At 37.5% G+C, this 144,179-nt stretch overlaps 9 protein-coding genes and 1 long non-coding RNA gene across 17 annotated transcripts in view; 3 read left to right on the forward strand and 7 right to left on the reverse strand.

The window, feature by feature from the left end:
• Positions 1-17,301: 17,301 nt before the first annotated feature.
• On the reverse strand, positions 17,302-26,079 carry LOC139140120 (uncharacterized). The gene is made up of 5 exons (XM_070709155.1): positions 25,502-26,079; positions 23,164-23,273; positions 21,556-21,731; positions 20,583-20,703; positions 17,302-19,105 (listed from the first exon to the last, which is right to left on the reverse strand). The coding sequence occupies exons 1-5, from the start codon at positions 25,887-25,889 to the stop codon at positions 18,944-18,946; spliced, it is 957 nt and encodes a 318-aa protein (XP_070565256.1). The 5' UTR covers positions 25,890-26,079; the 3' UTR covers positions 17,302-18,943.
• A 775-nt stretch (positions 26,080-26,854) lies between these two features.
• LOC139140122 (uncharacterized) lies at positions 26,855-27,799 on the reverse strand. Its single transcript, XR_011553948.1, has 2 exons — positions 27,691-27,799; positions 26,855-27,418 (listed from the first exon to the last, which is right to left on the reverse strand). It is a non-coding gene; the product is annotated as an uncharacterized lncRNA (long non-coding RNA).
• Positions 27,080-35,499, forward strand: LOC139140119 (uncharacterized). The gene is made up of 4 exons (XM_070709154.1): positions 27,080-27,441; positions 28,271-28,348; positions 32,777-33,343; positions 33,821-35,499. The coding sequence occupies exons 1-4, from the start codon at positions 27,106-27,108 to the stop codon at positions 33,905-33,907; spliced, it is 1,068 nt and encodes a 355-aa protein (XP_070565255.1). The 5' UTR covers positions 27,080-27,105; the 3' UTR covers positions 33,908-35,499.
• Positions 35,500-40,418: 4,919 nt separating this feature from the next.
• On the reverse strand, positions 40,419-54,931 carry LOC139140127 (lysophospholipid acyltransferase 2-like). Of its 5 annotated transcripts, XR_011553949.1 has the most exons (14): positions 54,859-54,929; positions 52,300-52,394; positions 50,911-51,056; positions 50,212-50,376; positions 50,013-50,068; positions 49,665-49,719; positions 48,528-48,705; positions 47,803-47,893; positions 47,009-47,102; positions 45,869-45,970; positions 44,855-44,958; positions 44,324-44,521; positions 43,560-43,711; positions 40,419-42,472 (listed from the first exon to the last, which is right to left on the reverse strand). XR_011553949.1 is itself a non-coding variant. In XM_070709165.1 (13 exons), exons 2-13 carry the CDS (start codon positions 52,363-52,365, stop codon positions 42,307-42,309), a joined length of 1,479 nt encoding a protein of 492 aa, XP_070565266.1. In that variant the 5' UTR covers positions 52,366-52,394; positions 54,859-54,929; the 3' UTR covers positions 40,419-42,306. The 5 variants fall into 5 exon arrangements, 4 of the variants coding, with proteins under 4 accessions (XP_070565266.1, XP_070565268.1, XP_070565267.1 ...); XM_070709165.1 differs by lacking the exon at positions 47,009-47,102; XM_070709167.1 differs by lacking the exons at positions 47,009-47,102; positions 52,300-52,394 and having other exon boundaries at positions 54,859-54,931.
• Positions 54,932-56,116: 1,185 nt separating this feature from the next.
• On the reverse strand, positions 56,117-68,707 carry LOC139140126 (lysophospholipid acyltransferase 2-like). The gene is made up of 13 exons (XM_070709164.1): positions 68,609-68,707; positions 66,622-66,716; positions 65,431-65,576; positions 64,734-64,898; positions 64,481-64,536; positions 63,856-63,910; positions 62,855-63,032; positions 62,143-62,233; positions 61,567-61,668; positions 60,527-60,630; positions 59,633-59,830; positions 58,880-59,031; positions 56,117-57,764 (listed from the first exon to the last, which is right to left on the reverse strand). The coding sequence occupies exons 2-13, from the start codon at positions 66,685-66,687 to the stop codon at positions 57,599-57,601; spliced, it is 1,479 nt and encodes a 492-aa protein (XP_070565265.1). The 5' UTR covers positions 66,688-66,716; positions 68,609-68,707; the 3' UTR covers positions 56,117-57,598.
• Positions 68,708-69,308: 601 nt separating this feature from the next.
• LOC139140128 (lysophospholipid acyltransferase 2-like) lies at positions 69,309-80,317 on the reverse strand. 2 transcript variants are annotated; one of them, XM_070709171.1, is made up of 13 exons: positions 80,156-80,313; positions 78,588-78,833; positions 78,110-78,255; positions 77,444-77,608; positions 77,240-77,295; positions 76,881-76,935; positions 75,581-75,758; positions 74,409-74,499; positions 73,545-73,646; positions 72,814-72,917; positions 71,774-71,971; positions 71,097-71,248; positions 69,309-70,294 (listed from the first exon to the last, which is right to left on the reverse strand). In XM_070709171.1, the coding sequence occupies exons 2-13, from the start codon at positions 78,651-78,653 to the stop codon at positions 70,129-70,131; spliced, it is 1,479 nt and encodes a 492-aa protein (XP_070565272.1). In that variant the 5' UTR covers positions 78,654-78,833; positions 80,156-80,313; the 3' UTR covers positions 69,309-70,128. The 2 variants fall into 2 exon arrangements, with proteins under 2 accessions (XP_070565272.1, XP_070565271.1); XM_070709170.1 differs by having other exon boundaries at positions 69,310-70,294; positions 78,588-78,673; positions 80,156-80,317.
• A 2,479-nt stretch (positions 80,318-82,796) lies between these two features.
• On the reverse strand, positions 82,797-95,234 carry LOC139140130 (lysophospholipid acyltransferase 2-like). 2 transcript variants are annotated; one of them, XM_070709173.1, is made up of 13 exons: positions 95,105-95,234; positions 93,038-93,132; positions 91,364-91,509; positions 90,282-90,446; positions 90,076-90,131; positions 89,722-89,776; positions 88,840-89,017; positions 88,486-88,576; positions 87,639-87,740; positions 86,223-86,326; positions 85,343-85,540; positions 84,697-84,848; positions 82,797-83,669 (listed from the first exon to the last, which is right to left on the reverse strand). In XM_070709173.1, the coding sequence occupies exons 2-13, from the start codon at positions 93,101-93,103 to the stop codon at positions 83,507-83,509; spliced, it is 1,476 nt and encodes a 491-aa protein (XP_070565274.1). In that variant the 5' UTR covers positions 93,104-93,132; positions 95,105-95,234; the 3' UTR covers positions 82,797-83,506. The 2 variants fall into 2 exon arrangements, with proteins under 2 accessions (XP_070565274.1, XP_070565275.1); XM_070709174.1 differs by lacking the exons at positions 82,797-83,669; positions 84,697-84,848; positions 86,223-86,326 and having other exon boundaries at positions 85,349-85,540.
• Positions 95,235-97,867: 2,633 nt separating this feature from the next.
• On the reverse strand, positions 97,868-119,898 carry LOC139140131 (lysophospholipid acyltransferase 2-like). The gene is made up of 5 exons (XM_070709175.1): positions 119,787-119,898; positions 102,607-102,708; positions 100,820-100,923; positions 100,157-100,308; positions 97,868-99,737 (listed from the first exon to the last, which is right to left on the reverse strand). The coding sequence occupies exons 1-4, from the start codon at positions 119,842-119,844 to the stop codon at positions 100,216-100,218; spliced, it is 357 nt and encodes a 118-aa protein (XP_070565276.1). The 5' UTR covers positions 119,845-119,898; the 3' UTR covers positions 97,868-99,737; positions 100,157-100,215.
• Positions 114,619-119,015, forward strand: LOC139140124 (uncharacterized). Its single transcript, XM_070709157.1, has 3 exons — positions 114,619-114,912; positions 115,992-116,098; positions 117,614-119,015. Exons 1-3 carry the CDS (start codon positions 114,789-114,791, stop codon positions 118,943-118,945), a joined length of 1,563 nt encoding a protein of 520 aa, XP_070565258.1. The 5' UTR covers positions 114,619-114,788; the 3' UTR covers positions 118,946-119,015.
• A 21,825-nt stretch (positions 119,899-141,723) lies between the features above and the next one.
• LOC139139604 (uncharacterized) overlaps positions 141,724-144,179 on the forward strand; it is a 3,475-nt gene continuing 1,019 nt past the window's right edge. Inside the window, exons 1-3 of one of the 2 annotated variants that reach the window (XM_070708485.1) lie at positions 141,724-141,767; positions 142,892-142,992; positions 143,974-144,177. In XM_070708485.1, the coding sequence (XP_070564586.1) occupies positions 142,914-142,992; positions 143,974-144,177 (283 nt within the window). In that variant the 5' untranslated portion in view covers positions 141,724-141,767; positions 142,892-142,913. Of the gene's footprint in view, positions 141,768-142,753; positions 142,993-143,973; positions 144,178-144,179 lie in introns of those variants that run through there. The other variant, XM_070708486.1, reaches the window with a different exon arrangement.

The raw sequence follows: 144,179 nt of genomic DNA on the forward strand, positions 1-144,179 counted from the left end.
CATACAACAATGGTGTGTTCATGATTTTTCTAAGTGACACTTGAATCCAGTCTGTTCTCAAACATTCAAAAAGTGTCACGTGATTCACAAGAAAATTAAGGTAGAATGTGCCTGGGAAACAGGTTTTAAGCCTCAAAATTTTATAATACGTTTCTGGCCCACCACATTGCGTATTTTTGTGAAAATCGCAAATTTAATATACCCAATGGAGTTAAGTCGGGGATGGCGGCCATTTTGAATCTTGCTTTCGAACAGTAATACTAGAATTCCTCTATATGGAAAGTTTTGTGTCTTTCACTTTTGAGGCGCATCTGGCGCATGCTGCTTTAACTTTGCCCAACGGCAGAATGCCCCTGGTGTCATTTTGAAAATTCTAATATTGAAAAACTAAGCCAAATCAATTAGAACGGAGAAAGAAGGCATTTTTGAATTTGAAGTGGAAGTTGTGCGAATGTTTAGCAAGGCCAGCTCCGATTTATAATTCAATAGTGACATACCCTCTATCTCTCCCCTCAGCTTTTAAGGGGATAACGGTTTCTAGAAGTTTTATTGGGCAAGAAGTGTGACCATAGGCAGTTTGAGGAGGGGGTCTTCCATGGTGACATTAATATTATTACTTATGAGTATTTACAATTAAGTATTTACAATTAAGTTTTTGTCCTAAAAGCTTTCTGTTACTAGCAGATATCAAATATATCACTAAATAGCTCGGCATGATTTTGCAGTCAGCCATATACAGAGAATTTTTTACAAATCATGATCAACCTACAAAAAAAATATTAATCATCCCGCTTTTTTTCATCATAAACTTAAATGTGGAAGGTCCAAAAATGTATGAGGCTAAATGACAGAGTCGTAGCCTGCCGCGAAGAGGGAGTGGCAGCAGCTACCCCCCCCCCCCCGAATTTCCACACTACCAACATGTAAATCTATGTAAATTACCCAAATCCTAGCTAAGCTAGGTTCTGCCCCCACCCCCTGGCAATGATGTGGTCAGGCTACTGCCCTGGATAAGAAAGTACTAGTATACACAAGGCACGAATAATATGGCACAAGGCACGAGCTTGCTTTAAACCACTTGGACTGTTTGTGGTATAAGCTTATGCAAGCTGTATAAGAGAATGTGCAAAGTCGTCTTGTACTTGACTGTCTAGCATTGGCCTATTGTTAAATTTAACGTGCTTGGCCTTCTCTAGATCTCTGCAACGGCACAGTTTGTTCAAAGGGGAAAAGGTAACGTTGTCGTTCAGTGGAGTGCTCCATTATCAAAGGTGATTCCAGCAGAAACTGGCAGTATTCAAAGCATTGAGAATCTTGTGCGATGCTTGAATTGCATCTGCTGGGTGTTGCATTCACCTTTCTTAGCGAATAAACGGCTATAACTTGATATAACAGCCAAAAATTCGTCGCTCTATGTCGTATATCTCGAGATTTTGGCCGATTCACGTCATGTGTGCACGAGCTATAGCAGGTGCATATATATGGAGTGAAATGGCCAAATCGGGTGGTTATTGCTATCATATCTTAACAGTATATCAGAATTCTTGCTTTAATCGTTAAGAAGTTATTTTTCGCTTACCGAGAGCACGTGCACATTCCATTTGTGCTTTTTCGTGAATATAGCACTGTTATTTTCACATCTCGACCAATCAGATCGCTGTATTCGCCATCAATAAACCGTACCGGTGTGCACGGAGTTAGAAACGGAATCCGTTTCTATAGCTGCGTGCGGTGTATGCAATATAGGCAATATCAACCCTGTGGACTTGTTGGCTTTACAATTCTCTCGATAACAAACTACTAATATTGATTATTTCAGACGGGATCGTGATATTTTGGAGACCACTGTCAACCACAGGAAATGCATGCCCCATATCATCCGTGGCAATCAGTCTTGAACAGTCTTTTTATCGTCCACAAATCGTAACTGTTTTTTGCTATAACACTTTTCCGGAAGGATGAAACGTTAATGAATGCTTAATTACAAAGGTTTACGATGACAGCAATCGCGCAGAACACACACGATTCTAATTTGTCTGAAGGTGGAAAAGGAGTCGTTATCTGGTTTGTATTAAATATGGGAAGTTAGTGAATTTCAAAGTGTCCGAGAAAGACTGCCATCAGACGTAACGGGCACATGGTTTTGGACAATCATATCTTAGGGACCGTTCAGTTTTTACGGCTGGGGGGGGGCGGCAAAATCTTGTCGCCGGTGTTCAAAAAAATGATGACCCCCCCCCTGAATTTTTCGAGAAAAAATGATGACTCCCCCTTTGTCAGACGAAAAAATTTGATGACCCCCCCCCCCCCCTGCTGAAAAATAACCAAAACCCATATGTCAAATTTACCCGCACGGTTTGGATTTGAACTCCGGTACGCGGCGCACTTTATTCGTGTAGCAGAGATGAAAGTGCACAAACTTCTCAGCCACATCCATGCAAACGTCTGTTAATCAGGACAACTGTAAGGCAATTTTGAACTTCATTTCCATGGACAACTTATGTCCATGGACATTGTACAAAGTAAACTTTATTTGAGTGGTTCACCAAAGGCAGCCCTCCGGTTAAGAGGGTCATGGGCCACTATGTAAAGTCAACTTTATTCTAGTGGGCAACCAAAGGTGGCCCGCTGGTAAAAAGAGGGTCGATCATGGCCATTGCACGAAGTAAACTTTACTGACCATGGCCGCTGAAGGCGTCCGGCGTTAAGATGCCGGTAACGAGGGTCGATCATGGCCATTGCATGAAGTAAACCTACTTGGAGTGGGCCACCAAAGGCGTCTGCCCGTTAAGAGGGTCATGGGTAATACATAAAGTATATATTTATTGTAGTGGGCCGCCGAAGGCGGCCCGCCGGTAAAGAGGGTCGATCATGGCCATGGCATAAAGTGAACTTTATTGTAGGTATTATGTTTTTGAAAATGTGGTGACCCCCCCTTTCCTACCAGTGAAAAAGTGATGACCCCCCCCCTTCGTGGATTCCAAAATTATGATGACCCCCCCTGGATTTTGCCGGCCCCCCCCCCAGCCGTAAAAACTGAACGGTCCCTTATATATACTGAATGTAGAATTCTTAATTTAAATAATAATATACCTTAGTGTGACACACTTGAAGTAAATATCATCACTAAGTATTAGTATTGGCAGTGTAACAATATTTTCACAAACACGTCCTTTCTCACAACAAATAATTTCGAATTAAAGAGGTCATAGGTATCTTTAAAGCTTTATTATCTTAACTTCTAATGAATACTTCAGCATTTTTATCGTTTGTAAAAAAAACTTCCTTGTCCAACTCCAGAAATCATGGTGAAATATGTAGTGTTTAACTTGTCAACTCAGCTTTCATGTGCGTATTTGTTGACAGCTGAATTCCAGTCCGGACTAGAATTCTTTGTCAGCAATAACAGCATATCGGATACAAACCCCTGTTTATGAGACCAGTATTTTTTTATTTCCAAAAGCTTTCGAGGAAGGATCATAAGGAACAAAAGGGATGAAAATATGTTCAATTTACGGAGATTGCGCTTTCACGCCAGACTCTTTAATATCTCGAGCAACATAAATCGTTCATGCTCACTTGGCGTTTCCAATATTCATAAAAATAACAGTTGTATTCAATAATAGTATCATGTGGATGGAAAACTATCGCGTACGGAACATACGTCGTTCATATACCTGTATATTATGCAGAAACAATGGTTCATGACTCTACACGATGACTCACAGGTCCTACGTTAATATCTCTCATCATCATCATCATCATCATCATCATATCTCTCTCTCTCTCTCTCTCTCTCTCTCTCTCTCTCTCTCTCTCTCTCTCTCTCTCTCTCTCTCTCTCTCTCTCTCTCTCTCTCCTTTGAGTTACGGTTAAGACTTATAGACGAGTCAGAGATGACCATTGAGTATCAGACGGCAGGTCGTCCCCTAGAAATATAAAAGGATGTGTTCCAATAGGGATGAATTTGTTGAGTGAATATTTGGCGGGTAGTGGCGTTTATTTAATACATAAGTTGTAAATGTTTCAGCCATAATGGAAGCATGAGATGTGGGGGAACAATGGTTGAGTAATGATGTCTCCTTTCGCATGGCAGAAAATGGTTTGAAATTCCTTATAATTGGATATTTCTTGATTCTCGAAATACTTCTCTATGCACTTTGAGTAGACGAAATATTCTCAATAATTGCAGAAAGTAAAAGACAAATGAGCAAAAAGTCAACTTCATTATTGCATAATGCGCGTGCCGGAGAACAACCTTAAGGTCGTCAACGACGGGAGTAGATCTATGACATGTATATCATTGCCAAACGAATAATCACCAGAGTTTACACAAGAATTTCTTAAGTTATTTGCAACCATGTGAAAGATTTGCTGATCTCGTGTTCATGCATGTTTTGTTCGACGAGAAACACCGAGATCAAGATTTCGTTGCACTATTTCTTCCACTTCAAGAAATTCATGCGCCCAAACTGTCGAACAGTCGATAAAAAGATAAGCACGCGTTTCATCATTCGAAACTTGTTCGAATGGGACATTCTCACAGTTTCGTAAGTAGAATATTCAATAGTGTGAGAATGGGACATTCTCACTCTGTTTCATAGGTAGAATATTTGATAGCTGTACTGTTAGCCGAAATTGTCATAAGTTTTTGTTTATTTAAAGGGATACAGTCGTCGGAACTGCGCTCAAAAGCCATGTAAACACTGTATCGATGGCGATTGATGAAAGTTATAACATGTCTGTTATCTACATGGTATCATTTAAATGTTGCAGCTATGATGATGAGGCGCATCTAGATATAGTGCACGAAATACATTGCTTGTACACAAGAAACTCGCACAGGCGCAGTTCCGACGACTGTTTCCCTTTAAAGCGAATGCGTTTTCTTCTAGTTCTACCCAACGCATCTCGAATCACTAAATGCATGTACACACACGGGCAATGTGCACGCAGTGTAATTGAAGACAAGCGAATTCGAGCTCTGTTCAAAAATTCAGATGTCAACGATGACATCAATTATAATTAGACGTCAGGCCTACACACCAAAATATGATTTAACAAGCTGAACACTTGGTATATTTCGATATTACTTTAGACGTTGGACAAGTAACTGTTGTTTACAGACAAAAAAAAGAAACTTGAAAATACATCAAAAGTTACAACAGTGCTGGGGCTCTATACTTCCCTATTGAGTGAAAAAAATGGAAGGAAAATGAGCATCGTAGGTTATTACATAGGAAGTATATAAGATGACTCTTCGTTGCAAAGACGTTGCGTTAATTTCATGTGCCATTAAGGCAATTCTAGAAGTAAAATCACGTATTTTATTTAAAAAATAAAGAAAGGTACTCGAATAATCTTTTGTTGATTTCAAAACTTCCTACAACGAAGCATATGTAATCATTCCTGATTGAGAATGGACATCCACTGATAGATCAGAAATGCATATTTATTTCATTGGGTCGTACGTGTTTCATATTACTTTAAAATGATATTATTGTGATTTGGATATTCCAAGCTTGTTGTTTCTTAGTTAATAGGAAAAGATTTATCAAAGGCCTATTTCCCGTATAGTTAAACTTTTGCCACAATTTACGATTTACGCAGTGAAGACTCTTTGAAATTATCAGTGAGCATAATTTATATTTTATTAATATCATACATGTAGAAATACTCTGTGTGTTGGCTTATTTTTCTTACAGAAATCAAAAGCTAGATTGTAGAGTGCATTTTATGTGGCGAAAGCAGTTCCATGTACATTAAGGTCGTTACGGTGCCTGTCCGTCTATCGTGGGTTGTCTGTTAGGTTTTTTCTGATTCTACCCTTCCGACACATTTGATGGACGTCTCTTCTCCCAGCATTCTGGCTGTCATGTGCATGTAACTGTCTATCCCAACCATCCTTCTTCTATTGCTCCCGATCATCGTCATCATCATCATCATCATCATCATCATCATCATCTCTCTCTCTCTCTCTCTCTCTCTCTCTCTCTCCTCTCTCTCTCTCTCTCTCTCTCTCTCTCTCTCTCTCTCTCTCTCTCTCTCTCTCTCTCTCTCTCTCTCTCTCTCTCTTGTTCTTAACATACACTGAAAACAAAGGTAGACCATTTTAAATCAGTAGCTGAAATTAAACATTCACGGTTAGCAGGGTATCCCGGCGACTCCATTCTCCATGTCTGTAATTTTGTCGTTGACTTTTTGATCTTCAATTCCCATTTGAAACCGCCTGGAATAATATCCGTTTCAGAATTTCTTGGAAACCATGGAAGTTGATCGGCTGTTCACGGTAAATTGGAATAAAAAGATGAATTTCGGCGATGGAGGAAATGTTGTGATGTGCTTCATCAAAGTTGGTGAAAGAATCAATAGAGATAATATAATACTCGTGTCACGAAACATAATTTCCGTGAAATGAATTATAAATTGTAAAGGAAGAGAATTTCTCTCTCACAGACAGAGTGATACTATCATTTTCTTTCATTTGACCTTGGCCATGAAAGCCTTGTCTGCTTTCAGCATGATGATGGGGACTGAATTGAAAAGGAATGTCGCATTGCGTGTCAAGCAGAGCAGCTGACGTAATCAACAAAGCAGTAATCTTGGCACCCCTTTGCACCTGCGCACTCATTTGGCGGGCCCTGCCTTCCCATCGCTGACATTAAAAAGAATTGAGATCTTCCGCACGAAGAGCCGCAAATTAAATGCATCTTTAAATGAAAAAGTCACTCGGTCGATAGGGCACGGTTAATCCATAAACCTGCTGTTTCCTGTGTATTATATAAATTTGTTTTGCGCTGTCATTCCGTGGCGACGTATTGACCCATGTTGAATTCTCGAAGGCAAAGAGAAGCATATTTTAATTGTCTGCTGTTCATCAAGGTTTCTTTCCGCGAGGATTTTTAAGGCGTCGCTCCTTACAATTGAATACTCGTTAACTGTCAAGGAAAATGAACCGGCACAGGTCACGTGGTCCCTGGGGGCTTTTTATAGTGCCTGGGTTCCCAATGTTTGACTGCCGATATTATTTTTATTTCTTTATCTAAACGTTGACGTGGCGACTTCGTGGTGTTCTGAAATGTCGGTGCTGTGAGATCTGTGATCAAGCGACGTGGCTTTCAGGTAAGTTTTATCCCTCGAGACGGTTATGTAAACTGACAGTGTGCATGAGGTTACGTTGAGGAGTAAAATCTTGGGGATACAAGAGACATTTTTCGACACTTTGTATGTGTGTGTTCGTCTTCCGATTGTCCTGCAAAAATTGGTTCAACGCTTGCTTTTCTAACATCATGATGGATTCCAAGGGGAATCTATTGGTATTTCAAAAGGGGGCATTTCGGAGTTACGAGGGTGCCGTCAATATCATGTTTAAACTTTAGTGTCGGTTATCACTGTCGAAATGGCGAATTGGTGAATCAAATATGAGCAATGCAAAACTATTCTTAACCGTTTGGTTTGGCGTTTGGCTTGGCATGGTGGCTGTGTCCGCAAATATATACCATCGTCCTTTTTTCTTCTGTCAATGCTAATCATTCCACTATCGATAGCCAAATATCCCCTCAAAAATGTGTTTCTCCGCTAAGTGTCCTTCGGGAATAGGCCATGGTAGGTGCCACTGGGTATGCCGGATTTTTACTGTCAAATTCATCTCTAAAAGTACACCCCAACTCTCTTTTCCATCGTTTAAGCGTCGTCAGTTGTTAACAAAGATGATTGCAGGGAAATTACTCTATTTTGAGAGGGGATTGGCCTGAATTGCAGAACGTCATCGGAATCACGCTCTCATTTGTACACTGTTAAGGGCCTTTACTCTCAACTAAAGTTCAACAAGTTTGAACTCGCTATCATGAATCGCTTTGTATACTGATATTTCATTTAATCATCGTGAAGTCTGTCCTATGCGCGAAATCACATCGGGTATAATAAGTAATTGAGAATAATCTTCTACTTACGCCACAAGACTGCGTTCGTCAAGACGTTAATTTGAAAATCAGTGTGACCAAGACTTTTGACAAGAATTATTCATTTAGGCTTTCTTCGTTCGCTTTTTATATCAAACCCTCTAAAAACCAGTTCTTAAATCGACCTATTAAATCGAATAAAAGTCAAATAACAGTATACTACCGGGATGAGTATCAAAGGAAACCTCCCCATGGTATTCACCACGTGCCTATCGTAGATACCGAAAACAGTGCCTTCGGGTTCTTTAACAGTCGCAGTGAGGGATATTCTCAAATGGTAAACTTTTACATAATGACGTCACACATACACTTCCACGGCATACATCTCGTAGCGGGATCATGGCGCTGCATATGTGCTCGAGGAAGACAGTCACGCGTCACTTAGTTAGTGAACTACAAAGCCTGTCATGATGGAACGCGGAGCGCCCTGTGACTCTTCATACTTTTCAGGAGATGTACCTCCTCGCCAGAGTTCAGATCTAAGCCGAGGATAAATGCTTGGCAATTCTATCACAGTAATGGTTTCAAAGGTCGAAGCCATTAATTAATTTAGTTGATGGTGATAGTTTATTGAGTTAGTAATATTTTATGGCATCTATAAACAGGCTGAAGTAGCGATAGGCAAAACAGACTTTAAACCTCGCTTACCGACTGAGCGGAAAAAGCGCGCGGTGGTATAAGTTCAGGAGCTGCCTGAAATGTGTGCCAGCTAGCTGTCGTCTGTTCCGAAAAACTGGAAACCTTGGCTGTATAAAGGACAGTTTAATGTATATTGCGCTCATATTGCTATTAATGGATACTATTGGATTCAAATTCTACGTCAAGGTGTATCATTTCGTCTCAGCATTGCAAAAATGCTAAAAAATGACTTTATTTGGAAATCTTGGGGAGCGGGGAACAAAAACCCAAGCTGATTTTTATCTCGAAGTGTCAGTCATTTTAAGGATGATTGATTTAAGTCGCGTGCTTTTTTACCAGATCACAAAATCATAGGAATTGCGCTTTTCCTGATGTGGCGATCCATATGCCTTTTGGCTTCCTTCCTTTTGAAAAACGGCATCCATGATTGGGCTGATTTGCTGAAATGGTTCAACCACGACGAATGGCGGTCCCTGTCGACAATCACGTGACCCACGCACCTAGACCTATTTTCCACTTAACTGTGTTCGATCTAGATCTTACAGTAGTTTTCTAGTCTTATCGAACAAGAACAAAAGATAACCATCGATACGTAGAGCATCGTACTCGCTATCTGACAGGACCAGATAGTGTTATTTAATATATCACTTGAACCTCTATAAAATTGTCGCTGCAGAAATCGTCGTAAATCGTGTGTAAATGCAGTGCTTAAAAGGACACTTTGGCGATGAGCACTCACAAAATTGTTCAGTATTTTTAAATATCTATCTTCTTACCTTCAGACCGAGCACAGGCCCATCATCATAGAAATCAGAAGGCCCTTCGGATAAGCAAACCTTTGTCGCCGACATACAGCTCTCTCAGAAGGACTTTGACCAAAATAAAGATTGTCAGCAGATGGTTTTAGTACAAATATCAAACGCTGGCCATTTTTTTTAGTTTTTCGAAGTCCCAAAAAGTCAGGTTCACAGAGTGACACGGCAACAAGAAAAGTCAACCAATATTGCAAAGATACCTCAACAAGACACCGCAAACTTCATTGTGAAATATTCAGCTATTTTAATTAGTGTTCTAAGGTTATTTGATATTGGGGTAGTTGAGTTCCTCTTCTTATTGTACAAAAGTTAATTTTGTGACACAAGCAAATCGAGTACGGCAGTCCTACAATAAATACTGACAGCAATGTGAAAATGCATTACATATTCCTGTCTATCGGTATAGTGAAGCAATGGATAGATTTCTCCAATTGAAGAACTTATATTTCAGAAATCTCAACCGTAGTGGAATTTCTATTGGTTTAATCATTTTTGTATCTTCAAACTAATTTGAAATTCAAATGGATTCACTCTATGACCAATCTCCATGCTTAGTTTCACGAAGAAAATTGAACTCTCAATGTATTAGTTAAACAGACGATCAAAGTTTCCTTTTAATTTTTACCGTGCTAAAAACCCGTGGTGAAGTCCATCTTGTCATGTATCTATTATAAGATTACAAAGGCTGCAATTTGAAGCTAGTGAAACATCACCTTCCTCAATATCATTATAAATGTCAAATAGGACAGAAGCCAAGCGACAGATCTGTTCTTAATGGAGACAAATGGGAAATGAAACGTATTATATCGGTGACTGTTTCTCTAAACTCCGGAGCCAGGTCGGGCATTGTAAGACAAGTTAATCGAGTTTCGCATTATGAATTTCAAAAACGCCATACTTCCTCACGCATTCAATTGATATTAAAATGTATTTGAAGACGGTAAATGGTCTCTGCTCGTTCCTCAATCGCTGCATTCGTTCTTGAGGCGAGACAGGTGGGGCAGCCTTTGTCTTCGAAAGCCATTCGATTTTCATTCCTTTTCATTCGTTGGCTGTTTGTTCGCTTGAAATGGGAGTATCTTAAATTGAATCGTTCCGTTTTATCATCTGACAGAACCAGGAAGTCACTGCTGATGCATATGCAGTGGATCGATTTCTGTGTCTGACGTGACATGAAGAATTTGCCTCCTGCCAGCAGAGCGTGCCACCTGTCCCTCACACACGGGACCGTGTTATCACGTCGTCAGATCGTATACTTCGATTGGATTCCAGTATCGCACACACAACCCCCTCGCAAAGCAACTCGAGTGCCTGAATGCGGTGCCCTCTGATCTGTCCGCGGCGAAGCTACGCGTCATTTGCCCGGTCTCGTGAAGGTAGGTCTACCGATTTTATCCTGTACGCAGCTCTACCTGGTCCGAGGTCGTCGGATCTTTTTTTTTTTTTTGCGAAGATGGAACATTAGCTGTAGGCGATTCATGTTGTTTATTGCTTGGTTTCGACATGGGAATTATACAGAAATTACGGGTTGCTCAGTTGATAGGAAACCATTGGTAGTTTCATAGACAGTATAAAAAGCTAATGTTGTTAGGTCATGCATGCACCAAAGTAACCACAATGAAGATACTTGGAGCCCTGGAGGAGCCAGGCATAATATGCAGCATCTGCCCCAGTACTGCGACTTCGTATCCAGTGTAGACTAACTTTGGGGCATCAAAATGAGTATCTCTTACGATGACATTCAAATCCCTTCATCATTCGACGATAAGATTGGTAAGTCACCTGGCGAGGAATGACGTCAAGAGATACAAACATGAGTTGAAACATCAGAGTTCCAGTTCCCAGTAATATTAAACGAACTACGGTTACATTTTTCCAGTCGGTGGTTTTTGAGGAATTAGGATTTCTAATGAATGTCAACGTAGAGTTTCAGGGTAGATTCTGGGACAAAGTTGAGGAAGTAGGGTTTTAATCTTACTCTGACCATAGAAATTCTGCTCTAGTGTCTATGAGCTGACCTCTTTACGCTGTCTACAAACTCGACCAGCAAATTCGATGACCCGCCTATCAACGTATTATAAGCATACAGAATAATAATATACTCTTTTGGCACTAACATTCAATGCTTGTACCTTCTTTCGAACTTGTCAGAATCTAAAACTTGTGAATAAAATTGAAGTACAATCCTTTGAATATATCATGATTTCCTTACAGTTCGGCTCGACAATATCAAAGCTGTATTTAAACATGGTATACAAGGTTACTTACAAAAATATCATTAAGGCCATTATCACAGGTAAGAACACAATGAAACAAAAGCCTCCAGACCGTCACAATGGTTACAGTTGATTTTCACTACCGTTGAACACTGACAGCATGGACAACCCTTGGCTGTCATGCCATAATCGCAGTTTTTTTGCTTTTTTGGCAACTTTCTCATTATGGTGACGTCAATGTCCATGAAGTCTGTGGTAAGATATATTTCGGAAGAAAGGGGCATATGCATAATTTTATCACATATTTCAGGAACATATTTAGAATGTATGTTACATAAATTTTAAAAAGTCGGTTATTTATATATAGTTTTCCAGGTCTGAGGTCAGACGGTCGTTATGATCATGATTTCGAAAGCGAAAATATTGTCGAATCAAGATTTGCCTGACATATTCCATAAATTTTAACAAACACCAATGTTGTCAGAAGGACGATTTTATTGTGCTTTTCAATATTTCAGGATAATGAAATGCGTGCGGACAATGTCCAGGAAATTGAATCTCTTTGCATGCAGGGTGTTGCTCTTACCTGGCATTCAGAAAATCTCAATGATTCGGATGTGAGCTACCGTTTTCCTTTCGCTGACAGCTTCCTGAGAGGTCGTCAAACTTGAAAGCTTCCCAGCCTTGCAACATAACGACAGCTTTTCGAGTGTTTGGCAATCATTTCATTTCCCCAAACTGCCCTTTTAATACAAACCTTAACGAATTACGTTCACTTCTGCATCTTGCACATTCTCATTCCGCTACGCTATGCTCCCCCACCCCTCAACGCGTCCACCCTGCCGCCGTAAAGAGGTGATTTCTTTTGACTTTTACTCAAAGGATCGTGCGCTGGCTGATTCCACGAGCCTCACGACCACGGCTGTCACAATCTATGAATGGCTTTGTTCGTTCGGCTCGCGTGATTAAACGGCGCTTTTGCAACTCATCTTGTAGGCTGACGATATCGGTCTACCAACTTTCGCAAGGTATGTATAATATTCCAACCAAACATTGCATGTAAGTCTTGTGGGCGGGCAATAATTGCACGTATTGACGTGCACAAGTTTTGTGGGCGGGCAGCAAGTATATGCATGTTTTGATGTGTGTAAGTTTTGTGGGTGGGCAATATGCATACACCTATCAGAAAAAACGTTTTCTTGCAATTGCTCTGGATAATTTTAACTATATTCTTTTATCCTTCAATAGAAAAAATGAGAGTGCCTGGCCAATTTTGACTTCAAGCAGACTGATACGTGATACTCAAACCCAAGTACAATTATCTGCGTTAACATCAGCGGGAAAATTAATTTTTCTGATTTTCAAAACTACGTAAAAAATTCTTCTCAAGTATAAATAACAAGTCCACACAAACTGCAGGCCAACGAAGAACTAAGAGACCAAGAGTTTGATTCTGAATGTCTGACCCTCAAGTACTTGGAATGGAGAACTTTTGTTCTTAATCTGTATCAAAAATAATAATGCCCAAACAGAAGAGCAGATCGACCAAATTACAACCCATTAAGAAATATAAATAGATCACGAAATTTTAAAAAAGTTCCTGACTAACCTCCCTACTTCCTCAAGGCGTTTTAATCGAAATACTTAATTCATTATGGCCTTGAACGCCTTGAGGAACGAAACCAAAATATCACTGAACCCAACAACTATCCAAAGGTAGTATAGACCGAAAACAAGGCCCGGAGAGAGGCGTCCTAGCTGATTACTCACCTGATCACGTCAGAGTTCTGTATGGGGATATGTGATATAGCATCAAAAAGGATTGTTAAATGCGACCTCGTGCTCTTTCTAGCAGTTGAAATCTGAATTGGAAATAAGGCTTTACATTTGTTTAATTCTCTCCATCCCTGCGACAATGATTTTCAGTAATCGGTAGTTCTCGTTCTGAATTTCAAACTTTAACCCTTTCATAAATTATAAAATTATTGTCATTTTAAGTCGTTGGCTATCACTGCCATGACCGTGTCCCATTAACTCTTTACATAACTGTTTATACAAGTCCTTTAGGGACTGGTCAGTTTCTTCAGCCTGGGGGAGGCCGGTGGATTCATGGGGGGGGGGGTCACCCTGTTTTTGACTTTGGTGATAGGGGGGGGTCACCATGTTTTTGAAATGCCCAATAGGGGGGGGGGGTCAGTTGTTTTTGAATTTTGACACCGGCTCATCATTGCCTAAAATGCTAGTGTCAGCCACAAATTTCATCATTCAGTTGTATTTTTTGTCGCGCCCTTCAGGCGCATAACTTTATTAATCAGTCATATTTTTCAGCACGCCTAACTTTAACATATCAAGCATACATACATCAGAGATATCTGTATGTTCAATATTTTTCAGCGTGCTCTTCAAGCTCAATACTTTAATATATCAGACATTTTTCAGCATGCCCTTCAGGTGCATGACTTTAATATACAAGGCATATATATCAGAGATATCAGGATGTTTCATATTTTTCGGCGCGCCCTTCGGGCGCCATACTTTAATAAATCAGAGATATCTTTATGTTTGCTAAGTGAAAGTGTACCATTATGAAATCTGCATTTCATATGAAAAGGATGACAAATTCCTGATACTTTTCTGTTCTCTCTATGAGAATTCAGTATGAGAAAGCAACATGCACAAATATTTCACAATATATATTTGATACAGTGACTTATTTTAGAGATGGAAAAATGACAAGCTCATTGATGCAATTATTTTCCTTTGTTTCACAGGTTTTCTGTAGAAAGATGCTTTTTATGAACAAAATAACAGTTTTTGTCATTATTAGCTGTGCTTTTATGGTTTCAATGTTACAAGAAAAGGTCCTCTCAGACACTGTACACATCAAATTTGGCTAAAAAGCTCTCTATGGCTCCTCAGGAGATTTAATTGGATGGTTTAATATATCAGACATTTTTCAGCATGCCCTTCAGGTGCATGACTTTAATATACAAGGCATATATATCAGAGATATCAGAGATATCAGGATGTTTCAAAGTTTTTGATTCACTGCTTTTTCCTCTTTGATATTAATGATTGACATCCATACAACAGTTCAGGACATCTGGTTAAGCATAGAAAGTGTGATATATTCACAGCTCATTCAAAATACAGCTCATTCAAAATGTACTGTATTCAGACTTAAGATTGACACTTTGAAATTCCTATCTTACAACTGACATGTCAACAGTGTCATTAAAACATAGAATGACTATATAAAATATAAATATATGTAAAATGTAAATATAATATATATATATATATATATGTAGATGAAAGTCCGGAGCTGGACCTATAGCTCTAGTTCAACTATTGAGCACTCTGCCAGTCCGATGAAGACATCAATCTACGTCCTGCTCGTATATATATATATATATATATATATATATATATATATATATATATATATATATATATATATATATATATATATATATATATATATAAATAAATAAACAGATTACTTCAAGTACAAAGTAATGAAATCTATTACTTAAGTTTCATGCATCTTGCAATCCTCAGATAGAGTATATATATATATATATATATATATATATATATATATATATATATATATATATATATATATATATATATATATATATATATATATATATATATGTCCACCTTTTGTTTTACCTATGTCGCGCGCCGGGGGGGTCACCCTGTTTTCGAAATTTGGAATAAGGGGGGTCACCCTGTTTTCAAAATTTGGAATAGGGGGGGTCAGCCACTTTTTGACGTCAGCAAAAAATAATCCACCGGCCCCCCCAGGCCGAAGAAACTGACCAGTCCCTTACGTAAAAATCTTAGTCCTGATCAGTGATTTCAACAAGGCAGCACACCGAGACAGTACCTATACATTGGATTTCTGCCCTCTTTGTTCGGAAGCACACCATTTCACTTTCTACACAGACGCCGATTCGAAAGTTGTCGGTGAAAACACCCGTTCTCTAGATGATCCGAAGGCGGAGGCTTGGCGCCAACACGGCATCGGTATACATGTATTTTGAAACGGAACGTTTGCTGCCGTGATATAGCTTTAAAAAGCGCGCGAAAAACCAATACAGCGTATCCTTTCAGAATTTCCATTTTTCTGATAGCTCCAATTTCGTGCCACGTTTGCTGTGCATCCGTACCGGTCAACACAAATATAAATTACTGAACCATATTATCAAAAAATAAATATGTGTATTGTAAAGGGTAGGATCGCATGTAAGTTATCAAAATTCGCTCTCAAATGAAATTTTCGTTATTGAATGCACATTGTCAGGCACATTGTACTATTTTAAAGGATGCTGTCATATCAACCACCGGTATTATATATTTGATGTACAATCCAGAATTTGATAAAATATAAAGCTGTTAGCCCATCGAAAGTCAAAAAACATGAATGCTAACAACAACATTTCTTCTTTGGATCCTATTCCGAAAGCGGGGGCTCCTTGTAAGCAACTTGACGTCTTCCCGGCGACGGACGTTTGATCTGTGTAGTGCGCCACAAGCGGCAGAACAGTGAATGGCGGTCCTGAGGAGTTAGATAGCACACTGAACAAAGGAGGCTAGGATTATATCCCATCTAATCATGCTAAAATTAGGACTTCTTTCTGTTAGCACTACTCGATACCTGGCAGCCGTTTTTGAGTTATTTCTTGTCTTGTATATTGCCACATATTCTTTTGTTCTAATTGAATACACAAGTTTTAATAAAGTGACACTGTTTTTTATATCCTTCCTCATTTTTTCGTTTTAATAAACCGTGGGGTGGATGATGGTGCGCCGTATTTACATCGCTTGGTCAGCTACATTGATTTGAAAGCTGGTCATTGATCTTTGACCAACGGATCTGAACAACAATCGAATAACACTCATACACGGATGTCACTTATGGGGAAAAGCGTAGAGTTCAGACCTACTGAACGGCAAGTTAACACTTTCTTTAACTTTCAGTGCAAAAGTCAAGTTCTTTTTGCCTTTATAGAATCTAACGCCAACAACTTTTTTTTTCAGATCTAGACCATTGTTTATCAGATTTCCCGAAACATTTTGGTCAATAATTGTAGCAATGAAAAGTTATGTCCATTTGGTCAAAAATTATCATATAAATTACAGATAAATTCATAAAATTGGTAAAATGTTACCCTGAAATTTTGGCGGGAGAAATTACAGCACTGAGTTTAATATCAGGATGATTGAGATGTCTGCACTTTTGCAGCATAATATTTGAGAGGATATTTTATTACAAGACTGGGGAAAATATTTTCCACAACTTGAATGTAATTGTTCTGCAAAATACACACGTATGTCACAAAATATCATAAAGATTCTTGTCTACACATTCTGAAAATTAAACTTTTTATCCAACATTTGCAACACTCCCTAGTACTCTTTGACTGCAGACAAAAGCACGGGTCTTGATTGCGCTTTGAATTTCGAACCATGTCAGTGAGTATGACATCTTTGCTTGGCAGCATTGATCTTCACATAAAGTCTCTAAGAAATTGAACATTTCTGGCTACGTTAAATACGATTTTATCACCTAAGTGGGTCACAAAAGTCTCAGGTTGTCAACAATATTTTCAATATGGCCGATTTCTACAGGTAAAACACATAAGATTATAGAAGCAAAAGTCAAGTTTTAGGTTATACAGGAATTTAATGTCAGAAATGCCTAAACGCTGATAAGATACATCTAGTTTCACAAACATACAGAAGAACTTTTTGCCCCGATAGCGATCATGTAAGATTATAAGAGCAGTATCTTAGACTCTTGCTGAGGTGAGACGAAGACTTTTTACCAAAAATGCATTGCAATATCATGTAGCTTGCAAAAAAGACACATTTAGTCCATACATTGTAACATGCAGCTTGAACTTATTCTTCCTTTTCACATTCTATAAGCTGTAATTTTTGCTGTATTTTTTCAGTACTTCGTTGCCCTCTCTGTCAGTAACAAAGTTTTTGTACTCTATGTCAAAATGTCCCAGTGTTCAACTCGTCAGTCATAGCCTGCAAGTGTTCAACATCCAATGTCATTGATGACAACTGACTTTTGCCATTTGTAAACAAAACCATGGTATATAGAATACCATGCATTACACTGCAAGGCTAATGTGTTATATTTCGATACACTTTAGTGAGAAGAGTACCACATACCTTCTGGTAATTAAAGAGGAAAAGAAAAAGATTGCCAAACTTTGGGAATATCTACAGTATACAAAGCTGAGCAGTAATCCAAAGGTAAATTGATGAAAATGTGATGTAAACGGTTTCATGTACTGTACTGTACATACCCTGAGATTTAGGGCATACAAAACCTTCTGGCACACAAACATTTTAATCAAACCTTATGGCCCCTAGATGTGATCTTTTCATTTCCGGTGTCATTTATCATAAATATTTGCAGGAAAATTGACGAATGAAGGTGTGAAGTTGGTGTGTTCTAAAGAGTTTGATCAATTGACTTTTTTTCACTTTTCCTATGATGATCCCATCTTTCAGCATGTTTATAAATAAAGTATTTCACATCTCTCCTGACAGTGACAACAAGACAAGGCCTCTTTTTTGTGTCACATCATTAGCTTGTTTTGAAGAGAACCATTCCAGTTTTCTTTACAGTACGCTATCTTTACTTTGAGTTCAAGAATTCTTGGTACCTGAACTACAATTTTGCCACTTACACGAGTCATAAATGTCTCGGACAGTTGACCATATTTTCAATATGGCGGATTTCTACAGGTAAAACACATAAGATTACAGAAGCTAAAGTAAAGTTTTAGGTTATACGGGAATTTAATATCAGAAATACCTACAAAAGTTGAAAAGATGTGTAAATTTAGCCAGTTTCAAGAAGAAACAGAACTTTTGCCATTACAGTAATTACATTAGTGTTAAAAGTATGTATTAGATCACTATCTCAAACTCTTGCTGTGGTGACAAGTTAAGTTTCTACCCATGATGCATTGCAATATCACGAAGGGGTAGCTCAGGTAAGTTACCAGAAAGTCAGGCCTGAAAGTGTTAATGAAATGTCATGCTTATTTACACCTGGTGAAGTAAGAACTAATTCTTATCACGGTACATTTGAAAAGTCAAGAAGACGCCCTTGATAGCACGATACATCAGTTCTATTGCAGTTTCACTGTAGATATTTCCGCAAGGAATCCGTTCATGCATGATGTAAGATCTCTGAAGAGGATTAGGAAGTGGACACTGTGACATACGCTGTAGAGAATCGCATGAGATGTGACATCGCACCAAGAGCACATGCAATTCATCTGTCTTGGAAGCTGGACAGTGAACAGCGTGTATTGATACGTGATACAGTCTTATAATACTGATTACCGAATGGACTGTGTTCCGCTGTTGCTAATGCTTGACACACAATGTGTGCCAAGATTTGCTTGATATCTATTTCTCTTCCAAGAGCTTTATTCTAGAAAAAAAAACAAACAAAGAAAAAGATTTTGATGCATTGTACAGTGTTTTTTCCAGAATGTCCCCTCTTCCTTGGGGGAGGGGACTTTGGTTCTGATTGAGAAGGACCATAGTAAATTGTGTAAATTTTAGGTTGTGCAAATTAATTTTTTCAATGTATTAGCAAATAGAGGTTATAGCCCTGATCAAATATCAATTTAAATAGAGTCTCCAATTTCTTTCTTTTCTAGTGAATGTTCAATATATATTAGAAGCTCACACAAATCATTCAAACATTCATTCATGTAACTTCAGTTTTGTGACCTGGATTAGGAGGCAAACTCTGGTTCATTGTCTTTTAGCTTAGGCACATCTTTCTGCAGACACTACTACTTTGTCACTTTACTGTGGCTAGGCAGACAGTGGGTAAAGTGAACTATGTGATGTTATATCATGGGCAGTTATCATGGTACCGAGCCGCTATCACATTCTGTGTATACCAGTATCTCAAGATCTCATTATAGAGGGGGATATGGCACGTATTAGCGCTTACTTATCGGGTGATTCTATTAAATAGGGGGATTGGTGCAATTGTGTATTCTAGAGGAAAAGACTGATCATAAGGTGAGTGACTCAAAGTACTATTTGTTAACTGGAAAGTAATAAAATTTTTGCAGCCCCTTTTATCATTTGGTTCCTGAGGTCATATGGTGGGAAGCCTGACCTTCAGGGGGACATTCTTCCTTACAACCAAGGGCACAAAATATCAGGGCCGTAAAGCTTCATTATATTTCATAGAATATTTACAAAATGATTGAAATATCACTGGACCCATTTTGGGATTCGAGACTTGCACCATAAGTTCATTTGAGGCCACATCAATGGGCCATGATTGGCATGTGGTCATTGACTATGTGCAGTAGCCACACACGTACCCCCAGGTATTGGAACTTCTACTATGTCATTTCTTTTAATTCAGCACTTCACATTTCATATACATTCAAATTAACCTACTCTTTCTCAACACTTCTGAAGTGTTACGCTTGTTCCAATGTGCACAACAGCCAAAATCAACGACTGACGTCATGAAAATTTTGCTTTCCTGTTTAGAGTTCTTTCTGGTTTACAAGCAATCAGGCTGTCAATTTTGAGATGTAGGCAATAATTTTTGAACCATGAACACTGTCTGATGCAAACTGTGTGAGAAAATTTATGACAAAAGTAGATAGGGGTCAGGCGTTCATCAGGATATGGGCAATCAGGCTGGGGCATGATACAGGAAGAATCATGATCTGATGTGAGGGCGCTTTCTCCCACTGCAGACATAAACCCAGGTTTATGATTACAAATAATACTACAAACTTCACTTCATTTTCAGGAAGTGGTGACTGGGGAATAAAATTACAATGCAAACTGGCCTTTACATACTATGTGGTGTTTAATCATTATTTAATAATATTACCACGATATATGGGATTTGCAAAAGCGGTACTTACTTCGGAGGAAATAATTACTTGCAGCAAATCTTCCTCACTGAGAGCAGAAACTTCAATGCCACTTTGCACATTGATCTGTTGACCACACACATTAATTTCAGTTGAAGTTGACTCACGAGTCCTGAGGAGAAAATTATCCACAGCCAAGAATTAATCATCTTCTGTGTGGGTATGTTTTTATGCAATGTGTGTATTAAATAGATATTTGGCATGACATATTTCTTTCTAATATTGTAGAATTTCATTTGTACTCATTTAAATTTCATTCTTGTAATTTTGACAGTAGCTAACGAGCCAATGATTTTCATATCCATGGACAAATTACACTATACTACCTGTACATATTTCTGTAACATGCTAAAGCATAATGCATTGTCCAATGTTTCAATGGTTGGTAAGCATTTAACAGTTAATGCTCATATTATTGAACATTTATTTCAAGATTTGAATTTGTTTATCAATTTAAAAATGCACATAATGGACATAGAGACACATACATTTTCCTCCTATTTCCCTAATTTTTCCCCTTTATTTTTGAGAAGAGGAAACCCACAAAGTTCCATCTCTTTGCAACTCAAGATCAAACACTGTGTAATACTAACAAATCTCTTGAACTGATCATAAATTTGCTCAAAGTATATTAAGAACTGTTCATCCAAGTTAACAGATCAACCTGTCATTTTCTTCACAACATTGTTGCAGTTAGAAAAGAAAGATTTTTGATGTACATGAGTTACTTCACAATGTAGTTTGGAAGGCAAAACAAAAGGAAACCAAAGCAATCCCTTGGGTTCAACTTTGGTGGACATACATGAATTTTTGTATATTGGGCTGTTCACTCCTAATTCCCTGTAAACAGGTCCACAATCACTCTTGATAACAATGGGTTTGGGCCAAACCATGGCGGTGAAAGGGGCTAAACACACAAGTCCCAAACTCAAACAACCACACTGACTGTTTTACAGTTGCATACTTCACCCTCAGCAGGCATCCTGTTTCATATGATACAGAGTTGATAACATCGATGACCAAATCATCCAGAAGTCTTCCAGTAAGGCCAAGACCGGCGTACTGCTTGCAAATATCAATCCATGTTACGAGTACACGTCTATGGATGACTAGATTTGCTTCTGTCTCATTCTTCAACACCTACATCAAAAGGGAAATTGGAGAGCACAATTAAGATGGCAATTAAAGATTTTGAGATGATGTCATCCAGCAAAACCTGAGATGTATCATACAGTTTGCTGTAAATGTAGTTGCAATTATAGTTGTAAATTTTCCACAGATATGCAGAATGTACACTATCAAAAATACAATATGAAAATAAATACAGCTGGCTTGAGACAATGACATAAGTTTACCTGACACGTCAGCCTCAACCAATACACCACTGTGTTGTCAACATGTAATTCACTCTTTACTGCAAAATTTCTGTTATGTAATTTTTGAAGAACAAGAATAGATGGTTATAAAAACTGTACACTACATAATACAGACTGTCTCTAGTAATTATTTTTCTTATCCCCTGTCATTCCTCATGGTACTCAAACTGTTATGGAAATCCCGTCATGATATGCGACATGCGACTTCAGAAGTGCGACCTTCGTGTTTGTCAAACTGCGACCTGCGTAGGGTTAGTGTTAGGGTTAGAGTTAGGGGTAGGGTTAGGGAAGTCGGACCCCCAATCAGAAGACAAGTTTTGAGCCTTGCCTCTCCCCAACGCTGCCGGCACGGGCAACCTTGGGCCGCCGGAAGCTGACACATCTCTGCGGCTGAGAGCCCACTGCAACCGTACCCCGAAGTCGGACCCCCGACAAGAAGACAGGTTTTCAGGCTTGCCTCTCCCCAACGCCGCCGGCCAGGGCAACGTGTAACTAGGGTTAGGTCGCAGATCACAGTTTAAAGACGCAGGCCGGGACGCAGGTCGCATGTCATGACCGGTACCTGTGTCCCCGGCCTGCGTCTGTGATCTGCGACTTAACCCTAGCTACACGTTGCCCTGGCCGGCGGCGTTGGAGAGAGGCAAGGCTCAAAACTTGTCTTCTGGTTGGGGGTCCGACTTCCCTAACCCTATTACTAACCCTACCCCTACCCCTACCCCTAACCCTACGCAGGTCGCAGTTTGACAAACACGCAGGACACAGGTCGCAGTTTTGAAGTCGCATGTCGTGACCGGATTGCCATAAACTGTACATTTGCTATGAAACAGAAACTTTTAAATTTTACTGACCACTTTCCCCAAGCAAACTTTAAACCATTCTCTTTCATTATCAAGAATAAAAAAGATAGGACAGGGTACAATGTTTGGGGTTAGAGAAATATTAAATGAAATTTACCTGAAATTTGCAGATATTTGAAAATCAAAATGGCAGCTATACCCTGTGTTAACTCAACGGGGAAAAATTATTGATTTTATAAAAGACGGTGAAAGCACGGGCTTCACAATAAATCTCAAAATGCAGCTGATCTGAATGGTCTTGAAAAATTTTGAGTGTCAGAAAATTGGTTCTAGATACATATTCATCAGAAAATGCTTGATTATAATGTACACCATATTTAATTTCACAACAAAACTTACAGATTTTGCAGCATTCATTAAAGTCTTTTTATCATTCTTCTTCATGTTGCACTTTGCACAAAATGAACTCAACAGATGAAGGAAAGAGTCTTCTAAAATCTGAAGCTTGCCTGTAAAAATCAGATGTTAAAGGGGAAATAGCTGTAAGTTCTGATAATTTTTTCACTATATTTGTTATCAATATCAACCATAATTTCTTGTTCTGCTCCCCAAGGCATGTTGAGATGCACAGTATTCAGCTTGTCAACTCAGCCTTACATGTGTAGACAGCACTTTTTGTTGACAAGTGAATTTTGGTCTGGACAAGAATTCAAATGTAACGTACAAATTCAACTCAACAACACGATTGCTTGAGCATGGCGAGACCGTCTCAGGCCAAGTATTACTGTAACTTTTGACGATTTTTCCTTCCTTAATTTTAAGGTTTATCTTGTTAGCAACCCTCAGAGTACTTGGAGCCGCCATTTCCACTTCCCCGGTAATGGCAGCTCCCAGAAACACGCTCAATGTTTATGGAACGCGATCGACGTGTCTGTGCTTATACCGAACCCCATAAACGACAAGGTTAGTGTAGTATAGTGTTTAGTCTTCAGTAGTGATAAATCGGTACGACCAAATGCAGTAAATATGTGGGATTTTACATGAAAATGCTGCGCCATGTGTGGCGCGCTTATTTTGTATGCTACAGGGCCTTCGACATTGTAGCTCTACTTGTGAGCGAGGTCGCAAAAAGCCAAACTCACCGACCGCCTCACTGTAGAGCTACAATTTTGCAGCTAGGCCTAGCCCTACGTACGATGCTGTGTGTTCCCGGTATTATGCGGCCTCCCATCCTGTACAATGCCGGGAACACACAGCATCGTACGCACCAGGGCTATGGAAGGTAAAAAATAAATATAAAAAATAAAAAATATAAAAAACAAGCGACCTAGCGGTCGATATAGCTCCGCTGTGTTTTATGTAGAGAGTAACTATTTTTGACACATGTTGATGAAGAAGGTGGAAATCTTTGAGAGCTCAATGCAATGGCCAGAAAAAAGTGGCTAAAATAAGCTGCAAAAATACACAATTTCATCATACTTTGAATATATAACATTGGATCATCCCTAAGAACATGTCAACCAAAGCTATCCGATGAGTAGTTTTTTGAGAATGAAATTTTCTGACCAAAAATGGCAACATTGCCCCCAAAATACAAAATTACAGATTTCATCAGAAATTCAATATATATTACTTAGCTCATCTGTAGAAACCTGTATACCAAAGTTCAAAGCTATCAGAACAGTACTTTTTGAGAAACACACTTTTTGACCAAAAATGGCAAAAATTGCCCCAAAATTACAAAATTACAGATTTAATCATAATTTCAACAAATATCATTAAGGTGATCTGTAGGAACCTGTATACCAAATTGCAAAGTTATCAGATGAGTAGTTTTGGAAATACACATTTTTTGACCAAAAATGGAAAAAATTGCCCCAAAATTACAAATTTGCAGATTTCATCATAATTTCAATAAACATCATTAAGTTCATCTGTAGGAACCTGTATACCAAATTTCAAAGCTATCAGATGAGCAGTTTTGGAAATACACATTTTTTGACCAAAAATGGCAAAAATTGCCCCAAAAATACAAAATTACAGATTTCATCAGAAATTCAATATATATTACTAAGTTCATCTAAATAGAAACTTGTATACCAAATTTCAAAACTATCAGACCAGTACTTTTTGAAAAAAACATTTTTTGACCAAAAATGGCAAAAATTGTCTTAAAAATGCAAATTTGCATATTTCTGCACAATTTGAAGAAATCTGAAATAGATCATCCCTAGGGACATATGTACCAAATATCAAAGCTATCTGACTTGTAGTTTTGAAGAAGAAGATTTTTAAAGATTTTTTTACCAAAAATGACAAAAATTGCCTTAAAAATACAAATATGCAAATTTCACCACGATTTGAACAAATCTGACTGAAGTCACCCTAAGTAAACTGCATATCAAATTTAAAAGCAATCGGACAAGCGGTTTCAGAGAAGAAGATTTTTTTACCAAAAACACCAAAAAATGCCCCAAAAATACAAATATGCAAATATCACCACAATTTGAACAAACTTAAGTGAGGTCACCCTAAGTGAACTGCATATAAAATTTCAAAGCAATTGGACGTGCGGTTTCAGAGCAGAAGGCAATTGTTGACGGACGACGGACGACGACGGAAAATCAACCTATTTGATAAGCTCCGCGTCGCTGCCAGCGGAGCTATTAAAAACAACTTTTTTAGGGGTCCTTGATCCTGTGGTCTGTATGTTACCTAATGGAAATGGTGTACTCACTTGGAATAACGTCTGAAACGAGCTCCGGTATATTCCCTTTCCCTGTGGCCGCTGCAGTAATGCCAGCAGATTCTCTAAGCTTGCTGCTCACTGATTCGCTAGGATCCTGGCTCAATATTCGCTTCAGTTCATCCTCATCGGACGACAACCACTGGCAAATCAACAGTCGATGGGACGTCCCCGTGGGAATACTGAAAGAATAAGATTCAAACCGCAGTCTCTCCATGTGATGACTTTCCCAATCACAGGCGGCAGGGTAAAGCTGGTGAGAATGATGTTTCCGACCACATATTTCTGATGTTACACCCTGACCTGCCTTGTAGTGTATACATGATTCGGCCTGTTCCTCGTCACCATGCGCGCCGCCATCTTCATCATGAGCAGACATCTCCTGCGTCTCCACTCTACATAATTTCAGTCAACACACACGTGATACGTGTGTCACAAGTTTGCTATGCAATGAGACCTTCAATCTGAAATTGAAATCTAAGTGCACAATCGCACAGAGGTTGCCTGTTCTGTTTCGCCGGCGCCCAAACTGCAAATTGGTGTGATGACGTCCAAAATGCCTGCGCTGTATGCTGTATGTACTGAAGATTTCCTGTGGTGGCGCACTTTAAATTTCGCGGCTTACGATGCTGAAAATGAACTCAGTTTTGGATTCGGTTTCGGATTTGACTAACTGAGAATACTTCCATATTTCCAGCTCATTATTTTTTCGAAGGATATGATAACTACCGATACATAAGTAGATAACTAGATAACTAGATAACCCGAATATGTAGCATGTATTTCATGACATAATATTTTCTCACATAATCTGAAGGTCGACCAGCTTGCACATTGAAATTTAAAGAATAAGTTTCCGATCATGTAAAACATCTTAGTAAAACAGCTCTTGTATGAAATAGATGAATCTTTATACATACTGAGACGTTCTTGCTCAAGGTTGTCAGAGCTGCCAATGACAATGTTGCTATCTTTCCATTGAAATTGATAATCGAGTTAAAGTTCCATGCTAAAAACCTAAATCTGAGGCTGACACCATGCATTAATTAGATATAATTTTAAAGAAACTTTGATTTCAGTATAATTACGTGGGATGCCACTTATGACTTTGAACATTTTTTTAAACTTAAATTTCGTGCTCAAAGGAAAAAATTAAACGTAATCTCCGAGACAGAGGTGAAGATACCAAGCATAAAAACGGTGTCTGAACTGAATTTCTTCACAAAGTGTTCTTGCAAAGTACTGTAATAATTTTTGCTTGTACAAGCATACATAAAATTCAACAAGTACCCTTGGTAACAAATCTGTTCACAAGATTATTTATAAATATAATTGACAGTACACTATTTTTTAACAACTTTAATTTTAAATATAATATGCACACAATTTGTGCTTTGAAATATACGATATGCCGACAGATAATCCAGTAAAAAACATGTTCTTTGAGACAAGTACTTTCTTCGCAAAACTTCTGCATGACTTATACGGCTAATTTCGACTTATAAATGTTATTCTTTCAGTCACTCGAACCCGAAACTGAATCTAAAATCGAATCCAAAACTGAATCTATCTTGAGCATTGTGTTAAAATTCAAGATGGCGACCCTGTACGAAGTTTTCACTGATGGTGTCGTTGTGCAGGATACAAGCCTTTGTGCGATTTGTTCAGTTGTAACCGTTACTGGAGACAGATACCGTCTAATAACAAAGAACGGACTTCGGAAGCCACTTCTAGAGGACTTTGAAGCCATATTTTCCGTTACTTTTTCTCGAAACATTAGGAACTACGACTCCTACGTTTGCAAACCTTGCCGACGAAAGATTGCGTCTTGGAAATCCCACATCCGTGCTGCCTCAGATATAAAAGATGATCTGCTGAAAATTGCAAAACCAGTTGAAACTTCAGTGACTGTGAAGAGAGAGAGAACATGGGTAAATGATAATCTAGTTTTGTTCGTGGCTCACAATTACCATACATGTTAGCTGCAAAATTGTAGCGCTACGGTGAGGCGGTCGGTGATTTTTGGTTTTCGCGACTTCGCTCACCAGTATTGCAGTAGCGCTACAATGCATAAGGGCATCCCACTGGACGAAGCGTGTTGATGTGAAAATCTACATATTTACTGCATTTGGTCGTACCGATTTATCACTACTGAAGACTCAACACTATATTTCACTAACCTTGTCATTTATGGGGTTTCCAAATTTGTTCAAACACGTCAATCCCGTTCAATAAACATTGAGAGTGAGGTATCCGTGTTTCTGGGAGCCGCCATTACCGGAAGTTGGTAATGGCGGCTCCCAGAAATGTTTTCGGAACGCAATCGTCGTGTTTGAACAAATTCCAAACCCCATAAATGACAAGGTTAGTGAAGTAGTGTTTAGTCTTCAGTAGTGATAAATCGGTACGACAAAATGCAGTGAATATGTAGCATTTCACATCAACACACTTCATTCAGTGGGATGCGCTTATTTTACCCTCTACAGGGCCATCGACAATTGTAGCGCTGCTGGTGAGCAAAGTCGCAAAACCAAAAATCACCGACCGCTTTACCGTAGCGCTACAATCTTGCAACTAACCTCTAAGGTGTGACTTGCACCATTTCATGGGGTGGGGGTTAGGGGGGCTGGTCCCACCGACAAATTGCCAGGGGATGCCAACATGTCAACAGAGGGGGATTTCCATCCCCCTGTCTGGATGAAATTCTGTGTTCCCTGTGTAAGTTGGTAATACACCCTATTTAATGTCTTCTCACTTCAGGATTATGATGATACTGAGCACTACACTGTTTGCGAAGACTATATAACTCCAATAGAGAAAAGAATGAAGGTTACAGAGGTAAGGCTTGACCATGGAACATGCATTACATCGGGTACATCTGTCACAGAGACCAGGACTTTTCATCACTTAAGAACAGCATTTGAGTTGTTTACTTGATTGCTGTATTATTAGCTGCAAACTTGCAGCTCTATGGTGAGGCGGTCGGTGAGTTTTGGTTTTTGTGGCCTTGCTTACCAGTCTAGAGCTACAATGCCGACGGCCCTGCAGAGTTCAAAATATAAGCGCTCCCCACATGGTGCAGTGTTTGTGTGTGAAATCCCATATATTTACTGTATTTGTACAGATTCATCACTACTGAAGACTAAACACTATACTACACTAACCTTGTGGTTTATGGGGTTTTGTATTTGTTCAAACACGTCAATCGCCTTCCAAAATCATTTCTGGGAGCCATCATTACCAACTTCCTGTAATGGCAGCTCCCAGAAGCACAGATACCAGTGTTTGCGCTAGCGCTCGCCACACTCGCAAAATGCGAATAAAACTCTCATTTTGCAAAAAATTTTTGAAAGTCATTAGCCACGCTTGCGAATTGAATTTTTTGCCCCAAAATTGTTTGGACACATCGTCGGATCAATCACTCAACTACAATTGCCTCTGCACTATTACTTCCGGGTGTTGGAAGCGACCCGAATACTCCGTTCACCAGAATAGGAATGTATATATTTTAAAGGGGCGAGCAAATTCACTACCCCGAACTCATGGGCTAGCTGTTTTTACCGCCGGGCAAGTAATTTTTGGTACCTCTACTAGCCGGATGGGCTAGCGTATGAAGTGTAGGAGACAGCTGAGGAGAGTAGCAAAGTCGATCGGGAGCAAACGACATGTAGAAACGCCTGCAGCAAAATGAACACAGAGATGGACGTTTCTGAGCCTATGTAACTGACATGAAATTCCTCATCCAAGTTCGATTTCTGGGATGAAGAAGACGAATTTCTAGGAAATTGCAGCTCGAATTTAATCTCGGAAAAAAGACAAACAAACCATACGATTTGACGTCAAGCTCCGTAAAAATTCAACTGAGGTGGGTCTACACATGGAGGTCGCAGAGATACCTCCATGGTCTACAGTAGGCCCCTACATCATGCACTGTGATTAGGCCGTAGCAGCACGCAAAAACACAGACCTTTCAAAGATAAAAATAAACAATATCGCAATGAAATTTGTTGTAGTCATGAGTGAAATGCCTGAAATAAAAGGGTCATTTATTTGGATCGTGCTGTGACACATGAAATCTCTCTTGTTAAGAAACAAAATAATCGTCCGGACCATCACATCGCGACGTTGAGACAACCGGACTGACATACAGCTATGGCGGATATAACATCAAAAAAGGACTCTTCTATTAGGGAAGAGGGACCGAGGATTAAAAATACCACAAGTAAGTTTGGTTTTACTTGCAGTTCCGTCACTTGAACTTCCATTCTCCATTGCTTGGTTATCCTCTATTGCTTTCTTTCATCAGTAAGGTAATCTTATCAAACGTAATGGGTTTGTAAACATTCGTGATATTTCCTAACCCCTTTCAACAAATAGTGCGCTCATCATGACCGTCCATGCTTTTGAATACAACATACGCATGTGGGAGTCAACCACCATCGTCGCATCGGACACTTCCAATGCATAGGGTTATTGTATTCACAGAGAAATTGACACGGAGCTCCCGTGGTTGTAGGAAAGCACAAAAGCATAGTATTGTTATCAGATCAGGTACTGCAATGTTATATCCAGGGTTAGCGGTAGGATTTTCAAATTAGTAGCCACACTTACTGAGTGTGGCTAATTTGGTCCTAATTTTATTAGCCACACGCAACTTTCATTAGCCACACATACTAAATGCTGGTAGAAACATGCTTCAGTCTTCAAGTTTTTGATGTGATACATTCATAAATGCATACACATATACATACATATATATATATATATATATATATATATATATATATATATATATATATATATATATATATATATATATATATGAGATACATGAGACTATACATTTCTTTTTTCACTGCGAAGGCTACACAGACAGTAGACATGATCTTTAAGTAAACTAAACATTTGTAATAACACATTCAGAGACACACAAGACCTTATAAACATTTTTCAAGAACAGTCAAATCATCATTATGTGATTTTGGAATATTGTTTGAACTCAGACCACAATAAAAAAAAATGAAAAAGAGTAAAATATTGATGATCATGTTACATCCTCATCTATATATACTCTTTTGTTGTTGATTTTGCAAAACCTGTATTGCACTTTATGATCAAGATCCCCAATTGGGATAGGATTTCAATAAAGGCTTACTTCACTTTACTTTACATGCCTACCCTAGTTAAACCCTGATACAGAAAGGTGATGAGCGTATAATAGATCATTACAGTTAGTAAAATTACTTTTCCGATCAGAAAAACTATTAAAAAGGTGTTACAACAATGAGACATTGAAGTTCCAGCGACAGCATCGTTAGGAAAATGGCACGTTTTGCCAGTACCTTCATGAATCTGTGTCCCTCCGTACCCCCGTTACCTAAATAGAATAGTCCCACTCCGCACATCCGCCATTGTTATTCTCACTCAAGGCCACGACGCGATGCGACGTTGGTTTTCCTTCTCTAAATATGCAATTTCATTTGTTTGACGCTATTATCCTTCCATCAGTGGAGAGTTTTTACCGATGACTATTACAACTTTCATTGCTATGTCGTTGTTTTCACAAGATGTAGACCGTTTGATATTGCAATGTCGACTTGCTTTTATGTGCAGTCAATGCACAGGCCATGCCAGTTAGTTTACGGTTCACATCGACAGCATACACGACGTCTTTGTTTCACCGTCACGTTAACTTTTTACAAGTTATGATTAATGTGGAAATTTCACTAAAATGTCGCTGATCCAGGGATTGTGTAATCAGTTTGATTTGATACTGCGATATGAAATACTGTGTCAATAAAGCTCGGAATCCTCGCTGAGTTTTGCTGCTTTTGGCTATGGTTGTCTATCTCAGTATCAACGTGATCGGAATGCAAGTTCATGGAGATCGAGATCGCGAGAATGTAATTGTAACTGTTTTCTGTATTTTGTCTTCCTTTACAATTTCACGTAAGTGCTTTAAATAAAGAGTTTTTTATGTTGTCTTTAGCATATCAGTGGAAAAGCATTAAGATTTGGACTGTTTAGTTTTATCATCAGCTGTCGCCACGCTTTTGAGATCGTGGCGATTTCCGATGGGTTTTCGTTCGCCACAAACAAGTTTTATTCGCATTTTGCGACTGTGGCGACCTCTACCGCGAACCCTGTATATCATGTGTAAACGGTCATGCTCTACGCTAAAAAGTGACTGGTTCGTATCTTCAAAGACAAGGAGAAAAAAGTCTGTGGTATTTTGCTATAGTTTTTGGTACACAAGTTTCATTAATTTAGGTAAAAAATCTTCATGTCAGACGCAATTTGTCCAGAATGTGCGGCGCACATTCTGCAGCTGGAGAGCAGGCAGTGAAACAACAAGTCACAGGTAGGCCTGTTGAAACTGGCTGGGCTAGCAATTTTTTTGTCTTCTTGCTCGGGGACAAGTGAGTTTACGACTAAAAAATGATTTGCTCATGAAGTGTGTTTAGAAATGTTCCAGTGACGTCCAACATTGTTTACTTTGAATAACAGAGTCACATCAGTTGTACATCTTTGTGTTTTTAGTAAAATATATGCGTGGCTAATCAATTTTTGCTGTGGCTAATTTTTTTGCATGAATTAGCCACGCCAGCAGACCGTGGCTAATTTGAAAAAATCCTAGCGCGAACACTGAGATACCCCATGCTCAATTATTATGAAATGCGATTGATGTGTCTGAACAAATACCAAACCCCATCAATGACAAGGTTATTGTACAGTATAGTGTTAAGTCTATAGTGTTTAGTCTCCTGTAGTGATAAATCTGTGCGACCAAATCCGGTAAATACCGGTATGTGGGATTTCACACCAAAACACCGCACCATGTGCAGTGCTCTTATTTTGAACTCCACAGGACCTTCAGCATTGTAGCTCTACTGGTGGGCGAGGATGCAAAAACCAAAACTAAACGACCGCCTCACCATGGAGCATCAATTTTGCAGCTACTGTTTGTATGACCAATTGATAGGCTATTCACAATTGACTTCACTGTTTTCTCATTCATATGTAGAAAAAACATTATGTTATGACCAACGATGGATTTTGGATGAGCAGGTTCATGGGGGGAATTGGTTTTGGTACTAGATGGGTGGGTATACAAATGTTTTACGATAAAGAAATACAAGAAAATTTGGTAAAAGTTACAGTAAAATGAATAATTCAATAAAAGATGCCATTATTTTGTTATCATTTTTCTTACAAGAGCATTATACAGTACATGTACGTATATGCTTCTGTTTTAACTTTCAATAGACATCTCCTGAATCGCCAAGTAATTCAACCTGCTCTTCCCCAAGATCGGAAACGTCTTCTCCTTCGAAAGCGGAAGCGGATTCTAACAGCATTAAGGGTCCTATACATGTATCTACCAGGCGCACACAGATCATAGAGTTCTATTCAACTTCCACAGCAATCAAAACAAGCGATATAATATCATCGCTATGCAAGGGCTCAATTCGGAAAGCAACCAGGAAACTGTTATCCAAGGAATGTTTACAGAAGAAATCTATCCAAGGTCTAGCTGATGTAATTCGATCTGAATCAAAAAAATATAGAACACTGCATCATTTAAAAAGCGATGATTTTGATTTCAATAGCGAAGATGCTGTTGAAGAAATAAAACAATCGCTGCCACTGTTATGGACTGCCTTGTCTTCCGGATGCCCTAAGAGTACACCCATTTCCAAAATTCTCATGACAGCGTGCATAATAGTGCATGCCAGGGACAGGAACATGAATGCCCTGCAGCACCTGATCGGAAAAATGATGTACCAGAGCGGGCTACGAAGAGAAGGGTACAACTTCCTAACCGGCTTTGGGGTAAGTGTGCCACAGAACTGTTAAGAACAGATTACAAGCTTCAGCTTCAGAAGTTGATGACATAGCAGAGTCTGCCAATCCTGATCCTGAAACAGACAATACAGTAAGATAACAGATTGTCTTAGCATCACACCAATTTTTTTCAAAGTGTAGAACTGTCTGTTGAAAAATGAGCATTTTATATTCTTCTTTAAACTGAAATATGAGTTTTGTATAAATTTTTACTGACTTGAAACCATATGGTGGCCCATACTAGGAAAGACATAGAATCATCCTGGTTGTAAGTAGTTACTGTACCTTTATTTGCATTTTCATTCAGAAGTTTTAGACGTCAACAAACTAACCATACCCAGTGATATAGATCACGTCTTTTCAGGGTTAGAATGAGACGATCATACAGATAAATGTGATGTAGTGTTACAAAGTTGTTTTCCACACTTAAACTATATATCTACTTGAATGTTTTATTTATGTCAGATGCAGCAAGGCAGCCCTGGTACAATGGCCAATCAAGAACAGCAGCCAACAGTTCGTGAGGATCACACGTATGCCATACGCGGATGACGACACTGACATGTATGTACAATTGTGCAGCTGCTGTAAGGAAGTATGAACTACTCAGAAGAGTTGCCATCATGCCTTCATCAGCTGGAGATGGTAAAAGATGTATGCTGAATTGGCATTACTCCATGTTAGTGTTCCGTACTACTCACAAAACCAAATACAGACCTGAAAATTTCCTACGACGAGCCACTACTACAGGTAGATCACTTCTTTTTCCCAAGACTGCCGAAGCAACTCAAGTGGAACAGGTTTATAAGTTTGTCTGACGGTGATAGCAATAACACGGGTGATGACTACGTAATGGAATTGAATCGCTGAACGGACTCTGCCACAAAGTGTATCAAAACACTTGAACCAAAGCTCATGGCACATGCTGTAATGATAAAGGGGGAAAACTTTCGTTTTTGCAGATCTAGTGAAATTGAGCAGCACATGCACAGAGAACTAAAAATGTTGCTGCAGTCATGTGTCTACACCAAACAGAGTGTATTTGATGATGTGTAGGAAAGGTTTGAAGAATTAAAGCACAGGTTGAATCTACTCAAAACTTACGTCACGTTGAAGCTGTGGACACTATAGAGGTGACATATTTTTTGGAATTTACTGTCATCAACTACATGTACATAAATGGATTAACAACGAGAAACTTGAATATTCTTGTATTAAATGGGCTTTCAGAGCTATGTTATATATGACTGACATGTTGCAGTACTGATATCTCCTGACTGAAATTATAGGCTGTTTTGACACTTCACACATGGATAAAATTGTGACTAGATAAAGAAAACATACGACACAAACTACATATTCAACAGATATGTATTACCTGGTCATGAGGGCTACAGTGTGTTACAAGTAATACATTGCTCTTCCCAAAGGCTATAGGCAGAGGGTATTGCAACTACGTTCCTGCTGCCTTGCCTGTGACAACTGACCAAATATAACTTGTTTTATCATTGTTTAATGATCTTTGCATTTCAGATAGTTTTTGTTCATTGCCAAATATGATTTCTTCTTGTAATGAAGTTTTATGTAACTTTTCATCAGGATTTATTGTTATTTTATATGTTATATTAATTTCCTTTCCATATTGCAGTATGTTATGATTATTGTGTTTGAATCAACATTACATATACTTTGCAATTACCCTGACAATTCTTTGCTTTTGCATCTTTTTAGTCCCCATGGACAAAGTCTGGGGGACTTACAGATTTGGTCGTGTCCGTGCGTCCGCCCGTGCATCCGTTCACACAGATTTCTCAGAGATGCCTGGGGCAATGTCATTCAACTCAATATAAGAATTACTTAAGATGTCATAAACATGCACATGACTTTGTTTTTTGATACGATCCTATTTGGCGGCGTGACAGCCATTTTGTTTCCTGCGTGTGATGTCTACAAGCCAATGCTCATACAAGTTTCGGCCAATATCTTTCAAACTTGGCACAAGGATTGCTCTCTATATCATTCTTACGCATGTCGATTTAGATGTAAATTACTTTTGCAGTATGATCCAATATGGCTGCTAGACAGCCATGTTTGTTTTTGTTGATGGTGTTTTAATAAATAAACAAGCAACCTACTGCAATACAGCTTCACTGTGTTATTGACACCTGTGTTGATCAAGAAGGTGGAAAGGTTTGATAGCTCATTTTAGGAAGGTCTGACAAACAATGATAAAAATAGCTGCAAAAATACACAATTGAAGATTTTTCATAATTTGAACATATCATATAAGATCATCCCAAAGAACAGTGTACCAAATATCAAGGCTATCACATGGGTAGTTCATGAGAAAAAATTTTTTGACAAAGAATGGCAAAAATTGCTCCAAAATACAATATTTGCAGATTTCATCATAATTTCAATGTATCAGAGTTAGTTAATCCCTGGGAAGCTGTATAGCAAATATAAAAGCTATCGGATGAGTAATTTTTGAGAAATTTTTGACCAAAAATTGCCCCAAAATACAAAATTGTAGATTTCATCATAATTTGAACTATCACATTTTGATCATCCCATAATCCTGTAAAACAAACATCAAAGCTACCAGACAAGGGGTTTTGGTAATTAAAACAATTTGACCAAAAATCTCCATAAAAATACAATTTGCATATTTCTGCACAATTTGAACAAATCTGAAAATAGGTCATCCCTACAGACCCATCCAAAATACCAAAGCTATCTGATTGGCTGTTTTGGAGACGGTTTTCAAGATTTTTTTGACCAAAAATGACAAAAATTGCCTTAAAAATACAAATTTGCAAATTTCATCACACTTGGAACAAATCTAAATAAGGTCATCCCTAGGGATCTGTATGTTAAAGCTGTCAGAACAGCTATTAAGGAGCAGCAGATTTTTGCCCAAAAATACAAATTTGAATATTTCATCTCAGATTCGAGAAATCTGATTTAGGCAATGTCTTTGGACGTGTACTCAAAATATTATAGGAATAGGAATGGCTGTTTTGAAGAAGTTTGGATTGTAAAAATTTTACAGATGACACCTCATACCAACCTATTGGATAAGTTCTGTGTCGCTGACAGTGGAGCTAAAAACGAGCTAAAATATGTCAGGTCAAGTACTGTGTACCAGACAAAATGTGGTTAGTAAATGCATGTTTGTTTGTTTGTTGTTCTTGTTGTACTGAATAAAAATTGACTGCAGGAATGAGTGTCAGCTCTGTAGGTTTGCTATGAAATTACTCCGAATCTGATTCTGAAATTTCCTGACTTTCAGCATTACAGCTCTGGGTGAAATATAGTGTACACAGTTTTGTGAAATGCAGTTTTGTTAGCTATTTGATCATGTTCTTCAATAGAAGTGAACTACAGGATGTCAGCCACCTTTCATGCCGAGAATTTCGTGTAATACGATGATGAAATTTATTAAATCTTAGTACAAATCTGAATCCATTTTTTGCTCACGTGTTCACACACGTGAGCATATGTCGCAGCGATGTCTGTCTGTCTGTCTGTGTGTGTGTGTGTGTCTGTCTGTCTGTCTGTCTGTCTGTGTGTTGGTCCGATATCTCAAAAGCGGCTGATCAGATCAGAATCAAATCTGGTACATAGATTGAGTTTGCAAATGGCAAAAACTGATTAGTTTTTGGTGGGTCTGGCTTGCATACTTTTTGCTCATTTGCATAATTAATGATTTTAGAAAAAACGGATATACATTACAAACGACTGCACACAATTTGATGAGATTTGCTACAAATGTTGATCACACCAAGATATATCAGCAGTGGGAAGCATTAAGGGGTGACATGAAAGATAGTTGCTAATTTGCATATTTAATGAACTTTCCTAATCAGGGATATATATCTGATTTGACTGGATCAAAATTGACCAAACTTGGTATGTACATTGAAGATACTATGATTTAACATTATTGAAAGTCGTTAAGCATTTTAACTTCACCCAATTCCCAATTTGCATTTTTAATGAACTTTGCTAATTAGTGATATATATTTGAATTGACTTGACCATTGTTGATGAAACTTGCTACATGTATTGAAGCTACTATGATACAACATTCTTGAAAGTCATTAAACGTTTTTCTTCAGCCAATTCCGAATTTGCATATTTAATGAACTTTCCTAATTAGGGATATATATCTGAATTGACTTGACCAAATTTGACAAAACTTGCTACATATATTGAAGACACTATGATACAACAATATTAACAATCGTTAAGCATTTTTAATTCAGCCAATTCCTAATTTACATATTTAATGAACTTTGCTAATTAGGGATATATATCTGAATTGACTGGACCAAAGTTGACAAAACTTGCTACATATATTGAAGACACTATGATACAACAATATTAACAATCGTTAAGCATTTTTAGTTCAGCCAATTCCTAATTTACATATTTAATGAACTTTGCTAATTAGGGATATATATCTGAATTGACTGGACCAAAGTTGATGAAACTTGGTATACACATTAAGGATACTATGATACAGCATTATTGAAAGTCATTAAGCAATTTTTCTTCAGCCAATTCCTAATTTGCATTTTCGATGATCTTTCCTCTGAGATTCACTTGATCGAAGTTGGCAAAACATGCTATGTACATTGATGATTATACCAGGTTAAAACAATATCTAAAGACATTTAACATTTTCATGTCAGCTAATTTATAATTTGCATATCTAATGAGCTTTCACAGTTCGGCATATATGGCTTTAAGGACTTGGCCAAAGGTAATTACACTTGCTATATAAAGTGGTGATACAATGACAGCAGTCAAGGAACTTTAATATTTTCATTTCAGCTAATTACAAATTTGTATACTTCATGACCTTTTAGAATTAATCGGTGGTGAATATTGTTCATTATGTTGATCATAATACTTTCAATGAAGTTGCAAACACGTGGCAAAGGTTCAAATTTACACATAACTGCAATATATAATGAAACACGTGAGCATTTTCAGTTCATATCTGGTCGATAAAGCCATCACATTGACACACTTTATTAACAGCCCTGTATTTCCATTTGTGCCCAGTACTTTCAAGTCAAGTCACGTCTTACACTTGTGAGTTTAACACTGAGCTTCACACATTGCCTGGTCAACAAGTTGCAAATATTTACAATACCTACAGACATATTCCATGTGAGGGACTTCTACATCTGTCCACCCATATCCATCTTTATCACATACCAACACTCAGACTTCATATAACCACATTTCAACCATTGATTCACACCAAACTCTTTATCAAATTTAGCCAGCTAATTCCATTCATACATCAGACATCAAGTTCACATACACATCAATACAATGGTTTCTCCACCATTTTCTGGATGTATGTTGACCAGTATCACTTCACAATAATTTACGTCAGTGGTTTCCAGATTCATTAATCACGTGGGGACTATGTCATTAACAATTACTTGTTTACGTCACTTTGTGTTACCGTTTTCTTTCATTCAAATGTATTTTCTTCAAGATGTAATGTTTATGACATTGCATGATCATTTCATTTTTTAATAAATTTGAAATTTCATTTTTAAATTATTTGTCTTCCACTTTTTATCATTTCACATTTTCGACATTTTTATGGAATAGACATTTTCACCACATCAGTGTATCACTTAATGTCAACTGATTGATTCAATTCTCTTTTAAGGTGAAAACGTTAAGGTAGAGTGCGCCTCGGTGACAGACATTTGGACTGTCAAAGTTTTCCAATTTCTTCCTGATCTACCATTTGTTGGGGCTCATTTTGAAGCCATTGGAATAAGAAAAACTCTCACCGTCTTAGTTTTTTTTTTTGAAAATCAAAAGCTGTATTTTTCTCCGTAGAGTTAACACAGGGATGGCAGCCATTTTGTATTTCAAATATTAAAGTAAATCGTGGGTTATTTGTTTCTCCAGTACCAAAATTTGCACGATGACCCCGGCCCTGAGTTTTATTCTTGATTTTGAAAGAGCATGGTTGAATTAGACCTTGAGGAAAGTTTTAGCAAAAGTTTAAGTCTTTCACTCTCTAGGCGCATACTATCTTACGCAATATGCCATGTTTTGGACTGGTAGAACTGTTGAGTGATTTCAAGTGATCAAAAGACGCAATGGAAGGGTACGTTCAGTAAAAGGAGAGGAGCTGATAGATTATAAACACATGTCTTTATTGAAAATATCGCAGACTGAAGAGGGAGAACAGAACATAATTCTTCAGAGTCGTTTCTTCTATCCCTTGTCATGAATTTCGCACACGGGAAAAACTAAAGGGAATTGCAATATTACATTTCAGGAATTTCAATATTACATTTCAAATGCGAAGGCCAGTGACACTAGGCGTTTGGCACATTGCTTGGATAATAATCGTATTTAATATGTAGAATGTCTATATTGAACCTGATTATTCAATAAAAAATCACCCTACGCGATATTAGTGTAGGCCTATAGGCCTACACGTTGACTGGCATTGTACCTATGGCTGCCTGGCTCGGGCCCGGCGAACGCACTGCATAATCATCAATGTGTAGAATGTCTACATGACTTCATTATTTATTAAAGAATAAGGTACGTGATATTACTGTACATGTCGGCTAGCTTAACCGAGCGGCTGTAGAGCTCTGCAGGGCTTGGGCCCGGCTTTGGCCCGTTGTCCACTGCTGCACAGACAGGACTTCCTGTCTGTGCAGCAGTGGACAACGGGCCAAAGCCGGGCCCAAGCCCTGCAGAGCTCTACAGCCGCTCGGTTAAGCTAGCCGACATGTACAGTAATATCACGTACCGTTATTCTTTAATAAATAATGAAGTCATGCAGACATTCTGCACATTCATGATTATGCAGTGCGTTCGCCGGGCCTGAGCCTGGCATGCAGCCATAGGTACAACTACAATGCAAGTCAACATGTAGGCCTATAGGCCTACACTAATATCACGTACGGTGATTCTTTTATTGAATAATCAAGTCGTATATAGACATTCTACATATTAAATACGATTATTATCCCAGCAATGTGCCAAGCGCCTGTGGTGACACTAGGTGCCTGGGCATCATGATGCTTGCGACTCAAACTATTTAACAATGTCGTCGTTGTCGTTTATTCAATGGCTGATCAAACGTATATGTTCTGTAATGGTTTGATAATATAAAAGTAGAAATAACTTAGTGGACTTGAACAAGCGTCACTGAGTATTTTACATAACAGTGAAAGTCAGCCTAAAACACAAAAGAAGAACATGTTCACTTACTCAGTCTCACCAATTCAAACCAACAATAATTATAAATACAACATCACAAGAAAATATATTCCAAAAACGATCATGTATAAATTCAATCGTCAATTATAGTTGTTGGTGAACATAACAATCAAGATTGAGGAAGTAGCTCCTTCATACAGATTGCACGTTGTGATGTGTGAGATGTACAAAGATACTTAGTTTAAATCTCAGTTTCAAAGTTCTGAAAATCTTGCACTTTGTCACAAACATTGTTGCATAGTGACCTACAATTTTTATCCCTGATTTTGAGAGGTTGGTTGAAAGTTTGGCTCAGGAAAATTAAGTCTTTCAATTTTAAGGTGCACACTCCCTGAAAGGGCCTGGAACTGTAGCTTTTGATGGTTTTTGTGTCACTATTTACTTGATCTTCTCCCGAAAGCATGTTGAGATACACAGTATTCGGCTTGTCAACTCGGCCTGTACACGTGTAGACTTTATCGTTACTGGTAATTCTGGTCTAGAATTCTAATGTATACAATAACAGTACAGTGGATTTTACACATACAGACAGACGCCTTGTTTACACGCTAAAGAGCTGATGTTTTAACATGTTTTGAGGAGTAGGACAAGAAACTATCATCAAAGTAAAAAATAGTGGAAAAAATCATCAAAAGATAGAGTTACATAACGTGCATGTTGTATGTTGGCTTAAATAAACAAAAGAACAGCATCAGGCGAAAGTATTCTCCAAAAACGATCTGTGCTTCAATCCTGTCAACTATATGTGTTGGTAAACATAATAATGTAGATTTTGGGAGAAACCCATCCATAAAGTTCACACTTTCAAATTGAATTTATCTTCGTCTGTGTACCACAAAAACATACATAGCTTAGGAAAATTAAATAGATAAATAAATAAAGAATAACTGACACAAACTCCATAACTTGCATTGTTGATTTCACTTTAAAAAGCTGATATGTCTGATTGTGTAAAATGTGACATGACAAAGTGTCTATAAAGCGCTTTATTTGCATTCAAATGTGGAAATATTCTTTAAAGTTCTTTACAGCCATACGAGCTGTTACTCATGCTAAATGTAATCATACCAAGCCGTAGCTGTAGTACGGTAGCTTGAGGTTTTGCCTGGGTGTTTTTGCCGTCCAACCCAAATACCCATGCAGGCAAAACCTCGAGCTACAGTCTGGTTTTGGTCTCCAACCCAAATACCCAGGCACAACCTCGAGCTACAGTACTGCAGCTAACCAAGACGTGATATAGTATAGCAACTATATCAAAACCACAATGATCCCTGAATTCACCACAAAAGAAGCCACCGTTTTAGTTGCACAGGAGTGGACCCTGTGAACTGAAGTATTCCTCTTGTCTAAGCGAAATTTAAAATAGCCGGGTTTCATTTGCATTCAACATTTTAGGACTGCCTTGAGATAATTCATAGGGAATTATTAATCACGGAGTATTTCAAATTGGCAAATTATCTATTCTATAAGCCAGAACGTAACCCTCCTCCCATACAAATTGACATATAGTTACACATATGTTTTAAATCGTTAAAATATAAATGGCTCAAATATCAGCAGACCTTTAAGAAATTTTGATATTTATTATCTTAGTCTGAGAGACCTTTGAGGTATTACCTTATGTGAGAATGTGAGAAAAAAATATTTTCACAAACGAGGAAGCACTTATTTTAATCTTGTTTATCAGGGCTTTTTGCCTTCGGATCTGAATTACTGCTGAGCGATCGACTTTGGTCTTCATCGGCATTGTAACTTTCGATTTTTTTCGGCGGTTTCATTCTATATAAAAGTATTATCAGGATGACAGCGGTGACCTGACCCCAAAAGTAATTGGCCCTGTTACGAGAGAGAGAGAGAGAGAGAGAGAGAGAGAGAGAGAGAGAGAGAGAGAGAGAGAGAGAGAGAGAGAGAGAGAGAGAGAGAGAGAGAGAGAGAGAGATTATCAAAGCACATTTGTCGGTGACGATTTGCATTGACTATGTATTTTAAAATCTTCAAATTAATCCCCACTGTCATTGCTGCCACATCACCAAGTACCGTACTAACATTTGCTATCGAAAAGTGTAAAATTTAAGCCAGCGTAAAGGTTACCAGATGCATATTTTTCAGTCCCAAAATATAACTTTTTATGATAGTATTTGCGTCAGATAAGACTGAACATTTGACAACAACCGAACACATTTAAGTTCAGGGCCTTTCTCTTGACATTTGCCCAAACGTGTAAGCTTTAGGGCACTAGTTGGCGAATGGAAGATTGGCAACATCCACCAGGTATATGTCAGATATGTGGTGATCCAAACGGAGTTGTATCATTCTACAAGTACTGGGCATGCGTCTAAATTGCTAGTCATCAATCAATTCTGCATCATACAGAAACACCAGAAGAGCCCACAAAGTATAAAGCTCCGTTGGCTGTAACTTTTGAAGAATTTCCCAGTTTTTTTCTGCCTTTTTGTAAACGACAATTTCTTGTGTTACTTTCCAAAATTATGTTAGTGTTCAATTTTTCAACACAGTCTGTACGTTTGAAATGTCCACTCATTGTTGTTACAGTCATCTAAATCAGAGTCCGAAGCAGATTATATTTTCCACTATAACGCCGAGCATTGGGTCGCGTTGGTGTGGCTAATAAATCGTATTCCAGTATACTTTTAGGAGCAGAAGAAAGTTTTACGGCGTAAAAATCATGAAAATGTCAAATGTTACAGCCCCATTCAGAGGTCAAACGCCATTGTAAATGTAGTTGTCTGAAAAAAGATAGTCTAGATTCCTACCGTTATGATAAAAAATATAGATTTCTTGTGTCAGGATAGATCCAATCAGGACCAGGGTAGTGTTTACACCTGGGATAGAAATATTCGAAACGCTTCTATGCAATAACGAATTGCTATCAAATCAGTATTAAGTGAAAGACAAAGATTACCTGCCAAACATCACTATGCGGGCATTGTGACGCAATTGGAACATGACTTGGAAGTGAGACAACACCAGCCAGTGGCCAACCCATGTTACGATGTCGTAGAAAAGCTTCCTTTGTTCCGACGTTGTAAAGTATGGACGGATAACGCGTCGACCCTGCAATGTATGAAGTTTAAACGGAGGATGCATTAATCCACATCAAAAACCTTGAGTGCATGAAAGACATTGTTTTCTCTTTGCGCTGCATATGATGATTTATGAAGATCCTAATAGTGTCCTAATAGTTTCCATCCAGGATAATGTTTATATATGTGTCGATATTGATGAACAATGACTATCATACATTTAACAGTTGATTATTCTAAAATAATCGCATCTATGCTGATATGATGGGCAAAAGCTCGTCAAGCCATGCTTGGTCAGTTGAGAATGGATTAACAAGGTATACACGCAATAGAAGACGCTATCAAATACGGAAAAGAAAGAGAGATACGTGAGGACACCAGTTCATTGTCGTAAAACCAAGAAATTAAATCAATCTCCTGAAAGTAATGGTATTAAAGTAGCGTTTGCTATAATACATGTCAATTTATGCCTGAACTTCCGAGTCGATCGATTGTCACGTGCTAATAATGAAAGAATGGAAACAGTTTCACGTGATATATGATTAATAATACTGGCAACACACAGAGAGCTATTTCATGGTTTTGCTCACCGCCATGTCGTGTGGCGGTAGAGGTGTTGTATTACAAAATATAGATCACTTACCCGTTTTTGTGCAATGGCGAGCGTCAAACAGCCTACATAGAACCATATGTAGCCAGGTAGGAATCCATGCCAAATCATCGACAGAAGCATTGTGAGACTGAACTTCTGGTAGGGAAGACGTTCATAACTTACGTACCGCAACCAATGATTGACAGACATATGCCAGTTATCGATGCTCACTTTAATATTGCTTGACAGCTGAGAGAGAGAGAGAGAGAGAGAGAGAGAGAGAGAGAGAGAGAGAGAGAGAGAGAGAGAGAGAGAGAGAGAGAGAGAGAGAGAGATGACGATGGTTAAAAGTGGTTAAGGCAGTTCGATGTGTATCGCGTCACCGCAAAGCAAATATGATGACGACAATTACACGTTTGGGCACGATTTTAAACTGATTGAGTTAAATTACACTAAAGTGGCGAGAGGATATATATATTTTGGTCTTCCATTTCACTATTTCGCTCAAAGTATGTCCGCTCGAACATGCAAAGCTCGGACCAGGAGTTCATTGAGGCACTATTTCAATATGGTAATATTTACCCATAAAGGTTTCAGATGAATGTTGGATACCAAGTCCCACTTGGGTTCACCATTGCTATCGTAACCATTGAATCCAAAACCTGAAGCGTTACACGCCACGTCACCTGTATTAAAGTATAGGAAAGGAGTCTGTGATTGTGCGATAGGAGTGTCTTGCTCCACCACTCATTTCTTGAAATTTTTGAATTAGTGCGAATCATTGAAAACTTTGCCGATAGACCGTGGCTGATGTCATTATTTGACGTTGATCTTCCTATGAAAACTGTGGCATGCGATTGTCACAATTAATCGCACCATGTTTAGATTAAATGCAGAAACGCTGGTGTCTTTATCATCGAACTTTTTCTTACAAAGTGAATACCTTGATAATAAGCGACTTGTCAGATAATGTTATCGCTCTGTATTATTGCGCATGCAGAATACATTTTCGTTTGACGAATGACCACTTGGCATGTCCCGTCTCCACGTCTATATATGTCGTGCGTATCAATTGGCTTGTAGTACAAAACCGGGGCTGAAGTGCTTACAGACGACATGCGTCAAACCGTATGGGTTTTTTATTCTCTCTGTCGGGGACAATTACGCGAACAAATATAGAAACACGATCTTTATGTGGTTTACTTTGACTGGTGCATCTGAAAATAATGATTAGTAAAGTTTAGGAAGGTTCAGCTGCCAGAACAAAAGTTTATCGTATTCCGTATAAAGATGTTCCAAATTGGAATTGATCCTGATGAGAACCGTATATTTTTCTGCTGAAAATTAAATACAGGTAAATCAAGGATTGAGGTCATTGTGCCAATTGTATTTTCTAACCATCACAATCTTTAACCTTGGAGGGGGGGGGGGGTTGACATGAGAAAATAATCACACGATGTACACTGTTCTGCAGTGGAATTTCTCACACACATTTGGGAATTTCCGTTTCACACAAGACAGAGATAGAAATTCCCCAACTCTTATTTGAGCCATTCCATCTCAGTCCATTATAGTGTGGGATTCTATCTCTCTTACCTAAAATCCACACGAATGCGTAAAGCGGAATGAACACCAGCGATATACAGGACCACGCATAAAACACGCGATTAACAAACGAAGCAGTCAGCACAGGCCCATCTGTGGTTAAATTTAGAGAGAGAGAGAGAGAGAGAGAGAGAGAGAGAGAGAGAGAGAGAGAGAGAGAGAGAGAGAGAGAGAATAATAATAATAATAATTTATATTGTTTAAAGACCACTACACACCTTGTCTCAGTGGTCTGTACATTACAGAAAATTACTGGAAGAACTAAAATAAACGCAGAAAATACAAAATAACTCACAGAGGAAAGAGTGTAATTAAAAACAATCGATAAAATCAAGCAAGCTAAAATCTAGACTAAAGGATCCTACCTAAAAACAGCAAAGAAAGTAGTTTTAAAAATTTCACTAAAAATGATAAAAAATAAATAAACTATAAAACATGCAGGTAAAAATTATATCCAAGTCAACAGTAGCATTGACGAAAAATAATGGTTTTAAGAGACTTCTTAAAAAGAGCGAATTTCTTTATCATCCTAAGTTCGGGTGGCAAACTATTCCACAGTTTAGGGGCATACACGCTAAAAGCTCTGTCACCATATGTTCTAGAAAGTTGTTTCCCGTGATCTTTGACAGAAAAGGGATTCAATCTTACACCGACACTCCTTCTGGTATTATGTACTGGGATATCAATTGTTACTAGTTCTGATAAGTAATTTGGAACGAATTCATCTTGATGGACAATTTTAAAAACCAAACAAAGAATTTTAAAACGGATTCGTTCCTCTACTGGGAGCAAATGTAACTCCTTGAGTATAGATGTCATAACAATGTGACGCCCATCTTCCGTCCAGTTACCAAACGAGCAGCAGAGTTCTAATGTGTTGAAGCTTGCTCAATTTATATGCAGGTAGGCCAAAAAGTAGACTGTTACAATAATCTAACTTCGATGTGACAAAAGCGTGAACCAATTTTTCAGCACTGGGCTGGTCTAACAATTTTCTAATTTTACTTATCCGCCAAAGTGAATGAGATGCCACCCTACAAACATAGCGAATATGCTCGTCCATGAGACCGAACGAGTCAAGCATTACACCAAGGTCACGTACAACAGTGGATGGCGAAATCGTGGCCTCACCTATTCGTACATTCATAGAACCAAATTGTGAACCAACCGTACAATTTCAGGGTGTAAACCAGACAACCTCTGTCTTCCCGTCATTAAGTGCCAACTTATTGGAGAGAGAGAGAGAGAGAGAGAGAGAGAGAGAGAGAGAGAGAGAGAGAGAGAGAGAGAGAGAGGAAAGTCAGTGTTTTAGTGTTAGACACGCATGTGCAAACGTGTTCTTTGACTCAGTCCTACCATTTGAGTACGCGCTAAATAATGAAGTAATTCTGTCGTTTTAAACTTTTGACGGGAAAATACCTGCCGAACAAAAATGACCACAACAAACAAACAAACAAAAACCAAAAAAAACACAAACAAAACAAAATGTATATGGAATCTTTAAATAGCTGGTGTAGTGTTTTCGCTCAAACGAGATGTATGAGCGCATGTCAATACGTGGCAAAACGCGTCAAACGGTTTTTCTTTAACTCACATTTAAATGTAAAATGAGATAAGGACATCTTTTATGCTTTTTCTTAAAACGTATCGAAAGATAATTAGTCTAGAAGCCCGTTTTCATTACATAGCTACTCATTCAAACAAACGGGGGGTGGTCTAATTTCGTCCCTTTGTTTCATCGTGACTGCGGATATATTACTTAAAGCACTAGACACTCGAATTAGTGTTCGAGTGTCTATGCTTATGGAAAAGAAAACAAAAAGCGGCATTTTTTGCAATGTGACACCATTTTCATTTTTTATTGACGATGGTAACGATGTATATTGATATAAAAGCTGAGGCGATAGCCATCGACAATTACAAACCTATGTTACCCTCTAGAGGTATTCGTGATTTCATTAAAACGTGGATGGCAGCCACCATGATGGCTAATGATGATTTGCGGAGGACGGTACTCTGTAGTGAAAAAAAGGAGAGAAGTTCGATAACGGAAAGATCTCATTTGTTCCACGGCAGCTATTCAGACAGAGGGCTCTAAAACAGTCGTCTGTCAGCAGGAAAGGGCGCGCATTATGCAGTAACTATTTCACGAGTAAAAATTAATCGTCGTGAAAGCTCAATGAAATACCACATTGATTGGTAACGTCTGAAGACATGAGTTGAGTATAAAAGGCGACGGTACAACTTTGAAACAAGGGAGAAAAGATTTTACAGATTTAAAAAAGAGAGCGCACAAACACCTCAATTTCATGATACGCAATACTATAAACACAGGTGTACCAGTATTTCTGTGGCGTTTATCGATTGATATCTGCGGTTTTTTGTGAAAATGGTTGTGACATTTCAAGAGAAAAGAGGCTTGCGTTGGGAGTCTGTGCAATCGAAACTGCTATCTGTATAGACATTTCATGTATAAACAAAAAAACAGCACTGAAGGTTTATTTTTGATCTATTTAAATTTTAAGTGTGCAGGAAAACATTCGGAAAGAAATTTCACATTTCATATAATCTGTATTTTCATGCATCAACGGTCTTATTAAAGATCATAGTATATCTTTGTAACCAACAAACATTTTATTGAAGTACTCACAGTCACTGGTGGTTCTTTGTGGATGACAACTTCTTTGCCATCTTTTATGATCTTGTACGGCACTACATGTTTGCCTTCTATGAAATCAATGTAGTCCTTGTAGAAACAAAATGGACCTATTGCCAGTCCTTGGAAATGGAACAAGTAGCTGATATACTCCAGAACGGATGGAATTCGTCTACATGATTGCAAAGGTTAAACATTTTCAGACACGTCTGACCATACTGGAATAAGCATAAGTAGTCACAGCACGGCACAAATGTCATATGAGCTTCGTTTAAGGTGTAAGAGTTAGGTTTGTTTCTGATTCTGTCTCTTCACGGTCCCTTCCGTTCACAAGAGAGTCGTTCAAAATAATATGGCGCTTCGTTTTTAAATTGTATGTGTGTTTTGCTCACGACATGAAAACGACAGAACATGGATGTATGATTGCAAAGGTAATTCAGTGAGGACAATCATAAGATCACTGTTCAGAATTGTGTTGAGCATATATCTGTGATTCTGTGACTCTTTCTGTCTTGCTTAGTGCACTTTCAATTTTAGAATGGCCCCCAGTCGCCAGGCTTTTCTCGGCAGCTGAGTTACTAGCTGCCCAAGGCGTTCATCCAACGATCAGCGCAACAGCCTACTATTTGGCGCGTCGGTCTGCTGATGTTTAGTCCTTCAATTTATTATGTTTTGATACTTATATGCCCACAGACTTTGAGCGAGTCTATGTCAATGTTTGTCTTTTAATATTTTAATCGAAAGCGAATTCAAGCCGACATGGTCAGACAGAGAACTCAAAAGGCAGTTCGCAACAAAAAACTAAGTCTGTAATGGCGTACATGGAGGTGAGGAAGAAGGTCCGTTTGGCGTCTTAGATTCTCGTGTTAGCGTAATAAAATGGCAGTAACATTCATTAAATTTTGGAAAACAACGTTGATTGACTTGATTTCACTAACAGATCGAAATCCGAATTTGCTGATCGTTTTGAGTGTGTAATTTCAAGCCATAAAACGTGGTTTTCCTTCGAAACAGACCTCAGAGAACAGAAACAGAGGAAAATCTTGAGCAAAATCAAGAAACTTCCCCTTCTCAGTAAAGTTAAATATCAATGTCAAGGCGCCCATCTTCATGAAAATTAACACGTCTTACCGGACAGCCTTCTTGCTCTGTAAATCACTATGTCTCGTTGTATCTCTTGCAAACCCTATCATTATTAAAATGAAATACCATAACATATTAAGATAATTTATCAGCTTTATTTTACATGTAATGCAATCCTAAACGAAATAGAAAGGCAGAAATTTGCAAGAACATCGAGTCAATATATCAGTAAATATTAGAGTTATTTACTAGATAAATAAATGCACGTTCACCAAAAAGACAAATGAAATTAGAATAATGCCGAACTCTTGGTACGTTTAATGCTATGTACCATAATATGCCATTGACAATACACGACAATAAGCTGGTAGCAGAACACGAAAAACACAGACTTACCATCATGTATGCTCCATGCAAGGCTTGTTATTTTTGCAGTAAATATCATCAAAGTTCTGAAAAACAAACAATTAAAATACCAATAGAATGTAACTACACCTAGACTTCTTGAGAAGATCAGTGACATTTAAACACAATTATTATATGTGTAAGATTCAAACAGTGTTTAGTTCTAGTAGTGATATCACAGAGTACTCACATGACTACATTATTGCCGGGACTGTAATTTAGAAATTCTCGAAAATTTACCACAGTGAGGATTCCCATGGCAACCGTAAAGACAACTTTAGGCATATACGTCGGATTCAAATATACCATTAGAATATAACATAATACTACTTTGGCGAGTAAAATGACTAGACCCCTGTAATAGATAACACAATAAAATGGGTTATAGATGCTTTTGCACATTAACATACATGTCAACACAAGTCGACTTAGGAAGTAATCAGTTTGTAACGTTGGCGTAACACGAAACTATAATCACAAGAGAGACTAAAACTATAAAAGTATATTGCAAAATTGCTGATTACGATGGAATTACTCTAGGTTCTACTTTACACTGTGTGATGGGTGCTTGATTTAACAATATAATGTTGGGCCAAGTTTGTCAGTCATGTTTTTTATGATCAACTCAAGTGACTGAGACTCACAGCTACCTGAGAATTCAACTGAGAGTGTATGATGTTTAAATTCATCTTATGTCAACATGACTTCTGATAAAACTGTGTTATTAGTAAATAACCACTTCAACCAGGTCGAAAAACATCATGGGAAACGATTATAGGGACAATTAAATTATGGTGAAATGCAATAGAAGGGTGAACAGTGACCTCCAGCCAAAAGTGACGACCCTCTCCTTCGGCTGTCAACGGTCGGACGAACTTTGAACTCTTACCATGAGTGTAAATAATAGCTGAAATAGAACCCAAGGCCGATTGCCACGATATGTCTTGTTGTGGCGCCTACCCGGCATGGATGTAGGAATATCCTGTACGGTATTGCCAGGACTATGGCAAGTACTAGTATCACGGGAATGGTTGCCTGGAAAGGTGAAAGCACAAATGATGTAGAAAGTTACTGCATGGCTCCAGGGTATATGATGAATCAGAGAAATTGGTTACCATACATGATATAATTACTGAGTGTAAAGGCAGCGGTTGCAAAATTATAGGGTCAGAGAACTCGAGAAACTCTCATATGAACATGGAAGATGCACAAACACTTGTACACCTGTATACCTGTATCCCTTCAGTGAACACATGGTAGTAGTGTCAATTTCTGAACCATTTTGCACATATACGATAAAATACAGGACGATAGCAACATTTTATCAAGCCTGCCATTTGGTAACACTATAAAATATAGGCTACTAGTCTTGTGATGTTACTTTGTGTACAGCTAATTATTAAGTATTGAATGTAGTGTCTTCGAACGAGTTCAAAATTTGCATAAGCTTATTTGTGGCAGAGGCTGCACTATTCGAACAACTTTTGGCCTTCTACAAGCGTTGAAAGATATTTAAATAAACAAGCTTATGACATCCCTCGAAAATTAATAAAACTTCAAAAGAGGTTTCCATATTTTATGTTACTTTAGACTGTGAAAACATGACAACGTACGGAAATATATTTGTTCAAAATATATTTGCTCATTTTTGTTGACGTTTTAAATGTTTAATTTTAACTGTCAAGTACAGTCTTTTTCTACTAAAAGCATGTTGAGATACAAAGTATTCTGCTTTTTATCTCGGCCCGTACTTGTACAAACTGCATTGTTATTGTCGATAAGTAAATTTTGGTCCGAACTAGAATTCAAATCTGAATAATGGTAATGCATATAGTACATATGAGATGCTGTGTTGACAAGGTGTTTCGCATGCTTTGGGGCCGAGGGTCGGGGTGGAAGGTAGAACAAGAACTTGAAATTGGCATACAAAACAAATTAGAAAAAAAATCATCAACAGTTACAACCACTGTCCTTTAAACCTGTTTGCAAAGCTACCGTGATAGCTACAAGTGAAATGCAAGTGTTAAATAGACAATTTGCAAAACAGAAAATGTTACAAAGATCAAGTTCAAGTCAGTCAACACGAGACACGATAGTCCTAAGAAATGCAATACTGACTAGTGATGTCATCTGTTTCGAAAGGAGTACGCACACCATATTACAAACGTATATATTGAAGACGAGGGCGCGATATTCCGTTCGTTAGTTCTACACATAATCTGACTAATGCTTGTCTAGTTTCTGAACCTTCAAGATCAGGGCATTTGTTACACCTTACCTCTTCAACTGGTAATTTCAACAATTCGCTGACTTGTAAAATTACACTCCACAAACTGGGTACCATTGTAAGGATAGTTAAATGGGACCTCCTTCCTACAGACAAATGACGAATTTAAGTAAATTGGTTTGTGGTAGCTTTTGTACTATAATCTGTGCACGGTTTTGTAACTTCTTATTAATTTAAAACATAAACCCCTGGTTAAAATTACTTTTAAATCAATCTGTTTTACAAGAGAATCCATAACCTCACCTAGCTCTTCTGCAGTACAACAAAATTAGGGGCTCGTCCTTGAGTTGAACCCGGGACCTGTCGCGCCTGTAGTCACACTGGTTAACACAGAGTATACATGTGAATGCAATATGGTGGCAAGGCTTGCCATTTGTATTTCAACATAATAGGAAGAGGAGTCTGTAGTTGTTTTCTACGTAAAAGCGTTAAAAATGTTATGAAAAGTAAATAGAGGCGCGCTACCTCGCAAAATAACACCTGATCCCGATCCTTACTTTGCAATTGTGGCCCACTCCCATTTATTCAAAGTTATGTGCACGGGAATAACATCGCAATGGATAGACAATTTACACACTCGAACTTGAAGGCCCAGCCATTGAATTGCTGAGGTCTAAGCAAACTCAGAAATGATAGCTTTAAGATTTACTGATATTTTTGTGCTCGACATAACACTTTAAAGTTCCTTCTTTCTTAAAAAATAAAAGTTATGGTTCGCCATGATTAGAAAAGCTAACAAGTACGTCAAATGTAGGCAAAAATTTCAAAAAATTAAAGAGTTATAATTTCGTCAAAACACAACGGCGAAATTCTAACATTCGCTGCAACCGTGAAAGTGAGTCTATTTAAGCTGTAGCCAAGCGTTGAGTTGTATTTGAAATTTTTTAATTTAAAACTTTTTCTCTCGCTTCTACCTCCATGGTGTGGATTTCTTGGCGAGAAAAGCGCTTGACATTTTGGAAGTGGATGAGTTTCGTTACGAGGTGGGTGCGTCAGCTGTTTTTCTGAACTGTGGTCACTTCGAGCTTGGGTCTAGCCCGCCATGGTTACTGTGGGCATAGGGTCAAGTAAGCAATACAATGATTTGGAGGGGTTTTGCTAAGGTTGGGGAACGCTGGTAATTGGTATTGGGAACCCTAGTAACATTTCTGCTGTCTCCTATATGACTGCATTGGTATACCAAGGGGAACCCCGGTAACATTTACCGGCTTACCGCCCTTAGCAAAATACTGATTTGATAGATTTATTTTATCTATTATAAAAAATGAAATTTACATATTATATTATAATACTAGTAACTGAATATTTTATATTGAAAATTTTAATTACTTAATTTTGAAATGTGTCAGAGTCTGGCTATTCTATCTATCCCCTCACTATATCTGTAAAGAGATAAACATTCCATATTTGTTATCCTAGCTTAACACCCCCCCCCCCATTTAATAATTATTTCTACCGATCACTAACGCGCAGGATCATTGTCCTGACTGGGCAAATCGTTACCAGCTAATAGGGCTTTAAAAGCTACTGACGGTACATACATGTATGCAGTATAATATGCCGGAAATGTACGTGAGTTGTCAAAGTGGGTCAGAGGGTCACATTGCTGTTATAGTTCTCTGTGTCACCACAAATCCGCTTTTGGGAGAGCGCTCTACCAGCCGAGTTGTGAACATTGTCAACAGGTTGTTGTGCGGGAAAATTTCCTATTTTCCTGGATTGAAAGTTGTTCTGCGTGTCGAATTTCATCTTACTTTACATCTAAACTCATACAGAGTCTCTAAATCAGCAGTATGGGCATTTCAATAGACCAATGGCGTAAAAAAATTGGTTGCTTTTCCCATCCACGGCAAGGGAAATGGTTTGGATGATACAATGGATTACGTAACAGTAAATTGCTGAAACACCAGCAACGATGTAATAACACCTGCTTTTGTATAGCTATTGTTACTTTCTTTTTTTTCTCTCGCCAATTCCTGAGAGAGCGTCCTGTACATTCGTTTGATACCTGATATGTAATACTTTGAGGCCGGTGGCCTAGGCTATAGTATCTGAATAATCTTGTTATATTCACAAATCCGCTTTTGTCCGTTTTTGTGCTGTTAAATCATAACTGCAAACCCCTGCTAGCCCAGGTATGAGATTTGTAGTTCTTTTATTCGACACTGCTAAAATGACCAAGAGGTTGTCTGTTTAACGACGATGCGTAGGCTCAGAGATTGCATTCATCAATATTGCCACAGTTTTTCTAAAGAACTCTACTGCACTGTGTGTCATTTGTCCGACACTATTGGACAGGAACCGTGGAAAATTTAGGCTTTGGCATGTTGTTAACTGAGAACTGAAAGGGTAAAATCGATCAAACGAAATAATAGGTAACGCACTGCCATTGTGCTTGGTAATGAGAGAGTCAACTTGAATCCTCACGGACAAAATAGGTCAATTCGGGTGACAGCGTCGAAGGTCACTTTCAACTGAACTCAATTCACTACTGTCGCTAGCGCAGTCTTTGAACTTTAACCCACGCCCATAAGTAGGAAACATTCTTACCGCAGTGCAGGCTTGTCACTCCGAATGTCGCTTAGGACACAAATGACGGGTACACAACCCTGACACACAGGGGCACAAATGCAATGAAAGTGCGAACAAAGGCTGACCTTTTCCTTCCAGATGTAGGTCAACGTTGAACTCACCAGGTACCTCAGTTTGACAAATTTGACTGACATTTATATAGTCGCAAATGGTTCTAACCTATATGGCCCCTAAAACTTCACCTGAAAAGCAAAATGTATGCCTATCTTTTAAAAAATTACATGTCAAAGACAACCAACGAAACTCTTCGCAAAGGCATTCGCAGTCGATTGCTTGTCAAATGGGTGGACAGTTTTCTTTTGTTTACTTATCAGCTGGCGAAAGCATTTTACCTTAGCAGTGATAGGCAACAAGTATGATTAATTGATGTCGGGATTAGGGAGCATTGGTGTTTTACGGGGGAGGGGGTCGGATAGAAATCAGGATGTTGACTTTTACAAAACCGTGGATTTTTTTTTTTTTGGGGGGGGGGGTGTTCATTGGAGTAAATTGTAGTAAATGATATTGATGATATTGGAATTTCACCCAAGTGATTATTTGTAAATTTCAAAAAGGATTCTTTGAAAGTTCAAAGGTCAAATGAAAAATTGTATGTCAATTAAGATATTATTGATACGGACTGTGACATCTTGGGGAGGGTCACTGTTTTAGTGCATGAAAATTGGGGAGGGTCACTCTTTTTCTAGCAAAAACTTTTTACTTTTCACCCCAGGGCCATAGAGTGCAAAGATTTAATGAATTAAATCAGATTAATTTTTTGGGGGTCACATTTTCCAATGGGGAGGGGAAAAACTGGCAAAGAAGAGGAACCAGGGTGTGCCTTCGTTCGGAGGAGAGAAAACTTGGAGGTATTCTTACAATTAGATCTTTCAGTCAGATCAAGTGTGTGTACTGAAGAAGGACAAGTTATTCGTTCGAAACATGTATGTTTCCTCAATCCATATAGAAGACAGAAGATGAGAACTCATATAATTTAGTCATACCACTTCCATAATAAACATACATAAAGTTCAATGTCTTTATGTATTAAATATTACATATACATGTTGCAAGTTGACCTATGTCAGGTCAAATAATATTCACACACAACAGCATCATGCGAAAATATAGTCTAATGGATCTCACCCTATTAACCAATTTGTTGGTGACATGGGTAGCAAGCCTTCGCAGTTTATACATTAAGTTTTCAAGTAAGATTACGTACACTCACATAAAGTCGGTAACTCACGTTGTTGATATTTATTTATTTTTTATTTATTTATACTGACATTCAACAGACGAAGCCCAATAACTGGATGCAGTCAATAATATGTACAGAACAATCAAATTAAGGACAAGACAAAACAAAGAATAAAAAACACACGGCAAATAAAAAAATAGACCGACAAACATCAAATACATTCAACACTAAAACACTTATCAGCAACAGATAAAATAGACACTTTTGTTTTAAAAGCACAAAAACTAGAAAACAGATCAACATCAAAACGATAGAAACTGTTTAAAAGATTCAATGACCGAGATAAAAAATTTCTTTGTTAGATTTACCCGATGATTGGGTATTCTGAATAGGTCATAAGACGTGAAACGCCTCGGAAGGATGTAAAAATGGAGCTTGCTGGTAATATCTGGAAAATCGGCCAAAAAGTGGCAGACTTGTGAACAAAGCAAAGATCAAAATTTGATGACGTATGTCGAGTGGCAAGAGATTAAAATAACAACATAAATGAAAATAATTATCAATATTATACTCAAATCCCTCATTCAAACAAAGAATTTTTATAAAATGTATTGTCTTCTGAACCCGCTCCATTTCGTCAATACAAAATTTGTGGTGTGGAGACCACACTACCGAACAGTACTCCATGATACTGTTAACAAGGAAATACAAAGACTCCTGGTGGCAATTGAAGGGGGCTTGATATGTTTGATCTTGTGAAAATTGACTAAATATTGACTAAACAACGCTTTAGTTGCTTTCATTTTGGAAATAATAACACGATTGGAGCTAATTCGGGATAATTGGCTCTTTATACTTTTCAAATTTCTCAAAAGTGTTAGGTGCCTTATAGCTGAATGTTGCAATATTACATGAATTACTCATAAAAAACAAGTGTGTAACTTAAAAAGAAGAGCAAATGAAATTACATTTGCAGATTAAATTGACATTGCTTCCCAAATCCCAAATTAGTTCCAATCGTGTTTAATGTTCCAGTATGGCGTACGAAGCTGATACCCATGCAAAACGCACTGACATAAAGACGTGACATTCCCAAGGCACTATCTCAGAATGACAATGATTAATAAACCCATCACAAAAACACACATTTCGTTGCAACTGAGTTGAGAGTGGTAAAATCTATAAAATCATTTGTCTCAGCAATTTTAGGCATTTTTGATCGACGCTTTTGATTTGACTGGCTTCAGAGAAAGTTCCCTTGAATATCAATTACAGCGAATCTTGAATTTCAATCACTACAACTATCTATCCAATTTGCTTGTTCTTATTCTCTTTCTCATGTAAACAAACACCGTGGCATATCTATTACAAACTGTTCAAGTTAAACAATTTACTTATCAGCAGATGTTGCAATTTTAATTGTCATTGTTTTTATATCTGCAGACGTGTGCTGCATTTCTCAAATACATAACCCTGTGTGAGATAATAGAAAAAAGAATTTTCACCAACGAGGAAGCACTAATCTTGTTTGTCAGAATTCTTCGCCTTTGGGTCAGGATTATTGCTGAGCGATGGACTTTGGTCTTCATCGGCAATTTTGCTTTCTGATATCTTCGGCGGTTTCATTCCATACAAAAGTATCATCAAGATTACAGCGGTGATATGACCCCAAAAGTAATTGGCCCTGTCAGTTGGAGAGAGAGAGAGAGAGAGAGAGAGAGAGAGAGAGAGAGAGAGAGAGAGAGAGAGAGAGAGACAGACAGACAGACAGACAGACGGAGAGACAGACAGACAGAGATATTACCAAAGCACGTTATTGGTAGATGTTTAGTTGCATCCATGTACTTTATAATCGTCCGTAACTTACAGTGTCATATTACCAAGCACCATTGTTACATATGTTGTGTTCTTTGTCTGACATAAATACCACAAGTGGAAATTTAGAAGGGAAAATTTTACCTATTGCAAAGTTTAAACAAGAGATACATGTGAGAGTTGCATGGCAGTGTTTGCTCAGCGTAAGACAAACCGTTTGAGAACAGCCAAGCACATCTAAGTGACATTTCTGTGTCAATTTCCCCAAACGTTTGAGCTCCAGGGGTATGATTCGCTAATAGATGATTGATAACATCCGTCTAGCACGTGGTGATCCAAAGAGAATGGTATAAACTGTCACTAGGTCGTCAACCCATTCTAAGTCTGACTCTAACGGAAACACAAGTGATCTAAGTTTTGATCTCTATAGTTGTAACTTGTAAAATAGTTTACAGTTTTTTCAATCTTTTTGTAAACAAATGTTTCTTGTAGTACCAAAATCATTGTCAAGTGCATGTTGTTCAACTTGTCAACATAACCTATATGTGATGTCTACTGTTATAGTTGACAGCTATAAATTGTTGTTCTAAGGACATATTTTCCACCATATCGCCGCATACCGCGAGGAACGCGTTGGCTTGGTAAGGCTGATATACATATTTCAGTACACTATTGAGAGCAGAAAAAGTGAGTGGAATGCTGTATAGAACAAAAATGAAAATATTACAAAAACTTACAATAATTACCCCAGTTAGAGCTCGAGCGGCATTTCAAATCTAGTAGTATAAAAAGTACAGTCTCGCCTCCTACTTTAATGAACAAAGAAGTTTTTGGAGGCAGAATAGATCGAGTAAGAGCCATGGGCATGGCAACAACCACAATGGATACGTTGTGATTGTTTATTTTAGGAGTGACCATGAGGGTCCAACTGCGTCTATGCAATAACGAATTGCTATCATAATAGTTTGTGGAAATAAAAATTACCTGCCAAACATCACTATACGGACATTGCCACGCAATTGGAACATGATGTGATAGTGAGACAACACCAGCCAGTTACCAAGCCAGGTTACGATGTCGTAAAAAATCTTCCTTTGTTTCGTCGTTGTGAAGTATGGACGGATAACGCGTCGACCCTGCAATGTTTGAAGTTTAAACAGAGGATGGATTAATCAAGATCAAAAATCTTGAGTGCATGAAAGACATTGTTTTCTCTTTGCGCTGCATATGCTGATTTTATATGAAGCTCTTAATAGTGTCCATCCGGCAGAATGTTAATATATGTGTCGATATTGATAAACAATGACTATCATACATTTAACAGTTGATTATTTTAAAATAATCGCATCTATGCTAATATGATGGGATCAAGCTAGCGAAGCCAAGATTAATTAGTAAGTTGAGAATGGATTTAAACAGTTTACGCAATACAAGACGCATCAAATACGGAAAAGAAAGAGATACGTAAGTGTACTAGTTCATTTCCGTAAAATCCAGTGATTCAATCTTCTGATAGGGATGGTATCAGCGTAGTGTTTGCTATAATACATGTTAATTTGTGTCCGAACTTCTGAGTCGATCACTTGTCACATGAAGATAACGATAAAATGGAAACTGTTTCACGTGATATATGATTAATAATGCTGGAAACAAACAGAGAGCTATTTCATGGTTTTGCTCACTGCCATGTCGTGTGGGGGTATAGAGGTGTTGTATCATAAAATATAGGTCACTTACCATTTTTTGTGCAAAAAAGAGCGTGAAACAGCCTACATAGAACCAGATGTAGCCAGGTAGGAATCCATGCCAAATCATCGACAGAAGAATTGTTAGAATGAACTTCTGGTAGGGAAGACGTTCATAACTTACGTACCGCAACCAATGATTGACAGACATATGCCAGTTATCAATGCCCACTTTCAAATTGCTTGACAGCTGAGAGAGAGAGAGAGAGAGAGAGAGAGAGAGAGAGAGAGAGAGAGAGAGAGAGAGAGTTAAAGCCATTCACATCACTGAGTAATTAATGCAATCAATTCATATACTAATCTTTTCTCTGTTTGTAGGAAAATAATTAATTTTTGTCACTTTATCAGATCTAGAATTACAAGATTGTATTATCGACACTACTATGTCACATTCAATGAGTTGCACCCAAACATATACTCGTCAAAAGACTGAGTTGCATACCTCTATATTTAGTTTATAGTTTACCGGATATAAATGAACATGTGACCATACCATATTAATCTGAGCAGATATGTACACTCGCGCTACTTGTGCCTGTTCGTCATGGGTAACCGTCTATATGTCTGTCCATCTGTGTGTTTGCTTGCTTGCTTGCCTGCATATACTTGAGTCATCCTAATTATGTAAATACACTTTCCTGGTTTCTGTCTCTCCTCTCCTCGCAAAGTGCGAGCTGTATTGCGTGACCGCAGAATCAAATATGACGATGATAATTACACTGACGGGTACGATTTTAAAGTGATTGAGTTAAAATACACGAAAGTGGCGAGAGACTTTATAATTTCGTCTTTCATTTTACTATTTCGCTCAAAGGATGTCCGCTCGCGCATGCAAAGCTCGGACCAGAAGTTTATTGAGGCATTATTTCAGGACGTTGATATTTACCAGTAAAGCTTTGAGATGAATGTTGGATACCAAGTCCCATTTGGGTTCACCATTGCTGTCGTAACCATTGAAGCCAAAACCTGAAGCGTTACACGCCACATCACCTGTAAGTATACGGAATGGAGCATGCGGTTATATGACGTACAGGGGTGTCTTGTGCCACCATTCATTTCTAAATCATTGAATATTTGAAGTAGTGTGAATCATTGAAAACTTTGCTGATAGACCGTGGCTGACGTCATTATTTGACGTTGATCTTCCTATGAAAATTGTGGCATGCGATTGTCACAATTAATCGCACCATGTTTAGATAAATGTAGCAACTCTGGTGTCTTTTTCATCAAACGTTTTCTCATAAAGTAAATACTTTGATAGTAACCGGAAATGACTGTCACTTGTGTCACTTGTCAGATACCGTTTTCGCTCAGTATTACTGCGCATGCGTAATACCAGAATACATTTTCGTTTGACGAATGCCCACTGGGCATGTCCTGTCCCCAAGCCTATGGCGTGCGTATTAATGTGCGAATGGGATGGCTTGTAGTACAAAACCAGAGCTGCCGTGCTGGCAGACGACACGATTCAAACCGTACGGGCTATTTTATTCTCTCTGTCAGGGACAATTACGCAAACAAATACAGAAACACTATCCTAATGCATGTGATTTACTTTGTCTGATGCATCTGAAAATAATGATTAGTAACGTTGAGAAAGGTTCAGCTGCAAGAACAAAAGTTCATTCGTATAAACATGTTTCAAACAGCAATTGATGTGGATATGAACGAACTATATTTTTCTGCTGAGAATGAAATAAATCAAAGATGGAGGTCATCGGTGCCAATGGTATTGTCTACAACATTCCTGTCTTTGACTTTGGGCGAATGACTTGAGAAAAAACCCCATATTGTTCAATGTTCTGCGGTCGAATTTCTCAGACATTTGGGAAGTTCTGTCTCACACGACCCAGAGACATACACTCCCCGAATCATTTGAGACATTCCATCTCAGCCAATTAGGATGTAGGATTCTATCACTCTTACCTAGTATCCACACAAAGGCGTAGAGCGGAAAGCACACCAGCCATACACAGGACCACGCATAAAGCACACGATAAACAAACGGAGCAGTCAGCACAGAGCCATCTATGGTTAAACTTACAGAGAAAGGGAGAGTCAGTGTTGTACGACACGCATGCGCAAAGGTGTTCTTTGACAGATTCCCACCATTGGAGTATGCACGTGATGATGGGATTATTCTGTCATTTTAGAAATTTGATCAGAGAATACCTGCCGGGCAAAAAACAAAAAACAAAACTGAAACAAACCAAAACGTTCTCAATCAACGATCAGATTTCGTTTTGAAATATTTGTTCTTCAAAAATATGTCCGCAGTCAAAATTCCAACGACTCATTTCGTAATTTGTCGTACTTAGAGCAGGATCGAATAATAATTTTGTCATGTGATTCTCACACTTCAAACCTTTACGGGCAGGGATCTAAGTTCAAACGCAGTAAGTTTCGTTTGCCATGAGCGTGTTTCGCTTATCAACGGTCCCTTAATGGCTTGATGGAGATTTAGTATAATTGCTGAGGCGACAGCCATCGACAGTTACCGACCTATGTTTCCCTCTAGAGGTATTCGTGATTTCATTAAAACGTAGATGGCAGCCACCGTGATAGCTAATGATACTTTGCGGAGGACGGTACTCTGTAGTTAAAAAAAAGATAAACGGAATAAACGGAAAGATCTTACATGCTCCAAGGCAGCTATTCAGACAGAGGGCTGTAAAAACTACCGTCTGTCAGCAGGAAAGAGCGCAAATTATGCAGCAACTACTTCACGAGTAAAAAATTGATCACCGTGAAAGCTCAATATGAAATACCTCATTGGTAAAGTCTGGAGACAAGTACTGAGTACAAAAAGGCGATGATACGACTTAACCAAAATAGACTAAAGATTTTGCAGATGTTAAAAAGAGCGCATAAACACCAAATTTCATGATACGCATAACTATGAACATAAATGTACTAGTATTTCTGTGGCGTTTATTGGTTAACATATGCGTTTTTGTTGAAATGGTTGTGACATTTCAAGAGAAAAGAGGCTTGCCTTGGGCGTCTGTGCAATCGAAACTACTATGTGTAATCAAAACTTTACATATTAAAATAAAGAAAAAATTAGTCCTGAAGATGTATTTTGATCTATTCAATTTGTAAGTGTGAGAGAAAACATTCGGAAAGAAATTTCACATTTCATATAATCTGTTTTTTCATGCATGACCTAGTGTTTCATTGGTAACCAACCAACATAAGAGATTGAAATACTCACAGTCACTGGTGGTTCTTTGTGGATGACAACTTCTTTGCCATCTTTTATGATCTTGTACGGCGCTACATGTCTTCCTTCTATGAAATCAATGTAGTCCTTGTAGAAACAAAATGGACCTATTGCTAGTCCTTGGAAATGGAATAAGTAGCTGATATACTCCAGAACGGATGGAATTCGCCTGAATGATTGCAAGTTAAGACATTTTCAGACACGTCTTACCACACTGGAATAAGCATAAGTAGTCACAGCACGGCACAAATGTCATATGAGCTTCGTTTAAGGTGTAAGAGTCACGTTTATTTCTCATTCTATGTCTCTTCACGGTCCCTCTCGTCCGAAAGAGAGTTGTTCAAAATGATATGGCGCTGCGTTTTTAAATAATATGTGTGTTAACGTCACGTTGCTCACAACATGAAAACGACAGAACATGGATAGTGCAAAGGTTATTCCGTGAGACGACAACCATCACTGTTCAGAATTGTGCTGTGCGTATATCTGTGATCCTGTGACTCTTTCTGTCGTGCTTAGTGCACTGTCAATATTTGTCTTTTTTATTTTAAGCAAAAGCGAATGCGAGCCGACATGGTGGGACAGAGAATAGAGAAGGCAGTTCGCAACAAAAACGGAGTCTGTAGCATAGGTACGTAATTTCATGCGATGGCGTGACGTGCATGGCGGTGAAAAGAAGGCATTGAGATCCCAAGGGCGTGTTAGTTTGGCATCCTAAATTCTCGTGTTGGCTTAATAAATGACAGATGCATTCATTAAATTTTTGGAAACCACGTTCAATTACTTGACTTCACTAACAGATCGAAATCTGAATTTGATGATCATTTTGTGTGTGTAATTTCAAGCCACCAAACGTGGGTTCCCTTCGAAACAGACCTCAGAGAAAAGAAACGGAGGAAAAACTTGAGCAAAATCAAGAAACTCCCCCTTCTCAGTGAAGTTAACTATCAATGTCAGGGCGCCCCATCTTCATGACAATTAACACATCTTACCGGACAACCTTCTTGCTCTGTAAATCACTATGTCTCGTTGTATCTCTTGCAAACCCTATCATTATTAAAATGAAATACCATAACATATTGAGACAATTCATTACCCATATTTTACATGTAATGCACTCCTAAACGAAGTAGCAAGGCAGAAATTTGCGAGAACATCGAGTCAATATATCTGCAAACATTATATTTATTTACTAGATAAATAAATGCATGTTCACCAAAAAGACATATGAAATGAGAATTATGCCGAACCCTCAGTATGTTTATGCTACGTACCATATTATATCATACCAGTAAATTGATGGTGCAAATACAGCGATCTGATTGGTCGAGATGCGAAAAGAACTCTCAGCTTGACCAAAAATCCGTTTTTGACCTTCCACGCCAGAATTTTGATATACTGTTATGATATAATAGCAATAAATCACACCCAGCGACGGTATACCACTCGATTTTGACCATTTCACTTCATATATGTGTCTGCTATCGCTCGTGCATATATGTCGTGAACTGGTCAAAATATCGCGGTATACCTTCGCTGGGTGTGCTTTGTTGCTTAAATATGCCATCGACAAAATAAGACAATAACCCGGTAGCAGTACACAGAAAGCAGACTTACCATCATGTACGCTCCATGCAAGGCTTGTTATTTTTGCGGTGAATATCATCAAAGCTCTGAAAAACAAAGAATTGAAATATCAATAGAATGTAACCACACGTAGACTTCTTGAGAAGGTTAATGACATATAAACACAATTATAATATATATATATATATATATATATATATATATATATATATATATATATATATATATATATATAAGATTCAAACAATGTTTAATTCTAATAGTGATATCACGGAGTACTCACCTGACTACACTGTTGCCAGGACTGTCATGTAGAAATTCTCGAAAATTTACCACAGTTAGGGTTCCCATGGCAACTGCAAAGACAACTTTAGGCATATACGTCGGATTCAAATATACCATCAGAATATAACATAATACTGCTTTTACGAGTAAAATGACTATACCCCTGTAATAAAAAAACACAATACAACGGCTTATAGGGGCTTTTGCACATTAACACACACGTCAACACAAGTCGACTTTGACGGTAATCAGTTTGTAACATTAGAGTAACACGAAACTGTATTCACAAGAGAGACCAAAACTATAAAATTATATTGCAAAATTGCTGATAACAATGGAATTACTCTAGGTTCTACTTTACACTGTGTGATGGATTCTTGATATAAAAATAATCTTGCGCCAGACATGTTTTTTTCATGATCAACTCAAGTGACTGAGACTCACAGCTACCTGAGAATTCAATTGAGAGTGTATGATTTTCAAATCCATCTTATGTCAACATGACTTCTGATAAAACTGTGTTATTGGTAAATAACCACATCATCTACGTTATTTCTGTGTAAATGTAAAAAACATCACAGGAAACGATTATAGGAACAATTAAATTTTTGTGACAATACAAGGCGAACGATGACCCGCAGTCAGTCAAATGTGACACTCTTCTCCTTCGTCTGTCAACGATTGGACGAACTTACCATGAGTGTAAATAATAGCTGAAGTAGAAGCCTAAGCCGATTGCCACGATATGTCTTGTTGTGGCGTCTACCCGGCTTGGATGTAGGAATATCCTGTACGGTATTGCCAGGACTATGGCAAGTACTAGTATCACGGGAACGGTTGCCTGGAAAGGTGAAAGTACAAATGATGCAGAATGTTACTGCATGGCTCCAGGGTATATGATGGATCAGACAAATTGGTTACCATACATGATGTAATTACTGAGAGTAAAGGCAGCAGTTGCAAAATTGTAGGGCCAAAGAACTCGAGAAACTCTCGTATATACGTGGAAGATGCACAAACTCCACTTTTTACCTGTATCCCTTCAGTCAACACAAGGTAGAGGTGTTCATTTTTGAATCATTTTGCACATATACGATAAAATACAGTATGCTAGCAAAATTTCATTGAGCCTCCCATTGGGAAACACTGTAAAATACAGGCTACTAGTCTTGTGATGCTACTTTGTACAGCTAATTATTAAGTATTAATTGAAGGTAGTGTCTTCGAACGAGTTCAAAATTAATTTTGCATAAGCTTAATTGCTAAATTACGGGCTCGATTTTACAATCTTGGTGGCAGTGGCTGAATTGCTCGAACAACCTTTTGGCCTTCTACTAGTGTTGAAAGGTGTTAAATAAATATGGCATCTCTCGAAAATTAATAATGCATCAAAAGATCTAGAGGTTTCCATGTGTTGGTTTACTTTTTGAAAGCATGACAAGGTACAGAAATATATTTATTCAAAATATGTTTGTTCTAAAATAATTATACTTTATGTTAAACAGGTTCATTCAGGTGCTAAGATGGCCATACAAAACAAAAAAGAAAAAAATCATCAACAGTTACATTCACTGTCCTTTAAACTTGTTCGCAAATCTATCGTGATAACTACAAGTGAAATGCAAGTGTTAAATAGACAACTTGCAAAACAGAAAATGTTACAAACGTCAAGTTCAAATCGGTCAACAAGAGACACGATAGTCATAAGAAATGCAATACTGAGTAGTGATGTCGTCTTTTTCGACAGGAATGGGCACACCATATTACAAAGGTATATATTGAAGTTGAGGGCACCTAGATTCCATTTGTTTGTTTTTCACTTAAGATCGACTAATCCTTGTCTAGTTTTCCTAACCTTCAAGGTCAGGGCATTGGTTACACCTTACCTTATCAACTGGTAATTTTAACAATTCGCTGACTTGTAAAATTACATTCCACAAACTGGGCACCATTGTAAGGATAGTTATAAGGGATCTTCTTCCTACAGATAAATGAACAATTGAAGTGAATTGAATGGTGGTCGCTCTTATCATATAATCTTTAAACGTTTTTGTAAATTCTTATTAATTTAGCACTTAAACCCTTACTTGTAATACTTACTTTTAATCAATTTGGTTTTACGAGAAAATCGAGTACTTCACCTGCTCTGTCTGCCGTAAAAGAAAATTGGGGCCTTGTCCTTGAATTGAACCTGTCGAATTGGACCTGTCGCAAACAATCACATTAAATGCCTGTCCTAAACTCGTCAACAGCAACAGCATACACCTGTGAATACAATATGGTTGCAAGGCTTGTTCTTTGAATTTCAACTTATTCAGAGGAGAAGACTTACGAGTGGGGAAATGGTAATTTTTTTACGAAACAAACGTTTACAATATTGTGAAAAGTAAATAAAGGCTCTCTACCTCACAAAATAACACCTGATCCCGACGCTCCCTTGCAATTGTGGCCCGCTTCCATTTATTCAAAGTTGTGTGCAAAAGAATAACATTGTAATTTACAGTCAAGTAACACAGCAAATTTGAAGATCCGACCGTTGCTTTGTTGAGGTCTAATGGAACTCAAAAATGATAACTTTAAGATTTACTAATGTTTTTCTCGATGAAACTTTAGAGTTCATTCTTTCATAAATAAGAAAGAATAAAAGTTGGGGCTGACTGAGTAAGTTGAAGGATGAGGGAAACTGACATTTACTTTAAAATTAGGCAAATGTTTTTAAACAATTCAAAGTTGTGATTTTCGTCAACATACGAGCGCGAAAATCTAACATTCGCTTCAACGGTGAAAGTGAGTCTATTTAAGTCGTAGTCTGGCGTTGAGTTGTATTTGAAATGTTTTAATCGAAAAACTTTTTCTCTCACTTCTACCTCCACGGTGTGGCTTTTTTGGCGAGAAAAGAGCTTGGCATTTTGGAAGTGGATGAGTTTCGTTACGAGGTAGGTGCGTCTGTCAGCTGTTTTTCTGAACTGTGGTCACTTTGAGCTGATGTCCAGCCCGCCGTGGTTATTGTGGACACAGGGTCAAGCAAGCAATACACTGGTTGATAGAGTAAATTGATTGATCAATTTATTATGATGAATGAATATTACTTAATTTTGAAATGTGTCAGAGTGCACCTATACTATACCTACCTCCTCATTTTATCTGTGAAGAGATAAACAGTCAAATTGCCTCCATTTAAGAGTTGTTTCTACCGATCATTAACGCGGGGATCATTGTCCTGACTGGGCAAATCGTTACCAGCTAATAGGGCTTTAATAGCCACTGACGGTACATACATGTATGCAGTATAGTATGCAGGAAGTGTACGTGAGTTGGCAAAGTGGGTCAGACGGTCACATTCCTGTTACAGTTCTCTGTGCTACTACAAATCCGCTTTTGTCAACGAAATTTCTACGTGTGCTGTTAAGGTTCTTTCTAACTGCAAACCCTGCTAGCACAGGTATGAGATTTGTTGTAGTTTTATTCGGCACTGCTAAAATTGCCTAGAGGTTGTCTTTGTCATGACGATGCGTAGGCTGACAGATTTCATTCGTCAATATAAGCTTACATGTAGCAAGAGACGTCATCATTTTTCTAAAAGAGCTCTCCTACACTGTGCGTCATTTGTCCGAGGTAAAGGACAGGGACAGTGGAAAATTTAGGCTTTTGGCATAACGTTAACTGAAAACTGAAAATGTAAAATCGTTCAAATGAAATCATACGTAACGCAGTGCTATCGTGCTCGACGAGCCAGTGAGAGAGTCAATCACCAGGGACAAAAGAGGTCAATTCGGGTGACTGTGTCGAAGGTCACCTGCAATAGAACTCAATTCACAGCTGTTGCTGTCTTTGAACTTTAAACCCACGCCCATAAGCAGGAAATATTCTTACCGTACTGCAGGCTTGTCACTCTGAATGTTGCGTAGGACACAAATGACGGGTACACAAATGACGGGTACACAACCCTGACACACAGGGGCACACGTACAACGAAAGAAGACCGGATGACCTTTCCTTTCAGATGTCGATCAACATATAACTCGATCACCAGGTACCTCAGTTTGACAAATTTAAGCGACATTTATATAGTCGCGAATGGTTCTCACTTATACAGCCCCCAAAACTTCAGTTGAAAAGCAAATAGCAAATAGTTTTAAAAAGGTTATATGTCAAGCGGAACCAATGAAGCTCTTTGCAAATGAAAGTATTCGCAGTTGATTGCTTGTCAGGCGGGTGGACAATTTTATTGAAGGTTTTTACTTATCAACAGACGGAGGCATTTTGCCTTTATAGCAGGCGGACGAGTTATTCTGCTCAGCGGACGCTTTCAAAAAGCTCAGTGCTAGGCAACAAGTATGATTTGTTGGTCTCGGGGTTAGTAGATAGGGCAGGGCAAAAGCTGGCAAAGAAGAGGAACCAGGGTGTGCTTTTGTCGGGAAGGGGGGAAGTGAGAAAGTATTCCTACAGTTATCTTTCAGTCAGACCAAGCGTGTGTAATGAAGGACAAGTTATTTGTTCGAAACATGATTGTCTGTTTCCTCAATCCCATGTAGAAGACAGAAGAAGAGAACTCAGATAATTTTGTCATAGCACTTCCATGATAAACATACATAAAGTTCTATTTCTATATGTATTAAATATTACATATTCATGTTGCAAGTTGGCCTATGCCAGATTGAATGAACAATATTTACATACAATAGCACATGCAAAAATATACCTTCATTATTGCCAAATTTGTTGGTACACAAAATAGTGTAGACCTGAGTAGTAAGCCTTCGTAAAGTTTATGCATTTGAAGTAAGATTACATAAACTCGCATAAACTCCATAACTTGCATTGCTGATATGATGAAAGGAGCTTGATATGTTTGATCTTGCAAAACTTGACCAAGAGTTACGCTTTAGTTGCTTTTGCAAACATGGAAATAGTACAACAAATGTTCCAGTATGGTGCACGCAGCTGATATTCATGCAAAACGTAATGCCATAAAGACGCAACATTCCGTAAGGCATTATTTCAAAATGATAATGATAAATAAACCCATCACAAAGACACCAATTTCCTTGCACCTGAGTTGAGAGTGGTTAAATCTAAAATCATTGGTCTCCACAATTTTAGGAATTTTTGATCGACGATTTTGAGTTGACTGACTTTAGAGAAAGTCCGACAAGCAATATCAATTATAGAGTATTTCAAACCTTAAATTTCAATCACTAAAATTATCTATAACTAGCCTGGACTTAACCTCTCTCTCTAGTAAATAAACATTGTGACATATCTATTGCAAATTGTTCAACTTCAACAATTCACAGATCAGCATATTTTCTCGAAATTATCAAAATTTATTTCATTTTTTTTTCTGCATACGAGAACGATATAAAATTATCACCAACGAGGAAGCACTCATTTTAATCTTGTTTGTCAGGATTCTTCACCTTGGCGTCAGGATTATTGCTGAGCGATTGACTTTGGTCTTCATCGGCATTTTTGCTGTTAGATTTCTTCGGTGGTTTAATTCCAAACAAAAGTATCATCAAGATTGCGGCGGTGATCTGACCCCAAAAATAATTGGCCCTGTCAATTTGGGGAGAGAGAGAGAGAGAGAGAGAGAGAGAGAGAGAGAGAGAGAGAGAGAGAGAGAGAGAGAGAGAGAGAGAGAGAGAGAGAGAGAGAGTACCAAAGCACGTTATTGGGAGCTGTTCAGTTGCATCCATGTACTTTATAATCTTCTGTAACGTACAGTGTCGTATTACCCAGCACCATGATTGTTACATATGTTGTGTTCTTTGTCTGACATAAATACTACAAGTGGAAATTGAAAAGGGATAATTCTACCTATTGCAGCTCAAAAGAGATACATCTATTTTCAAGCTCAAATAAAACGTTGCATGACAGTGTTTGCTCAGCGTAAGAAAAACCGTTTGAGAACAGCCAAGCACATCTGAGTGACATTTCTGTGTCAATTTCCCCAGACTTTTGGGTTCCAGTGGTATGATCTGCTAATGGATAATTGATAACGTCCATCTAGCATGAGGTATAGTCCAAAGAGAGTGGTATAACTGTCGCTAGGTCGTCAACCCATTCTAATTCTGACTTCAACGGAAACACAAGTAATTTAAGTTTTGATATCTATTAACTCTAACGGCATTGCAAATCTATAAAAAGTAAAGTCTCGTTCCTACTTTAATGAACAAAGTTAAACGTTTTCTTTAGGGGGGGGGGTAGAATAGGTCCAGTCAGAGCCATGGCCACACCCACAATTGATATAATGGGATTGCTTATTTCAGCGATGACCATGATGGGGGTCAGACCGTGACTACTTCTATGCTACAACGAATTGCTATCATAACAGTAGTTTGTAAAAATAACAATTTACCTGCCAAACATCACTATGCGGGCATTGTCACGCAACTGGAACATGATTTGAAAATGAGTAAACACCACCCAGTGGCCAAACCATGTTACGATGTCGTAGAAAAGCTTCCGTTGTTTCGACGTTGTGAAGTATGGACGGATAACGCGTCGACCCTGTAATGTATGAAGTTTGGATGCATTAATCCAGATCAAAAATCTTGAGTTAGTGCATGAAAGCATTTTTCGGTTGATGAAATTCCTAATATTGTCCATCCAGTAGATTGATGAAATATGAACTTTGATAGTTAATTATTTTAAAGTTATCGAATTAACGTTAATGTGTTGGTCACAATATGGTCAAGACATACGCTGGGAGTTAATAATGGATAAACAAAGTATACGCATATAATAGACAATAATATCAAATACAGATAAAAAATAAAGAGATATGTAAAGAAATAGGTTCACTATCCTAAGGAGAAATTACGTAAATCCTTGTATCAAAGTCGTGTTTGCCATATATTTAAATTTGTACGATATGTTTGATCTCGTGAGTCTATCGTTTGTTATATGAGAATAAAGACATAATACACGGCTTACAATGGCGACAAAGAGAGAACTATATTATGGTTGTTCATTGCGTGTCGTGTGGGGGTAGAAGTATTGTATGAATATTATTGTAAAGTAGAGAGTATTTACCTGTTTTTGTGCAAGGCCGAGCGTCAAACAGCCTACATAGAACCAGATGTAGCCAGGCAGAAATCCATGCCAGATCATCGACAGAAGAATTGTTAGAATGAACTTCTGGTAGGGAAGACGTTCATAGCTTACGTACCGCAACCAATGATTGGCAGATACATGCCAACTATCGATGCTCACTTTCAAATTGCTTGACAGCTGAGAGAGAGAGAGAGAGAGAGAGAGAGAGAGAGAGAGAGAGAGAGAGAGAGAGAGATTGACTATGTAGTATTTCACACCTCAAGTTAATGCACATACAATTCTTCTCTGCTCTTTTCTTTGCTGACACTACTACAGTTAATTGTCGTCACTTCATCAGAGTTAAAAGATTCTATAATCGGTATACAGCTATGCCACAGTCCGTGTGTCACATTGGAATATGTACTCATCCATTACTTTTTATATTTAACTGAATGGTCAATGGTCATGAAAATAATGTACTGTTAGTAGGTACATATAAACAGGAAGCTCGACCTTATTAAGATAGAATGTTCTTCCGCGAAAGATGCGGACTTTCAAATTTTACAATATTCTTTTGATCTTCCACTTGTTGGGCCCCATTTGTAAGCTCATAGAGTAAGTACAGTTTTCTCTTTGCTTATTTAGAAAATTTAAATTTCCCAATAGAGTTAGCACAAGGATGACGTCATTTTGAAGTTGAAGTATCGATAAAGTGTCTAGTACCAAAATTTGCACCATGGCCCACGATTTTAATTCTTTAATTTGACAGAGAACGGTTTTAGAATTGGCTTAAGGAAAATTTGATCAAAGTTAATATATCGACATCACTAAATACACCGAGTGACTTTATGCAAATATTCCATGTATTCTTGATATCATAAAAAGAGCAAGAGAGTGACTCTTAAAAGCAATGCTCAGAAGGCGAGAAAGTTTACATTTTAGGTATTTCATCTTCCTTTTTCGCCCAAAGCATGTGTTCTCAAACATGCAAAAATTGGATCAGGATTTAACAAAGGCTTTATAAAGATGTTAATATTTACATAGAAAGTTTTCAGGTGTATGTTGGATAGCAAGTCCCATTTGGGTTCGCCATTGCTGTCGTAACCATTGAATCCAAAGCCAGAAGCATTACACCCAACATCACCTGTGAGTATACGGGAAAAAAGAGTATAGGTCAGGAAGCTGGTGTGTGTTAGGGGTGTCTTGAAGTCGTCTTATCATTGTAAAACTTGGCCAATGTCATCATTTGACACCCATCTTCTCGCACAGTTGATAACTATTCTATGCGAGTGTTATATTGCACTGCTTTTATATAGGTGCAAAAAGTCTGGCATGATTTTATTGCACGTCGCGAGCGTGATGTCTTGTGATGTTAACCCTGAACACAAATACATGAACAAATACGAAAGCATTATGTTAATGTGGTTACTTTGATTTTGTATCACAAAACAACTATTACGTTGTAAAATACTGTGAGAGATACAGCTGTGAGATGACAAACATTTCATCTGCATAAAATGTGAGTGAACGCTGATTATATTTTCTTCTCAGAATGAAATGAATTAAAAGTCATACACACCAATAGTAATATCTACAATAATTTACAGTATTTAACTTGGAAGGACTGATTCCACACTGCAATGATCTGAGATGGAATTACTCTCAGTATTTTGAGTTTCTTGCCCACGCGAACCAGAGACGGATATAGACAAACTCGTTTGAGACACTCCATCTCAGCCCACAATAGAATGTGGGATTCTGTCACTCTTACCTAGAATCCAGACGAAGGCGTACATCGGAAGGAAATTAAACCATGCACAGGACCACGCATAGAACACACGATAAACAAACGGAGCAATCAGTATAGACTCGTCTATAATAAAATGTTCAGAGAATTGAGAGAGGAATAAAAGTCAGTGCTGGCTGTACGACACGCATGCGCAAAGATGTTCTTCGAATGAGTGACATAATTTGACGAGGTTATTCAGATAAAAGTTTCTGCGATATCCTGACTTTGTCGTTTTAAGTTTTTGACCGGAAAACAAATCATTGAGAGTTATTTGATATGAATAACGAGTACACAAAGTTAAAGTGAGAAAGTGAGAGCATTGTTTCGAGTCAAAATATCTTGTATGAGCAGGAAAGACTAAAGTCATATATTAGGAGCTAGGGATAGTTAACACATGCGCATGACAAAGGACATTCATTCTGTTCAGGGGAGAGTTTAACACCCTGATGGTAAGCAGGCACGGATACGCACAAAGTTTAACTTTGTACCATGGTTATAAAAAAGCCTTAGAAATCGTGTATGTATGTGGTACTCAATCAGTCGCCGATCAGGTTTCGTATTGCAATGTTTGGTCTTCAAAAACCTGTCTGCAATTTAACTTGCAACAGGCCATGTCTGCAGTTCATACTGTTAGCGAAAATCAAATCATAGTATCATTGTCCGATTTCCAAACTTCCTTTTTAAGGGGAGCGGTTTGAGGTCAAACGCTGCAAGTTTCGATTGCCATGCACGTGCTTCACTTATCCACGGTCCCTGAAGGATTCTTGGCTCGTGGGACATTAGACGATGCAGTACTAGTGTGATATAGCCATTGATTCAAAAATCATGATTCATTCAGTTACCAACCTATGTTGCCCTCTAGAGGTATTCTTGATTTCATTGGAGCGTTGATGGCGACTATCACGATGGCTAGCGCAAATTTTCGGAGGACATTACCCTGCGATGACATAACAAAGAAAATGTGTCATTAACGCAAAGGTCTGATTTGTCCCGAGGCAGAGGTTTAGACTTCATTAGTTGGGGAAAAACCATCTTTCACCAGAAAAGGCTGTGTGTTTTGAAGTCGCTATTCACAAGTAAAACTAACTAATCCATGAAGAGCTCAATGAAATATCATTCTGCTAAGTCTGAAGGCATGTGTTGAGCATAAAAATGTATCGATGGTAATTGGTTACTGTTTCAACCGTATAAAAAGACAGCACAAATACCACAATCTTGTGATACACATATTAAACTATGAACGCACAAGAACTAGATCTCTATTTCTGTGGTAATTTGTAGCAGCCCATGGTTCGCTTTACATGTAAGCTTTTGTAAAAATGCTTTTGCCGTTTCAAGACAAGAAGAGATTTGCGTTGGGCGTTATATCTTTAATGCAGTCGAAACAGTTACTGCTGTCAAACATGAAAGAAGACAAGATAAATCCTGAAGATGTATGTTCAATCGAACTCCTCAAATTGTTACTGTACAAAACATTTTGAAAGAAATTTCACAGTTGGGATACAATCTTTTATCAGAGCTTGAACTTTTAAATTTCGGGTTTTTTCCCGACAGCTTATAGTGTAACAGCTTACAGTGTTGTGACTTGCTTAAGAACGTACATGTACGTTATACTTATGTTTCTTTTCAAAATGTCTTTGACTTGTATTCTGTATATATCGACATAGCCACCGTAGTGTATATGAAGGAAAGATTCTCTCCCTCATTCAAACTCACATAGCCCCTCACTAAATCTCTCGGACACTTACTCTGAGTCGCTCAGTAAATCGGTCACTCCTACACTGACTGACTCGGAATAACTCAGTCACCAACTCTCTCTTTGAGGAATACTCTAGTGTATCAGCGGCTCGGCCCCGAGGCCTAGCCATCGTTCCACATTCAATAAATCATTTTAGGAATACATATTCACCCATCGTTTGCAGCGTCATTTTCGTTTTCATATTGAATTATGACCTATCAATAAACGACCGTAGTGCATAATTAGTAAGGTGTATTACCAACAAAAGGGAAATACTCACAGTCACTGGTGGTTCTTTGTGCATGACAACGTCTTTGCCATATTTTGTGATTTTGTACGGCACTACATGTCTTCCTTCTATGAAATCAATGTAGTCCTTGTAGAAACAAAATGGACCCGTTACAAGTCCTTGGAAATGGAATAAGTAGCTGATATACTCCAATACGGATGGAATTCGCCTGCGCATAAAGATTGCAAAGGTAAAGGAATATTGAGACAGGTCTAACCATGACGGGGCAGGATGAAAAGTGCTAGCTGCAGCACAAGTATCGTAATAAACTACATCAGGTTGCAAAATTGAAAATTCAGGTTCGTTTCCCATTCTGTCTCTTCACGATTCATCCACAAGGGGACAGTGGTCTATTTAAAAAAACCATACGGTACAGTAACTGCGTTTATTAAATTTACTTTGCGTGTTATGATATGCTGACGAGATCAAAGCATCGGCACGAAAGCGACGAACAGGAATATTGAATGCGTTAATTATTCTAAAATGCACCAAGATGACGACGATTAGATCACTTTTCAGAATTATGCGTCGCGTATATCCGTGTTCCCACTGACGTTGACACTTTCTGCCGTACGTGGCGCACTGTCTCATATTAGTATTAATTTTTTAGAGCGATGACGAACAGCCAACAGGTGAACAAGCCAAAGTTTCTAATCTACATCGACGTGCGAGAGGATGAAAAATAGACTTACTTTGTTATTTTTGGCAGGTAAAATGCAACGAATGTGATAGCAAATTTCAGGCGATATTATATTCATGTACTTTGAGCTAAAATAATGGCAAAGACTTATAATAGGGACACAATCGTCAACGGTTGTGTTGGCTTCAGTCGATCAAGAAGCGTTATCCAATTCAGAAAAGCCTGAAAGTTGCAATAAATAACTTTGGTGATGCACTCGGCTCGCCTCAACCAAATGTTGTTTAGTAATCTCTTCTACATAATTAGGAGACATATTCGTAACCCTTTGATAGAACCTCTTCCTTAATTGGCACACCGTCGTAAACCTTTCAGAAACAACTGGAGCAAGGGCTTAATATCCGGCCGACGAAACTGCGCAAAAAAGTTTTGATCGTGACGCAGCTCTTGCCCTAAGGATGCAGGTGATTTACAAAATGACATTGATTGTGATCTTTTCGGTTACTTTGGCTAACTCATCAAAAAACATCCGTGATTCTCTGCACTTTATAATAATTAATTCAGTTGGGTTTTTTTGTATTAGTGAATTGGGGTTCGACAGCTTAACCGTCAGTATCACGGTATCCCATCTTCACGAGAACTAATATGTCTTACCGGACGGCCTTCTTGCTCTGTAGATCGGTTAGTTTCTTCCTATCCCTTGCAAACCCTGGCATAATATTAAAATGAAATATCTTGACTGATTAAGACAATTCATTTAATTTGCCACACTTTCAATGTTTTCCTGTGCGAATGAGTTAAGGTTAAAAAATTGAAAGAACATATCAGAAAATATATTAGCACATGCCAGAGTTTGTTACTAGTAGATAAATGCACATTAAGCTAGTATGCAGACAAATATGGTGAATACGACTTTTAGAACATTGAACACTACATAACATAACATGCAAATGACACATCATGACAATAAGTCGATGGCGCTAATCGAAAAACTAAACAAACAAAACACTAACCATCATGTACGCTCCATGCAACGCTTGTTACTTTTTCAGTGAATATCATTAATGCTCTGGGAAAAAAAACAACAAGAGATACCTAATGAATGTAACAAAGCATCGACTTATGTAGAAATTTTGTAATACTTATACAAGCATATAATATATATGATAATATATGTAAGATTCAGAGAGTTTATAGTGATATCATGGCGTACTCACATGACTACATTATTGCCAGGACTGTCATGAAGAAATTCTCGAAAATTTACCACAGTTAGGATTCCCATGGCAACTGCAAAGACAACTTTAGGCATATACGTCGGATTTAAGTATACCATTAGAATATAACATAATGATGCTTGGAGAAGTAAAATGACCACACCCCTGCAATAGACAACACAGTGCAATGGATTTTAGATGTTTTGCACGTTAAAATACACGCCAACGCTATTCCTTTCCAATATGCATAAAACTACGTAAGTTTTATATTTCTATAACAGTATAATTTTTATTTGAAAATTGTAATCATCAAAAGAGTAACATTTCGATGTAATTATTCTGGGTTTTAATCCACATTGTGCGATGGGTGCTTGATTTAAAAATTTAATCTTTTGCACAAAACACGTATTTTCAAATTAATTGCTGAGTGCAACCCGGGAGTTTGTTTGGATGTTTAAGAAAGCTCATAGCAGCATGATCTTTGATAAATGGTGTTATTAGTGATGGTCCATAACATCATCGAAAATTGTTTTCTGCTCCTAATGTTTATTAAGAGCAGAACAAATTTTGGTGACGGAAAAGGTGGATGGTGTAGTGTGCGCAGTCCGTTAAGCGTAACTATCATCGCCTGAAACACTCAACTATGTATTAAATTTGAATTCTTACCAGGAGTGTAGATAATAGCTGAAATAGAAGCCAAGACCGATTGCCACGATATGTCTGGTTGTGGCGCCTACCCGGCTTGGATGTAGAAAGATCCTGTATGGTATTGCCAGGACTATGGCAAGTATTAGTATCACGGGAATGGTTGCCTGGAAAGGTGAAAACACAAATGATGCAGAAAGTTATGTATCAGACGTAATTGCTTACCATACATGATGTGAGTATTGACTGTAAAGACAGCGGGATTAAGTTGTCAGAAAACTCCGCATTACAAAATCACTTACGGGCAATTGCAATGCCTGTTTGAAGATTCAACAATAAATTGCAATACCCGTTAAGACGGTGATTAAAAGAATCTTGTACAATAACTTGGGTCAGAGAAATTGACCTAATCTCTAGTATATGCACACAGATCAATCACAAACCATTCAGCACATATCCGATAAAAAGCTAAAACTTCCCGGGCTGTGATTTATCTTACCTTATCAACAGAAAGTTTCAACACTTCGCTGAGTTGTACAATTACATTCCACAAAGTGGGCGCCATCGTCAAATGGGACCTTCTTCCTGCAGTTAAATATCGAGATAATCGACCATTTGAAGTCAATATTGGTTGGTAGTCCCATTTGCCAAGTGACTGTGGTCTAGAATCACTTTTCCAAATTGCATACAGATCTGGTTATGACGAACAGGTATGATAACATTTCGCTAAATGTAGCAGGCATTACTGAAATCACTGTATGAAGAATAACGTACGACTGTGAAAACTGACTGAACCTTGGTGGAAAGTAGGGCAAACGATAAAAATATTTATACGCTTATCACAATTGTTTTTTCCACGTTAGTAATAAATAATTTGCAAGTACGCTCTTTTCTCTTGACATTCAACAATATAGCGAGGAAAATGATGGATGGGAATAATTTTGTTAAATCATCCTTGCTTAGATTCTTGCAGTAAAACTCATTGATTCTTAATTTTCAATGGAATTATCCTTCCCGAAAAGCTTCTTCAAACTTTGACAAACTCTCCTAAATTCTTCCATTAAAATATTGAAGTTCAATTATCTGCATTAAATATAATGTAGTTCTATTTATTAGGTTTCTGTTTGTAACAAACAGCTGCCTGTACTGTTCCGGGCGTGTGATATGCAGCATGTACGTGTGTACTGACAACTGAATATTAGCCCAAACTAGAATTGATCTCTTGATAAATTAAATAGTTATGTTAGTAAAGCTTATAGGTTGCATTTACAATGTGTTAGGGTCAACAGTAAAACCCGCCTTAAAGAAAAATAACATTTAAATACGGTATGAAAAGTTACTACTTTTGTCTTTTTGTGCGCGTCCGCGTCCCTGGCGGGTTACAATGCTGATGATGGAGCGTCTGTTGTATCGTTCTCTTATGAGGTCAACGCGCCATACTGGCGCGCCACGCGTCAGTATTTTGGAAATCAGTTTGCCAGTCACAGTTTGTCTGTTTAGACTTTGAGCCCCCATTCTGTGTGTGTTCACAGTAAACGTTGAAAGCATATGTAAAACGCGGATGACAATTGTCGAAGTAGGTTAGATGGCCAACTTCCATACAGTTTATTTTGTAGACATGAATTCGCTTTTGACAGAGGAGAGAGTTCTACGTGTACTGGTCTGACTGCAACCCATGCCAGCCCAGGTACAACATTTGGCGGCGATCCAAGGTTTTATCCCAGGCTGCTAAACGTACTGAGACTAGGTCCGATTCCTAAACCTTCAGATTTCAATGGACAATGTAGAACGGCGCCATTATTTTTTTTTCTGAACAGCTTTCCTCACCGTGTGTCAACCGTCTGAGGCGGCAAAGACATCAAATTGTGGAAATAAAGTGTAACGCAACGTCACGTATAGAGAGGCAGTGAGCGAGACAAACGATCCTCAGTAACAGCCGAGGTAAATTCTGGTGACAACATTCAGGGTCATCTAGATCTAGCCTGCGACTGGGCTCGGTAACGAGCGCGACCGTCGCTGTCGTTGAACGCTAAAATCAGCCCAATGCGAAGTAAAATATATTCTTACCGCTGTATTGTCACTCTGAGCGTTGTGCAAAATCCTGATGATGGGTAGACTATAATCCACAGGCACTTGGGGCTGCAGCTGCCTCTGTCTACAATGAACACGCAACGCGCCTGTGGACTATGCCCGAACGCACAGGGCACATATAAAAGCGATAGTGCGTAGACCTGCTGACCTTGCCCTTTGAGGTGTCGGTCAAGGTCGAACTCAGCAGGTGTCATATCGGCCTGATTTGACGGTTTGTTTAAATCAGTGACTTTTCATCGTACGTTTGTAGAAGATCAAGCATTGTGACCCAATCAGTTTTCAGGCGAATGACATTTCTATAATCACTGCAGAATATTTATGTCTGCGTCAAAAACCAGATATGAACTGAAAATGCTCCTGTGTTTCAGTATATATTACAGTTGTCTGTAAATTGAAATTTTGCCACAAGTTTGCAACTTCATTGAGAGTGTTATGATCAACATGAACAATACGGCTAGTTTTCAATCGGGTTCGAACCCACAACATACGGCATCAGTCGCCTAGCGGAGAGGCCACAGAGAGAACCGCTCGGCTAAATCTCCACTCCCAAAAAAGAGTGGTTCAATAGCCGGCTAAGTTCACAACAGATAATTCCAAAGATCATTAAGTATACAAATATGTGATTAGCTGACATAAAAATACTAAATTTCTTTGACTGCCGTTATTGTAACACCACTTCATATAGCAAGTGTAATTGCTTTTGCTCAAGTCATTCAAGCTATATATGCCAAACTGTGACAGATCATTAGATATACAAATAATCAATTAACCGACATGAAAATGCAAAATATCTTTCACTAATACAATATAATTGTCTCATCAATATACATAGCACGTTTGCTGATGTAAAAATACTGAACAACTTTCCATTCTATTAATATTTTATCTTATTTATTCAATGTACATAGCAGGTTTCGCCGACTTTGATGAAGGCAATCAAGATCGCAAATTAGAAAAGTTCGTTAAATACGCAAATTAGTAATGAGATGTATTACAAAGTCAAAACTGACTTTTGTTAACATAATATCATAGAATCTACAATATTCATAGCAAGTTTCGTCATCTTTGGTCGAGTCAATCCAGATATACATTCCTAGTTAGGAAAGTCCGTTAAATACGCAAATTTGTAATTAACTAAAATAAAAATGCCGAATGACTTCAATAATTCTATATCGTATTAGTAATTAGATGTTCTAAAACATCTAAACCGACTTTTGGTCATTATCGTCTCTTATATGTACGGAGCATGTTTCAATAATTTTGATCAAGTCAATCAAGATATATCCCTAATAAGAAAGGTCGTTTATACGCAAATTATTAATTAGCTGAAGTACAAATGCTAGATGACTTTCAATAATGTTTTAACTTAGTATCTTTAATCTTCATAGCAAGTTTTGTCAACTTTAGTTATGTCAAGCCAGATATAGGTCCCTAATAAGGACAGTTCGTTAAATATGCAAATTAGTAATGTTTTCCTAACTGACAAAACACTGAGAAATCCTTGATCATACAAATCAGAATGAATGGGATTCTAAGGTATCAGTATCATCACACAATGTGTGAGCCTACTCACAATTCTCCTTGATTCACACACACTGATATCACTTCTTGAACTACACCAAGTTTCGTGTGTACACAGGATGCTATGGTCAATATTTCAACAATCTGTCACCATAGTATTGAAGCAGATGATATTCTGGATGCACATACAGAATTATTGGAAAATCAACCCTCTTTCCATGTAGGAGCTATCAAATTTGTAAATTTTTCACCAGATATTTTTGACAGCCATGCATAATTTTATAGATCAGGACTTGTGGGCAAATATTTAAGTGATGTGTTTTTTTCCTTATTACCCCTAAAAGATTGTGGTATTTTTTGTCTCCCCCCAATTTTTCTTCGGGAAAGTGGTTGGCCCGCCTGAAAATCCTCCAGGCCCCCTTAAAGGCGGATCAGGCGGACATGTACCTTAATAGTTGTGTGAAATAGACATGAAAAAACCTTGTGGACATGAATATACAGTCTCTTTAGACAGTTTTCCGTCACAGAATAATTTACAATAACAGTACAAGTCTAAAGATATCACACAAAACGAATATTGTGTATTCGGCTACACAATTCAAACAAACGTGTAGCTTAAAAATCACGCAAAGGTATATTTCACAATGATCATAAAGTCAACCGTCAATTATATTTGTTGGTGAATATAATAATATTGATTTGGGTAGTAGCTCTTTTGTACAGATTACACATTCTGATGTCATCTTTGTGTAAAAGTTAATTATAGAAAGGTCTTTAGTTTTAAATCTCAGTTTCAAAATTCGTCAAATTTTGCATAATTTTTTTGTTCTGTACATTTTTGCACATTTTCTCAATCTGTACATACAAATTCAAAAATATGAAACAAAGCATATATATATGTTGACGTATTCTAGGTTAAATAATCACTAATTCCACAAAAACATCATGCGAAAGTATTCTCCAAAAGTGATGTCAGATTCAAGCCTGTCAACTATGTCGGTTGACATTACGGCTAGATTTATGGTAAAAGCCCCTTGTCTGTATATCATAAAAGATACGATAAATAATAAATAGATAAAAAAATCAACTAATACAGGCTATACGTAAGTTACATTGTGGCTTTATTTAAAAAATCTCGATATGTCTGATCATATAAAACGTGACATGACACAGACATGAAACAGATTGATTCTACGGCGCTTTAGTTCCTTTCAAATGACGATGTATTCTTACAATTTCTTGAAGATCAAACGAATCTGACACTCACGCAAATTATGATGATATCAATATGTGATATTCCGAAATACCCTCCATCTAAAAACCGTAATTTACTGAAAACACCCCAAAATAAGCGATAATAGTTCCACCAGAGCGGAATGTTGTGAACTCCCAAGTCCCAGTTGTCATAGCAATATTTAAAATCGCCGACGGTCACTTTCAACGAACATTCTCTGACTGGCTTGAGAGGAATTTCTTCAGGAAATATTAATTACAGAATATTCCAAATCTGAAATGTCAGTCACTAAGATTATCTATTTCATAAACCAGGACGTAACCTTCCTTCCATGTAAATAGAAATAGTGACATATATATTTCAGAATCTTCAAGTTTAAACGTGGACGGTGGAACGGAAGACCGCTCTTCTGTCTACCATTTAATGATTCAAATATTAGTAGACCCTCCAGCACCTTCGAGATTTTTCATGTATATCTGATGAAGAGTTCCTCATGTATTTCTCATCAATGAAGCATCAGTTTGTGCCATAAAGCGATAAAAAAGATGATCATTATCAAAAGAGTGTTTATTCTAATCTTGTTTGTCACAGTTCTTCGCCATCGGGCCAGGCTTATTGCTGAGCGATCGACTTTCGTGTGTGTCGACATGATCTTCTAATTTCTTCGGCGGTTTCATGCAATATACAAGTATTAGCAGGATTACTGTGACGAAGTGACCCCAGAAGTAATTTGCCCTGTCGGGGAGAGAGAGAGAGAGAGAGAGAGAGAGAGAGAGAGAGAGAGAGAGAGAGAGAGAGAGAGAGAGAGAGATTATCACAAATAATAGTCGTCGTTTTAAATTCTTCTCTCAATGACAGTGTCACATCTCAAGGCACTGTTTAATCTCCTACAGACCTAAAATAAAACGTTTCCAGATAGTGTTGGCTCTAGATAAAACTGCACGTTTGAAAACAACCGAACATGTTTCAGTGACTTTTCTCCGGGCAGTTCAAATAATTTTTGAGCTTTAGGGGACTGTTGTTAACTAATGGATGATTTACAACATCCATGTGGTGTTCACAAAAGGGATAGTATCACTGTACAGTAAGTAGTCCTACAGTTTTAGAAAGCTGGTCACGAACCTATTCTTCATTATAGAGAAACACGAATGAACAAACTTTGATATTCCATTAGCTGTAAATTATAAATTATTTTTCAAGGTTTTTCCTGCCTTTTTGTAAACGACAGTCTCTTCTGCTACTTCTCTTTCTGTACTTCCAAAATTCGGTTAAGACACCTAATGGTCAATTTTGAACACAGCTACAGTCTATGGAATGTCCACTCATTGTTATTGTTGACAACTAAACAATAGTCCAAAGAACAATAATATGTTTTACTGTGTCACCGCATTTTGCGAGCTATTCATTACGTTTGTGAGGCTGATGCATTACTTTTAGAGGAGAGCTTTATTATTTTATAGTATAAAATTCACAAAAATATCACCAAATGTCACAACTATTGTCGCAGCATGAGGCCAAGCGGCATTGTAAATCTAGCTGTGTAAACAAGAACGGTCTCGATTCCGACATTACTGAACAAAGTTAATAGATGTTTGGTGTTAGAATCTACCCAATCAGGGTCATGTTCATATTCACACCTAGCATGAAAATATTTTTTATGAAAATATTTTTATGTTGGTGTATAGTTGAGATTAGCGCGACTACTTCCATGCAAAAAGTAATTGCCATCATAACAATAGTCAGTAAAATATTTAAAAAATACCTCCCAAACATCACTATACGGGCATTGTTGCGCAATAGGAACATGACTAGATAGCAAGGTAACACCAGCCAGTGGCCAAACCATGTTATGAAGTCATAGAAAAGCTTCCTTTGTTTCGACGTTGTGAAGTATGGACGGATAACGCGTCGACCCTGTAATGTATGAACATGAAATACGTTGTTTTCGCTTTCCGCTGCATATGTTGATTTATGAAGCTTATAATAGTGTATAGCCAGGAGAATGTTATCATATCTGTAGATATTGATGAACTGTGATATCATACATTTTAAAAGTTAATTATTTTACAGAAATTGCACTAATGCATGCTAATGAGATGGTCACAATATGGCCAAGACACGCATAGGCAGTTGATAATGGAAATACAATATATAAATACATAAATAAATACACAACAGAAGACGCCATCAAATACGGATCAGAACGAGAAAGGGATATGTAAAGACACGAGTTCATTGCTGCAAAACCAACCAGAAATTTACGTAATGCATTAAAGTAGAGTTTCCTATAATGCATTTTAAGTTAAAATATTATGTCTGATTTCTTTCTGAGCTATTCATGGATTTGTTTACTGCCATGTCGTGTGACGGTAGAGGTATTGTATCATTATAAAATAAAGGCTACTTACCCTTTTTTGTGCAATGGCGAGCGTTAAACAGCTTACACAGAACCAGATGTATCCAGGTAGGAATCCATGCCAGATCATCGACAGAAGATATGTTAGAATTAAATTATGGCGGCGAAGACGTTCATAGCTGACGTACCTCAACCAATTATTGATAGATATATGCCAACAATCTATACTCTCTTTCATATTGCTGCACAGCTGAGAGAGAGACAGACAGAGAGAGAGACAGAGAGAGTGAGAGAGGCAGAGAGAGAGTGTGTTTTTCACTGTATTTCAATAGAAATGAATGTAATTTATCAACTCACACACACTATTTGCTAAAAACTTTCGAATTTTGTCACTTCATCAGGTCTAGATTTACAAGATTACATTTATCGATACAGATACACATTCGACCTTACATTCGTTAAAAAGTAGCATACCTCTATATTCAGCTTGTATTATCAGCGGATATACACGAACACGAAACCGTAGCAGATATAGATAAAGTCGCGCAATAAACAGAATAAACGGTATGTCCGTCTGCCTGTTTGTCTATCTGTCTGCATGTTTTATACATCCTCTACACGATGTACTTGTATAACCCTAAATTTATAAACACACTTTTCTGTCTTCTTTCTGTCTTCTCCATGCAATGTGACAAAGCCAGTGTGATGCACATCACACGAACACCATCTCTGCCTCCAATAAATCATAGCTTTCACTTGTGGGCGCGGTTTTTCAAAATAATGGAGCGTAAGAAACATTAAGGCGGCGAGAAGGTTCATACATGTGGGTCTTTTATCTAATAATTATTATTTCGTCCAAAGCATGCCTGCTCGAACACGCAAAAGCTCCGGCCAGAAGTTAATAGAGGAAAAATTAAAATGTCAATATTTACATAAGCAGGTTTGATATGTATGTTGGATACCAAGTCCCATTTGGGTTCACCATTGCTGTCGTAACCATTGAATCCAAAACCTGAAATGTTACATGCCACATCACCTGGAAGTATAGGGAAAGGAACAGGCGTCAGGAAATGGGTGTGTGATAGGGATATCTTGTGCTACCACCGATTCCTTGAATCTTTGAATTAGTAAAAGCATTGAAAAAATTGCCGCCATAATTATTTGACGTCTGTCTTCTTGTTAAAACTGAAAACTTCCATGCATTGGTATACCGCACTGTTTTTGGAGAAATTATTGTGTGTCATAATTGAATACTTTGATGACGCAAGGAAAGACTTTGCACCGCTTGTCTGAGGCTGGCATGAGAAATTGTATGCTCCTATAGCCCTTCTACGCCAGGAGTGTGAGAACTTCACTCTGGAATCGACTTGTTTTTACACTATGCATTGTCGTGCGTGAGTTGCATTTTTCATATTGGTCATTCTCTGTCCCTACGCCTGTGGCGCGGTGCGAGTATTAATTTGCGTGTGGTATGTCTCGTGATGTGAAAACCGAACTGTAGTGTTGGCAGACGACTTGCTTCAAATCGAAAGGTTTTTACAGTCTCTCTATCGCGGATGAATATGTGAACAAATACTGGAACATTGTGTTAATGTCGTTTACTTTGACTTGTGCATCTGAAAATCACGATCAGTAACGCTGCGAAAGGTCCCGACTGCAAGACCGAAAACTTTATCATTATTTATAAACATATTTCAAAAAGGATTTGATGTGGATAAATGCGAATATTTTTTCCAATAGGAATGAAATAAATCGAAGATGTCGAAGCCATTCATGCAAATGGTAATTCTCTAAAGAGGAAAATGACCCCACACGTTCATGTTCTGAAATTGAATTTATCACCCGTGGGGGAATTTGCCTATCATACAACCCATGGGATAGAAATTCTCCAACTCGCATGCAAGACATTCCATCTCAGCCAATTAGGATGTAGGATCTTATTACTCTTACCACAGGGTGTTGTCTACATGTCCGTCCCCAGGGTTGGGTAGGTGTTTCGTTGTATCGCTAACAATCTTGCGTCAATAACGAACGCACCAGCAAGGTATCTTCAGTTATACCTTGCTGGTGCGTTCGTTATTGACTTTGTCAAATTTAATCCGGTGATAATCTGGTGAGAGCGTCCACAGATTAGTAATTTACCCTTGATTACTTTGGCTAATTAGGCACTCAAACTTATCAGATAATAGACGCAGCATGTTGATAAAACGTATACGCAAGATTGTCAAGGGCAGTGCTAAGTTAAGACCGAAACACCAAAGGTTGGTAGAATATATCTTTATTAGCGATACAACGAAACACCTACCCAACCTGGGGACGGACATTTAGACAACACCCTGTGCTCTTACCTAGTATCCACACAACGGCGTAAAGTGGAAGGAACACCAGCCATACACAGGACCACGCATAAAGCACACGATACACAAATGCAGAAGCCAGTACAGGCTTACCTATAGAACACGGAGAGGAAAGTCAGGCTTGTACGACACGCATGCGTAAATGTGTTCTGCGAGTGAGTATACCTTCATTTGAGTCACTTTGTCGCTTTGAACTTTTGACGAGAAAATACTTGCCGGGAAAAATATGTGCACTTATTTATAATGAGTAAAGTTGTATGAAGAGTTTAGTTAAAGTAATAGCTTGAGGGGCAGTGGATAGTTAAAACACGCACATATGGCAAACGAAACTTATTGCATTTAGAAAGTCATATTTTAAGGGGCCGTGGATTATTAAAATATGCACATGACAAACGAAGGTAATTGCATTTAAGGGAGGGGGTTTACCACAGTGACTGTTTCGATTATTGTGCAACGATTCGCAGGAACAGGAGCCCGGCAAAATACGGGCAGGTGGGGTCCATCTTGAATTGGAAGTATTTTTTATCAAACAGCACAGAGGGGCGGAGTTTTCATGAGTATCCACCCTGTCAGAAAACCCGTTTCAATGTAAAAAATATTGTTGTGCTCGCTGAATGCGATGAAGAATGCCTGCAGCTAAGACGAGGCAATGCGTAGGTGACAGCAACGTTTTAGGGTCAAACGCTACGAGTTTCGTTTGCCGTGCGCGTATTTTCGCTTATCCACGGTCTCTTGATTCTTGGCTTGTTGGACATTGGACCACGCGGTACTGGTATGATAGCTGTTGATTCATAAAGCATGATTCATGGAGTGGCGAAAGCCATCGACATTTATCAACCTATGTTATCCTCTAGAGGTATTCGTGATGTCATCGTGATGTTGACGGCAGCTAATATGATGGCTAGTGCCGTTTTGCGCAGGACGTTACTCTGCAATGAACAAAAGGAAAGAAAGACCGATTGATGAATACTAACCAAAATTTTGTTGTAGGGCAGCTATTTAAACATTTCAGCAGGAAATGACGTGCCTTTGCAGTAACCATTCACAAGTAAAAAATAGTTCCTTTGAAGAGCTCAACGAAATATCACACCAAGTTTTGTAAACTTTATATGTTGAGTGTAAGGAAATCAATTGTCTTTTTAAGATCATAGTATATCTTTGTAACCAACGAACATTTTATTGAAATACTTACAGTCACTGGTGGTTCTTTGTGGATAACAACTTCTTTGCCGTCTTTTATAATTTTGTACGGCACTACATGTCTTCCTTCTATGAAATCTATGTAGTCCTTGTAGAAACAGAATGGACCTACTGCCAGTGCTTGGAAATGGAATAAGTAGCTGGTATACTCCAGAACGGATGGAATTCGCCTGAATGATTGCAAAGTTAAAGACACGTTAAGACACCTCTAACCATGTTGCCATAGCATGAGTTGTTCAAGCGGTAGCGCAAATGTCGAAATAAACTTTATTAGGCTGACAATTCACGTTTGTTTCTTATTCAGTCCCTTCGCGGTGCCGCCACAAGAGGAACCTTGGTCTCTTACCAAATAATACGTCGCAGCGTTTTTATTTTATCTTGTAAGTTTAGTTTCTCTGGCGAGATCAAACCACTGGAATGAAAACGATTAAATATCTGTCATTTCAGTGGGATCTGTCATTTCAGAGATATGACGACGGTTAGATTACTGTTCAGAACTCTGTGATGAGTATATGCGTGATCCAAAAGACATTAACATAATTGGTCGTAAGTGGCGCTGTGCCTATTTTTTATCAAAGGCGAAATCGGGCAGATGAGTGGATTCTCATTGCCAGGGTTGTTAAGTGCAGCAAACGTTGACAGGGGCTTTCGGATTGTTTTGACTGACTGATTACAAACAACCATAGTGCGCTCTCTCTCTCTCTCTCTCTCTCTCTCTCTCTCTCTCTCTCTCTCTCTCTCCCTCTCTCTCTCTCAATATGATCATGTGGTAACTTTATGTCGGTTACATGTAAAAATATCGGCAAAGAGAGATTCGAAACCTGCACTTGAAGTATCAGGGTGCCCCATCTTCAAAATAATTAATATGTCTTACCGGACAACCTTCTTGCTCCGGAAATCGCTAAGTTTCGCTCTATCTCTTGCAAATCCTGACATTATTAAAATGAAATACCATAACAGATTGAGGTATTTCATTAGCAATACTTTTGTTACTTTCTTAAACAAAATATTAAAGAGAAGAAATTCGCAAGAATGTCGATAAAATGTATGAGGAAAAAACATTAGAGTTATTTACTAGATAACGAAATGCAAGTTCACCTGACGACATATTTACAAATAAATGAGAATTATGCCGAACTCTCAGTACGTTTAATGCTATGCATCATAATATTCCATCGATAAGACAAGACAATAAGCCGGTAGCAGTACACGGAGACAACTGACTTACCATCATGTATGCTCCATGCAAGGCTTGTTATTTTTGCAGTGAATATCATCAACGCTCTGAAAAACAAAGAGGTCGTATATACCAGAAAAATGTAACCATATGTCGACTTAAGTAGAAGATCAGTGACATTAAACAAAATTATAGTATATGTTTATAACATTCAAACAGAGTTTAAAGTTCGAATACTGATATCACGGAGTACTCACCTGACTACATTATTGCCGGGACTGTCATGTAGAAATTCTCGAAAATTTACCACAGTTAGGATTCCCATGGCCACTGCGAAGACAACTTTAGGCATATACGTCGGATTCAAATATACCATTAGAATATAACATAATACTGCTTTTACGAGTAAAATGACTACACCCCTGTAATAAACAACACAATACAAGGGGTTAATGATATTTTTGACATTAACATACAAATCAACCATACTCGACTTATACGTTATCAAGTTGTCACATAGCAAACTATATTCGCATGAGAGAACGCACTCATAAATGCATAATATTAAAATGTTTCTAATTTTAAAACTATGAAATCATTATTAGAAAATTGCAAACATTAAGTAACTTTACGATGGAATTACTCAAGGTTCTTCTTTACATTGTGCGATGGGTGCTTGAGTACGCGCTTCGAAAGTGGAAGACTTAAGACTTTTGACGAAACTTTTAACCATTCTCTACCAAATCAACATTGTATAAAATTCGAGGGTCACCGTGTAAAGGTTAGAACTAGGGAAACAAATCACCAAACATTTTGCGATATTTGAAATTAAAAATGTGTCAGATGGATCCCTATATTAACTCCATGGAAAAAAAAATAATTTAGGATTTTCGAAATACTAAGACGGTGAATTGTTTCGAAGAGCTTTAAAATGAGCCCCCACAAGTGGTAGATCATAAAAGAATTGTAGAAATTTTAGAGTCCATATATCTGTCCCCGAGGCGCGTTTTACCTTAACAATTTAATCATTCGCCAAGATTGTCAGACAAATACTTCCACGTTCATCTCAATTGACTGAGTAGAACCTGAGAATTCAATTGATGTGTATGACGTTCAGATTCATCTTATGGCAACATGACTTCTGATAAAACGGTGTTATTGGTAAATAACCCCTCAATTCAAGTTTCTCAGTGGGAAGGTCAAAAAACACCACGGCAAACGATTACAGGAACAATTAAATTTTTGTGACAATAAAAGGTGAACGATGACCTGAAGTCAGTCAAAAAGTGACAATCCTCTCCTTCAGCTGTCAATGGTTGGACGAACTTTGAACTCTTACCATGAGTGTAGATAATAGCTGAAATAGAACCCAATGCCGATTGCCACGATATGTTTTGTTGTGGCGTCTGCCCGGCTTGGATGTAGGAATATTCTGTATGGTATTGCTAGAACTATGGCAAGTACTAGTATCACGGGAACTGTCGCCTGGAAAGGTGAAAGCACAAATGATTCAGAAAGTTAAAGCATGAATCAGACGAGTTGATGTAATTATTCCGTGCGGCATCAATTGTAAGCTTTCATGAAATCTGTATTCCAAAGTCACCAAGTTTACTGCTTTGCAGTAAACTGAAATGTTAATACTATATAATGAGTAGAATAGTGTAAATTTCGAGGACAGAGAAATCGCGATTCTCTCTCAATACAAGCACGTGGCAGTTGCACAGTATCCATCTTCTATGTAGCCTTGCAGTGAACACATGGTAGAAGTCTAAATTTCAGAAACAGTTTGCACATATATGGTACAATACGACAATATAGCAATGTAAGATATACAATATTTATGATGCTACTTTGCAAAGCTAAATATTAAGTAATGACAGCAGCGCCTTCGAAGATCAAACTTTGCATCACATACAAGCGTATTTGCGAAATGACGCGATCTCGATTTCGCGATCTTGTTGGCAGTGGCTGCATTTAACTACTTTTGCCTTTCTTCTAACTGTGTTCAAAGAACTTAAACTCAATGCTACATCCCTCGTTTACTTAACATTATTCTAATTTGGTGCAGAGATTTTTTGTCGATACAAGTAAATTACAATACATCGGGGAAAATGAATAATACGTTAAAATAGTTGTTCATTTTTGTTTAAGATTTTGACAACATGATCACGCAAACAAAATATTTGCCCATCGTGCTCTAAACTAATTATACTTTATACTAAATTTGAACTGGGTCGTTCGAGCCGCTCAGATGACGCTTTCTTCGGGCAGTCGTTGTAATATTTGATGATTTTTCCCACGATTTTAGTTTAAATGTAAACTACGGTTTCTTTTTCTACTCTCCAAAGCCTGTTTACTGTGTTTAGATACATATCATTCAGCTTTCTACTCAGCCTGTACATGTGTAAACTGCATTGTTATTTTGACAAGTAAATTCTGGTCTGTACATATGACACTAAACTGGTCCAATAATTATTTTCATTCAGGGTAATTCATTACCAGGTCCATGGGACATTGTGATTTACGAAGTCAAGCAGGACCATCCTGAACCACTGATAGTGGTGGTACCAGGTGTCCGGAATGGGTAAGCGTACCCTGCTAGCATGCTACACCCGTCAGGATTGGTCCCAAAATTGTCAAAATATTGTATAAAGTGATACAGTATATGAATCACTGTAATAAGTCAAAGCCGGGAATGCTGTCGCTAATCATTTGAGTGGCCGAGGCGTCGTAGTAGGCCACAACGTCGTCTTATGGACCGTAGAACTTTTGAAAGTCCTCACTATAGTCTTTTTGGTGTGTAAACAATAACAGTGCAAATCTCACGTTCGCATATAGCACGTTGTGTTTTTAAACTGAATAGTGGGTGCTTAACATGTATTGGAGAATAGAACAGTTCACATACGAAACAAAATAGAGAAGTTGTCATGAAAAGTTACAGCAACTGTTGCTTGAAAACTTATTTATCAAGCTACACGACAGTTGAAAGGCCAGAAAAGTGATGACATCTTACCTTGTCAACCGGCAATCCCAACAATTCGCTGAGTTGTAAAATTACGTACCACAAACTGGGCACCATTGTTAGGATAGTTTAACGGGACCTTCTTCCTACGGATAAATGACAATTGGAGTGAATTGGTTAATTCGTGGTCATTCGTTGGATCGGGAGTTTGTGATCACCCTGACAATTACACTTGGTAAAATTTCTTACAGAGTGGGTTTTAACGGATGAAAAGTTATCGACGAATGCAGCAGGCATCACTAAAGGTAGTATGCACCTCCAAAGTGAAAGACTTAAACTTTTGCTCAAACTTTTCGTAAGAAATCTTTCAACCACTCTCTTTCAAAATCAAGAATAAAATCGGGGGTCACCGTGCAAATTTTGGTACTAGAGAAACAAATAACCCAAGATTTACCGATATTTGAAATTCAAAATGGCCGTAATCCATGTGTTAACTCTATGGAGAATAAGATGAATTTTCAAATTTCGAAAAACTAAGCCGCTGAAAATTTTTCTTACACCAAGAGCTTTAAAATGAACCCCCACAAGTGGTATATCAGAAGAGAATTGTAAAAGTTTGAGAGTCCGAATGTCTGTCCCCGAGGCGTGTTCTACCTTAAACCACTGTATAAAGAATAATGTTAGCAGTGCGACGTACCGACACGACTCCTCTACAAAGTAACATGACCTTAGTGGAAAGTTGATCACACAATAAAATGATTATACAATTAAGACACTTATGTGCAATTTTTGGTATGTTAGTAATAAATAATTTGTATGTACACTTTTTTATCTCGACATTCAACAATATGGCAAAGAAAGTATTGGATGAAAATCTTTGCGGTGAAAGTACCCTTGCCTAGATTCTCGCAGTAAAGGCTGTTAATTTTATATGCAATTATCCTTCCCAAAGCAGCTTCCTTTAACGTCGCAAAGCAGCTTCCTTTAACGTCGCACAAATTCTTCCATGAAAACTTTACAAAGTCTGTGTAAATACTTTGTAAATAGGATATCTCAGTTAGCATCCCAGCTGCGTATAGCATTAATTGGTCATGATACTGTGACAGTCATATACTGAAATTTAAACGGAAGGTTTATGCATTTTTCCCATATCCTTTTATTCGAATGTAACTTTTCTCTCAATTTACTTCAATAACTATGGAATATTAATCCTTGCAATGAGGACTTTGGATGGAATAAACTTCATTTCATCTATTCATACAAGTAAAAAGTATTAAACAAAACACACACACATACACACACATATACATACTGCAAATTTACATATTCCAGGTTAAGTAAACAACAATTGTTGTACAAAAGCATTATGCGAAAATATTGGTCAAAAACGATCTGTATTCAACCCTGACAACTAGATTTCTTTGTGTACGTAAAAATGTTGATTTAAAAGGAAGCCTCTTCATACAGTTTATACCATTGTTGAAGTTACCTCTGTCTGTATACCATGCAAATGTATAACACATATTATATATTATATTGCCGAGGTCGGTCTGACGGCCATCATGGCCGCCACGAATTCGCTTTTGTCAAATAAGGTATTTTAAAGTGTACATGTTAGGGTCTAACTGCAGCCCATGTCAGCTCACGTACGACATTTGGTGGCGAGCCAAAGTTTTATTCTACCATGCTATTAAAAAGACGATGTGTAAACCTAGAGATTTCACTAAACACTATACAGACGCCATTATTTATCTTAGAAGCTTTCCAACAACAGTGTCAGTTGTGTGAGGCTGTTAATTTTAAGACATCATGTGAAAGATATCAAGAATCGTTGTGAGTTTAGAACTGGAAAGGTAGTATCGATCAAAAGAACTAAAATGTAAGGCAACGTTTGGCGAGGCAGTGAGAGCGACAATCGAGCCAAAGTAAACAGTAGGTGTACAACATCCAAGGTCATCTAGCCTGCGATGGAACTCAGTAACGAGTGCGACCAACGTTGTCGTTGAACCTTCAACTCACCCCATACGAAGTAAAATATTTTACGGAACTCAGTAACGAGTGCGACCAACGCTGTCGTTGAACCTTCAAATCACCCCATATGAAGTAAAACATTCTTACCGCAATGCAGGATTGTCACTTTGAGTGTTATGAAGGACCAAAATGTCGGGTGTGCTACCCAGACTACAGGGGACACATAAAAGCGATAGTGACCTTACACATTGAGTGATCGGTCACGGTTGAGTTCATAATAATAATAATAATATTTTATTGCTTGCTTGTAAATATAGGATTTACATCACATTTGTGGCAATAAAAGTGTGATACAAAAATAAGTTAAAATTTTCGTCAATAAAGATAAAGTATTACAGTATAATAATAGTAGCTAATAATAAATATAACTAGGTATTTCTTTGTTTGTATAAAGTAAAAATATAATCTGCAAGTTGTTCATTAAAAGAGAACTCTTGTTTTGTTAGTAGAGAAATAAGCTGATTTTCAGCATTGTCGTTTGGGAAGTTGATTTTACTGAAAAAGTTCTTTCTTTGGACTTTGTATTTTTGACAGACTAATAAAAAGTGTGTTTCATCTTCAATACTGTTGGTGTTACACTGATTGCAGTATCTTTCAGTAATTGGGGTTTTTGGAACAGTGTGTCTTCTTTTTCAATTGCTAGATCATGATTGCTAATGCGAAGTTTGGTGAGTAATTTTCTTTTCTCACCTTGTAACTGTGTTAAGTAGGGTTCTAATCTAAAATTATGCTTTATTTTGGCATACATTCTTAGTTTACTATTTTCATCAGTGACCAATTTTTTCCAAAAGACCTCATAATTGTTTGTTAAATTTGTTTTCATTAATCCAGTTATAACTTTGTGGTGTTTAAGTGATGGAGCTTTATCAAGGAGAAAGTCCATTCCATTGTCTTTAATTAAAGCACTTAAACAGTTAAACCAGGATCTATTGATCTATGGTGTTGTTTTTGGTTTACTGATTTACGGTTTATGAACTTGTATATATAGTCATGCGTCATTCACACTCATGTTAACCGTTAAAAATTCATTTGAGAAGCAAAAATATTAAAGCTGGGAATAATGTCAGTGGAAAATTCAACAAATACACGCCACGACTACGTGTCAAGGTCCATCTAGTTAAAATGTAGAAAGAGTGGAGGACTCGAGGCCATAAAACAATAACCTGTAACATCTGTGCTTCAGATATCAACCGAATTGGTGCCAATTAGGTTATTCGCGAATAACGATGTTGACAGTCGGTTACCTAGCATAGAAGGCTGCAGCTGGTTGGCAATTCTTAAGTTTTTTTTCGGCATTCAAATGATGTGGACGTTGTCACTTCATTAGCTTATTGTTTGATGATTAAATTCTTTTATGGGGATTTAATAGCAGCGAGCGTTCAAGTTATCAAGGATCGCAATGAAAGTACATGTTCGATACAGCGAGGAGAGACAGTGGATTATAAATACATTTCTTTGTTGGAAATACGGTTGATTGAAGAGGGTGTGTAGTGCATATTCCTTCCAGACGGTCATTCTTATTATCTCTTGTGATTCATCACGCTCAAGCTAAACGCAAATGAAATATTGTAACCGTTGCGTACGACGCCAGGTAACGCAAAAATATGCGTAAAACGCCATGGCTCGTGGAATATGAACCATATTGGTTTAGTGATGTAGACATGGAAAATCAACTAGTTGGTAGAAACATACATATTCTTTAGACAGTTGTCCGTCATAGAATATTTTACACTTACAGTATTGGTCTAAAGATTCCAAAATAAATAAATTGTGCGTATCTAGGTACTCTAATTCAGAGAAAGAATAATCGTAACAACAACATCATGCGAAAATGTATTTAAAATGATCATAAATTCAATCCTTTGTTGATGAAGATGATAACAAGCACATTTCTACAGATTGCACATACTGATTTTAGCTTTCCGTAAATTTTAGGTCTAGATCAAGGTAAGTACTTAGTTTTGTATCTCGGTTTTAAAGTTCGTCAAATAACGCATATTTCATTTTGCCCTGGTCTTCAACTGAACGTAGAGGAATGTAGGCATGAAACATTTGCTCGCACAGAAAGGACTTTACCGTTTGTAATTTGAATTAAGTCGAAGACGATTTCTGTCTTTTAGTATGACCTGCTTTAAACGAACGTCATACATCAAAAGTAAGATTATACCGATCAAAATATTTGCTAGTTTCGATGATTATTGGTGTTCAGCTGAAAGAAAATAAAAGCCTGCGTAAATTTGTGAATGCGACATCTCAGTTCCATATAGCATTTATTTGTCATCTTACTGAAAGTTAAATGGAAAGTTTATGTGTTTTCCCATCTCCTTTTATTCTGGTACAACTCTTCTCTCAATTTACTTCAATAACTATGGAATGTAACTCCTTGGATTGGGGCGCAAGGTCTATAGATGCAATAAACATCATTTCATTAATTCAGAAAGTCAAAATATTAAACAAAACAAAACACACACACACACACACACACACACACACACACACACATATTATATATATATTATATGCACATACATATATAGTACATATATTGTCTATATCGGAGTGTAGAGGTTGGACAAGCAAATTATTGACGAAAAATTCGTTAAGTCTCACGGCAATCACTTTTTCAGGGGCTTTTGAGATGAAAAGTTCTTGAGAATGTTTAAATCGAGTGAAGGTTTTCTTCAGAGAGGGTGTCACAATAGCTGATTTGTGAGAAGATGGAACAGTTTTGTGTTGACTGATACTGTCAGTCTTCAGTAAATGTATTGGCATGGAATCAATGCAACAGGATTTCGATGGCTCTTTTGTCACTGATTTCAGATGTGAAGAACAATTTACATATAACATCGATGTGATGTGACATACATTTATTAAGCATTGTCAAGTTTTCAAATAAACTTAAAACTGAATCAGACCATTAACCTTGTCAATTTATGCTATGTTCTGTTCCATATTCATGAGGCGGGTTGATGCCACAATATGGTAAATTTTTCTCACTACCAGCAATAGTTGTCAGTATTAATTTTGATAAGTGGCAACACAAAAATGCACATTCCAAAATACATGAACTTTATATCGGTAAAGTATTTCACCATCACAGAATAAACTTGCCCTTCATATCAATAAAATGTCTCACTATCATACAATAAACTTGCCATGATGACAAAAACTGTCAACAGTAAAGCCCTGAGAGCTGGTTTCAAATATAATATAGTATAAAAGCATCAATAGTGTTTTTCCTCTGATTATTTGAACCAAATATTCATAAAAATTTGAAATTTCTGATGCTGCACAAAATTGTTTTAATAATATACCCTGCCAATGTATGTACCAAGAACCACAGAGAAATCTATAATACTGTTTACTTGCTTAAATGCTTCGATGGTTTTCTCTACATTGTTGTTGAATTATGAATAAAACATTAGATCCAAAGAGCTTTCAGAGTGACAGCATTCATTTTTATTTTGTTCAAAGAATTTGATTCGATTTTTCAACTGTACAGAGCATGTACACATTTTAGTGAGAATTCCACAGTTTTCGTCAGCTCCATTTCATTTGCAAAAGAAGTGTAAATTTCATTTTTTTTCACTAACACTCCCCGATTTTGGGATTTTTGTAAGTTCTACACTAAAGAAATATCTTTCAGCCAGCGTTTGGAAGACCTGATCAGAAAACCCCTGAGATTCTACAGATGGCTGCTCATCAAAGCTATGCATGGCAAACGAATTGTCTTCATCTTTAGTGCCAGCCTCACCTCTGACCCTCACGGAGAAGCACTTCATCGGAAAATGATACCAGCACAGAATACTAAACAGTGATCTGGTTTTAAGACACATCCCTTGACAACTTTGTAAAAGAGTATACCTGCTAACTGTAAGCAACTTATATAATTATGTTGATTTTACAACAAAGCTGGCATGCTTCGATTTTATGAAAAACTCAATTCTTACCCTTCTTGGACTGACATATTGTTTTTTTTAATTTAGCATTGGTATGCTAATTTCCACTTTGAAAATGCAAAACAGATTGCTGGTGTGTAAGACCCTTTCTATTACAAGTCAAAGAAAGAAGATATTTCACTTCCAGGAAGTTTCTTCAGCAAAATTTGAGAACCTTGTTCAAAGCCAAGATGCAAAAGATGACATTTCAACAGTTTCAATTACCCCTCTCTCAAAATGAAGTGCGTAGTGCATAAATCACTGCTGTATCAGATTGGAATTCTGCACAGTGTCAGAAAAGAATATAAAATCTTTGTGTTAACTTCAGCAAAATCCCTCTGTTATCATTAGAAGTCAGGCAATGAAATATTCATATTAACGGCTCTGAATTCTCCACACTGTCAAAGGGAATGCCAAGGTCCTCTGTTAACTTTACAGCTTGGGCAATGAAATGCCCATTTTTCAAATGGTAATATGTAATGAGTGTAAAAAATGCATTCAAAGTATGCAATATTTACAAAATTTGAAACCAACTTCAGCCCATTTTCAACATTTCTCACAAACAGACGTGTAAACTGTACCAAAAAGCTATTAGACAAGGAATCAGTTGCTTCAATCTGCTTTCACTGGTTTGTTCCTCTGTGAGTTGTCCTGGTTATTGCCGAGTGACGAAGATTTATCTTCGATGCCATCTTTACTGTCTAGTTTCTTTTGTTGGTTTCTTCAAATGAAAGAGTATTTTCAAGATAACCATGACGACCTGACCCCAAAAGTAGTTGGCTCTGTTGGTCAAACAAGAAGGATTAATTGTTAAGTATTTGCACTGTTTCTGACCGGAAACACCTAAACTCTGTTAATATCTGCGATTGCAATTCAACATCACAAAGAACTCAAGCTTTGGCATCAATTGTCTAACAGAAACTGTCACAAAACAGAAAATCATTAAACACAGAAGTCACAAATTCTCTTTTAGCAACAAGAAGTTGGTGTCGTGGGTTTGTTCAAACTAAAATTTCATCCCATGAGGGTGTAATTAAAATTCACATCCAAAATGTGTGCACAATTTCTTTTTAAATAACTTTATATAGATATTGAAGCCTTTGATGATCATGTCAACAACTGTCTTGCTGACAATGTTAGTATAATGTATATTGCAGCAACCATGTCAAAACATGAAATGAGAGAGGGACAAAAAACATACCTTCCAAACTTGACAATACATGCATTGTCCCGAAACTGAAACATGGTAACCAGGTAAGATTATATAATCCAGTGGCGAGCCCACGTTGCAAGGTCATAGAGAAACTTCCTCAGTCTTGATGTAATGAAGTGTGGACGGATGACATATTGACCCTGCAATGTATGTATATAAATCTATGTAGCCCAGTGGATGAATAAAGGTTTAATATATTCTGACCCTCAATTGTTTCCAACACTTCTCTGGTCTACTGTTTATGGGTGCTCATTTTGAAGCTCTTTGAGTAAGTAAAGTTTACACTGCCTTAGTTTGTGGAAATGGACGATTCAATTTCTCCCCATACAGTTAACACAGGAAAAGAGCCCATTTTGAATCATAAATATGGGTAAATGTCGATTTATGTCAGTTTAAACGTTTGCGTGGTGACCACTGATTTTTACTCCTGATTTGGTAAATTTACTATCGAAAGTTTGGAGGACGGACGTTTGAGCAAAAGTTTTAAGTTTTTTCAGTTTGGAGGTGCCATAAATTTCTGCAAACTGTTTGCTATTACTCTATGAAATGGGCATAAAAGAGTTTCAATCACTATACCTCATAACGGAAATTTTTAGATGCCATCTGTTTTCTTTTTACAAAGATAACAATAAAGTTTAAATAATTGTTTACCAAATATGGCTTGAGGTTGATGTTAGATAGTAAGTCCCATCTGGGTGTGCCATTTGTGTCGTAACCATTGAATCCAAAGCCAGAGGCATTGGAGGCCGTGTCAGCTATAAGAGGAAAGAGCGAAGTCAGTGAACTGTTTCTCACTAGAGATTTATAAAACAGGGCAACTTACAAGGAGAAAAGATCAGCATCTTATCCTATCAATCGTTAAACAATGACATAAACATTATACTGCGGTGCCCTTTGAGTGATTAAATGAAGTGCAATCAGTGTTTGTGGGATGAAGTATCTTTCAGGATTGGATAGCGTAGTACACATTTCCGAGTACCGTATATTGGGATGGCACAGCCATCCAGTGTTTATAATGTACCTACGATATAATTGACAATAAAAGATGTCGCGCTTCTCTCCCAGATATGTTACACTAGTGTTTTGAAATGAGTAGAACTTTTGCAAAATTTGCTTTACTAATATTTAAAGCAGCAAATTTTGTTTCAAAACTATTTTTCGCATTTTGTTTTTGTCTACAGCAGTCAGTATTTGACCCTGAAATCATGGGCAGATTGAGAGAAAGTTAGGGAAGAAATTGATTCGATGGTGTGATCTTTAGAATCCGATATATCGTTCGCCCAGTTAAAGCGATGAAATTCGTTTCTTTGCCTCGATAAAGTTTGTATGTGCGATGTGTGATAGTGAGCATGCGTGCGTGAGTGCTTCACGAACTCTACAACGTGTGGAGCGGTCTCAGTCAGAAAAATGTAACAACTTAGCCGGCTATTGAACCACTCTTTTTTGGGAGTGGAGATTTAGCCGAGTGGTTCTCTCTGTGGCCTCTCCGCTAGGCGACTGATGCCGTATGTTGTGGGTTCGAACCCGATTGAAAACTAGCCGTATTCCCAATTTGGAGAGGCTGCAGTCTTAAGGTTTATCTTGCTGCTTGATTGTAGGGAGTTCTTAAGATGCAATGGACATGCTACTACACTGTGAAAGACACTGCTATGCTCACTCAGAGTTTTCGCTGCCTTGGATCAATTCTCGCGAGCTCAGATTACATTAGCCCTGCGTAGGATGCTGAGTGTTCCTAGCATTTCATGGCCTCCCACTCTAGTGTTGAGAGGCTGTACACCGTACGCAGGGCTAAGATTACATGAGTGCCAGCCAATGAGTGTGACAAACATTCACTGGGAATGTTCAGTGGGCCAGCAAAATATCTCCATTTTTTCAAATTTCCCGATCCCGACATAATTGCAAGGTCAAATAGCGATCACTGTAGGTATTAAATGTGATGTGTTTAAAAATTCTCACAAGATGACAAATGCTACTGTTTGTTTTAAGTATTTGGTGATCTGAGTGCAATGATACCAGAAAGGTAGGGCTCATGTAATATGGCAAGTTACACTGTATACAGTGTAATCTGTGCCTTGGCACATATGTGAGTTTAGAACTGTACTGAGGACACATGTTTGTGCTGATATTCAAAAGGGAAGGTGTTGGACTAATTGTTTTTTGAAGTTCAATTATTTCAATTTCAAAATCTTGTGATTCCAATCTTCAACAACTGTCTTCATAACTTAAATGTGGCTGTTAGGATATCACAGATCATGAATACAATTGTTAATTATTCAAGAAGCCAACATAAAATGTTTGATTCTAATCAATATTATTACAATTACCTCCAGCCTTCTGCTTTTCAGTTTTCAATTCATTGCTCATATATCTTGCTTGAAGCATTCGACAAGATTTAAACCAGACTAAAAGACTGAAAAATTCAGTGAGATTTCTCTTACCAAGGGTCCATACTAGGAAGTATACTGGATGGATCACAAACCACAGACACGCCCAGCTATACAGCATTCGATAAATGAATGGGGAATTCAGTACAGATTCATCTGGAAAAAGAAAGCATTTAAATTTGACAAAGAAATGAAAGTGTTGAATTCTAGTCGTAGGAAGGGAAAAGAAATACATATTGATTCAAGTCTTTGCCACCATTCAATTACACTCTGGCACATAATTATACAATGCAAGTTAGATGTATGACAATTTGCAGATGAACAAAACTCACATTCTTGTGAGTTAACACAGAACAAATACTGTTTGTTTGTACCAAATGGATGAGGATTAATGATGACGTTATGGAGATGATATCATGCATAAATGTGAAAGACCAGAACGTTTGATCAACTTTCTCCAGTGAAAATTTCAACCATTCTTCTACCAAATCGATATAAAAATCAGGGTTAACAGTGCAAATATTGGTACTAGAGAAACAAATTACCTAACATTAACGATATTTGAAATTCAAAATGACCGCTATGACTTTATAGGGAAAATGACATTTTTGATTAAAAAAAAATAAACATTAAGTTAAGTTAACATTTTTCTTACGCCAAGAATTTTAAAATGAGCCCCTGCAAGTGGTAGATCGGAAAGGTATTAAACAAATTTGAGAGTCCAAATATCTGTCCCTAAGGCGCATTATACCTTAAAGTGTGTTGAAGTTTACTCATTACTGCATACCTCAATACATTAAACATAACGTCAATGACACATCGCTCACATTAGGTTCGATGTGGCAGGCCAGAGTGATTATACTTTATTAAGTTTACCCCTGGACACATGCATACCAACTTTCAAAGTAATTAGACGAGCGATTTCAGAGAAAATGGTTTTCTTGACCAAAAATGGGAAAATTGCCCAAAGAATACAAATATGGAAATTTCACCACAATTTGATGACACTCAACGAAATTTGCCTCTAGGTACATGCATACCAACTTCAAAAGCAATCAGAATAGTTATTTCAGAGAAAGTGGTTTTTTGACCATAAATGCGAAAAATTGCCAAAATATACAAATATGAAAATGTCACAACAAATTTAACAAATCTCACAGAGAAGACAACCCTAGGGTCAAGAATATTAAGTTTCAAAGCAACTCGACAAGAACTTTGGGAGAAAATGATATTTTGACCAAAACTTGGGAAAATCCCCCCCCCCCCCAAATACAAATATGAAATTTCACAATAATTTGAACACATCTGACTCAAGTCACAGTAAAGTACCTACACACCAAGTTTCAACCAAATCTGGCTTGTGGTTACGGAGATTTATCAGTTTGCTGGATTTTCCCTTTTTGCCTCATTTGCATATTTTTGACACTGACATGTTAATTTGAACAGGTTCTCCACAGCCCAAAACATCATCGCGCCGCGACGCTATCGTTCAAGCCCGCGACGCTTTCGATCTCACCGCGACGCTATCATTGTTACCCGCAACGCTATGGTTCAGTGACAAAATGTTCACTATGGCACCTACTGGTCGACGTCTGTACGATCACACAAAAGGAAGACAGATTATATGTAGCTTCTTTGTTTTACAATGTCACTAGTTATTACTCCTTTCAATTTGTATGAATAGTATAAACAACAGAACAAGTTCACACGTCCCACCCTTGACGGTACCGCACCGACCCATCCAAAGAAATTGTAAAGTTAAAGGACAAAAAAATTGACAGCAAAAGTCAGCGACGATTTCCGCTCTTAATTGACGAAATATTTTCAAATCAAAATCAAACTGATTACAGAATCCCTAGCTACAGAAGTGGCGCTTTGGTGTAATTTCTGTTTGTCACACATCTTAAAATTAAAAGTAAACTGGAACGAAGACATCATCTGATCATGTTTGCTGCCGATCAACAGCATAGCCTAGCATAGTGAACTGTCTGTCGCCGCACCGGCATGGGTTGGCTGCACGTACATGCAACTCAACTTTCCAAAGTCAAACGGTCAGTATCTTGTGAAAACAGCAACATAGCAATGAAAATTGTTATAGTCAGTGGTAAAAACTCTTAACAGATGGAGTGTTAATTGCTTTAAACAAATGAAAATGCATATGAAGAGAATGAAAACCCACATAGCCTGCGTGAGTGAAAATACTGTAAACAATGGCGGATGTGACATCAAAGTGGGACTCTTCTTTTTGGTACCAGGGGTGCGTAGGATCAGAGAACCCTGATAAACGTACTGAAAAAACGCAGTATTTTCGTGGCGATGCTGTCATGGGAACTTCTATGCCTCATTGTTTTACATCTTTTAATAGTTTCTTTGATCTGAGCAGTTTTACCAACTGTAACGGTATATTTTACTCTGCTACCCTTTCTTTATTGGAGCAGAAGGGAGTTAAACAAGGGTAGGAGCTTATGCAACTTAGTAAGGATGTATAAATTTTGAAAAAAAGTCAGTCGAGGGGCTCTACTCCATAGGTACCCTGTTTGTCAATTTTTAGTGAACACAAACTATATGCAAATCTATGCAAATATTTGAAAAAAATAATTATGCAAATATTATGCAAATTAGCCGCTACTCTATAAAAATCCTAGGGAGAACCCTGTTTGAACAAATCACGTCTCCATCCCTGGTTGTTTGATGTGGACAGACATATATTGGCACATACTAACACATATACATACATGCCTACAGACATATAGACGCCGCCGACTAACATATTAGCTCTCTTTAGTATATATATATATATATATATATATATATATATATATATATATATATATATATATATATATATATATATTTATATATAATCCCATGGTATTTTTCTCTGTTTGACGTCATCGTATACGAGTGTTTTTCGCGGAGCCGTACAACTTCGAGCCGAAGGCGAGAAGTTGTGCGGCTCCGCGAAAAACACGAGTATACGATGACGTCAAACAGAGAAAAATTCCATGGGATTATATATTTATCACATGAACAGTCTTCTTATTTTTCTTTGATGTGGATGGATCAAAATTATTGTAACAAAGTGCATGATTTTTATTGCGATTTTGTGTTTTATTTACGCGGATTACTTTCATTTAATGAGTAAAGCGGCCCGTCACCCAGGAGATGTGCAAATGTTTACAGGTATACTTTCATTCATAAATCCGATTTAGCTGAAATTTCGCTACAGCGAATGGTATCTCCACCAATCAGAGATCCGGATTCTGTCACGTGCGCGTGTCAATCATTGTCTCGCGCTGGAGCGATGCCAAGGCAAGTCTGCCATCATAGCTTTCACGACACTACGTGCTACCGACGGATAGCCATAGTATTTTGAGTTATTTAGAATATTTACGAATTACGCATTTATGTAGTTAATACAATGACACTATCGAAACAGTAGTTATCATTCTTAGAGATGCTGTGGCTTTTAAAATATCATACGTTTACGACCTTTGCGAGCCCGAAAGATTCAGATCGATGACACACAGAGTGTACGCTTGTTGTTGTGGGCACTGCCGTCATCGGTCTCCGCCGCGCCGGTGGCCATCTCAGTCCTCAATATTTTCGTGTTACGGACTTTGATGTTTGCTGTGACACGTATCGCCCGTAGGTACATCCTGATTTTGTTACTTGACGGGAACTCTGTTCTGTTGTAAGTGTTTCCGAGTCAACTTTTGAAATAAATCGGATTCTACAGCACTGCACTGCAGAGTTAGGGCTACAGGGCGCGACAGCTGTATATATCTTCACTACAGCCTTCCGCTGCAGGTTTGATCCCGATCGAGAAACGATTGAATGATTTGTGTGATGAAGGAAATTTATCGTTGTTCGTCGAATGACTTTATGCTTGTGCCTTCTATGTCGCTTTCCCGAATATTAGGCTATACGGTACTCATTTATTAAGTTGAACTTTCATTGAGGTGTATCTTTAGGGTTCATCGCCAACGGGATCGCCATGTACGATGTCGCTTGGCGATCGCCAGGCATACGACGACGTCCACTTTGAGCCTTACGACTGGAGCAGTGACGTTATTGAGCCATTAAAACGATCGACGGTATCCTCATTCGATTCTTGGGAATAGCTAAAGCTTTAGCGACTTGGAATTTCGTTGGACATGCCTTCTATATTTACATATCTGGATTTATCGGGTCATCTTTTTGTCAAATGCCATGAGCACGGCTGGAGCACGGCATCGATCACGACAAATCGGTCTGTGTTGCGACGTGCATGTACGAACGGTACCATTGCAGGAAAAAAAGTTCCGGTTGATGACGTACCACAGGGTAATATGGATTTCTTATCTGTGCTGGTGTACGTCACACAGGTGGAGATACGGGCCAGTTCATGTGATAAATATATATATATATATATATATATATATATATATATATATATATATATATATATATATATATATATATATATAATATATATATATATATAAAAGAAACCTTAGGAATTCAGGTGATCCCCAGTGGAGCGTGGAATGGGGTGAAGATAGAAGAAACTTGGGTTGAAACACACTACCACACCTGGTTGTTAGGTTCCAAACGTATTTATTATACCTCAAACACAACGTTTCGCTCTAATTTAGAGCTTCTTCAGTGTTTTCTACAATAAAAAGTACGAACATGAAAATTACAATGGTTGAATTGTGTAGGAAAACGAGCAATGTAGAGTTATAAGTCTGTGAAAATCTGGAAATGTACATGAATGAGGAGTAGAACAAAAACTTGCGATTGACATGCAAAAATAAATTAAAGATGATGTAAAATCATCAAAAGTAAGAAGCTCATCTTAATACAAAAGAATAGTCCTGAGTTAAGTTATTGTAGCTTTTGACTAACCCTTTTTCATTTTGCTATTCCAGGCTGTCTCCTTTCATTTATGTACATTTACAGATTTTCAGATACTTGTAACTCCACATTGCTCGTTTTTCTATATATATATATATATATATATATATATATATATATATATATATATATATATATATATATATATATATATATATTTATATATAAAAGAAACCTTAGGAATTCAGGTGATCCCAGTGGAGCGTGGAATGGGGTGAAGATAGAAGAAACTTGGGTTGAAACACACTACCACACCTGGTTGTTAGGTTCCAAACGTATTTATTATACCTCAAACACAACGTTTCGCTCTAAATTTAGAGCTTCTTCAGGTGTTTTCTACAATAAAAAGTACGAACATGAAAATTACAATGGTTGAATTGTGTAGGAAAACGAGCAATGTAGAGTTATAAGTCTGTGAAAATCTGGAAATGTACATGAATGAGGAGTAGAACAAAAACTTGCGATTGCCATGCAAAAATAATTAAAGATGATGTAAAATCATCAAAAGTAAGAAGCTCATCTTAATACAAAAGAATAGTCCTGAGTTAAGTTATTGTAGCTTTTGACTAACCCTTTTTCATTTTGCTATTCCAGGCTGTCTCCTTTCATTTATGTACATTTACAGATTTTCAGATACTTGTAACTCCACATTGCTCGTTTTTCTATACAATTCAACCATTGTAATTTTTTAGTCTCTCCTGTCATTCATGTACATTTCCAGATTTTCACAGACTTATACTCTACATTGCTCGTTTTCCTACACAATTCAACCATTGTAATTTTCATGTTCGTACTTTTTATTGTAGAAAACACCTGAAGAAGCTCTAAATTTAGAGCGAAACGTTTTGTTTGAGGTATAATAAATACGTTTGGAACCTAACAACCGGTGTGGTAGTGTGTTTCAACCAAGTTTCTTCTATATATATAATATATATATAAAGAAATGAGCTAATTTCGTGCTGCAGGCACTCTAAAATATTTCTGCTATCCCACATAAATTAAACACGTATACGCGCGCGTATATACGCGCATCACGATATGTTCCATTCAGAATGCCTTTGTTCTATTTTCTCATTACTCTAGAATGTATTGGTTTGTATTTGGCAGTTGCCTGATGACTGCATCGCAAGATGCACGAAACTCTGAGTAGCGAATAAATGTTTTAATCTTATAATCCAGCTCCGGACTTTCATCTACCTATAGCTCTAGTTCAACTATTGAGCACTCTGCCAGTCCGATGAAGACATCAATCTACGTCCTGCTCGTATTTAGCTCCATATTTTTGTTGAGCACTCTGACCGATTCATCGCCTGTCAACATGGAGAAAACCAACTTAGGATATTCGACCAAGAACATTCCACTGCCATCAAGAAACGAATATATGAAGAGACTCATTGAGAAAACTGAACATTTTCTTCGCCGTGTGCGTTGGATAGCGCACTTCTTCCTTAACCCAAGAAAACCAAAGACAAAGGAAACCTACGGCTTTAAATCACGAAATTCGCCGCCACAAGTTGAAGAACTGAAACCTTTCGAAAACGACATGTTAAAACTCATCCAAAATGTCAAGTTCAAAGATGTTAAATGCTGTTTCCAGAAAAAACTATCCAACGACATCAAGACCATCATAAAACCAGGTAAACTTCTCATACCAGCGGATAAAACCACAAATTACTACAAAATGGACACTGAATCTTATGACAAGTTACTGAAAGAAAATATCACAAAAACATACAAGAAGTCCAATCCAGAAGTAGTTACAGCAATCGACGCAGAAGCAGCCAAAATAGCCTATAAACTTGAATTAGACGATCGCATAGAAAAAATAGCACAGAAGGAGGCATATATCACCCTTAAAGACCATAAACCCACATTCAATGATCATCCGACGTGTCGCCTAATCAACCCAACCAAATCAGAAATTGGCATGGTAAGCAAGCAAATCCTCGATAAAATTAATAAGCCAATCATCAATGCCACGAACATCAACCAGTGGAAGAACACATCAGACGTCCTTAAATGGTTCAACAATCTAGAGCATAAAGAATCACTTTCCTTGATAAGCTTTGATATATGCGAATTTTACCCATCGATCAATGAAGAGTTACTGACCAAAGCCCTAAATTTTGCCAGCAAATACCGCCAAATAAGTAGTGACGAACGTGACATCATCATGCAGGCCAGGCGCTCATTGTTATTCGAAACCAACATACCATGGGAGAAGAAATCGTCATCTGACCAATTCGACGTGACCATGGGTTCATTCGACGGAGCGGAAATATGTGAATTGGTCGGTTGCTATATACTGTCTCTACTCACTGAAAAGTACGGCCAAAATGTGGGCTTTATAGGGACGACGGTTAGCAGCTTTCAAGGGAAAACCGCAAGAGATTGAAAACATCAAGAAAGGAATCTGCGAAATCTTCCGCAACAACGGTTTAAAGATCACAGTTGAGGCTAACCAAACCATTGTCAATTTCCTGGATGTGACACTAGACCTGAAGAGTGGTAAGCACACGCCATACATGAAACCGGGTAATGTGCCATTGTATGTACACCGCAAATCTAATCATCCACCATCCATCCTGAAAAATATCCCTGAATCGATCAACAGGAACCAGCGTTCGAAATTCACGCTAACCCGCTAGCCCCAGACCAGCTGTTTTCATGCCGGGCCAGTAAGTTGTGAAAGAAGCAGACCCGAGTGTCCTGCTCTAAATAAAGAAGGGGTCAGCAATTTTGAATACTCTTACCCTATTCTGTTAAATTCTCAAGTAATCAAACCGCAAAATTTAGGAAAAATTGGCAGGTAAAATCTCAAAAGATCGAACGGTGAAATTACTTAGCGAAAGCCTTTACAGCTACGCATTTCTCGCGACTTGCGAGATTGATGGCGCTACTCAACATCTTCCATTTGTGACGCGTTGGGGTCACGTTGGGGTAGGTTCGAGATTTCGTTTAGTCAAAATGGCAGCATTGTTTTGATGAACCTCGCCTCGCGGGTGAATATCAGTAGCGAGAAAGATGTACAGGTATTTGAATATTGAGCCACCTACAGCAACAAAGAAGGGGCCCTGAACAATAAAAAAGATGCAATACCATAACACCAAACTATTAATTTCCCTTCAAGTAAAATTCCGTATTATGCCCAGGACCAGTTGATTTCCTTTCGGGCCAGTGAATTTTATAAGTTACTGGCCCGCTTGGCCAGTAGCGATTTTGCATGAGTTTCAAACACTGCAGGAGTCTGTCTAAAATATCATCAGACAAAGAATCTTTCGACAACACCAAATCTGCATACCAGGATGCCTTGGATAAGAGTGGATACCATTACAATCTTACATACAAAGAAGAACCACCTAAAAGGAAACGAAATAGACAAAGAAACATTACGTGGTACAACCCCCCTTACAGCAAAAGCGTGGATACTAATATAGGAAAATGCTTCCTCAGTCTGATCGATAAGCATTTCACCAAATCAAATCCTTTGCACAAAATCTTTTCGAGAAATACACTAAAAATCAGTTATAGTTGCATGAGTAATATTGGTACAATAATAACAAACAACAACAAGGCTAAATTAAACAACTTAAACCCAGTCCCAGTGAAGAGAATAAGACAAACTGCAACTGCAATAATAAATGCCCGATGAATGGTAGTTGCAATGATGAACACATAGTATACCAAGCGGAAGTCATTACATCGACACAAAACAAACTTACATCGGACTATGTGATACAACATTTAAATTTAGATATAGAAACCATATTTGCTCGTTCAAAAACCAACGCTATAAAATGCAACTGAGTTAAGTAAATATATTTGGAACTTAAAAGACCAGAACATTGAGTATGAAATCAAATGGAGAAAGGTAAAACAAGCTAAGCCATACTCCAATACCAACAAGTGCAACTTGTGTTTTGTGGGAAAAGTTTTTTATCATATGTAGACCAACCATGGCAACGCTCAACAAAAGAAATGAGCTAATTTCGTGCTGCAGGCACTCTAAAAGATTTCTGCTATCCCACATAAATTAAACACGTATACGCGCGCGTAAATACGCGCATCACGATATGTTCCATTCAGAATGCCTTTGTTCTATTTTCTCATTACTCTAGAATGTATTGGTTTGTATTTGGCAGTTGCCTGATGACTGCATCGCAAGATGCACGAAACTCTGAGTAGCGAATAAATGTTTTAATCTAATAATCCAGCTCCGGACTTTCATCTACCTATAGCTCAAAGTTCAACTATTGAGCACTCTGCCAGTCTGATGAAGACATCAATCTACGTCCTGCTCGTATATATATATATATATATAATATATATATATATATATATATATATATATATATATATATATATATATATATATATATCAAAGGTGAGCTAAAATACCATCATGGTTATTTGATCATCAATGTTTGCATATATATAATATAATATATATATATATATATATATATATATATATATATATATACAGGGATAGAAATACTTTTTTATTTCTTGTGGCAAAAGTTTGCCACCGGATATGAAATCTGGTGGCAATTATGAAAATCTGGTGGCAGTTTAACACATTATGTGATCGGTATAATAACAACATTTTGTCATTGCCACATACTCATTCTAATTTATAAATTCTTGAAAATATGGTGAGTACACGTCACAAAAAGTCAACCCATACTGCAGGCCTCGAAAAAAAATTTTCAAACTTACTAACCGTGGGACACGTGAATTTCATTTTTACTTGCCCGAGAGGAAAAGTACTTGCCCTAAATTTCTAATAGCTGTACCAGTAATTTGTAACAGAGAGCAAGAGTTTGGCCATATGAAGTGAATTCAAAGAGGAAAAAACAGATTCAAACAAGAACTACATCTTGTTAAAATGAAGACTATTACCAAATCTAAAATGTCCCAGAAGAAATGTGAGAATACTTAAGTCTTTTCTGTAGATTTTGGCCATTTAGAGAACATCTTTGAATTTGGAATTTTTCCACAACCTAATCCAAATTAAAATCTTTGCATAAGAGTAATAAGATTGTGTGATTTACAATGTGCATGGCTGGCTGCTGCTCTTTATTATCAAGCTGAGATCACAAACAACTGCTCTGCTATCTGCCAATGCATACACACATGTACATCTGCAACTCTTTTACCTGTTTACATGTTTGCTCACTGAGCACAGCAGTCTTTCAAAGTTTATTGATAAATGTATTCGTCAAGAGAGCAGATTCAAGTTTCGTTTTCGTTACTCTTCAGTGCAGATTTGTTTTCTGTAATGAGAGCCGATCCCTAAAATCCAAGGTCACGTAATTTGAAACTGTCTGCATCTCACGCACTACGTAGCTGCAATATGTGGCCTCCTTGGTCGACTGAGCCTGTTTCGACTACGATGTAAACTTGTACTTTTTCATCTGGGTGTTGATTTACGTTGAACAGTAAGCATTGCCGAGATCTATGGCTTTGAATAAGTTTACATCCATTTACAAAGCACATGGTGCAATTACACTATCGCGTGAAGCCGATCGACTGTCATACAACTCATACGCTTGCACAAAGAGAATGGCAACCACTGTCAAGAGCATACCACTTTACGGCACACATACAAAACAGTGAGTTCACTCCGTGTCGTCGGAGAGAACATGTCGCAAAACTCTATTTTTACGACTTTTTGTGTTTTACAACAGCAAGAACGATTATTTTGCAATGTCGGGCGGATTTTCAAGGGTTTTCAGAAAACACTTCTGAGAGTTGAAGGACTTACAATGATTGTAGAAGTGTACAGACCTAATGAAATACGTTTTCAAGCTTGAATTGTCCAGAGTTTAGTTAATTCAACCGCTGGTGGACTTGCCCGTCGGACGGGAAGCATATTGATTTTAATTGCCCGACCGCAAATTCACTAGCAACGAGCGTCGGGCGATAGGAATTTTTGAGCCTGTACTGGCTAATGAATTGCAAGTATTTATTATTATTTAAATCACGCATGCTGCAGTTTGGCTTTGTTTTCAAATGTCACAACATGCTTTTATCTTGTGCCCTATAACTGCATTATGCGGCTATCACAGAGAACAACAACATGTCAAGTGTACAAAAGCTGCTGTCATCGATATGGAGATTAGCCAATCACAAGTTTGGATTCACGCTATGTTTTCATTCGTGCCAAAATGTCGCAATTAGTTTGGATTTTTTTTGCTAATGAGTTTTTTCCGCCGTCCGACAACGCGCGCGCGTGTTCCTTCAGTGTTCCTTCATTCAAGCCGTAGGATCGATGACATGATGACCCAAAATTTAGTGGCAGAAAAATACCACCAGAAAAAAATTTTGGTGGCAGATTGACAGTTTTTGGTGGCAAATGCCACCATTGCCACCGATTATTTCGAACACTGATATTTATATATATATGATATATATATATATATATATATATATATATATATATATATATATATATATATATATATATATATATATATATATATATATATATATATATATAATATATATGGGCCGCGTCAAGCAAAAACCTACCTGATGGTAATGGATACAATGTTGCACAATATCAGTTCTAAAAATTGATACTTTGTATGAGAGTTTACGTTTACGCGCCCACAGACATGTCGGCGATAAAATCATGGGCTTGTTTCTTTCCTTTAAATCCTCTTCGAATTAAAAACATTTACAGTAAGAAATATCAAAAGTGGATAGTACCAAGGTGCGGTGAAATGTAGATACTCGTTTCTCTCATTTTCGTTCTACATTTTGAAACGTAAAGTTTAGGGTGTAATCAATCACCGCCAAAAATATTTGCATATGAAAGAGTTTCCCGCCCATAGCTCTTGTCGAGCCGTCATCAGTCTGCAACCTGCCGTGTCGTACGTTGCTTTCGTCTCTAAAATCATCGGCATTTCTCAAAGTAAAATGTGTTCAAGAGTTCCCGTTGACCTTCAATTCGACGAAGATCTAGGGCAATTAATGTCCGATAGACATCGGGATTTCCTTGATGACATCGAAAGTGAACACCAACAACGCCAACTTGCAAGCGACGAAAGCAGCAACGGTAGTGACTCAGAGAACTCTGAATCCGATTCAGATGATGAGTGCAGTGCCAAACATCGTCGCAGGATTTGCTTGCAAATTTTACTGCTTCTACCGAATCCAGACGTGAGACTGATGGAAATAATCATGCGTCTGAAGTTACTGCAGAATTTCAAGTTGGTTGCAGCTGTTCCAATCGATGTTACAGTCAACTCAACGCAGATCGGGTATTTCAGTATCGCCTTAATTTAGCCGAATTCACAAAGACGGAAAAAGACATACTCCTGCTTGCGAAGATGGAACAGATGGAAAAGAAAGGTGACACAAGGAGAGGAAAGATACGAGAATGTCAGAGATTCAGATACGAATTTGACGGATACGAAATTTGCGAGAAGGCATGGCGATTTATTCATGACATCAGTGAGTATTTACAAACATGCAAGTTTCTCCTTGTCTATGTTAAAAACAATCTCTGCCCCAAAACGACTTAATCGAAGTACTGATTTGTTGACATCAGATATCGATATAGAACATGATCGAATTGTGTTTGCCTTTCTGTCATTTAAATCAGATCATCAAACAGAATTGCCGTACACGAGTACCGGTATATTCTCATGGATTCCAAAGAATTGAAGTTCAAGGTCATTGACCCAGACAGCCGCGCGCGTCATGGCGTGTAAAGTCAGTCTCATCTTCAGTCTCATCATGGGCCAGTGGCTAGAGCAGTGGACTCACGATCAAAGGATGGTGAGTTCGAGCCCCGGCATGGCTGTGGTGTTGTGTCCTTGGGCAAGGCACTTTATTCCTCATTGCTTCTCCCCACCCAGGAGTGATGGGTACCTGGTAGGACAGAGATTGTTATGTGTGCGTTTAGCTCTGCTGCGCTTATTGGCTGCACATGTGAGCTGTTGTCTGCTCCCCAGGGAGTTGAGTGGTATAATATTAGGTCCAGTGACCAGGGGTAATAATAATTGTAAAAGCGCATTGATCACATCTACTTGTGGATATGTGCGCTATATAAGAACCAAATATTATTATTATTATTATTATTATTATTCTAAGTTCTGGCTCCAATAATTGTAGCTCACGGGCCTTTGTTTGCTGTGCTGGTGATTCAGCCACGGGCCGCGCCGGAGCTGAACAATTATTGCAGCTATGACACCTTCCTGACTTTCAATTTACTCTCAGACTGACAGTGAATGAGTGATAGTTTTCCATGCGTCGACGCAGTTTTAATTCGTCATTTCAATCAATAACAGTCAACGTCGATGCATAGCGCGCCGGCAAGGCAATATAACTGCCTGTTTTGTCATCAAAGCGACACCATGCATGATAGGCATCCGACCATAGTGTTCAAATTTATTTTTAGGATCACTGATCCTTCAAAGTAGAACTAGATTGTACCTTATGTTTTCAGTTGACTTTGAAATTAAACAATAACTAATAACCCGACATGAAATGTGATATCTTTCTCTAATATAATTTTATCTCCCTCTCAGGTGTTTGGAGTTACAAATCTCTGAAAGCCCATTACAAGGTCAATGGCATAGCACCTAGAGAACATGGTTTGAAAGGAAAGAAGGCTCATAATGCTTTTTCATTTGAGGTAAGCAAATATCTTAAGTGCATCGTGGTCAATTCACAAACCGTTTGTAAATTCAGAGTTTTAGTTAAGGGCAGTAAGTAGGTAAATGTTACCGGAATTCACAGTCATCTTACTATTGTTTCCTTTGGTATATCAAGGTTTCCAATTTGGACAGCAGAAATGTTACCAGAGTTGCGAAATTAATTACCAGTGTCCCCTATCTTTAGCAGAAAAGACTGAGTAAAATCATTAATGTTTAGTAGAGAGTAATTTGCAATAACATAACCAAAGTTCAATTTTGATCTCAATTTTCCAAACTCATCTCTCGCAGACATATCTGGGGAATAATTTTCATTAGTCGGTTTCTCTGACATGACGACGTGTGTGATAGCCCTTTTCCCAACTGGGTTTATCTGTTGTTGTCATGCCAGATCTATCATAAATAGTAAAACCACAAATTTCCCATTTCACATATTTGGCCTGATTTGACAGGAAAAAAGTTTTGTTTTTTTAGACTTCTATCTCATCTTGTTTTAAATTTCTTGATTTTGGTATTTAAAGTCAGTATCTTTAAGTTAAAGCCCAAGTGCTGCTAACTTTTGATGATAATTTCACCATTTTTATTTTGAATGTGAACCATAATTCCTTGTTCTTCTCCCCAAAGAATGTTGATATACACATTGTCCAGCTTGTCAACTCAGCCCCTATGGTTGTAAAGTGCATATTTATTGTTGAAAACTGACTTCTGGTCTGGACTAGAATTCAAATGTAAACAATATTCATGCATTTGATACATAGACGCTAAGTTGACAAGCTAAATAGTGGGTGTTTCAACATTCTTTGGGGAGTATAATAGGGAGTTGCAATTGATTTATAAAATAAAAATAATGAAAAAATCATCGAAAGTTAGCGGCACTGGGGCTTTAACATTTCATGATTTTTTCACTTCGTTTGTTTTTCAAGGTCAACTAGTTTCTTGTTGTGCTGACTCCCAAAAACATGTTGAGATATACAGTATTTAGCTTGTTATTAAACTCAGCCTAAGATCGTGCATGTGTAAACTGCAGTGTCATTGTTGACAGGGTAATCCCGGTACAAACTAGAGTTCAAATGTAAACAATAATAATGGATGTTACAAGTACAGACTTTGTGTTGACAAGCTAAATAGTGGGTGTTTAGACATGCCTTTGGGAGTAGAACAAGAACTTGCAATTAACATACAGATATAATGAAAAATTCATCATAGGTTAAAAATACAGTACCGCCCCCCCCCCCCTTAAGAACTGACTACAGCATGATTTCTGGCAGTGTTTTCACCAATAGGTTGATAGATACCAGGTCATCCACAAACCTGTTCTTTATTTGTGTTTAAAAATCAAGTGATTTGTGTTGAATTTTTTTCTTGTTTTGTGATCATTTTTTTGAAGACAGATATACAATACTGGCACCATAAAAGCAGACAATGGTTTTACAAACGTACAAAAAATACCAATTTTAACTGAAGATGTTTTCATATTCTTTCACTTGTCACCATAGATCATCCAGCACGTTGTGCAGTTCATAATGGAGTACTCAAATGAGTTTGGTTTGCCTATGCCAGCTGTACCACGTGGAAGGGAAGGCACTCCACCAGTCTACTTACCATCCAGTATCACCAAGGACAGAGTTTACTCAGCTTATGTAGAGTCATGTGAGCAGACACAGCCACCTCTGACACATGTCGGACTCACTACTTTCAAGAACGTATGGAAAGACTGTGTTCCTCACATTCAAACCATTTCTCCCAAAACTGATGTTTGTGTGAAATGTGAAGAGTTTCGAAACAAAATTATGTTTGCCTCCTCAGAAGATGATAAATTATTGTTTACATCGCAATATAATGAGCATGTCATGAAAGCACAGAAAAGGAGAGAATTTTATAAGAATTGTGTTCAGAAGTCATTTGAAGAGTATGAATCATTACCACAACAAAATAAGATTCTTGGTATTCACACTCCTTGTTCACAAGATTTGTTTTCTGTTCATTATAGTTTTGATTATGCACAACATTTTTCACTTCCCCATCAGTCAAGACAAGTTGGTCCTTTGTACTTCCTTAGCCCAATGAAAGTTTTCTGTTTTGGTGTTTGTAATGAAGTTTGTAAAGAACAAATTAATTATCTTTTCACTGAAGCTGATAGCATTGGTCAGGATGGGAAGAAAAGTGCAGGACCCAATAATGTAATTAGCATATTGCATCACCATCTTTCAGATCACAGTTTGGGTGAAAAACAATGTTCCTTTCATGCTGACAACTGTGGGGGTCAAAATAAAAACAAATCTGTTCTGCACTATATGTCATGGAGAACCAGTACTGGTCTGCATGATGAAATTCAAATTCATTTCATGGAACCTGGGCACACAAAATGTATCTGTGATGCATGCTTTGGTAAAGTTCGTCAATTATATAGACGTAGTGATGTTGATACAGTGGATCAGTTAGCTACTCTTGTCAACAAGAGTGCCAATATTAATAAAAGTCATGTCCTGCAACAAGACTCAGAGTCTGATCACACATGGCAATGGTATCAGTGGGATACATATCTATCTGCATATCTCAAACCACTGAAAGGCATCAGGAAATATCACCATTTTAGGTTTAATAAAGATAATCCAGGTAAAGTTTATGTAAAAGAAGTCCATGATGAAATTGAAACTGAGATAGCATTGGTTAGAAATTGTGTAGCTTGGCCCCCACCACAAGGAAGCTTTCCTGAGAAACTTGAATGTGGAGGTTTGTCAGATGCCCGCCATAGACAACTACATGATACTATTCAACAGCATGTAAGGCCACCTTTTCGGGCTGACTTTTGTACAGTTTGTATGTAAAGTGTATACACCACACTTCAAAAAGTGAATAAAACAAGATTGAGTATTTCTCATTTATGTACCAGTACATGTTTGTCGTTTGAAGTATTATTTTGCAGTGAGAGTGGGCACTGAACAATTGAACATTGAACATTGAAGTGAAAGTGAACATGCATAAATTTGTTTGTAAACCTGAAAATCATGTTAATAAGATATCTACACAGCTTAAATGAAACATTTTTATCTCATATCATGTTGGCAAAAACAACACACTTCAAAAAGTGAATAAAACAAGATTGAGTATTTCTCATTTATGTACCAGTACATGTTTGTCGTTTGAAGTATTATTTTGCAGTGAGAGTGGGCACTGAACAATTGAACATTGAACATTGAAGAGAAAGTGAACATGCATAAATTTGTTTGTAAACCTGAAAATCATGTTAATAAGATATCTACACAGCTTAAATGAAACATTTTTATCTCATATCATGTTGGCAAAAACAACACTTCATCAGCGTGGTTTTTCTATGGAAGAAACAATGCAGAGGTACACAGTAAGTTGATGATGTGTGAATGAAGAGCAAAGGAAAACCAGTATGCAAATCTAAGGTCAGGGGTTATATTCAAATGAGCTAAAATCATACTTCTGATCGCGGTTCGGACCTTAAACTTCAGTGACATAATCTAGAGATAGAGAACCATAAAAAATGCTAGAAAAACAAAAATTGATAATTTTGACCATCAGGTAGGTTTTTGCTTGACGCGGCCCATATATATATATCAAAGGTGAGCTAAAATACCATCATGGTCATTTGATCATCAATGTTTGCAAATAAGAAGAAATTCCATCACAGATACCGACCTAAGTTGCCTTCTAAAGGTATTATTGATTTCAGAGGGGCAGATACGGCAACTATCATGATGGATATTACTAATTTTTTAAGGACGACAGCCTGGAATAGCAAAATGAAAAAGGGTTAGTCAAAAGCTACAATAACTTAACTCAGGACTATTCTTTTGTATTAAGATGAGCTTGTTACTTTTGATGATTTTTACATCATCTTTAATTTATTTTTGCATGGCAATCGCAAGTTTTTGTTCTACTCCTCAAAGCATGTTGAAACACCAACTATTTGGCTTGTCAACACAATGTCTATATGTGTCAATTTCACTGTCATTGTTTACATTTGAATCCTTAGCTGCACAGAATTTGCTTGTCAACAATAACAATGTAGTCTGTACATGTACAGGCTGAGTTGATAAACTCAACACATATGGCAAATTATTTTGTGAAGCCTTCCATCGGTGCTTGTATGTACGTTCTGGGTTTGCAAGTCTAAATATCTTTCTCTGGTAGACTTCTTTATAAATTTGTTAGCAAATTGTATGTAAAACAAACCTCGAAGTGACTATAGTAACAAGACTATGCCTAATAAAGTTTAAAACTATCGTGCCAAATGTTAGATCATTACGATCATCTGAGTTGAGGGAAAAGGTAGTAATCAGATATCGTTCAGAAGAATACATAATGATAATAAAATATTGCTTGCTTGTAAATAAAGGATTTACATCACATTTTGAAGCAATATATGAATACCCTTGCAAGTGGTTGACTATCATTTCTGATACAAATATGTACATTCTCTATTACTCACAGTCACTGGTGGTTCTTTGTGGATGACAACTTCTTTGCCTTCTTTATAATTTTGTACGGCACTACATGTTTCCCTTCTATGAAATCAATGTAGTCCTTGTACAAGCAGAATGGACCTATTGCCAGTCCTTGGAAATGGAATAAGTAGCTGATATACTCCAGAACGGATGGAATTCGCCTGCATGATTGCAAGTTAAGACATTTTCAGACACGTCTTACCACACTGGAATAAGCATAACTAGTCACAGCATAAGCACAAATGTCGTAAAAGCTTCATTAGGTGTAGAATTCGGTTTTTCTCACTCTATGTCTCTTCGCGGTCCCTCCCATCCACAAGAGAGTTCTTCAAAATGATATGGCGTTGCGTTTTTAAATTGGGTTTGCTCACAACATGAAAGCGACAGAACATGGATGTGTGAATGCAAAGGTAATTCATGGGTCAGTCACAATCAGGGTGCGCTAGAGTGTGTCACTTAGGTCAAAATTTCGAGTTCATGATAACTGTCCAGTTAAATAATTTGTTGAAAGGTTATGGTATGGGGCATATCTTCCTAAATTTTGTGAAGCAAACGTTATTAGTATTACCACAGTGCACATTTTTTTATATGGTCGACGCAGTGTCACGGATGCTACAGAAATGTTGGTACATGAAACACAAATGTCATAATAAAATTTTAAACAATGATTTGTTAATGCTTTCTTATGTTATTACAATATAAAAGATGCATATTGGCATTAAAATAAGCTATACTTGGTATTGTTGAATACTTAAGGTGGTTGGAAAGGCTATTTTTGCACCAATTCTTTTCTCAGAGTTAATGTCAAGTTTCAAGTGTTAGAATCAAGATATTTAGTTCAAATTTTCAGGATAACTCCCTTAGTTAATATTTTCTCCAAAGAATATAAAAATTGTTTATTTGCAGCCATGATTTTGAAAGATGACACCAGTAAATATTAAAATTTAATTTTTCATATTTTTTTACATATTGAATTTAATAATAATTGGATAGTATTAATATTACCAAATTAGTTATAAATATGTTGACACTATTTATTGTAAGATGTGTACGGCAGGATTTGTAAATAAAATTTGTTTTTATGATTTTACGTGGGTTTATATATCAAAAATTATCAAAAATTCTTTGAAATTTCAAAATGTGATTTTTCAAAAAGTACTTCAAATACAGGAAAATTGTGCCGTACAAATCTTATCTGTAGCCTTGTTAATAGGCTGTAAAAATTCCATGTCCATATCTCATTTCAAAGTTGGATTAAATTGGTATACAATTATGTAGGAAAACTGTTATTCTGTCAAAATGTTGAAAACAAGCCATATTTGCACCCCTCTTTTGAAGTCATAGAGCAGTTTTTTTTGGTTAATCTCACTTTTGACACCTCTTTGACACTCAAAGAATCCAAAAATGCATTTACAATAGCAGTCACTCACTCTGAATGCCAGCACCGCCTTGTCAACTTTCCTGAAAAACAGCAAATAATGACTTTCCCTTTTCAAACATTTTATTAAAAGCTAGGGGACCTCTACCATAGTTAATACACTAAGGACTCCCCAACTTCTTCTTATTTGGTCAGTTTTTCAAAAGTTTTAACAGGCATAATAACTCTGCAATGCCTTTGTGCCCAAATGTCTAGTTTTTTTATTCCACAGAGAATGCTGACTACTTTTATATTTTAATAGTTTTGTTGAAATTTATAACTGACACTCTAGCCTTTCCAACCACCTTAATTTTTCCATGAATAAACACAACCTCAAGTTTAGTGAGAAATACAACAATATCGATCATATTTTTTAATAGGACTTTCAACTTCTCTATGTCCTTCCGCTGGTATGCTGTACTTAAAAGTTTTATTGTCATGAATTAACCATGCTATAGCAACAATATTAATATCATTCAGTCTAATCAAAATGAACTTCTTTCAGAAATATTTTCTATTTAGTATGACATGTAATTTGTCACGGACGCTACCAAAATCAAACTTGAAATTTAGGTCAATTTGAAATACAAAAAGCAATTAACAATCTGGTTTTTTCTTTCTCTTTTCTCCAAAACCTTCTCTATCAAACATTTAAATTGTGAAAATTGTGTCAAAACATAAACAATTTCTTTAAATTGAACAAGAAAGCGATTATAGCAACTACTGCAAAAATCAGTTGGAATAACAAATCACTGCAGCTGAGCTTACTTCTGGGATCAACCCTCAAGTCGTTTTCTAATGACACTCCTCATGGTCTATAAAATGAGCATCTAAAACAAATCCTTCTTACAAAATCATAGCTCATTATGTAACTTTGACCAACATGTGAAGGAGTAAGCAGTCCGTCGGTATCCGGAACGACAACCGAAAAGTCCGGTGAGTTAATTCAAACACACTTTGCCAATATCACTTAAACAGTTAAAAGGTTTCACGATAGCGGTTTCAACAACGGGAAAATGAATTTTTTTAAACTTGTCTCCATTTTATGCTACACACTTATCGTATAAAACCAAGATGCAATCTGTCATCGAATTGGTACTACAATCAACCAAACTGAAAAGATTGCTGAGCAATACAGAAAACATCATTTGGCAAAGAAAATCAAAAACTGAGAGAGCTGCCATTTAAGTAATCAAATTTGGCGGCATGAATTACATAAACCAACAAACCGATTTCAAAGGCCGTTTACAGCAAATATTGTTAAGGAAACCATGAAACCTGGGAATGGCTAAACACAGAGAAATAAGATTTATTTCTCGAAACAGCCTTTCACAACATGCTTTTCAACACCGTAAAGCAGGCACCAATATCGACCCGAAATCTATTACAAAGTCCATGAAAAATTGACAAAAACCAAAAGTTTGGTTAATCAATTTAAATGCCTAAAACAAGCTAATCGTTGTCAGATTAGGACAACATTACTTTTAACATAACGAGCACTAGCAACGCTCAAAATATGCCCTAAAACAAAACTCCTTATAAGTGCCCAGAAACTCCGGTCGATGCTTGGTCATGTTAATTATAATGACATTGACACCACACACTGGATCGCTCACTATAGAGTCAGTCAATAGTGGCTAACTCTCTCAATAACGAATCTGGCTTCTCCTCCTGGAGGACGAAGATGACTTCACCACACAACCAAGCGGAGGGGATACAAAGCAAGAGACCGACTGATGAAGGAACCCCATTTTAGGTTCCGAAACATCGTTAAGACAAATCACTCAATCAACAAACCGTTTACCAGGGACCCAGATCACATGACTAGGGTCAAAGCACTATTGATTCACCGGTGTTCGCCATGTATTCCACACAAAATAAATGGAATGATCCTTTTATTCACCATATCGAAATATTAAACAATTTTGGTAGAGCCGATGTGTGGAGTTGCCGTCATTTTCCTTTATATAAAATGTGGTGGTTATTTCACATTTAGATTCGCTTATAATCTGAAAAACAATGTTTGCATTTTATTGTAGCATCCATGACATAATGAATTGAAATGGAATACACAATAATAAATGCATATACAGCACAGAATTCATTGTTCTTTTCACAAAAATTCTAATAACATATTCAATATATTCCTGCATTCTTAAAAACACCTATCTAAGTATTACAGTTGAGGCTGAACATAACTTTTTGAGTGTTTTATTACTTTTTAAAAAATCAATTTTGTGCAAATTTACAATTTTATGCCTTGAAGACATTTGTAACCCAATTCCATGTATGTACACACAATACACACTAGTATTTATATGTTTCAGTGGATTAACTGCTTTAAAATGTTTTAAATAGTTATTAATTATGACTATGTAGTAAACACCGTCACGGATGCTACATTTCCATATTTTAGGAATATTAATAGTGAACGCAAGGGACAGTAATTATATAATTTGTTTATTAAGGTAGGCACCTATTGACACTTCGGCCTGTGACATCAGATCTTTTATAACTCCTGTTGTCCTTAAGATATGAGTGTGTCATGGACGCTACAAGAAATTCCGACCACAACGATCTCCATTTTCATTTATTCAGAAAACAATACAATATGCAATTTATTTAAATTTTGGTGTATAAAATGCTTGCCATGGATGTTGAGGTTGGAATTAAATTCAATATTACAATATTTTATCCATTTTTCTACATATAAACTAAAGGTATATGTACTTATGGTCATAAAACACAAAAAACATAACGATGTTACAGTTTTGGTAAAAATACCACAGTTTCTTTCCGATGCACATAATCACATGAATAACTTGTGAAAGAAAGGTTAGGTATTCTGCAATAACATATGCAAGCTAAAAATTCCACAATTTTAACACTGTGTTCCAAAAAACATTTTGAAATTAAGTACATTTTGAAGTGAAACAGCATAACGCTACTTTTTACAGTTTTTAAAGGCATTTTGTGGATGTACAACCAAATCTGCACAATATATGCAATATTTCTTTATGTGACAAGTTAGTTACAACTATTACTATTTATTAGAAACAAATAAGCAATATGATAGGATCTGAATAGCAGATATATGTCCATAACAAATGAAAATCATCTAGCGCACCCTGATTGTGACTGACCCGTCAGAGAGACGAAAACCATTAGATCACTGTTCAGAATTGTGTTGTGCGTGTATCTGTGATCCTGTGACTCTTTCGTGATCATCAGTGCGCTGTCAATATTTTATCTTTTAATATTTTAAGTGAAAGGGAAGGCTTTAGCATTGGACTGCATCAGCTAACTCACCACTTGTCTTTTCTTTTAGTTTGATGATACAGTCATTGCCCTTGGCAACTACCCGTAACCTTCCTTTCCAGTCATGCTGGTCCAACTTCCAGTCTGCTGCTCTGTGTCAACAAAATACACAACAATTTCTAGGTATACAAGTGACATGTAGATTTGTTCTGGATGTATGTAATTTGCATGAGTATGGTACAACACAATGTACACTGTTTCTTGACAAACTTTACTGATTTTCAATAAACACCATCCTATGACAATCTTATTTCCTATATATCATGACAAAATACTGGTATATAATTATAAATCTCTATCATGTATAGTTACAGTTATGAAAACTTAGGTGTAACAGTTGTATATCAAACAGTTTACTGATGTAACAGTTTTACCAAATTCACAACACTGAATGAAATATTATTCTGGAGGATGGTATACAGTGAGATATCAACAAACACATCATTTTCACTATAGGACAAGAGCTATAGCTTGCCACAATAATTTCATAATATTTTTTTAAAAGATACATGTCATTTATCAATCTTCCTAAATCATATTGTAACACAAAGACTTAGTTATTCCAGTATAATAGATTATATCGAATTTCAAATTGACAACTGAATTTTAGTCTGGACTGGAATTCAGTTATTGGTAATAATTTTGAGCATTACACACATGTAGGATGTGCTGATAAGTATGTTGATTTTGAATTTTGGAATGGAACTGGAAACTGCATTTTAAAAGTGGGACAAACAAAGTTAGTGTTTATGGTGCCTTATGATGAAAATAAGTCCTTTAAGTTTCCAGTCACTGAATAAAGCTATTCTGTAAAATGGTCCCTCAACTATTTCTTTCATATAATGTAAATAGTGGCTGGTTTCTGCTTCCTTCCCATCTAGAGGCCATTTTCTGTGAATTCTGATATCTTTATCTACTTCCTGTCACACCTATCACTCTATTGAATGGTTGTTAGCAGTATCCTGTCATTCATTGCAACATAACAGTTAAAGTGTGTTCATGGCTGACTACCAAGTGACATTTGATTTTTACAATGGCTCACTGGTATCCCTACTACATGTAGCCCTGTACTTTAATATCTCATGCTTGAAGAAAGTTCATTGTGAGTGAAATTTGTACTGGTAATAGTACTAATAATATGTACATGTAACTACATGAAATTTCAATATCACAGTGTTACACACATCTGCTTATGAACAAACAAGGCACTGGGAAAAATGAGAGAGTTGTTAAAGCCATGATTATTGAAGCGATATGCATATTGTACATACAGCTCTTTGCACCATTGCTATTCACACGTATACTGTTTGTAAATGTACAATGTAAGACCATGGAGCTAGCTCCATGTAAGGCTAACACAGCTAACTGACCAATGGCTGTTTTCTTGAACATATTTTTTTATTTACAAGCACAAATGCACTGTATCTGTACGATTTTATGGAGATTAACAGTGACACATTCCCTAAAGTGAACAAGCATATAAATGTAAATCATGTACTTCAACTTCAAGATATCTTGTACACCTTGCTCTGGCGCATGCATGTACATTGTACATGCACAGTAGGTATCTTATGTTCTGGTATAACAATATTTCCACAACCATGGAAGGCTGTATACAGGAAAATGGCGACCTGATTTTGATTTGGACTGCAAAGGAAGCGTTGCTTTTTGTGTCAGTCTTTTACTAGACATCATTCTTTCCCCTTTCAGTTCTACCGGTAGTTAAAATGGAGGCATAGCTGCTATTTAAAACCTTCCTTTGATTATAAATTGAGCTCTCCATGGAAAAAACGTAGTGATACTGGTAAATTCCTCAAGTTTGCTTGTAAGTTAGTGGTCATGCACCTTGTGGATATTACCAGCTCAAAGTTAAGAGTACAGCAAAGCAAAGAGAAGTTCCAGGGTTGGCTTTTCACAACCATGTGATAGTAATTATCACATCATTTAAAGGCCTGTTTTGATGGAGGGTCTCTCCCTTCAGAAACACTGATTGGCTGGCAAAATGCGCTTTCTTTGCAGGGCTAATCAAAACCACAAGTGGTCCATTTTCTCAGTGATTTTTCAGAGCCTTCATTGAGGTCGTGAAATTCCAGGAACACACCTGTACTGACAGACATGAGAGGCTTACACAAAAAACCAACAGGGCATTGTGAACCAGGGCCAGATACTTTGTACTGACAATCAGACAACACTCCATCCAACATACAACTTTCCATTTGTTGCTTACACAGCAACTTGCCCTTTTATTTCACTGAAAGTCTGAAAGTTAATTTTGATATCTGGCAAGTTCAATGGCAATCCACCGCTCACTTGTGTTGAGTCTACACAACCTCATGGGCATTTATTCTGTTTTGAGAGACTCAGTATTTTTACTAGATGTGCCATTTTATAATCAAAATGTTCTTACATTCATTCATTGCGTACATCTCACCACTCCATCAAATTGACACTAATGTGTATTTGATGTTTGGTTTGTTGCCATGATTTAAAAAGCAGTTTTTATAGCCCTATGGTTCATGGTATATACCGGTAGTTACAACGAGTCCAGGTATTCAGGTGAAACATTTTGGGACAAGTTACCTTGCACTATGGGATGAACATAAACAGGGACAAGTAGTTTGGGAAGAAATGGTGTTTGATATAATGGTTTTGGGATATCGACTGTGAACCTGTGAGTGTCATGGTGTCAAGCGTCAATTCATTATCATCCTTCCACTGACCCGTGAATGTATATCCTTCCCTACTACCATGCACCGACAACGGATTCATTCTTGGTGTGATTGTTGACAGCTTGCAATTTATATAATAATACAATATTAATTATTACATGTGTCAAATTGTTGGTCAATTAATGTGGTAAATCATAAGGCCCGCTTCAAAAAAGTGGTGGGGGGGGGGGCTGGAGGAATTCAGGGGGGGATTCGAAAATTTTTGGGGTAGTCGAGGGGGGGACTTGAAAGTTTTGCTCTGCCTATAGGGGGGGGACCTGAAAATATTGTGACTCCCAACATTTTGATGTCGTCCAATGGTTCTAATGTTAGTAATAATTAAACAAAATCTAGAGCCGTTTTGTCATATTTTATGTCTTTAATCTCAAAAAAGTCTAAAACTGTATGAATGCCATTAAATTTTCGTAGAACAAGTTTGCCTTGTAATGGGGCAGGAGCTACAACTGTTTATAATTTTTCAATATTTCTATGCAATGTATCAAACACAGTTTCTTGGTGTCTCTCTACAGCATGCTGAAAAACACAATATTCAGTTTGTCAACAAAGCCCGTTTGTCTAAATATTGGTGATAATTGAATGATGCAAATGCACGGTACACGTAGGCTGTGTTGGCAAGCTGAATACTGGATAGCTCAACATTCTGTAGGGAATAGAACAAGAACACAATTGTATAAACTGAACAAAAATGTTGTCAAAATAAAAAGTTAATACAACTACTGCCCTGCTACTACATACTGGCAGTGAGAGTGATACATGTAGCTCTGACTCTGATGTAGTTTAAAAAGAGTTCGGTCATAGGACACTCAATTGACAGTGAAACATACATCTACTTGTACACAAGATCCAGCCAGAGAGCAACACATAGAAGACTAGGGGACTAACAGTTACCATGGATTTTTGAATTCTGGCATATGAGAACAATAAAATATTAGAGAAAAAAGATGGGGTCACCATAATTGATCTTATACAAATATACGATGAAAAGTCAGTTTTTCTAAAATCACTTAAAATCAATATATAAAACCATTCATTTCAAGTTTATGCAGTGAATGAAATTTTCACATCTCATTGTACCAATAACACAAAAGTAAAACTTTGAATAGTAAAGACTCTAATTTAAATGGAAAAATGTGTGACTAAATGGAATCTTTTATTTTTTATCAAATTTGTCATTATTACACCAAAATTTCTGAGATTGAAACATTAATTTCATGGAATATTTTAACCGTCCAATCCAGTATTGTCAATTTTGTAAAACATTTTATAAGTGGCATCTAAGTTGTATATGTCTTGTACTTTTGAAAAAAAAAATTTTGGTAGGTCACTGTGCTCATTTTTTCACAATTTGGTTAAACGTAGCTAGGAATACATAATTTTTATACTCTCTCATGATTGTCATTTTGTGTGCTTTTCAGCTGGTGCCATTGAACTGGCCAGAGTTGGATAAACTCAAGTTGGCTTAGACTGAGAAATCCAAAAAGTTCACTGATGCATTTAAAAATGAATCAATTTAAGAACTTGCCCTAGGTATAGGCTCTACAACCTGCTGATAAGATAAAGTGTTGAACATTTGCGTGCAGAACGACACATTACATATTTTTTTTACTCTGCGTGCATTCCTAATAAATATGCGGCTATATGGTAATTGGGGGGGACTTGAAAATTTTTGAGGGTATTGAGGGGGGGACTTGAAAATTTTTGAGGGTATTGAGGGGGGATCTGAAAAAAATAAGATTTCAATCGCGATTCCTCCAGCCCCCCCCCCCTCACCATTTTTTTTGAACGCGGCCTAACGTTTCCTGTCTGTGTCAGGCCAAAAACACATGTCGGTGCATGTACCTATCACTGTGGTGTAGTTTCATTGGTGAGCGGTATCAGTGAAGTAGAGTGGTAACGTGCTCCATACATTACGAGAACACCCTTCAGTCGCTAGTCAGGATATCGAGTAGGTTGGAACATACCTCCATGTTCACACACAGTGTACTTTCATATTCTGTCGCCATTTTGCAGAGGAAGTTGCTGTTATGACTCAACGTTGATGGCGCTCACCATAAAAATTGCATGACCTCATGCCTCATGTCACACCATCACCACGCCCCCGTTTCGCTCGCAACCAGTCGTCCGCGAACGAACCTTTTTGCCCAAGATAAGAGTTTACAACGAGGAGTTTCCAAACACCGGCAACTTAAGTCATTCTGTTTTTTATCTACCGCTTGCAAAGATCGAGTCGTGTTTAGACGAGATTTGTGGATGGATGAGGGTCAATAAGCCTATGCTTGCACTCAATGACGGTAAGACAGAGGTTGTAGACTTTTCCTCGAAATTAGGGATTGAGGTAACTGTCCCTCGTTGTAATTTTCGGATTGGTTGATGTCAGTGTATATCCATCTGAATCAGTTCGCAATCTAGGTGTTTACAATGGACTCTACCTGCACCTTGTCAGACCATGTTACAAATATTGTAGATCAGCATCACATGCGATTTGGAGGTTAGGAAAGATTCGTGATCTCCTTCACCAACGTACCACGGAGAAACTTGTTCATGCCTTCATTACATCACGTTTAGATTATTGCAACAGTCTTCTTTTTGGTCTTCCGAAATTTGAAATACGTAAACTCTAGGCTATTCAAAATTCCGCCGCTCGGCTTTTTAGCAGAAAGAAGAAAGGGACCACATAACACCAGTAGAACAAAATTAACATTGGCTTCCAGTCCAGAAACGAATTGATTTTAAAATTCTTTGTTTCACATACAAAATCATTACAGGCCAAGCCCCCGACTATCTAGCAGAAATGCTTACAGTACGTCATACTGGTCGTACACTTAGGTCCCAGTCTAGTGGTGCGATCATTTTGCATCAGCCTGTTTGCAACACGGCTTTTTATGGCATTAGAGCCTTTCTGTATGTGCTCCCCATTTGTGGAATGCTTTACCATTTGAGATAAGGCTTGCTAATTCTTATAACAATTTTAGAAGTCAGTTAAAAACTTATCTTTTTAGATCATTTTATTCCTAGACATTTTTTAAATTTTATCTCTTTGCGTTTTATTGGTGTTTTCTCCCAATTTTCATTTATATAATTTACCTCTTTTTTAGTGTTGTGTAAAGCGCATTGAGATTTTTAAAATGTAATGCGGTCTCTAAGAAATAATATTATTATTATTATTATTATTATTATTAAGAGGGTGTTATGTTTGATTTGTTTATATATTTGATCAGGCAGGTCTTAGTTTTCAAACTATAAGCTTAAGCTGCAATATTCAATTATTAAACGTTAATTTTAAAAACGCACGGGAATGAAGATGATCACGTGCACAGTTTGGAAAGAAACAAATTTGATGATATGGCATTATTATGGAAACTATCCCTCCCCTCAAAGCTAAAAGTTGATTGTGTAATTGATTTAGATGATAAGATTCCCATTCACACTCGCGAAACTTAATTATCACCTACTGAGAAATTTACCAAACTAAGAATACAATTAATATAAAAGATTAAGTTTACTAATAACTATTGCTATAAGGAAATTAGTAATGCTAATTACTATTGCTAAGGAAATGGAGTCGGCAAATCAAGTTCGAAACCAACGCTCAGAAATAAGTATTAACGAATAAATAAAAGCGCTGATTCTGTTTACAAATGAACGATGTTGGTATATATTTATAAAGATAATTAGAAACGTGATTCCTATATGTTAGAACAGTACTAGCACACGACTTCATTCTCACTTTGTTCACATGAACTTGCAGACCATACTACGCAACAGTCAAACCATGAAAACCGATCGATCTAGCAGACTACCCTGCTAGTGAGCGCTCAGATTGCAGGTCTTACCCCATTTTACTAGTAAGGTGGAGCTGCACTTTGCCAACACAGTTTTTTTCAAAGCAATATTTCTCATCTAAGATGACAAGGAAACCCCCTCATACTATATATTTTCAAAAAGCAGAGAATCTAAAGTTTAGTATGGTAGCAATAGTTTACTCGAAGGATGTAGGGGTGTTTATTTGGGTAAAACAATCTATTTTGGTATTAATAATAAAAATTAATTCAAGTCAAAAGCTTGACACGATTTTCTGAAATGTAATATTTCACTTGAAAGAAGAGTATATGTAGGAAAAAACGACTATTTTATTTTGCATATCCATCTTTATTGGACACCGTGGTGCGAAGCACCAAAGGTGTCCTATGTCGCCACAATGTCTGTGTGTGTGTCCGTCCGTCCGTCCGTCCGTCTGTCCGTCCGTCTGTCCGTCCGTCCGTCCGTCCGTAGACAGATTTTGTTCCACTCATAACTTAAGAACCCTTAGGTCCAATGTCATGCAATTTGGTATTTGGTATTATCATGATGAGACTTAGATCTGATTAGATTTTGGTGGGTGTGGCTTATTAATTAATTGCTCATTTGCATATTTTATGACTTTTTTTGTTCACGCAGATATCTCAGAGACGCCTGGAGCGATTTCGTTCAAACTTGGTAAAAGGATAGTACTCTACCTCATACAGATGCACGTTGATTTGTTTCACAATGTGATCAAATTTGGCCGTGTTAGAGGACTTTTTAGTTTTCGCCTCCATAGACTCCCCTGTATAAGGCAATCCATAGACTCCCATGTATAAGGCAATCCATAGACTCCCATGTATAAGGCAATCCATAGACTCCCATGTATAAGGCAATCCATAGACTCCCATGTTTAAGGCAGTCCATAGACTCCCATGTATAAGGCAGTCCATAGACTCCCATGTATAAGGCAATCCATAGACTCCATAGACTCCCATGTATAAGGCAATCCATAGACTCCCATGTATAAGGAAGTCCATAGACTCCCATGTATAAGGCAGTCCATAGACCCCATGTATAAGGCAGTCCATAGACTCCCATGTATAAGGCAGTCCATAGACTCCCATGTATAAGGAAGTCCATAGACTCCCATGTATAAGGCAGTCCATAGACTCCCATGTATAAGGCAGTCCATAGACTCCCATGTATAAGGCAGTCCATAGACTCCCATGTATAAGGAAGTCCATAGACTCCCATGTATAAGGCAGTCCATAGACTCCCATGTATAAGGCAGTCCATAGACTCCCATGTATAAGGCAGTCCATAGACTCCCATGTATAAGGCAGTCCATAGACTCCCATGTATAAGGCCAAGAAAAATAAAAATTTAGTTTCTCATCGTATTCATATTGCAAAAGGATGCAGTGACACAGTTTTTAGTCCCCACAGATAAAGTCCAGGGGCTCATAGATTGGGTCATGTCAGTCCGTTAGTCATCCATGTGAGTCCATCCGTTCACGCAGATATCTCAGACGCTTTGACAAAATGTCACGTGACCTTTGACCTCAATTATACATATTTGTCCATAACTCGGTACCACAAGTGCTAAACCTTTCATATATGGTATGATGGGACACCCTATGATGCCACATATTGTACCTCATTAATTATGTGCATATCTAATTTTGAGCAAGCCAATAGAGCTAGAGGTCTGATTTTTGGTATATATGGATAACTTAGCAATACAATTTTTTTGACAAAATGTCATGTGACCTTGGTGACCTTTGACCTCAAATATACATATTTGTCCATAACTCAGTAATCACTAATGCTACACCCTTCATATTTGGTATGATGGGACACCTTATGACGCCACATATTGTTCCTCATTAATTATGTGCATATCTAATTTTGAGCGAGCCAATAGAGCCAGAGGTCTGATTTTTGGTATATAGGGATAACTTAGCAATACAATTTTTTTGACAAAATGTCACGTGACCTCGGTGACCTTTGACCTCAAATATACATATTTGTCCATAACTCAGTAACCACAAGTGCTACACCCTTCATATTTGGTATGATGGGACACCTTATGACGCCACATATTGTACCTCATTAATTATGCACATATCTAATTTTGAGCGAGCCAATAGAGCTAGAGGTCTGGTTTTTGGTATATAGGGATAACTTAGCAATACAATTATTTTGACAAAATGTCACGTGACCTCGGTGACCTTTGACCTCAAATATACATATTTGTCCAAAACTCAGTAACCACAAGTGCTACACCCTTCATATTTGGTATGATGGACACCTTATGACGCCACATATTGTTCCTCATTAATTATGCGCATATCTAATTTTGAGCGAGCCAATAGAGCAGAGGTCTGATTTTTGGTATGTAGGGATAACTTAGCAATACAATTTTTTGAAAAAATGTCACGTGACCTCAATGACCTTTGACCTCAAATATACATATTTGTCCATAACTCAGGAACCACAAGTGCTACACCCTTCACATTTGGTATGATGGGACACCTTATGACGCCACATATTGTACCTCATTAATTATGTGCATATCTAATTTTGAGCAAGCCAATAGAGGTAAATGTATGATTTTTAGTATATAGGGACAGACTATAGGATAGAAATTTTTTGACAAAATGTCATGTGACCTCGATAACCTTTTACGTAAAATACACGATTATGTCAATAAATAAGTAACCACAAGTGCTATGTCCTTTATATTTAGTAGGATGGGAGACCTTATGACAACACATGCTTTACCTCGTTAATTATGCCCATATATAATTGTGGGCAAGCCAATAGAGCTAGAGGTCTGAATTTTGGCATATATGGATTAATTAGCAATACAATGGTTTTTTTTTCAAAATGTCACGTGACCTTGATGACCTTTGACCTTGAATATGCATATATATGCATAACTCAGTAACCACAAGTTCTTTACGCTTCAATTTTGATAGGATAGTAGACCTTAAGATGTCACATCTTGTACCTCATTTATTATGCACATATGTATTTCTTGGCTGGCCAATACATCTAGAGGTCTGATCTTTTTTCCCGATTTAGAACCATAACTTAGACATGCCTCTTGTTTCAAAATGGGAACAATGACATCGACCTATGTGTCCATAGATCTGAACATATACACTCCAGTGATACTTCTTAATGACCTCATTTCCCTGCCCCATCAAGACTAATACTCCTATTACAAGTGGGGACTATGTCAATGTCAATGACTTGTTACTTCTATACAGAATATTATCTCACATAGTGAGTGTCTGAATATTATTCTGAATTGTATTCCAAAGCACATTCTGAAAGGACTCTTCTGGAATATACAGAATATTATCTCACATAGTGAGTGGTCTGAATGTTATTCTGAATTGTATTCCTAAGCACATTCTGAAAGTAACTCTTCTGAAAATTTCACATTCTTTGCCACTGCACCATCTCCCTAATACATACTGATGACCCACGGTGTCCACTCAAGTCTCACTTTATTCTAAAATGTCATGGGTTGAAAGAATGACAGTGAAAAAAGTGATTGAGAAACATTATTAGCAATATTGAATTGCCTCTCATTCAAAAGGTAAGAAGTTTGTTGCCAAACAAGATTTTGTAGTAGTATACAGCATTTAAAGAGCAAAATGTGAAAATTTCAGAAAATTTGACCCAGCCAGAGCTACTGGCTTGGGCGCCTAGCCAGTAAATATAATTAAAGTATACTTGCTGGGATTTGGTTCTGTTGCTTTAAAATAATTTCATGCTGGAGACTCTGCCTGCCTTCAATGTAAAGTTCGCCAAAAAACTTTTGCTGCAGGTTTCTTTTCCCGAGTCGACTTTACATAGTGAGATATCTGCGTCTGTGTCATACAGAAATACTTATTATTATATAATACATAATATAATCTGCTTGCACAAATGAAGGATAATACCTAAGGCCTTCCGCTCACTTTTAGTTTTGGCAACCGAATATAAAATTACGATATTACGATACCATTGGAGTGTCAAATGGGACATGTCTTTCAATAGATCCAAATGTAATGTTCTCAGGTTTACAAGATCGAGAAAAACTTTGCACTTTCAGTATGTTATGAATGGCAAATGTTTAGAATTTGTTAAGAAATACTGTGATCTAGGTGTTGATCTTACATCCAACCTAGACTAGAACAAAGCGTACTGTTTGTTATACATGAAGGTATGACGCAAAAACTATTAGAGCTCTTTATTATTCACTAATCTGTAGCCACCTGTAGTATGGGAGTGTTGTATGGACGACACATTCTCAAAGAAATCTAGTCAAATTAGAAAGAATCCAGAAAGCAGCGACTAGATACATATTCCATTATCATACTGGTGTTGATTATAAACGGACATTGGTTTTTGTCAACCATTTACCCTTGTCATAACGCAAGTAAGTTCTTGACCTTATGATCTTTCATAAATGTATTACTGGACTATATTCTATGAACATACATAAGTTTTTTAAGTTTTCATTTTCTAACTTTCACACCCGCCTCAGTGCTGATTCAACTACATCACGATTAAATCGCTTTAATACTCTTTCTTACCGTCACCTCTTTTTTAATAGCATAGCCAATTTATGAATAATTTACCCTGGACATTATGGACAATCAATCCAACGCTTGCTTTGAACCGAGCGATAAAAATAGAATTTGAACAAGTTTCATAATTCATTTGATCCTCAAAACACTTGTATATGGACATTCCGCTGCTTTTGTATAGGTGATTTGCACCTGTTTTGGTCACCCAATTCTATGTAGGCCTTTTTCACAGTTTATGTTGCATAAATCTTAATAATAAAATAGAATAATTAATAAATAAAGTAAAATAATGCTCATTACTTTATTTTTCCTCCCTACAGTGTTCCTTTTTGTCATCTGATTCCAACCATAATTTACTGAATTGTTTAGAAAGTTGCCATCGGAGCTCACGTTAATGGTCGGGATGGGGTGGGATGGGGAAGGGGCATTTATTGTATTCTCTCAGAGGATGGGGAACGAGGGCATCTCATTTATGACACCGGACGGAGAAAATGTATATTTTGAAGTTCAAATTAGACTCAATGATAGCACACTTTAGTGGAAAGGACAAAATATGTGTTGATGAGAGGGCAATGAGGGAACTTCTGCTTTTGAGAAGAGGGCACTTGGGATTTCTTGTGATGGGGAGGGGGAATTAAGGAGTTCTCGTTGGGGGGGGGCGAGCGGGACGTTTTTTCAAATCATGATCGGAAGGCAGTTAAAAACATCGTTTACTTTCCCCTCCAAAATTTTATTTTGCATGCTACAAGTACACTTGAAAACACTGAAAACGCCTTAGGATACAATTTCATGAAATTGGCTGGTTGACTGCCCCTGAGATCAATCAGATTCAGACGTCCTATGTCGGAGTGACCTTCGCTCTACGTTGCTTTATCAGCGTGCAAAACAAACTCATTAACCCACGCATTTCTCAAGTACTTGCTGCCTGGTCGTAAAGGCTTAGTTCACAAGGTGACCATTATTGAAGGCAGTCACGTGATCGAAGTGGAAAAATTGTCGCAGATAAATGAACAAAATGTCTACTCGGCAACGAAATAAACAGTGAAACTAACATCAATGAGAGAGATGCATAAAATACAAACTACTAGAGCAAGTTAAGCTATGTTATAAAACTCACTTGGTCAATAAACAAAACCTGTCACCAAGAAATAAATTATTGATGCATATTCGAAACTCCGTACGGAAATTTCGAGTGGCTATACGTAAAGGGGTAAAGTCATGACAAACGATAAATCAGCTCTATCTCGTTGTCTTGATCACTTGCGTTCCATAAACAATAAATAAGCTTATCGCAAATTGATATATTTTATTCTTCCTTTTCAACCAATACTATTATTCTTTTCGATAGACTGAGTATACCAAATCATGTAGTCTTTACTTTTTCTTTCAAAGCGTTTGCCATTTGCTCAGCACAAATATCGATGTCAAAATATTTTCATTATCTATTTATTTATTTATTTATTTTTAATCCATCATCCAACGGGCGGCAGACCTATTGCAGGATGAGGTAGCCACAACCCATTACCCAATGAGGCAATGATTAGTAAAGTGACAACACTATGCTGGAGTATAAAACTCACAGTCCTCGACAGTGAGTGCACCTTACAAGGTCTCGAACTCACCATCCTCATGCTAACTTCTGCCCCACGGTGGCTCTTGAAAATTAAATTCAACAACCACCTCTTCTAGTATCGAAAGACATTTAAACACTATCTATAAACCCATCACACCCCAAACAAAACAGCCTAAAACCCAACGCACTAAATCACGATATACCAGCGGGTCATAAACTTTCGTGAAACGGACAAATTCGCTCTTTTTGACCTCTTTGTGATATGAAGAAAACTTTGAATACTTGCATAAAGTCACTTAGGGAACAAAATTACGCCATTTAATTAATTGCAAAAGGGTAAAGAATTACCGCTTTTCTGAATGCAAACAGATAATTTGGTTTGTGACCTCTCGTCAAAACGGATTTTTCATTATCGGACTTGCTTTCCTATGCCAAATAAACACAATTTAAGGAATAGCTGCTATCCTTCTCTATATGAAAGGCACCGCCAACTAAGATTTCCCTACAAAAGCTTAGGGACAGGTAAGTATCTTCAGCTGGGGTTGGGGCGGCGGAGCTATTGGGGTTCACCCTGTTTTTTATTTTGGTGATGGAGGTCACCATGTTTTTGAAATGCTCGATAGGGGTCAGCGTGATTTTGAATTAGGGCACGGACTCATACTTGCCGAAAATACATCGTACTAGCCACGGATTGCATCATTCAGCTGATTTTTCGGTGCACCATAATATATCAGATATAATTGGATATTAATTTTCAAATTGAAAGTTTTTTCCAAAATATGACACTTGCATCATCCACTTAGTTTTCGGCGTGCCCTTTTGGCGCGGAACTTTCATATATCATATATCTGGATTTTTGCAAATTGACAGACTGTTTTGCAAATTTATTTGTGTGCTAATCTTTATGAAATCTGCAGTTCATATGAAAGGCATGACAAAATCCTGATACTTTTCTAATTTTTTCTATGAGAACTCATAAGGGATGAGAGTATGAGGAAGCAACATGCACTGATATTTTACAAAACATTGATACAGGTAACATATTTCAGAAAGAGACAAGTGACAAGATATTTTTCATTCTTATTGATGCAATTCAATTTTCCTTCCTGTCACAGGTTTACAAATGAAAGGTGTTTTTTAAATAAAAGAAGTTTTTTGTCTTTATTACCTGTGCTTTTGGGTTTCACCGAAAAAAAGAACTGATCCTCTGAGACACTGTATACATCAGATTTGGCTACAACTTATAAAAACAGCTCTCTAGGGCTTCCCAGGAGATATAATTGGATGGCGGGCAACAGTCTAATTACCAACTGAAGTTTTTGATTTACTGCTGGTCTCTCTTTAATGATTGACATGAGTCTATGTACAAAAGTTCTGGACAACTTGTTATGAATAGAGAGTGTGAAATACATTAAACATTCATAGCTCATTCAAAACACTGTATTTACACTTCAAAATTCGAAATTTGAAATTCCTATACAACAAATAACATGTCAACAATTTCACCACAACAGAATGACGTAATGATTAAAAGTAATGATATATAATTATATATATATATATATATATATCTATATATCTATATATCTATATATATACATGAAAAATTGTTAACAAGTAGAAAGACAAAGACAAATACAAATACTTCAAATACAAAGTAATATATCATATATATTATATATATATATATATATATATATATATATATATATATATATATATATATATATATATATATATATATATATATATATATATATATATATATATATACTAACCCTGTTTTCGACAGATGGTATAAGGGGGTCACCCTGTTTTCGAAAGTTGGATTGGGGAGAGTGTCAGCCACTTTTTGAAAAAATATCTTCCGCCCCTAGGCTAAAGAAACTGACCAGTCCCTTAGCTAAGGTCCAAACCCTTTGACAGTATGTGTTCATGCAGCCATAAAAGTGACGGTTGCGCTCTTGGAATTTTTACTCGATAGTCTAGTACACTGCACCATAAAATGTTTCACTGAATTGAGATGTTTGAGATGTTTAACCTGTCTGGCTGAAAGCACAGTTTAAGTTGTGCACAGTCAGTATTTCAGCATGTTTCAAGAAGTCAAACAACTCAAACTACCATTCATAGCAAACAAAATTTATGAAATAAGGTCAAAAAAAACGACTCTGACCCCTTAATGGTTAATCTTGACTTTAATTTCAAACACTAAAATTTCTGTCAACTTGAAAGTCACGAAACTCTGGGATTAGCTGAGCCAGTAACCATAGACGCAATCTTTTAAAGTGCGTATGGTTTCTTTGCACAGTTGTTTCACTGATCACTATGCTGTTTTTATTAAAGTTTCTATGAAGTGCGATTCTACCTAAAGCCTCGCGATAATGGGTTGGTCCAACTCAACTGTTTTCTTACTATGACAATGTTGGACCGCTCAAGAAGGATATAGGTGTGTAAGGGTTACGGTAAACAACACATCTCAGGGCTCACGCGATGATGATAGGTCAGTTTGCAAATGTTTCCGTTTCCAATGTCAAAGTTCATGAAACCATGATGTCACCACGGCTGGGGTTTGAGTCGCATCCGGGACCTTATTCAGCATACGCAGTAGCATACCTCAGGTAGGTGAGCATATACGTTGTTAAATTACCTCCTAATAACAGTCATTATAAGCTTCTTGCTATTTTCTGCATGTTCATCATGAAGTGCGATTCTACCTAAAGCCTCGCGATAATGGGTTGGTCCAACTCAACTGTTTTCTTACTATGACAATGTTGGACCGCTAAACAAGGATATAGGTGTGTAAGGGTTACGGTAAACAATACATCCAAGGGCTCACGCGATGATGATAGGTCAGTGGTTTTCTTTCTTGTCTTTCCTATTGTTTTGAGAAAGTTTCCAATCATGCTAGGTAAAGCATATCAAATGTCGCTTATATTTAGGAAACTCAGACTTCGAGTCGGTGTAAAGTTAAGTTTGTGTTAATATGCTGAACGAAACAATGCAGTATTTAACATTATATATGACGTGTAAAACCTGACACAATAACTCCGTGGTGTGTTCAAGTCCGTACTATGAAACATGGAGTCATCTCGTTGAGTTTAAAACCGTTTTGAGAGGCCAGTCTAGTCTACAACGTCGTACTGAGCACTTGGTGTCGGTGTCAACCATGATTGTACTGGGAAAAAATCGACCTTTGTGATGATCTCGTAACTTCCGCATTGTTTGTGACCACTGCTAGGACAGAAAGCTGAGAAAAGGGCACACGACCAGCGTTTCGTGTCCATGTCGATAGACGTACACTGTAGCGCCGAGTGAGGTATGCAACCCAATCAGGTCCGTTTACCATGCCAATCATCAACAGGGCCAATGCAGCTAAATCAGTCGCAAATACGTCACCACGGCGCTATTTTTTTCCTCATTGGTATAAATGTTACTTTTTTGTTATTAACATATGATAGAGGTTAAAGAGTGAACTTGAAGTTACTCAATATTAAAATCATGACGTTGAGAAATTCACCAGTTTGTAAAACTTTTACTAACGGTCACATTTGTTGTTTTGCAAAGAATACCGTTCCTCTTCTATGCCTCATTCATTTATGCTCATCATATATCGGCCCTATATCGGCCATTGTAGGCTCGTGATTGTTTGGCCAACTTACGGTAACAACATCTGTGTGTGAGTTTTTAATGTCCGCTTTCATTTTATGGAAGTGTGTTATAAATATGTTTTTTTTTTGTGGCAGATTACGCAGGTGTTAGGAAAAAAGGTAAGTGTCATTACGAAAAATTTGTCCCAACATTTAGCCGATGTCGATAAAAGCTACCAAATTTTCAGCAGAACAAATTATATTACTAAATTTTTTGTCTATATTTTAAATAAAATACTATGCTTTTAAAGATTAACAATCTATCGAGATATATCAGCACATGTCTCCATATTAGCATCTCAGTGGTAAAGTACAACATATTACAGATGTAGCGTACATCAGTTTGGAAATAACTCACATCATTAGATAGTATCAAACTTTGTATTAACATGTATCATTGTTTACTGACAACAAATTAAGGACTTTCTCACTAACCATCATCGTTGACTGAAAGATTCAGTCGTGTTTCGGCCTCCATACGGTGGAGACATACAGACCGAATCTTTTAGTCTCTCACATTCCATGCAGCTTTTGTTCAGCAAAAGTAAATTTCGAGGTTAAGTAAGAGGGCGCAACTATATAAGCTATACTGCTTTTGATCTCGTGTATTGGAAACCCTCTTTCGATGATTTGCCACGTAAGTAGGCCCTAAATGGATTTGCAATATTCATGCACAATGATATGGTCTGTTGATGTGAAGATAGAAGTGCAACTGTGGACAACATGCATTTTGAGATGTGAATTGCTTCATCAATGCAGTAACTTGAATTATCTATGTAACTATCGACTATAGAAACATACTTTTTCCTATTCTAATTTTCAGAAGCCATGTTGATAATTGCAGAGGTCATTTCTTTCCGAAATAAAAAAAATATATGTTGATAATTTAGACTAGCATAGCTTTGTGTTGACTAAATATCAGATGTATATAAAAATACAATTTAATATATACACTCAGCTTCTGGACCCTTTGTATCATTCCTATTGCGGACCGTGTCTAGTCATAAAACAATTAAATAGTCAATCCTAATTGTTGAAAACTAAAAGGAATTAATTTCGCTCATCAACCAGACGTTGCATCCTATACCTGTCTACTAGTACACCCTATACCTGTCTACAAGTACTAGTAGATTGATTTGCCGCCAAACTGTCGTTCCGACTATCATATCTTAAGCCACGCTTCCAGCTGGTATAGACTCATGGCTAGTAACCAACCAATAGTATACATCGCTTCTATTTTCCAGGCTATTGAAGTTACACAAAACCATGGCGACTAGTTGGGAAGATCGACAAGAAAAAGCATGGATGGAATTGAAGACGAAAATTAGCAGAGAAATTAAACCAGGTATATTTAATCATATTAAGCAGCCATCGATTCCTTTACAGATAAATAAAAATCAAATGTATTTTAAGCAACGAGCCGCAAACCTAAAATACATACAGTCAAAACAGTGCAGATGTATTGAGTTCGACGGAGCTTTTAAGTGATTAAAAATCAAGCCCGAAATAGAGAGTACAGCAAAGTTTTTCATGACATTATGAGCTGTAGATATCTTCTTCCGTCAGAGGCGAATGATCATATATATATGTGTCTCCGACGGCGGTAGCTTTGCTCAGAACATGAAAGTCAGGAAGCTCAACAGATTCTGTGACTTTAGAATTGACCAATGCTTATGATGATATCATTCCATAACATGTGCCGTCGATCGACATATGCATTTGACGGGAAAAGCCCAACCATTCAAAAGAAACGGGTGCTTGCAATGCAGATTTGACGGACACTCTGAGTACACTGAGTTTAGAATGAATCGAGTTTAATCACCAAATTTCCCAATAAACACATTTTATAAGCATATACCATGTCTAGCAAGTATCAGATCACACAGGGTAGTCATTGTCAGTAACGGTTAACCCGTCAGATTCCTGGCTTAAATCTTGGTAGTGATAAAGAATTCGCGACACAATCTCTGGTTCCGTAAACTGTGACTTTCAAGTACATAATGGGATTACCTTTGATTTCCAATGTTGGCGCTTTCTTATATCAAAAGTTCTATGCTGGAAATTTGTCTGACTAGAGACAGTGGAACTCTGTTGGCTATGGAAATTGTAAATCAAAACTCCAACATGGCAACGCTGTGATACTTATAACAGTTACGCGAGTGTGAGTCGTCGACATACATACGGTGATTGATAGTGCAAATGTTCGTGCATGGAATTGCATGACGTATAGAGTGACTTCGAGTTGATTACTGTAAGTGTATGATTCTACCATTTCATTTCAAACATTAAATGGGTTCAACAATCTTTTAAATTGTATTTAATTCAGATGAGTTTCTGAAAACGAAGACATCAAGCATAGATAAACGGTTTGTAGCAGAGAGGGATCTAGGCCATATTGCATCAACACTCATTCTCCTAGAGAAACTTGAACCTAAGAAATTTGCGTCTCTCGAAAATCTGCTTACCCTGATTGACATTCTAGAAGACATCGGAAGAACTGATTTAGTTCTTGAAGTTATTGAAATACTAGGT

This window comes from Ptychodera flava, chromosome 9 (assembly GCF_041260155.1).
Source record: "Ptychodera flava strain L36383 chromosome 9, AS_Pfla_20210202, whole genome shotgun sequence".
Lineage (NCBI taxonomy): Eukaryota > Metazoa > Hemichordata > Enteropneusta > Ptychoderidae > Ptychodera > Ptychodera flava.

Excerpts from the sequence above, each read along its gene's own strand:
- LOC139140120 (XM_070709155.1), bottom strand. The coding sequence starts at position 25,889 with ATGTCTGCTCATGATGAAGATGGCGGCGCGCATGGTGACGAGGAACAG. Across the intron at positions 21,732-23,163 it reads TAATGAATGCTGCAAAATCT|GTGTTGAAGAATGAGACAGA; the intron begins GTAAGTTTTGTT and ends CTTTTGATGTAG. Across the intron at positions 20,704-21,555 it reads GGATGCCTGCTGAGGGTGAA|GACTCGTGAGTCAACTTCAA; the intron begins GTATGCAACTGT and ends TTTTCTCCTCAG.
- LOC139140119 (XM_070709154.1), top strand. The coding sequence starts at position 27,106 with ATGGCGACCCTGTACGAAGTTTTCACTGATGGTGTCGTTGTGCAGGAT. Across the intron at positions 27,442-28,270 it reads TGAAGAGAGAGAGAACATGG|GATTATGATGATACTGAGCA; the intron begins GTAAATGATAAT and ends TTCTCACTTCAG. Across the intron at positions 28,349-32,776 it reads AAAGAATGAAGGTTACAGAG|ACATCTCCTGAATCGCCAAG; the intron begins GTAAGGCTTGAC and ends AACTTTCAATAG.
- LOC139140127 (XM_070709165.1), bottom strand. The coding sequence starts at position 52,365 with ATGGTACCCAGTTTGTGGAGTGTAATTTTACAAGTCAGCGAATTGTTG. Across the intron at positions 50,069-50,211 it reads CCCGGCAATAATGTAGTCAT|AACTTTGATGATATTTACTG; the intron begins GTGAGTACTCTG and ends TTTGTTTTTCAG. Across the intron at positions 43,712-44,323 it reads TCGCCATTGCACAAAAACGG|GGTCGACGCGTTATCCGTCC; the intron begins GTAAGTGATCTA and ends CATACATTGCAG.
- LOC139140126 (XM_070709164.1), bottom strand. The coding sequence starts at position 66,687 with ATGGTGCCCAGTTTGTGGAATGTAATTTTACAAGTCAGCGAATTGTTA. Across the intron at positions 64,537-64,733 it reads CCTGGCAACAGTGTAGTCAG|AGCTTTGATGATATTCACCG; the intron begins GTGAGTACTCCG and ends TTTGTTTTTCAG. Across the intron at positions 63,911-64,480 it reads TGCATGGAGCGTACATGATG|GGTTTGCAAGAGATACAACG; the intron begins GTAAGTCTGCTT and ends TAATAATGATAG.
- LOC139140128 (XM_070709171.1), bottom strand. The coding sequence starts at position 78,653 with ATGGCGCCCACTTTGTGGAATGTAATTGTACAACTCAGCGAAGTGTTG. Across the intron at positions 72,918-73,544 it reads CGCCTTCGTCTGGATTCTAG|GTGATGTTGGGTGTAATGCT; the intron begins GTAAGAGTGACA and ends GTATACTCACAG. Across the intron at positions 70,295-71,096 it reads CGCATAGTGATGTTTGGCAG|GGCCAATTATTTTTGGGGTC; the intron begins GTAAATTGTTAT and ends CCAAATTGACAG.
- LOC139140130 (XM_070709173.1), bottom strand. The coding sequence starts at position 93,103 with ATGGTGCCCAGTTTGTGGTACGTAATTTTACAACTCAGCGAATTGTTG. Across the intron at positions 90,132-90,281 it reads CCCGGCAATAATGTAGTCAG|AGCGTTGATGATATTCACTG; the intron begins GTGAGTACTCCG and ends TTTGTTTTTCAG. Across the intron at positions 89,777-90,075 it reads TGCATGGAGCATACATGATG|GATTTGCAAGAGATAGAGCG; the intron begins GTAAGTCAGTTG and ends TAATAATGTCAG.
- LOC139140124 (XM_070709157.1), top strand. The coding sequence starts at position 114,789 with ATGGAACAGATGGAAAAGAAAGGTGACACAAGGAGAGGAAAGATACGA. Across the intron at positions 114,913-115,991 it reads GCGATTTATTCATGACATCA|GTGTTTGGAGTTACAAATCT; the intron begins GTGAGTATTTAC and ends TCTCCCTCTCAG. Across the intron at positions 116,099-117,613 it reads ATAATGCTTTTTCATTTGAG|ATCATCCAGCACGTTGTGCA; the intron begins GTAAGCAAATAT and ends TTGTCACCATAG.
- LOC139140131 (XM_070709175.1), bottom strand. The coding sequence starts at position 119,844 with ATGATAGTTGCCGTATCTGCCCCTCTGAAATCAATAATACCTTTAGAA. Across the intron at positions 102,709-119,786 it reads ACCTTTAGAAGGCAACTTAG|ATGAATCTGTACTGAATTCC; the intron begins GTCGGTATCTGT and ends TTCTTTTTCCAG. Across the intron at positions 100,924-102,606 it reads CTTCCTAGTATGGACCCTTG|CTGACACGGCCTCCAATGCC; the intron begins GTAAGAGAAATC and ends TTCCTCTTATAG.